This window comes from Capricornis sumatraensis, chromosome 12, assembly GCF_032405125.1.
Source record: "Capricornis sumatraensis isolate serow.1 chromosome 12, serow.2, whole genome shotgun sequence".
Classification (NCBI taxonomy): Eukaryota; Metazoa; Chordata; class Mammalia; order Artiodactyla; family Bovidae; genus Capricornis; species Capricornis sumatraensis.
The window spans coordinates 25806853-25951031 of NC_091080.1; the positions used below are offsets into that span (position 1 = coordinate 25806853).

Sequence of the window (144179 nt, forward strand, 5' to 3'; positions counted from 1 at the left end):
CAGTGTGACAGTCTCTAGGTCCAGCTTTTTCAAAGGTTGCACATGTTAATTGAGCTCCTGCTATATGCTGAGCCATGTGCAGATTTGAGGAAAGGATAGTCCTTGCCTTCCTGTTCTCAAATGGGGACAGAGACATTTGTGAATAGCTGGAATCAAAGAGGACCTGAGTTGGAGCTGTGATGTAGACACAGAGAGGACAGAAGTGAGGCCGACGTGGGGAAAGGTGGCCACACCCTGGCTGTCAACCCCTAGGCCATCTGTCTTGCTTCTTCACCACCAACATCGTGCTAATATTGTGCAAGTATGGGGTGATCATGGCCTTTAAGGGAATTGGAACTTAGGTAACTGGCAACCTGAGCAAGTTATAGGAAAGGGAGGATTTTAACTTGTTCAGAAACATCACTGTTGGCAATAATCATCTTCCTTTTTCAGCTCTTTAAAAAATCTATCTCCTCCCACTGCAGTGGAAGACTTGTGACAACAGAGATTCTGCCCACCTTGTTCTCCATGGTAGATATTCCCATGAAATCTGCAGACCTATACAGTCAGGCAGCTCATTTCAATTCTGTAAATAAGTATTGATTTTCTGCTATGTGCCAGACCCCGTGTTGGGCCCTGGGGATGCTCTGGTGAACAGACACAGACCGGGGAAGACAAACACAAAGCAAAGCACCACAAGTGTGGTGAGGGTTAGGGAGCGACAGATCGCAGGCCGTGCTAGCAGAGTTTGGTGTAGTGTGAGCCTTACATTTGATCAGAGGTGCCAGGAGAGGCATCCCTGAGGCTCTGAGAGGAGTGAGAATTACCCAGATAACTGGAGATGAGTGGGCAGGAGGCAGAGCTTTCCAGGCAGAGGCGACAGGGAGGAGACTAAGAAGAGAGGGGGCACCGTGCAGGTTCTAGAGCAGGGAAGATGCTCAGAGCTGTTGGAGGACGGGGTGGGGGCGGGGGGGGGAGAGGGGTGATTGAGGAGGGGCAGGGGGGACCAGGGGGACAGAGCCGACCGAGACAGAGGGGGAAGCAGGCAGCGGAAGGATGGGGACCAGGGCTGGGTGACCTCGGAGGCCTGCCTGGGGGTACCTGGCGCTGCGTGCAGGGCACTACAGGTGCTTGAGTCACAGTGTTGCTTAGACCCGACTGCAGGGTGTGTTTCTCCGGGGGGCCTGGAGCTCACCGTGGAGTGAGGAGTGTGGATTCCATGCTTGGCCACTTGGCTGGAAGAGCCCTGGTGGGAGAATCATCCCGACTCCACAGGACCACCACCAGGAGGGGCTTCTGGGGCAGGAACGGCGGTGATGGTGGGTCGCTGGGGAGCAGAGCCCTGCACGTTGAAGCGGCCTGCCAGTCTGACTGTAACCAGGAAGGGTTAATTTTGAATTTATGCTGAACCTGCTACTGGGACTTTAACCCTGCTTTCCTCTTTTGTTATTTGAGCATACATAATGGCCTGTGAAACTAACACACGCCCCTGCCTGAGGCTTGCCATTCTAGGGGGTATTTGCAAGGATCCAAAAGTCTTCTGACTTTGTTTCCTCACTTCACCACTCCCCGCCAGTTCTGATCCATAAAAGAATCGGGCAACCAGGCCCCGACAAGATGGTTCTTTTGAGGCGCTAGCCTGCCATCTTCTTGGTCAAAGTCCCTTCTTCGTCCTGACACTTTTGTCTCAGATTCATCGGCTTTTCTCACGAGGCAAGCAGAGAGAGCTTGGACTCGGTAACATGCCCTTTTAAGAAAGCGCTGCATTTATTTCTCTTTGTTTTACTGCTATTTGCCTTTAATTTCAGTTAGAATAGCAGGACAGAAATGTCTGAGGCTTTTCGCTAAGCCCCGTGGACACGTCCCTCCCTCCCTTGGGTCTCTCTCCACAGATGGTCTTTGTCCAGGAATGCTTTGCGTTCTGGCAAGATTTGGCTGTTTCAGCTGAACTCAAGAAGCATTTTGAGTTCTGGAGCACACACTGTGTCAAAGGGGGGATACCAAGGTATCCATAAATGAGGCGGTCCTGGCCCAGGGGACCGCACCTTTGGGGAGAGGTACGTGATTGCCTGAACCGTGTGCAGCGGGGAGGACCTGGGTGCTCTGACGGGTTTGAGCAAAGTGCTTAGAGGAGTGGGGGACCTGGGGGCAGGGAAGGACGCCTTGAGGGGTGACTCCCCTGCTGGTGCTTGGGGGAGGGACAGGCAGTTGGAGCGGAGGGAACAGCATAAGCGAAGGCCCAGAGGAGGCAGCCTGTTGCAGAGAAGAAGCCAGTTCTGACTCCGTGTTGGAACTGCTTGCTGGATTTGCTTTTCCTTGCTTTTGTTATTATAATCAGACAGAATGGCCTGCCTCAGCGAACCCTGCGCCTCTGCCTGACTGTAAACTAAAGTCCTTTGTTCAGAACCCTGTCCACCTGTAGACGGCAGGAAGGAAGAGATTAACACTCTCCCTGCCATTTTATTTGCTAGATTAATGACCTCTCTACTTTGCTTCCTAACCTCCCCCCGTCTCTGATCTATCAAAGAACCTGGCATCCAGACCCCATAAGATGGTTATTTTCAGCCACTAGCCTGCCATGTTCATGGTCAGCAGGCTCCTGATAAAAGTCTTTCCTTGCCTCAACACCTCATCTCTCAGATTCATTGGCCTGTTGTGCATTGAGCAGAGCGAGCTCGGATGTGGTGACAGACACACTCCAGTGTCTGAAGCTTAGAACATGTCGAGGGCCACAGCCTGAGAAGTGGCAGTGACCCCTCCTGTGATAGCTTTACATGCCACGGTCAGGGGTTAGAATCGCCTCTCATGACGGTGGGGAGGTGTTGAAGGAGGGTAAGTGCCTCAGTCTGACTGTATTAACCATCACCTTTCTGATCGAAAGGAGGATTGGAGAGGCAAGAAGTTGGAGATACGATGAGGTAGGGGACGGATGAAAATGTTAGTACCTAGGTAAGCAATTGGAAAGGATCAGTGGGACTGGAAGGGAAAGATTAAACACTTGCTCCGCAAGAGAGCTGCTGCTGCTGCTGCTGCTGCTGCTGCTGCTGCTGCTGCTGCTGCTGCTAAGTCGCTTCAGTCATGTCTGACTCTGTGCGACCCCATAGACGGCAGCCCACCAGGCTCCCCTGTCCCTGGGATTCTCCAGGCAAGAACACTGGAGTGGGCTGCCATTTCCTTCTCCAATGCATGAAAGTGAAATGTGAAAGTGAAGTTGCTCAGTCGTGCCTGACTCTTAGCGACCCCATGGACTGCAACCTACCAGGCTCCTCTGTCAATGGGATTTTCCAGGCAAGAGTACTGGAGTGGGGTGCCATTGCCTTCTCCATACAACAGAGCAGTATTTATCAACCCTACCTGAAATGAAGCTCATAAATAGTCTAACCACGCTACTTTCTTAATTTCAGAAACTGTAATGCACTAAGTGAAGTATGAGCATCCCTGATGGCTCATAAGTAAAGAATCTGCTTGCAGAGCAGGAGACGCAAGAGATGTGGGTTCGATCCCTAGGTCTGGAGGATCCCCTGGAGAAGGAAATGGCGACCCACTCCAGTGTTCTTGCCTGGAGAATCCCATTGACAGAGGAGCCTGGCGGGCTACAGCCCATGGGGTCGCAAAGAGTCTGAGACAACAGACTGACTAAACACACACACACACACACACACACACACGTGTAGTATACGGGAGAAACACCACGACAGTCATTTATATCAAATAACGTGTATTTCAGTGTGAAGTGGTCCAATATCCTCACCCACGCTAACATCACTGCAGAGGTGACTGATGTTGCCGACGGCAGATACAACGTAATGCAAAGTTGGACCTTTTTATGTGTGATTTGAATCCCTTGCGGGGATGCAGGAAATGCAGGACACTTCTTGGAGAGTCAAAGATGTAGGGGGAGAACCAAGTGGACACCAAGGCGGACTGAAAAAGTCAGGGAGGGTAAGGGAAGCTGTTAAGACACCGCTGGGTTTCTAGTCCAGGTGACCGAGAGAGAGAGTTTAGAAACTCGGGACTGGAAGGTTCAATGAGGATGCTCCTGTGCAGGTAGAAGAAGCAGGTCGGCATCGACTTCGGGTAAAAGCTCGGTGTGAGATGCTGAGTGGACCTCTCTGGGTAGGGCTCAGGAATTTCCCGGAAATCCACGAGCCACCCACCCATGACACCACCTGTGGCAGAGAGTTTGAGTAAAACAAGAGGCCGCGGCGTTTGGCAATAGAGGCAGTTTGTGATGAGAGAGAGCTGAGTTAGCACAGTGGTGAGGATGAGGCCAGAACGCACATAAAGGATGACGTGAGTGGGTAAGGAAGTAGCAGCTGCAGCTTTTAAGAACTGTTGCAAGGAGTGCAGAGTGGGGAACGTAGTTTGGATACAGAATGTGTGTGTCGTGTGTATGGAGGTTAGAAATGGGTGGGGGAAAGAGAGATAGAGATAGATAAGGTGACTTACTATTCATTTAGCATGTGTTGTATTTAGCATTCGGAGAGTTATACCCTAGCCAACATTTTATAAAATTTGTTGAATTAATAAAATACAATATCAAAGCTTTTTTTCCCTTAAGAAATTTCAAAGGCATCTGGCCCAGCCTTCCTGGTACGTATCATTGCCACTTTATCATTGGCAGTTAAATCTAGGCCTTGACTGGCTTTCCAGTGAAACAGAGGTACCTGGTTAAAGGACACAGTGGCAATCTAATTATTGTTTTCTAATGACTAGGCCAAGTGCTTCCCTGGTGGCTCAGCAGTAAAGAATCTGCCTGCCAAAGCAGGAAGCTTGGGTTCAATCCCTGGGTCAGGAAGATGCCCTGGAGAAGGAACTGGCAACCCACTCCGGTATTCTTGCCTGGAAAATTCCATGGACAGAGGATCCAGGTGGGCTACAGTCCATGGCATGGCAAGGAGTTGGACATGACTTAGTGACGAAACAACAGCAGCAAATGACAGGCCAAGGCATCTCCTGGAATTGGTAGTAGATCTGTTGGGCTAAGGCTCCTTGAGGAGGCAGATCACAGGTAATTTTCCATTTGGACATGGACCAAAAAGAAAAAAAAGTGATTTTTTCTTTTAAAGGTCATCTGCCTAGTACAAGGGAAAATGTCTGTGTAGGTTTTAGTCACTTGATTCGAATATGTAGAGGCTGATCTTTGAGTTCAGTGAGCCCTCAGTAGGAACATCCTTATAACTCCCTTTTGCATCTCTGACCTATCAGGCTGATTCCCTGGCTTTTCTCCCAATGGTTTCTATTCACCCAATTGTTTGCTACAACCGAATCGAGCTGTCATTTTGACAGTAAACTCCAGGATGGGGCGAGTTTTCAAATTTGGTGTCTTCTTCCCTAATGTGCTTTTCACTGATTCCAAGAGTGGCTGGAACAGCAGTGGCTGGTTTATAATTCCCAGGCAGGGACTGAGACGGTCTTGGGAGCTGCTGTGTGAGAACGCTGTCTTCCTTTATACAAAGATGGCTTAGATTTCTTCACAGCTTCTTTCCCGCGGCAGCTCAGAAAGTGTAAATGGGGTGGGGGATGGGGCGTGTGTCAAATGGAAAGGTTTTGTCATTTCAAGGCAACCTAACAAAACAGATCCTTCAGAATGTGGCAACCTAGTCCCGGGCACAAGAATCGCCTCCTCTTCCTGCATCTGTAGCCTTTTGCATTACCCTGTCACTAGCAGAAAATAGGATTTCTCACCTACAGATGGAGAAGAGAGACGAGGCTAGCCAGAACATTAGGTAGAAATTACTTGTCAAGTTTGATCAATTCAGAGAAAATCCAAATCCCCTTTGAAAACGCACAGTTGATATTCGAAGATGAGCAGGGGATGCCCTTATAGGTCCATTGTTTGGCTAAATTGTCTGCATATGCAGCATGTTTGCTAAATGAATGACGCATTTGCATCTAAATGGTCCATAAGTAATTTGATTCTGCTCCAGACAGGGTAATAAACAAGCCCCTTCCCCACTGTTGGCCTTGTGAGCCGGGTGTGTGCCTGCACTCCTGTCTTATTGCTTGGATTGTGCTATTATTTGACAAGGCACCGGGGAAGAAGTACATGAATCTATTAAGGGGAACCAATCTCCATTATGTGCTGAGATTTGAGGGAACGGGCAGAGAAATCTTTCATGATGTACAGCTTTTGGCCTCCGGCTCTCTGAGAAAAAATTAGAAAAAAAAATCAAAGTTGCTGCCACTGTAGCAAATCCTCTCTGTGCGCTGGGGACAGTGAGGCGTTAATTACCATCTGCATGCTGCTTTTTTATGAGCGCGTTAAGTACCTGTGCTTCCTGTCCAGCACCTGAGTATAGCTCACGTGCAAACGTGGGATCCACAATCTGCGTTTGAGTTGGGATACTCTGAGGACATTAGCTACTAAGTGGACACAGCCAGGTATTCAGATCACAAGCTTTCCCTCCGTGTCCAAGCTGATGAGTTCCAGCTCTTAATATGGAAGGCAGGGGGCTTAACGCCAGTTGCCAGTTTCCGTCTTGCGGTTATGTCATGCCTGTTATGTCAAAACCGTGACTCTTTATGGCCTCTTTTCATGAGATTTGTGACGCTCCATTCTTTTAAAGGCTCCAGGGGGATAGTACACCTTGATTTAAGAAAGCTCAATATATTAATCCAGCTTCACTGGAGAGAAATATAGGAGGATGGTTATTCACTTTGCAGAAGGATCTACAATGGAATTCTTTAAGTTGTAAATATTATATGGGGCGCTTAGCTTGTGATTTAGTTCATCATTTCAGGAAGAGGTTCCACTGGCACAATGCACTCTACTTCTGGGATTTTGGTGTTTCTTACTTAAGATGATTCACCCCTTGCTTCCCAGCCCACACCAGCTTGGGGACAAGCCAGAACTCAGGCGATCATCCCAGGGGTAGCTGTTTCGAATCCACAGATTTGATCCTAGAACTCTAAGCCTCTCATCCTTTATCGTGACAGGTTGTATAAGTTGGCTCATGTAGTACAGATTCTAATTGCTTTTAGTTTGCTTTGTGGAGCTGCTGCTGCTGCTGCTAAGCTGCTTCAGTCGTGTCCAACTCTGTGCGATCCCATAGATGGCAGCCCATCAGGCTCCCCCGTCCCTGGGATTCTCCAGGCAAGAACACTGGAGTGGGTTGCCATTTCCTTCTCCAATGGATGAAAGGGAAAAGTGAAAGTGAAGTCGCTCAGTCGTGTCCGACTCTTAGTGACCCCATGGACTGCAGCCTCCCAGGCTCCTCCGTCCATGGGATTTTCCAGGCAAGAGTGCTGGAGTGGGGTGCCATTTCCTTCTCCATTTGTGGAGCTAGAGAGTCTGAAAGCTAAGACCGATTCTGCCCAGTTTCCCTGGCATTAAGACCTTCTCCTATGATTTAGGGATTATATCTCCTGGAAAGTACAGTGATAGGGATGTCTGACCCTAGTAGGGGAGGAAAATACTGTCCCACTACCATCACTGACTCAATGGATATGAGTTTGAGCAAACCCCAGGAGATGGTGAAGGACAGGGAAGCCTGGTGTGCTGCAGTCCACAGGGTTGCAAAGAGTCAGAAATGACTTAGCAACTCAATAACTACTGAGTTCTTGGCTAAGACTCCTGTAATAAAACACAGATGTCCACGAGAAACAAACAGGAGTTTGTTAACGTGTCTGCCTCATGTATACATGAGAGACACCTGGAGGAAATGAGTACCTCAGAGAAGTGGCTTAGAATTCAGGCTTGGACTTCCCTGCTAGTCCAGCAGTTAAGAATCTGCCCGCCGATGCAGGGACATGGGTTCAATCCCTGGTCCGGGAAGATTCCACATGCTGTGGGGGCACCTGAGCCCACGCCCTGCAATTCCCGAAGCCCTCAAGCTCCAAAGCTCATGCTCCACAACAAGAGTGGCCCACACGCTGCAACTAGAGAGGAGCCCCTGTTCACCGCAACTAGAGAAAGCCCGTGTGGCAATGAAGACCTAACACAGCCAAAAACTAATTAATTAATTAAAAAAAAGAATTCAGGCTTAAATATCTTAACAGGGACAGGAGAGGAGGAGGAAGTCCTCCTCTTAATGGGAGGGAAAACTGACTTCTAGGAAAGTTGAACAGACCCTTGGAAGAACAGATAGGAGAGAAGATAGTTTGCGCTGCAGTTTGTCTGAGTGAGATGCCGACTTCTCTCCTGTGATACAGTCCATCTTCCCTGGTTGGTGAAATTCCTAGGGAGATGATTTATGACAGTGGACATCTTCTGGAAAATCTGTCTTTAGGTAGATAAGGGAGTTCAGAAAAAGCCTTCTCCGGGTATTTGCTATTCTCCAAGTGCCCAGGGCTCAATATAATCAATATGTCCAAGTGGCGTGTTTTGGGGTGCTACGTCCTGAACTCCTACAGCCACATTTTGGGGAGCCATATCCTGCTACCCCTGAGGCAGCCGTGGCCGAGTCTCTGACCCCAGCGTCCAGTGTCCTGGCATCAAGGTGCTGAGAAGCAGAAGTCGACACAGTGGTATTTCTGCCAGAAGAATTTCGTCCCATATATAGCTAGGGAGTTTTCGCTGGCTGCTCTGTTCCCAACTCTATGTCTCTCTGGCCCTCCTGTGAACTACCTCATATCTTCTCTGCTTAAACTAGCGACAGTAGATTTATTGGCCAGAACCAGAAAGCTTTACTGATACACTCCCCGATTCCTATGTGTCCTGGGTGGTTCGCACTCTGGGCTGTGGGGCCCTGCTCAGCTCCTGGGCTGTGGGGCCCTGCTCAGCTCCTGGGCTGTGGGGCCCTGCTCAGCTCCTGGGCTGTGGGGCCCTGCTCAGCTCCTGGGCTGTGGGGCCCTGCTCAGCTCCTGGGCTGTGGGGCCCTGCTCAGCTCCTGGGCTGTGGGGCACTGCTCAGCTCCAGAGGACATCATTCACACGGGCTGAACCCTTTTCCTCATGAACTGCTCTGGTCTCGCCAGCCTCTTACTGGTCTCTCAGCTCTGTTTCTCCCATTGCCTTAGTTTGGGCCTTACTGCCCAGCTAGTACTGTAGCCACCCAAGCGTGAAGGGAAAATTTTCTACAGAGACGACAACTCTATCAGCTCTCATGACCTTCTCCAAGGGATTAAAAGTCTTTAAGGCTATAGTTTCTTCTGTCCAGACACTTAGGACAAAATATTCCAGGGACTGGGTGTATTAATCCTGAGTTTTATTTTCAATATTTTATGATGTTTTGACATGTTGGGGACTTGAGGACCCCGGAAAGGGACAGCCCCTCTGAAGGTTAGATGAGTCATTCCTCAAGAGAGTAAACAAAGTCCCTGAGAGCATGCCTTTGATGTGTAAATCAACCAATCCTGAATCCACAATACTTTGGCTACTTGATGTGAGGAGCGATTCACTGGACTAGACACTGGGCAAGATTGAGGGCAGGAGGAGAGGGGGCAACAGAGGATGAGATGGTTGGCTGCCATCACTGACTCGATAGACATGAGTTTGAGCAAACTCTGGGAGATGGTGAAGGACAGGGAGGCCTGGCATGCTGCAGTCCATGGGGCCGCAGAGAGTCCAACATGGCTGAGTGGCTGAACAACCACGACCTTCCTCCTTTTATCAGGCACCTGCCCTAAATCACCCCAGGGGACAGTAACCTCGAGGAGGCAGCTGAGATTCAAATACGCAGTCCTCAACCCCTCAGCTGCGTGCTCCGCCTCACCCAGCCCTTCTCAGGAAAAGCACAACAGTGGCTTTTGCCCACGTTGCTTCACCCCCGCTCGTCTCCTGTCCGCCCTGATGTCTCCTTGTGTGGCTCTGGGTAGCGCGGGGACACCCCTCCTCTTGGAAATTTTTACATAGTAAACTTTTCACTCACAGGTATTTGTCCCTGTGTCTACCATCTTATCATATCTGATTAAAACAAATCCTGGGTGGTTGAAAACACTGGGAAAGAAAGTATTTGAGCAGCACTACATAGCGTCACGGGCTTCCCACGGGGCTCAGCGGTAAAGACTCCATCTGCAATCAGGAGATGCAAGAGTGCGTGACTGACTGAAAGTCGCTCGGTCGTGTCTGACTCTTTGCGACCCCGTGGACTATACAGTCCATGGAATTCTCCAGGCCAGAAGACTGGAGTGGGTAGCCTTTCCCTTCTTCAGGGGATCTTCCCAACCCAGGAGTTGAACTGGGGTTTCCTGCATTGCAGGCAGATTCTTTACCAACTGAGCTATCAGGGAAGCTGAGATGAAAGAGACACGGGTGTGATTCCTGGGTCTGGAAGGTCCCTTGGAGGAGGAAATGGCAACCCACTTCAGTGTTCTTGCCTGGAAAATTCCATAGAGAGAGGAGCCTGGTGGGCTACAGTCCATAGGGTTGCAAAGAGTATAACATGACTGAACACACACACACATAGTATCATATTCCAAAGTCTTTATTTCTTATGATGAACTGGACTTCTCAAGACAGAACCCTTGTATTTTGATTGTCTTCTGCTTCAGCGAAGTTACTTGAAGGATTCCCCCTCAGCACATTCCCTCTCATTGCTGGGTCACCGACCATCAGATGCAAAGTCTCTCTTATCATTTATTTCAGAGAACCTAAGAACTAACATGAGTAAGGCTCTCTGTGACCTTCTAGAATCTCTAGCTCTTCTAGAATTTTGGAGGTGAATGTGTAGATTAAGATTCTAATAGGACTGTACATCTGGAAGAAAGCTCAAAACCCCTGTAGAGTTTATAGTTACTCTACCAAGTCCCTAAACAATTATGGAATCTTAGAGTGATAAAGGACCCTAGGAATTACCTAGTCTAGATTCCTCCTCTGGGACTCTCTTCATCATTCAGTGTTTGCTTATTTATTTTTCGACTGCATTGGGTTTTCATTGTGGCACGCGGGCTCCTCGTGATATATAGACTCACTAGTTGCGGCTCACAGGCTTAGTTGTCCCACAGCATGTGGGATCTTAGTTCCCCGAACAGGGATCGAACACATGTCCCCTGTGTTGGAAGGTAGGTTCTTAATCGCTGGACCACCAAGGAAGTCCCTATTCAGTGCTTCTTCATCCCACCCTCTTCCTGTGGAATGGATCCCTTCCGCCATTTCTGATGGTCAGTGACCCTTCCCTTTGATCATCCCATTGCATCTGTGTTAAAGTGAATTGCTGTGTATTCTAGTGCCGAAGTTGATGACCTACAGCCCATCGGACAAATCCGGTCTGCTGCCTGTTTTTGTAAATCGAGTTTTATTGGAGGACAGCCATGCTCCTCCATTCAGCTGTGGTCCAAGGCTGCTTTCACACCACAAGAGCAGAACTAAATAGTTGCCCTAGAGAACATATGGTCTGGAAAATCTCTGGTGTTTACGATCTGGCTCTTGTCCTAGCAGATAGAATGGGCTGGAATCTTGGACATTATTTACGAGTTCTTCAGGGACAACGCCAAGTTGTTTCTCCGTGAAGCATGTTTTAATCATAATAGCTTCCATCAAGTTCCTCCTCAAACCATGTCAGTTAAAGTCCTCATCATTTCGCTAGCTCTTTTTGCTTCAAGGCTGCTGAGAGAGGATGGTCCATGAATTGCTCATGTGTCTATACGTCTAGGCATGAAGAACCAATTTGCTCTAGAACTGTCTTTTGAGGAATGTTAATGTAAATGTGGAGACAATGACTCCTTCTAGAACAAATTTATTTATGTTCCTGGGTAGTAAAAATAGAAGTATTCCCTCCTCAGAGAGATTTGCTTATATTCCAGGGTAATACGGATTCCCTGGTGGCTCAAATGGTGAAGAATCTTTCTGCAAAGCGGGAGACTCAGGTTCAATCCCTGGTCAGGAAGATCCCCTGGAGAAGGATATGGGAACCCCCTCCAGTATTCTTGCCTGGAGAATCCCATGGACAGAAGCGCCTGGCTGGAGGCTACAGTCCTTGGGCTTGCAAAGAGTCAGACATGACTGAAACACACAGGGTAATAAAAATAATCTCTCCAGAAAGGAAGATGGGCAGACTTCCTAAGATCAGAGTCTCCTAATCTCAGGGTTCCTCTCCCTAATGCTCCCCAACTCTGCTCAGGCAGCACCTGTTCATCATCCTATTGGAACTGGGGCTCAGGAAAGTGAAAGTGAAGGCACTGAGTCGTATCCGACTCTTTGCGACCCCATGGACTGTAGCCCACCAGACTCCTCCATCCATGGAATTTTCCAGGCAAGAGTACTGGAGTGGATTGCCATTTCCTTCTCCAGGGGATCTTCCTGACCCAGGAATCGAACCCAGGTCTCCTGCATTGCAGGCAGACGCTTTACCGCCTGAGCCACCAGGGAAGGGGCTCGGCAAACCCGGACTCAAATATTCTTCTTGCTGTAAATAATAAATTGTCTAGGGACTTCCCTGGTGGTCCAGTGGTTAGGAATCTGCCTTCCAATGATAGGGACACGGATTTGATCCCTCCTTGGAGAACTAAGCTCCCACCTGCCTCGGGGCAACTAAGTCAGCGCGCCACAGCTAGAAAGAAGCCCATGGACTGCAATGTAAGATCCCGCATGTGGCAACTAAGACCCGATGCAGCCAAAGAAAAAAGCCCCTCTGGGCTCATTGTCTTCTTCTGACCAGAACTACGGATGCATGTCATCCAAACCAACCGAATGCCACTGGGCTGCTGCTTAGGAACTTCTGGGCCATTAGACAGTTGCTTGATGCACGTGTAAATGTGTTTATTTTGTCTCCTTGAGTTCACTACGAGGTTCCTGAGGGCAGGGCCCAAACTGTTCTTCCCTTTGTATCCTCCAGTAAGCCCAGCACGTGTAGACAATCGCTACTATTTTGGTGCTCTTGCTGTAGGCTCTCGTACATCCTGTCCTGAAGTGCTCTTCCTGATGGCTACCTGAAGACTTGGGACTATTTCTAAATTGCCATGGCTTCCATGAGCCCAGTTGCCTCAAGACTCTGGACTCTCAAGACACCCCAGGCTTTGTTAAACAATGGAGGTGAGTTCCAGCCCCACCAGTGCCCACCCAGAGGGCAGCCCACCGTGTATGCAGGAGCAGAGCCTAGGGAATACAGCCCCACCAGCCCTGCAGCCAGAGAGTTGGCCATACACGTGGCTCCCCAGCTTAGGGGCAGAATGAGCGAAGGGCGGCACTGGCAATGAGGGCTTGCTGTGGCTAGTAACCTCACCCATGATAGAACAAACGCACGTTATGGACTCGTTCCTCTTAGGTTTGCCAGATTTAGCAAATACCCTAATATTTTTATTTTACTAAGTGGTCCTACTCCGGCACTCTCCTCTCTAGAGCCCGTTCCCCAACTGAGCCTTGCCCTCGGGGTGTGGTCATATCACTAAAGCAGACCCAGTGATAATGGTTTTCCTGATTCTCCTTTTTCACAGAGCCTGGCTCCTGGGCTGGTGAAGACGTAGATCTGAATGTTTAGAGGGTGGACCTAGACTCTCAGCAGACCTTCCCTGAGTTTTGCTGGCTGCCTCGATCTTCTGTCATTGTTTGCAGGAAGCAGGACCACCAGGTAGGTGGTGGGCTCGGCTTTTGAACGATCTGGAAGCGTTTCCATTGCAGGAAGGGGGACCCCTTCCAGGGCCTGAGGGTGGGATCAAACACTCGGAGATGAATGATCAGAGGAGACACACGTGCTGACAAAGCAAAAGACTTTATTGGGAAGGGGTGCCCCGGTGGAGAGCAGTAGGGCAAGGGAACGCAGCTGTCACATGGCTCACTGTCTTGGGGTTTGTGGTAATGCAGTTGGCTTCTGGGTCGTCTCTGGCCAATCATCTTGCTTGTTGCCCATATGTGGTCTGAATCAGAGTCCTTCTCAGCCAAGGTGGATTCCAGTGTGATAGCTTCTGGGAGGTTGGTAGGATGTACCGACTCCTCCTTCCTCCTTTTGACCCTTCTCCAATTCTCTGGTGAGTTTTGGCTGTAGCATCGCATTTTTTATTGGCACCTCCTGTTGTGAGACAACTCAGGCAAGCAGTTTATTTTCATGCCCAGCCAAGGCGGCCAGTTTCACTCAACAGTTCTCTAACATTTTGATGTATTGAGGTGCTCGATTTCCTGTTGAATGTGTTTTGTTTTTTAAATCTGTAATTGCCAGGATTGTGGGTCAAGTCAGATATAGAAATCAAGAAATGTCTATCTCTGTGTGTTAACAAAAGTTGATACGGAACCTAGGACGAGGCAGAGAGAGGGGAAGATGGAATTACCTCCTGGATGGGTGATAATCCATGTCCCCAGCTTTGATCCTTAATAGATGCTTTTTCCATGGGCCCTCTTGCAGAGGGGATACAGAGTACACCCTGTCTACCTCTAGGCTAATAAGAACCTAGTTCAGTGATTTCCTTTCCTCTTGCCCCATAGGCAAGACTTATGTGGGGCTTAGTTCTGAGCCGCTGCTGAGAGTGGCCTGATAATTCCCATCCCCCATGGACGGCTCTGGAACAGTGACACCTGCTCATGCGTCCTGGGGAGATTCGCAGGATAAATAAATGCCTCCCTGGGGATTTGAGAGGTAGCTCCCTGTCAGGGCTAGGGGCAGAGATTTAAATATGAATTACCGTCTCAACCTGGCAGGGGTTTATAGGATGAGCCCCTTATGTGCTCATGGGGAAGATTTACACAGTCCCTTCATCGGCACCAGGCTGCCGGAGTTGTCACCGCGTGACACTCGGCACTGGGGACCCTTCCGTGCTGGCTTCTGTCCGCCAGCCCTGGTCACGGCTCCGGCATCACGGCGGGTGGCCTCCAGCGGCCTGCCTGCCCAGCTCTCTTCTCTCCCTCTCCTGTGCCTGCCACCCACCGCCTCTGCCTCCAACGGGCAGGAGAGCAGAGCTCCCTCCACTGCTGCTCCAGGGAACCCCCGCCTGACTCCTCTCCTCTCTGGACTCCGTTTGCTCCCTGCTCCTCCCTCCGAATGTAACCCGTCCCTTCCCGTTACCTTCTTTCCTGCCTTCCTCCCTCTCCGAGAAGGACCGGCTCGCTTCTCCAGGAGGTTTTATCTGCTCCTTTGCTTTCTGTGGCCCCTGTTACCACCAGTGTACTCGGCTCTGGGTTTGAGAATCCAACCATCGGTCACATAACCCTTGTAGAATCCCGTGGGGGAAAGAGTGTTAAAATCAGAATCCGGGGTTCCACTCTGAGTCTCCTGAATGAGAATCTCTGGTTTCTGGATTTTAGAAATCGAGTTCTGTTGATCACTGTTTATGTACACACACACATACACACACACACACACACACAGAGATATACACTTAATTTACTTATTTTTGACTCTGTCAGGTCTTCGTTGCTGCTCAGGCTTTTCTCTAGTTGCAGCGATCGGGGGCTTCTCTCTAGCTGCGGTTCAGAGGCTTATCATAGCTGTGGCTTCTCTTCTGTGGAGCATGGGCTCCAGGCGTGAAAGTTTCAGTAACTGTGGCGCACTGGCTTAGTTGTTCGGCAGCATGTGGGAGCTTCACGGACCAGAGATCAAACCCGTGTTCTGTGCATGGCAGGCGGAATCTATGCCACTGGCCTGCCAAGGAAGCCCTGTTGATCATTCTTAAGCACATTCTTAAGCACACTGAAGTTTGGGAAATAAAGCTCTGCATCCCAGGGAGGGTTCAGGGCTGGACCTCCCTCCCTGGCTGAATTTCTCGATGGGTGAGTGTCCCCCTTCTTTCAGTGGAGTCTCTCTCTGGCACTCAGCAACCTTACTGTGCATCTTTAGTGTACTTTTAGGGCAAGGGAAAATATTTGGGACACCATAGGGTGTAGAACGGTTGCAAGAGAGGCCATGGCCTGACAACTAACCTGGTTCATGAATATTCATGCTGGTCCTGTGGTCAGTTTTGATCACTCAGCTCAATTTAAGGCACTCTCTATAAGCCTCTGTGAGAGCAGGAAGCAGGTTCTGGGAAGAAGGACATAAGGAAGAAGATGGAGGTTAAGATGAATTGACAGGCAATAGGATTAAAATTCTTGCTCAATCCTGATCTTGCGAGTAACTAACAGTGGCCTGAAATTAAAGAATTAAACCATGAAGGCTCCCTTGACAACTGATCTGACAGGCCCAGAAGTAAATTTCAGGGACCCTTTTTGTCAGACAGAGGCAGGGGAGAGCTCAGATAATGGGTGCTGGGAGGAAGGGGCTGGGCAGTGATGGCCATCAGGGAAGGCTGTGGTCCCTCTTCTCAAGGCAGCACCAGAGAAATAGTCCTGGGGGCACATTAGTTGCCAGGGCTTTTAATCACCTTCAGAAATACTTTCCTCCTTGCATCCAACTATGACTTTGAAATGGAGGCAAAAAAATGAAACGGGGAGAAAGATAATGAAACATAGGTCAAATGTGGCAGCTGGTGAATTTCTGATAATTGCACTTTCCCATATAGCATTTCATTTCTATTCCCTGAAGTTGCACAGAACCCTGTGGGGAGGAAAAAACTCCAGCAACAAACAATAACAACAAGCAACTCTGAAGGGTTCAAGGAAACAATATCAAATGCAATTTAATGACATTTTTTATGGGAGACAGGGTAGAGATAAAGTGATATTCTAAGCCTGCTTCTTCTAACATCATAAGAAAGCCTAGAAAATTACATAAACATCAATTTAGGTCAAGTAAAATGATCCTTGATTTCCTTTCTGTCTCTCTCATCTCAGTACCCCAAAAAAAGGTTAAAAAGGGGAGAGGAATATTTATAGTATAGTATTCTATATACTGTACTATATTAGAAAAGGCAAACTCTAAGCCATGTAGATAACCTATGTAGTAATCTGATTTGGGGGGAAAAATCAATGCTCATCTACAACAGATTGTTTGGATCTTGTTACAGTGAAGTATTTCTTGGCTGGCTGTTCTCCAGGTTAACACAATGGAGAGCTCAGCAATTCTTAAGGAAATCTTCAGATCAAATCATCTGAAGGTCTAACAATCTACTAGGAGACTCTGCTCTTGATGCTGTTTGTAGCTGAATTTTAATCAAAACATAATTCTTTGATGTCCCAACCATGATCCCTTCCCCTTCCACCAGAAATTGCATCCAAGTGGAAGCTTCAACAAGCCTCACTTCTTTCCCTTACACTGAAGCCTCTGGGATCAGAGTCACTGATTCACTATTGGCCTTGGAGATTCTGCCTCTTACCAGGTACTCTGGAGTTTCACTGTGACTTTTATCCTAGTGGGAACCAGGCCTTAATGTGAAAAGCGTGCTGGCCTGGGTAGACTGTGAATTGTGAACGGGGTCCTTGTTGGGTTGCAGTGAAGTAGCCAGATTAAGCTAGATTAGCACTGGGCTCCACTCTTCATGTAACATCCTCTGACCTGTTCCCTCTCAGTCCCTCAGCTTCATGCTGAGGGTCCTGTTTTCGCATTCACACGTGTTATGCCATGTTATAGTCGCTGCCCACTGTGTTATTCTCAGATGGTGGATATTTCCAATCTCTTGTTGCAAAGTGAAATATTTCTTTAGGTTTTGGTCTACATATGGAGTAAGAGAGATGACCAATAAGAACAAGTAACGAGAGACTGTACTTTTGTAGAGTTGGGTCTTCTCTTTAGGACTGGGATTGCCAACAGGCTGGTTTTGTGAGGCATAATTTTTCCATGAAAGTCATCATATAGAACTTTCCACAGTAACTACAATAGGGAAGGATCTGGAATAGGGAAGGGAACGCCCTGGAAGCTGCTTTAAAGCCTCAGACTCCCTTCTCCAAAACAATTTGTGCCTTCCCAATAATTTGCTATTTGGCTGGCTTGGCTGTCATTTCTGTCCTGTCACTGTGGCCACTGGGATCTGATTTCTCCTTCCAAAATCCCTTTTCCCTATCCTGGTGTATGCATCAGAACTGTCCATGCAGTGATAATGCTGGTAAATGTTTAATGATTAGTTCTTCAAGTGGGAAACACCGTGGCTTACAGCACTGCCAGTTTCCATGATGTAAACACTGCCACCACAGCCAGTTTTAAGCTGTTCCCATGAGATCACCAAACATGGGGATGGTAGCACATTATTATATACCATGTTCACCATACATATGTGATCAATAAATAATCTCGAAAGCATGGAAAATAAGAGTAGTGAAATAATTAGGAAGTGATGAGTTTTGAGCATTTATTACTTCTGTTTTAATAGAACTTAACTGTAAATTTGTATACTTTAATTTTTAATCATGGCTATGCTTAACAGCTTGTAAAATTCCTAAAAAATTTAACAACTGTTACACAAGCCAGCTCTAACATACCACTCTGTCTTGGTCTGGGAAAAGATGGAGTAAAGGGAGAAATGAAAGGGTGTATTTTAATACTAAAGTACTGAAAGGCCTCCATGCCATTCAGACTTTATGCCTGGCCCTTCTGAGCCGTGGGTCCATAAATTCCTAGAAATGTCATAGTTGGTATTGGTCCGAACCCAGGACTTTGGGGCAAGACACACTGAATTCCAGTCCCCGCTGTACCATTTGCTAGCTCTGTGACCTTAAACAGTCGGGAAGATCCCCTGGAGAAGGAAATGGCAACCCACTCCAGTATTCTTGCCTGGAGAATCCCATGGACAGAGGAGCCTGGTGGGCTACAGTCCACGGGGTCGCAAGAGTCAGACACGACTGAGCGACTTCACTTTCACTTCACTTTCAACCCCTCTTTGCTTAGGTTTCTCATGGGTGAAATAATAGTATCTGCTTTATACGGTTGTGCATGTGCGTGCTAAATTGCTTCAGTCATGTCTGACTCTTTGCAACCCTATGGACTGTAGCATGCTAGGTTCCTCTGTCCATGGGATTCTCCAGATAAGAATACTGGAGTGGGCTGCCATTTCCTTCTCCAGGGGATCTTCCTGACCCAGGGATTAAACTGGCATCTCTTACCTCTTCTGCATTGGCAGGCGGGTTCTTTACCATAGTGCCACCTGGGAAGTTGTAATGGAGATTAAATAAGATAATATGCTCAAAGTACTTAGCCCACTAAGCTACATAATAAACCCTCAATAAGTGGTAGCCATGAGTACCACTGTGATTAACCTGATCAATTTCTAAAAGGTCCACAGTCTCCACAGGTGGTGATGGGATCTACCCTAGATGCAAGTGCATGCAGAGAAGAATAATTAAGGCAATCTTCCTTGTATGGTCTGACTCCATTGTACACAGACCATTTATGCAAACTCAGCCTCTAGGCTGGGATGTCCTTCTCACCACACTTCCTGCTTGAAGATCACATGCTGGTAACTCATTTCTTGCTGTGAAGGGCTGCTGTCTTCCTAGGCCTACTTTAAAACGCAAATAAAACTGGTCCCCCACTTCTGTGGGTTCTGACTTGACTGTACTGAGCCATTTTATATGAGGTACTTGAGCATCCATTGATTTTGATATCTGCACGTTGGTGGGGGGTGGGGTGCTTATCCTGACACAGACTCCTGAAGATATAGAGGGCTGACTGTACTGTTTAGACAGTGGGTAATAAGTTTGCACCTAGGTGACCAAGTGGCAGTCAGACCCCAGGGCTCTACGTTGAGCTGACTCCTGGGAATCTAAAAACGAGGAGCCTGCAGTGGGTGATGGGATGTGGAGTGGGGCCTGAGGCCACTGAGGACCCCACTCTTTGGTTCCCCCTCGCTGCCATGTCCCTCCCCACACTTCCAGGTCGACCAGTTCTTTGAGCTGAGATGCCTCTAAAATCAAAGCCTCTTCACACTCTGTCTCCCTGCTCCCCCAGGTCCTGGAACTAAGAGCCAGTGGACCCTGGGGCCCACAGTCCACAGATGCGGTGGGAACATGCTGACTCTCTGGGGTTCATCTTCCTATCGTAAGAACACCAAGTCTCTAGTTAGTGGACCAGGTTCAAGTCATGGTTGTGACCTTGGGAAGGTCATTTCATGTCTTTGAACTTCTATATATATATATTTTTTAGCATATTAAAGATGCTGATGAGAATTTACCCAAGAATCAAATGAGGGAGCAACTTTGTGATGCTAAAGCTCAACACAGTACACGTGTTGGTACCATATTCTGTCCCTGCTCATTGATTTTAGTTTGCTCCTTTTTCTTGCATTCTTAATGCATGGCTATCGAGACAAAGGCCTTCTTGGGACCATCGTAGATGGATAACAATAACACATCTCTACCCTTTAGCCTAAACCGTTTCTGGGAACCAAAAATATCAGTTCCTGTCTGGGCTCACTTATTCATAATACAGTCTTGTATGCACTAATAATAACCTAACGCTATTCTCAGTTTGGCTCACGTAACTTGGCACTACAGAAAGGCAGAGATGATGTCTGCAGGAGCCCTAAGGCCCTGTGGACAGTAATTAGACACTTGCTGAGGTTTGGTTTGTTTATCTTGGGCACCTGTGATGCTACACAAATGTTTCAAAGTGGTGGAGGGCCAGGAACCAGAGAAGGAATGCAGCTTCCGGAGGCAACAGACTTACAGCCAAGCGGGGAGGGTCTTAGGTTCTGGGGACGGGCCTGGGGGTAAGGGAAGGAGCCAGTCTCTCCCCACAGGAGCCAACCAGTCTCGGCTTGTTCTGTTCTTGGCGGGAGATGCTGGCGCCTTGTAGGATGCTGTGACGGTGCTAAGAGAAAGGAACCCACAACTCTTTCCTTGGGGCTACAGAGCTGGCGTCTGCCTCCATCAGTAACACGATGTTTATTAGCCTCCTTAGGGCTCTTAGAGAATAAAACTCAGCTCCCGGGCCCCAGCGGTTACTCTGTAAGTAACAGGGGCTGTGTTATGCACTCCTCTATGGACTGGCACTGCCCTTTTGGGGCTGGAGCTGGAGGTTGACAGCGCAGGTGACCACAGGATTGTTGGGGGAAGGTTGCTGTTGTGTTTCAGGATCAGTTATTTTTGGCTGAGAAAAGATGGCTGATGCCCAGCCAGGGCAGGCTGCCGGAAACTAAGTCCTCAGTGGGAGGCCTGCCAGGACCCAGCTGAGATGGCCAAGGTGAGGGTATGGGGCTGAGAGCAATGTCTGGTTGGCAAAAGGTCCACTAGTGAGCATCATGTGGAGCTCGGGGGTTCCATGCTTCTGGTGCGGATGGGGAGTGGCCAAGGAGAGAACAAAAATGATAAGGAGGTAGAGAGGACCTCCTGGGAAGACTTACAGGTGTTCAGCTTCCATTAGAAGAGACGACATTGACTAAATGCGCTTACTTTCTTCAAAAACCCGAGAGACTTCCACAATGAGACGTTGGCATATTGTTCTGACAGCCGGATTAAGAGAAAGCCGCTGCACCTGCAGGCAATGTGGGTTTTTGTGGCCTCTTCTTTCACCCTGCAGCAGAGTAGTGGGTGCAGACTGGCTGGTGATAGCATCTGCGTGCTGAATGGGGCCCTCAGGATGTTTCATGTATTTATTTTTTCAGCTGCATCACGTGGTTTGTGGGAATCTTGGTTTCCTGAGCAGGAATCGAACCCACGCTTCCGGCATTGGAAGCGCAGAGTCTTAACCACTGGACCACCGGGGCATTTTAGAAGAAAGGAAAGGAAAGAGGACCCTCTCAGGTGTCTAAGTGATGGGGCCAGGCCTCCAGGCCAGAGGACCAGGTGCACCCTCCGAGTTCCTTGTGTCTGCTGGGCTGCTGAGTCATGATGCTGGTTATGAACTGTCGAGAGCACAGAGGAATCCTTGCTGGATACAAAAGCACTCCACCCCGAGGGAAAACACTGATGGATTTGATAACTTGATAATAAAGCTCCCTCCGGGGAGAATGCCCTCCCAGAGGTAGGAGATTAATTTTATCTTTTGCTCTTTTTGGCTGGTTCTCTTCCCCTGTGTCTTGCCCATTCTTTTCTATGACTTGCTCAACGAAGGGCAAAGAGGTTTTCTAGGAAGCACCAAACCCTTGAGGCCTTTGATTTCAGAGCAGGAAAAAAATGGCCTGGGCTGAGGGCAAGCTCACAGCAGCCTGCCAAAAGAGGGTTCAACCTCTTGCCTGCTCCCCTGAACCCCAGGATCAACCCAGAGGACACATGGCATGATGGTACCTCCAGCCCCGTACCCTGGAGGAGACGCCATCTTGTGTCTAAGCAGCGTGGCCCCCGAGGTTCGGGCAGAGTTGTGTCTAGCTGGTCTGCAATACACACCCCTGAGCTGGCCAGGTCCCCTTCCATAATCTGCTATCTCCACGCCTTTCAGAGTTAGCTCAGTCTGAAACAGACTAAAAGGTGGAGGGGGAGACGATGTGGACACTCAGACTCCTTTCAACCCCGAGAGTCTGCCTCGTGACCTCGGTGACTGTTGCTCGTTTGAGAAGCAGGAGGGAAGGGAACTGCGGGTGGCGAGCAATCACCATTCTGATGGAATCCGATTAAGAAGCGTTCTAAAAAACTACACCAACAAATCAGGACAAACGTCACACCAAGGTCTTGCATCACAGGACGTTTACATAATATAATGCCCATGGCACACAGATACCAGATACCACAAAGTACCTGAGACAAAAAACCAAAAAGGAAGAGGGCAGGAGGGAGAAGAATAGAAAGGAGCCCGAGGCCTGGCACGCGGAGATCTGAGGGCCCAGGCAGAGCTTCTCAGCGGAGGGGTGGCCGCACGCGAGTGTCCGGTGGCCTCTGTCTCACGTCTCAGCCTCTGAGGAGCAGATCTCCGTGGCCGCGGAGATGGCGATCCCGATGGCCAGGCTGCCGTTGTCGGAGAAGTGCTGGGCCAGCGAGGTGCCGATGATGAGGCAGTCCCCGTTGGTGATGACCGAGTCCACGCACTCCAGGATAGACCGGGGCGTGGCCTCCCACCTGAGACATCGGTGGTTTCTGTTGAGCTCCAGGCGATAGGTGAAGCTGTCGGCCTGGGTGGGGGTCCCGATCAGCATCATGGTGGCGAAGAACTGGGGGTGCCCTACGTGCCTCTCCTGTTTCCTGAGCACCAGCAGGAAGTGGTGGCCAAAGCAGGAGTGGATGATGAGCCAGTCGGCCGGCGCCGGGAGGTGCATGTCCGTGGCCAGGAAGACAATGTCGGCCCCGTGGAGGATGTCCACCCTGTGCATCTGCCGGAGGTGGGGCACCACCACCTCCAGGTGGCCCTCCCACTGGCAGGAGAACAAGGGGCACAGGCAGGGCATCACCCGCGCGGCGGGCGGCCCCGCCTCCTGGTGGTGCAGGTGGTGGGGCCGGGCGTGGTGGCAGAGGCGGTGTCGGGGCTGGCGGGGGCAGTGGTGGTGGCAGTGGTGGGGGGGGGCATGCGGAGGCGGGTAGCTGCTGGGCTCCGGGGCGCTCTGAGTGACGGCATGCCGGCTGGACACATACTGTAAGAGACGGAGGAGAGCCTTAGTGGGTTCGTGGCCGCGAGATCAGTCTCTCTGGCTGAGGACCACCCCCCCGCCGCTGCCCCCCCAACCCGCCACCAACCCGCAGGTTCAGAGTGTGGAAAGCAAATTCACCAACTCAGTCGTGCCTGACTCTTTCAGACCCCATGGACTTTAGCCCACCAGGCTCCTGTGTCCTTGGGATTTTCAGGCAACAATACTGGAGTGGGTTGCCCTTTCCCTCTCCAACCGATACAGGTAGACAAAAGCTTTATTTTGTGAAAAAAAAAAAAAAAAAGAGAGAGAGAGAGAGAACCGCCAGACTGTTTTCTGAAATGGCAGAACATTTTACATTCCCATCAGCCAAGTAAGAGGGTTCCGTTTCTCCATGTCCTTGTCAACACTTGTTATTATCTGTTTTGACAAATAGGTTAATGAGACCGAATTCATTGTTTTGCATATTTTGCCAAATTTAGATGCTGAAACATCTGTACATCTGCCTGTCATTTTAGGAGAGAATGTAAATTTACCCAATTGAAAACAGAACCTCCTTCAAAAGATTCCTCCTGCAAGAGACTTTCCAAATGTATTAGTATATTACCAAAAAAAAAAAAACTAAAAAAAAATGAGGGACATGGTGGATGTCTTGGGTGGCTGAGATTCCGAAAACTCAGTCCAAGAAAATGCAATATTTATTATGCCTTTCTGATTCTTTAATAAGATACTCAAACAGGCAATTTCCCCCTTCGAATAGGACGCATTATGATGGTCCTAAGTAACAAAGAAATCAATTTTTTTGTTCTTTTTTGATATTGTTGATATTTTTGTGCAGGGACTGGAGGTCAATGGATTCCCCCCCCCCCACTCCATTTTATCATCAGTGTTATTTTTAGAACAAAATTTCGGTAAATACCAATTTGTCCTTCCAGGGCTGCCTGGGATTGGTACTATCTGGGGTGCCCTTCTGGGTTGTAAAACAAGCATGGCATGCAGAGCTGACTGTGTGCAGCTGGACTGTGGTCCCCAGGACGGGAGTCTCAGCTGTGACTCCTGGGACTTGGCTCTACCAGGCACACTTCTGTCCTGCTTTAGACTCATTGTTAAAGAACAACTTACCAGGGGCTCACTACCAGGCTTCCTAGGTGGCACTAGTGGTAAAGAACCCACCTGCTGACGCAGGGACACGTTAAGAGACGCAGATTCGATCCCTGGGTTGGGAAGATCCCCTGGAGGAGGGCATGGCCACCCACTCCAGTCTTCTTGCCTGGAGAATCCCATGGACAGAGGGGCCTGGTGTGCTACCGTCCATAGGGTTACAAAGAGTTGGACACGGCTGGAGCGGCTTAGCAAGCACACACGCAGTATTGATATAAAATCAAAGTAAGGAGGGAGTTAGGAAGAAACACCACGGCCTCCCTTTCCTCCCTCCATCCAGCCTCTTTGGTGCCTCCTGTTGGCTGGATGCAATCAGAAGGAAGCCCAGGAGATGCAATCAGCCAGGGTCAGCTCCCCTTGGAAATGTGCTTGTGAAGAGGGACTGTCCACCTGCATGCAGATGCCTCAGTCCCCTTTGTGATGTTCCTTGATCCCACCACACTGGGCTTCCTTGGCTGGGCTTTGATAAGGCTGATGAGGGGGAGGTAGGGAGGGCTGATACCTGTCCACAATCATTAAGCTGTCTGATGAAAATGTATACACAACCAGCTGACATGTGCACCGCCTGGGCATGGGCTGAGAATACTGAACAGGGTACGATCCCTGCTCCCGTCTCAGCGGCTCACTGTGATTAGTGTAACAACACAGTGCAAGGATGCAGGATGCTGGGAGGGACTCTGAGTGTGCAAAGTGGGGGTAGTAGCTGTTCTGGTCAGTGCGAAGGCTGTCTACTCTCGGTGAAGCAGGAAGGGCGATGCTCTAACAAAACGGGCAAAAGGTTTGTGAGTAACAGGTTCCAAGGAGCTGGATCTGAAAGAACATGGGATGTCTAAGAAATGAGAAGTTCCAAGTGGCTGTTGCTAGGGGATCTGGCAGAGATGGCGAGGAGCAGGGCCGGAGAGCAGTTGGACCATGTTGCCAAAGAGTGGGCACGGAGGTGGCACCCAGCCCTAGGGGCAATCAGTAGGAGGGCCCAAGGGCTTTAGGGAGCCCCCTCGGGCAGTGTGATGCCCCAAGCCCAGCAGTAGAGCTCACACTCAAGATGGGGCCACAGTGGATTCCTGGCACTTGTCCAACCCCTGGACTCGAGCCATGATCGTCCTAGACTCTCCCCTTCCTTCTGGCCTCATCTTCCCCTGGCCTTCCCATTATTTAATTGCTGCAGGGTAACAAAGCCGCCAGCGGTGTATTCCAGAGTGAATGACTATGCAAATACTTCGTAAACTCACAGAGACCCCTGCACTTGCTTGCTGTGCCCTGGGAAGGTGCTGAGAATAAACACAGCCTTAATCCTTCATTTCTTCCTGCTCCTTCTCCTGATGCAAAATATGTTTCATTTATATACACGATCATCGGGGTGAGTGAGGTCACAGGGCCGCTGGCTGGGAGAAGGGATTCTTTTAATTGGCAAAATGCTAATCGTTTTGGAAAATGAATTCTAATCTTCCCATCTCATACAGTGGATGTGTGAGTAATTACTTTCCTTCACTAAACTGTTAATGCAACATTAGTGATTACACTAATTAAAACTAATGAACTCTTCCAGGCTGATAAACCCCAGTCAGTCCGAGGAGGCCTTCCTTCCATTGGCTGTCCTTAACTTGCCATTTGGAAGAGAGATCTTGAATTAACCTTTAGAATAACTCGCAAAATTGGGTTTAGAAATGTTAGGCTTTATGGACTGGGTATAATTCTCTCTGCAAGCATTAGTGAGACCATTTCCACTGAGGGTGTAATTGAATTTAAAGACATCTTCCTTAATTTCATCAGCTACACTCCCATGGTTGGTCATGGCTATCCCTCCAAATCCTGGTGTCCAAAGAGGAAACCTGGCCCTGGAAATACCCCGTGACCCTTTCTCCAGCCTCTGCTCCCTCTGATCTGTGAGCTCATTTGGAGGACTGCTCTGTCCTTCTGCCTGATGCCAGGAACAGTGCCATGCTAATGGAGGCATTGCAGCTGAAGGTGGGTTTTGCACCCAATTTCAAATGACAGTCATGGGTTTTGAGTTTGCTCCTGTCCTTATTTATGAGAGTTAATGAAGTAAAGCTTTCAGTACTTTCAGCGATGCTATCGATGTATTTCACACACAGGAGAGAAGACGGGGAGGACATATATTTCAGGGCAGGTATCAGAACGCTGGAAAAGACCCCGATGCTGGGAAAGAGTGTAGGCAAAAGGAGGAGGGGGTGGCAGAGGATGCGATGGCTAGGCAGTATCACCAAGTCAATGAACATGAATTTGAGCAAACTCCGGAAGATAGTGGAGGACAGAGAAGCCTGGTGGGCTGCAGTCTATCGGGTCACAGAGAGTCGGACATGACCTTGAAGGACTGAACAACAACAACAACCAGAACGTTGGAAAACAGTCAGTCATGGCCAGAACCTAGCCGGGCATCAGGTCTGCAAAGATGGAAGAGTCATTGTATCTGCTCCAGGTCCCACTCTGTAGTGTTTAAAAACTCCCTCTGTTTCTGGGAAGGATGGTCAAGGCTGAAGGTTTAGTATTTCCCATTCCATTTTCTCACCTCCCCTCCTCTCAAAACCTAACATGAGTGTACATGTGCACACAAAACCCAGGAGGACTCTGGAAAAGCTTCCACCAAACAGTCAAGAAATAAGTTACGCTGAGAACGAAAACAACGATGGGGCTTTTATTTCCACTAGACTGTCTTCCTTCAAAAATGTGTCTTATGCTGCTTTTTTCCCCAGACTGTTATACTTAGAACACTGAATGAATGAGATCTTCATGTGGGCAGCATGATAATGTCTGCAATTTTCTTTAAAATGCTTCAGTTGAGAGATTGTGATAGAAATGTGTACATTTTTAACCTACACTCCAGGGGCTGTCAATTCCCTAATCAGGAATTCACACTTCGAGGTGATCACCTAACATTTTATCTGAAAGGCCACACTTCAGAGATAATGACTACAATTGCCTCACTTAGTATCCATATTTCTGATCCACACCAGATGCTGCTAATTAACATTTCCACAGAGGTTTCCATTGGTGAAATTAGTAGTTTGTTAATCAGCATAATAGATGTACTAAGATTGGGTAAAACATTTCAGAATAATTCTGTACTTTAAGGATGAACCCAGGAGTTTGTTCCATAACTATTTCTGAATCTAGCCACTGAGTCAAGGACTTAGCATGGTCTGATGCCATCTCTAAGAATATCAGAATCTTTTTCTTGTTAGATCACTACATACATACAAACTTTTCTTGCTGGCAGTCAAAATTATCTAAATTGAGCAAGGAGACATTGGTTAGCAAATACACAGAAACTTGGAGTCCTCAGCTATATATGCCATGTGTGAGTGCGTGCTATATCGCTTCACTCATGTCTGACTCTTTGCAACTCCACAGACTGCAGCCTTCTGTCCATGGGATTCTCCAGGCAAGAATCCTGGAGTGGGTTGCCATGCTCTTCTCCAGGGGATCTTCCCAACCCAGGGACTGAACTTGCATCTCTTATATCAGCAGATGGGTTCTTTACTACTAGTACCACCAGGAAGCCCTGTATATGCCATAACTAATTAGAGAAGAGAGAAACGAGTTATTACTGTGAAAAGAGGAAGATAAAAATTTGGGTGGATCGATTTTAAAAACCAAGGTCTGTGGGTGCAAAGGGGTGAAAGGTATCCATACAGGTGCCTACACAGGTACTATACCTATGGTCTCAAAAATCTCCTGACCAAGCTGATCGTCTTATAAATCCAGACCCTGGCTGTGTGAGAGGCTGGGAAGAAATATGCGGACAGCACTGTGAGAGCAAAAATATAACTCAGTCCTCAAGCACCCTGGGCCTTTCTTGAGTTCCTGGATCCACCATGGTCCCAACTGGTCTTGTGTCTTTGAGACCATCTGCCCTAGTAAGACAGAGATGCTCCCTCCCTCCTTGACCTGCGAAGTCAAGCAGCAGTTAAGATCTGTCTATACAGTTCACTACTGCATTTATTTCAACTCATTTGGAAAAATCATAGGGTGGGTGGCTTTCTCTCTTTAGGTAGCTTGGAAGTCAAAGAGGGTAGGGATTGTGTTGACTTTGCTCCCTGTTTGGTCTGGTGATGGGCAAAGCCAACACTGTGCAGTGTCTGGCATCTGCAGACTCTCCGTGAGTATTTGCTGCTTGAGTGAATGGATGAATGAGTGGTTCGTATCTGGAGCCGTGTCCTGGAGCGTATCCATGCAAAGGCCACTGGCCTTCGGTCAGAGGCTCTGTCCTCTACCCTTCTTTCCTGTAGAAATACGTGGGTGTGTATGTGTGTGCACATGGGTGAGCATGAGTCGATAGCTGTGGGCTCATCAGTTTGGTCTCCTGGTGGTTCCTCCCCCAGAACTCGACAGTGACAGGACACTGGGACCTGATTCACGTCCAGGCAGTGGTTCGTGTCCAGCTGCCATCCAGGAAGTACAATAACGGTGCTGAAGAAGCAACTCCTGCCAGTTAGGCACTCTCTTTGCTTTTACTTTTTACAGCGATTACTCCCCGAGTCTCAGCGTCCTCTTTATTCACAGCAGATGATTTCTTACCATCCGGGAAGGCTGGTCTGCTGGACCGTCGCCCACCTGTTAGACTGATCTGGACCCACTTTCCCCACTAGGACCAGTGACCTAACAGAAGGCTGGATGCCCCCATACCGCCTCATTCATTTTCTGTCAACAATCACCAAGAAGCAACTTCACCCCAAGATTACAGCCCGCCCCCAGTTGCTCCCTCCCCTTTAAGATGAGGGCCTACTGGCCCTCTCACCCTGAACTGGCCCTTCTAGGCCACACTCCAGATAACAGGGGTCCTAGAATTCCCTACCCAAGGACTCTTGACTCAGCTTCCAGGAGCCTGAGCTATTTCTAGGATCCAGTACCAGAAGGCGGGCAATGGCAGACCTGAGGTGTGCCCAGTAAGGGGACTGGCTGGAGCTTGGATAGGTGGGCTGGGGGTGTCCACTTGCCTCTGTCTTGGGACTCATCGCAATGCAAGACGAAACCTCAGTAAGAAGAAAGTGAGACAGGCTGCTGGCCGGTGACTGCGGTCTCCGGATCATCTCAAAGGGCTAATTATTAAAGCAGGCGGGTACGACATATTCGAAGAGTCGCTTCCCTTGATCTCTGGCTTCGAGGTAGCCAGACAGGCAGCGTGTGGGCGTTGGCCGGCTCTTTGGCCTCCAGCCCCGCGAGCGTTATGGGCGGGTCTGCGATCAAACCGCGCAGCGGAGGAATCCCGCACCAGTGGCGGAGGGATCGCTATTTCTTCTCCGACTCCGCTTTTCCTCCGTGGGGTTTTGAGCATACTAATGAGTTTTGTGAGTCATATAGATGAAAGACCTTTCCTTAAAAGCAACTTTTGGAGTCATCAGATTTTTATATCTGCAGCCAGCAAGTGAATCCCAGGGCCTCTAGGGAGCCGTTGGTAGGTTAAGATTTAATTACCTAAAGACTGTAAGCATCTGTATGGGATGACTTCAGGACTCCGGGGTGACTCAAGGGCAGGGCTTAGCATGCTAGGAGCACAATCTCAGCCAATCTGAACAACCTCAGGTTGTGGGCAACGGTTTTGCTCGTGTGCCTGGTGTCGCTATAGGTAGGATCAGGGCTGTCACCTTAAGGGAGGGGGTAGGCTGCTAAAAACAGTTACACATGTCAAAGCAAACTTGAGCAGCACCCTGCTCAGCAAACTTGCGCAGCACTCAACTTTGGCAGGCTGTGCGTGGGTGGCAGTTAGTCCTGGTGGTCTGAGACATGCTGATGGCCAGGCTGCCCCAAGACCTCATGCCACCCTTGTTTGTGTGGTTCTTTAAAGACGTCTTGACCAGACATTCCATAAGTTCAGCTCTCTCCAGCTGGGCTCGCTACCCTCCCCATCGCCCACCTACAGTGCACGCTGTGGCCTGGCTAAGTTGTGTTCCTCTTTCCAGTGTTCTGTGCTGACCAGGACAGGTCTGTCTGCCCTGCGTTCCTCTGTCTGTCTGCCCTGTGTTCCTCTGTCTGTCTGCCCTGTGTTCCTCTGTGACACAGGATACACTGAGCATCCAGCAAATCTGCCCTGCGTTCCTCTGTCTGTCTGCCCTGTGTTCCTCTGTCTGTCTGCCCTGTGTTCCTCTGTGACACAGGATACACTGAGCATCCAGCTTTGCTGCGGGACTGTGATGTGAACTCAGGTCCCTGAACATTGCATCTTTGCTTCCCTGCTGTATCCTCAGTGCTGGCAGAGCTTGGAACATGGTTGGTACCCAAGAAATATTCCTGGAGATGCTGAGTGAGTGACTCTTCCCCACTGAGCTCTCACCCTAATACAGTCCAGCCACTCACCATCTGGCTGCCGCCAATCTAAGGCAAGTCAGCCTCACTGCCTTTCTGGGCTAACGTGGCAGCCTCCTAACTAGTTGTATTGAGTTGAAAGGTGACCCCCAAAAGATAGGTCTATATCCTAACCCCTGGAACTGTAAATGTGACTTTCTGTGAGAAAAGGGTCTTTGCAGATCTAAATAAATGAAGGATTTCAAGAGGAGATCACCCTGCATTATCCAGAGAGGCCCTAAATCCAGTGATAAGTGTTCTTGGAAGAGACAGAAGGGAAGAAGACATAGACACAGAGGAGAAAGCTGTGTGAGGATGGTGGTGGAGGCTGGAGTGGGGCTGCCGCAAGCCAGGGAACAGCTGGAGCATCAGAGCCAGAAGAGGCAAGGGAGGATTCTCTCCTACAGCCTGCAGAGGGGGCATGGGCCTGTTGACAACACGATTTTAGCATTTTGGCCTCTGGAACCATTGAAAATAAAGTTCTAGTATTTTGAGCCACCAAATTTATGGTAATTTGCATGGCAGCCCTAAGAAATGAATACACAAGTCTTCCTGCATCCATTCTTGGCCTCATGCGGACTGTAACTTTTATCACAAAATCTTTTAATGGTCTTCCATCCCTGTCAGGATGAAACACAAACTCCTGTGTGTGCCATCAAGAACCAACATACTCTAGAAGGCCTACAGGTGGCCAGTAAGCACATGCAAAAATGTTCAGCCTCACAAATTCTTAGAGAAATGCAAATCAAACCGTGAAATCACATTGGTCAGAATGGCCGTCATCAAAAAAGTCTACAAATAATAAATGCTGGAGAGGGTGTGGACAAAAGGGAGCCTCCTACATTCCTAGAATTTAAATTGGTGCAGCCACTACGGAAACAGTATGGAGATTCCTTTAAAAACTAAAAATAGAGCTACCATAGGATTCAGCAATCTTGCTCCAGGGCATATATCCAGAAAAGATGAAAACTCTAATTCACAAACACACCTGTAGCTCAGTGTTCATAGCATCACTGTTTACAATACCCATGACGTAGAAGCAACTTAAATGTCTATAGACAGATGAGTGGATTAAAAAAATGTGGTGTGTGTATATATATATATATATATATACACACACATTAAATATATAAGGCAATATTACTCAGTCATAAAAAATGAAATAATGCCATCTGCAACAATATAGATGGAGCCAGATATTACCATAGCAAGGGAAGTCAGACAATGATATCACATATATATGCAATCTGAAAAAGTGATAGAATGAACTTATTTATAAAACAGAAATAGACTCACAGACGTAGAAGACAAACTTATGGTTACCAAAGAGGAAAGAGAGGAGGAGATATAAACTGGGAATCTGGGATTAACAGATATACACGACTGTATATAAAATAAACAGCCAGGACCTGCTATATAGCGCAGGAACTATATTCAATCCTCTCAATAACCTACAATGGAAAAGAATGTGAAAAAGAATATATATATATTCTTATATGCATAACTGAATCACTTTGCTGTAAACCTGAAATTAACACATTGTAAGTCAACTATACTTCAAAGAACAAATCCCCACATTCTTTGCATCATTTTTTTTTTTCTCTGCATCCTATTTGCTACTCAGCCTAAGCACATTGACCTCTTACTGTTTTTTTGAACACGCTATCCACACACTTGCCCCAGGGTTTTTGCACTGTCTATTCCCCTTACTTGAAACAATCCCACATACCCCCGTGGCTCACTGTCACACTTCATTCACATCTCTGTCCCACAACTGCCTCTACTCTGAGACTGTCCTTCACTTAACTGTTAAAGAAACCCTCTCAATCCCCTTACTCTGCTTTAGCTCACTTCCTAGTATTTTTCAGTTCTATACAACTATATAGTATAGTGTATGTAGGTAATACATTTTTTCGTATACTGTCAGTCTTCCCTACTGCAATGTAAGTTTCTTGGGACTAGGAATTTGGCTGTGTTCACTATTGTATCTCTAGAACATTATCAGGTACCTTAAAGAGCTCAGTAACTGTTTTTGTTTGTTTTTTGTGTTTGAATGAATGGTTACATTCCTTTGGGTCTTAAACTTTTCCCTCTGAATCGGGAAGATCACCTGGAGAAAGAAATGGCAACCCACTCCAGTATTCTTGCCTGGGAAATCACATGGACAGAGGAGCCTAGGGGAGTGGTGTGTTCAGTCCGTGGGATCACAAAAGAGTCAGACACAACTGAGCGACTAAACGGCAAAAACGATGGCTTTCAGGCCCGTCTCGTCCTGGCTCCCAGTCCGTCTCCAAATCTCCCAGCACTGAGGAAGTCATGCCTACACGTCTGCATTCCTCCAAATCTTCCAGGTCCAAGATGATAGAAGCAAGGGTTTCCTCTCTGTCTGCTTAGGACCTCTGCTCAAAATTCTGGTTTCCTCCCTGAGGCTTGCTTTAGGATGACTGGGACAGGGAATGGCCTCACTGTCAGGAAATGTCTACAGCCAGACGTGGATGTAGCCTAGTCTTTCCCAGAATGATTGTCAGCTCAGTATCCCTGGGCTAACACCAGCGCTGCATAAATCTAGAGCAGAGAACCAGGTCATTTCACATACCAAAAAAAAAAAAGAAAAGAAAATCCATCTTCCAACAGCACACTTAATTCCCAATAATCATTTTTAGCAAATTGGGCCTTCCGATAAGCCTGCCCCTAAAATAGGAAGTGTGTCGTTTGACCAAGGGTGGATGGAAAGACAGAGCTGCAGGGAAAGAGAAAGCATTTTTGAAGGCAGACCCGCCGGGGTATGAATCCTGGCTTTGCTATTAAAAGCTCTGAAACCGTGGGCTCATTAATTAACCTCTCCATTCTTGTTTCTTCCTTTGTAAGATGGGAATTGTAATATCTCATAAGGTTGGAGTAAGGACTGAATGAAATACAAAATACTGGGTTGGCCAAAAAGTTCGTTCGGGATTATCCATAAGCTGTTACAGAAAAATCCAAGTGAATTTTCTGGCCAACCCAACACATTGTATAGTGCCTAAGCCAGAGTAAGAAGATATTATTATCATTATTGCCATCATCACTATTATTATCATGGTTATTGAATAGCTAGCTGCTGAAGATGTAAGCTAAGGAAATTCACTCTACATAATTTCTAGACTCATAACTGAATTGGATGGAATCCTAAAAACACCAAAACCTTTCCAGAGCCCCCTCAAACCTCCCTGACAGCTCTCACTCCAGTCCAGTGTTTGCGCTTGTAGAAAGCTTCTTACTCAATATTTTCATCTCGTCACTAGCCAATGGATGCTGGCTGCAATGTACAGAGTAACTTAATACATGTAAAGAGCCTAGTTGAGTGCCTGAAACATAGGAGGTACTCAATAACTGATTGTTATTATCTTCATTATCATCATCTACTTGGACAGTAAGGAGATCAAACCAGTCCATCCTAAAGGAAATCCACCCTGAATATTCATTAGAAGGCCTGATGCTGAAGCTGAAGCTCCAATACTTTGGCCACCTGATATGAAGAGCTGACTCATTGGAAAAGACCATGATGCTGGGAAAGATTGAGGAGGAGAAGGCGGGGTGACAGAGGATGAGATGGTTGGATGGCATCACCGACTCAATGGACATGAGTTTCAGTAGACTCTGGGAGATGGTGAAGGACAGGGAAGCCTGGCATGCTGCAGTCCATGGGTTTACAAAGAGTCGGACATGACTGAGCGACTGAACATCACCATCTGCTAGCATTTGGGGCAGTGCAAAGCTGCTGGAAAGCTCAGGCAATTCTATGAGCACATTGGTCCCCCCAGCTTCTTAGAAGCTCATCCCTTTCTCCTCCATTGATTGAGCATTTCTCCCAGGGCCTCTCACCCATGGTGGCCGGGCCTAAGTGGCATTACGTAAGGCAGTGCCCTCCCCTAAGACAGGCTCTCCCTGCTTGAGAGAGCCTCTTCCTCCCTTTCTGTGTCTTTTTTTTTTTTTGGCTGCACCACGAGGCATGTGGGATCTTAGTCCCTTGACCAGGGATCAAACCCACAACCCCTACATTGGAAGCGTGGAGTCTTAACTACTGGACTGCCAAGGAAGTCCCTTTCTACATCTTTAAAATATATTTCCTGAGAGAAGATTGCCTTGTGTGTCTGCTTCCTGGAGCCTCATGCCTGCACTACCCACAGCTTACCTGGTATACGGCTATTAATATATAGTTGACAAATGAAAATTTGGTAAAGGCAATAATATTCATGTTGATCTGAACCATCATTTTAAGTGACCTCTAAGCATCTGGTATGTGGAAGAGTTCCTGAATAAACAAAGGCATGGCCACACTGGGATGGCTTAAATGAAACAGATCAATAGTACCATGTGTGGGCAAGGAAGTGGAGTGGGTAAAACCTCAGACACTGCTAATGGGAGTATAAATTGGTACAGTCACGTTGGGCCACTTTTGGGGCAGTATCTGCTACAGCTAAATACAAGCCAGCTGCTTTGACTCAGCACCTCGACCCCTCAGCATTCATCTGTTGGGAAACAGTTCTCTGTTGAACTCTTGCGTTTCTGTATGCCTGGCAAGCCAGGCATTCAGTGTCCTTTGTTTCAGACTGTTTTCAAGGATGTTTGTATACTGAACAGCCTTGAGACAGAGAGATATTGTTTTCCTCTGGAGCAAAAGACAGATTTGCTTACAGCCCTGGGACTCAAATGGGGCTTTCCTGATAGCTCAGTTGGTAAAGAATCCACCTGCAATGTGGGAGACCTGGGTTCGATCCCTGGGTTGGGAAGATCCCCTGGAGAAGGGAAAGGCTACCCACTCCAGTATCCTGGCCTGGAGAATTCCATGGGCTGTATAGTATATGGAGTCACAAAGAGTCAGACACTACTGAGCGGCTTTCACGTTCTTTGGGACTCAGATATTGTATCGTCCTCTAGAACTAAGGGCAAGCATACTTACTGTCCATTATAAAAAATTACTTCCTGGTGGTCCAGTAAGACTCTGTGCTCCCAATGCAGAGGGCCTGGGTTTGATCCCTGGTCAGGGAACTAGATCCCACATGCTACAACTGAAAGTTCGTGAGCCGCAACTGAAGATCCTGCATGCGGCAAACAATCAGAGATCCCACGTACCACAACAAAGTCCTGGCACAGCCAAAAAAAATTATTACTTTTAAAAAAATTAGAATTCCCCGAGCATTTGTAATGCACCCTACTGTGGGTGGGTGTCATTTGGCCTTCTCTGTGTTAATTACTCTTTGGGGATTGAGTCTCAAGGAACTGGTGCAAAAATGCAAATATTCTGGCTGCTGCTGTAGCTGTGGGTGAGAAATTGCCTGTCATCTCTGACCCAGGAGTGTTGTGTCTTCTGCCAGCCTCAGTGAAACAGGTAGGCTACTTTGTGAGCCAACCAGTTGCGTAAAATCTCAGGCTCCTTTTGGTTACATTGAGCCCCTGACAGAAGTGAGCAAAGTAAGATCAGCAAACATACATACAGATATTTATAGAAGGATTAATTCATAGTAGCTAGAAATCTAAAAACCACTAAGGGTGCCTTCAATGGATACACTTCTGTATAAGCTGGGATGCTATCTAGCTGTCACAAGACAATGAAAGGCTGCTACACATATGGGTCCATTTCAGAAGCGTCTTGGTTAACAGAAGCTAGACACAGAAGAGTACATCCTGAATGATCCCATGTGTATGAAGTTCCAAAACACGTACAGTTGACCTATGGTGAGAAGATTGCGTGGGGGCGCATTGACTAGGAAGAGACGTGAGGGAATCTCTGGGAGGGGGTGGGGCTGGAAATGCTTTAGTGGTCAGCTGGACGCATATATCTGTCAAAATCTGTCTGGTTATGTACTAGAGATTTGTGTACTTCACTGCCTGCTATACATGAAAAAACACAAACCAAGCAACAAATAGAAAAGAAGAAAGAAGGACTTCCCTGGTAGTCCAGTGGTTAAGAGTCTGCCTGCCAACGCAGGGGACATGGGTTCCATCCCGGGTCCGGGAAGATCCCACACGCTGCAGAGCCACTAAGCCCGTGTGCCACAACTACTGAGCCTGCGCCCTGGAACCCAGGCTCTGCAGCAAGAGAAGCCCCCGCTCGCTGCCACTAGAGAAAGCCCATGTGCAGCAGTGAAGACCCAGTTCAGCCAGAAATAAATAAATTAATACATTTTTTAAAAAAAGAATCTTACCGTTAAGATTTTTAATATGGATTTTTAATCCGTATTAAAAAAGAATAAAGAAGGAGCCTGGGGGAATGGGTGTGAATGGCTCTTGTCTCCAGGTCACAATTAAATGGGCATATTGTACGGTCCTTAAGGCAGAAAACTTTTTTTTAATATTCCCGCGTGTTCATTTGCTCCTCTGTGGATCTGGGTGCCTGTGATGCTAGTAACTAGGGCGACTGGAGGACAAGGATGGGAGTTACAGCAGGGCCAGGCGCTGGGCATCCACGGGGAGTGAGAGTCCCTTGGGCTTGGAAGATGGGGTCATGACTGACACCTCCGGGGAGACTGGAAATTAGAGGAAAGGATTAAAGGAATGCACAGCCGTGCCTGGAATGGGCAGGGCCAGCCCTTTGGTCCTGGGAGCAGAAGGCACTTTCTTGAGTCTAGATGAGGGGCTAAGGACTGAGACTAACACCGGGGCAGGGCCGAGAACTAGAGGAGACCCGCCCCCGGCTGTGGGCCGAGAGCTCCGTGAGTGTCTCCTCTCTCTGGGGCGAGGCCCCCCTCACCCCTGCTGACGGCTCAGACTCAATCCCCTTGAGCAAGGTAGGGGCAGGTGTTTTATTGACTCTAAAGCTCTCCCAGTCGCTGGGTACATATTTAATAAAAATTTCAGGCTTAACGGGGCTGACATGGGAAGGCAGGAAGGAGAATTGCTGCCTGCTGGGCTTGGAGGGTGAGCAGTCCGGCCAGTCCCTAATAACTTCTTCATCCAATATTCATCTCTGAGTTATTACGGTCACCATGCATCTCTAAGGAACATGATTATTAGTGTCCACTAAGATAATTAGTCCGATATACTTCAAGGCAGTTGAAAGTGTCCCCATAATTGTATTTCTTTCTAGAATTCACCGTGGCTGCATTTCAACATTGGTCCCGTTTTGGTCCCATTTCCCTCACTTTCTCCCAGAGTCCCAAACACTCCATCTTCTAAGGGGAAGTTGATCACGGGGCCCCAGACTCCAGCTGGGCCCTCTGTAGGCTACACTGGTTGAACCCTGCACAGCACCTGCAGCGTGGGTCTCCTCCAGGGTCACCCCAGGAAGGGGGCTGGGCTGGCTTTCTATCGCCGCATCATTCCCCTCGCTCTCAGGGGATGTTCTAGAAGGGCAAGCACATGCCCTGCACTTGTGTGAACCTCCCATTGCATCCCTGGCAGTTCCATCAGCAGAAAAACTCCCCTTTCACTACTCCACTGAGAGGGGGCTGGACCTGTCTGGCTCAGACACCGCAGCATGCATGCGAATGACCTGGACATCTTGGGAGAAAGCAGACTCTGACTCAGCAGGCGTGTGTAGGACTGAGATTCCTGGATTTCAAAGCTGCCAGGTCATGGACCACAGTTTGAGGAGCAAGGGGCTAGACACACTCTTCCTGTCAGCTTAGATCCTACTGGGCATGTCTTGGACTCAAATAGGTGGTTCTCAATGGTCTCAGACATTTCTCTTAACTCTCTGGTTCTTTAACAAACTTCGAGGGCACCTTCATAATAGGCTCCCCTCTTCTGCAGGATAACGACTTGATCTGTCAGTCATGCAGGGTCCCCAGTATCCAGGCAGAGCCTGGTAACATGGACTTGCTTCCCAGGAGGGGCAGAGGGGGAAGAGGGAAGGCAGAGCACTGAGGGAATTTTTAAGCACAGAGTGGGAAGTTGGTTTATCTTCTTTATTTTCACAGTATTTAAATTCATTTTTTAGGAGAGAGTTTAGCTTTAATTAATAAATTCTTCACTTTTTTATAGCTGCCTGTAATTTCCCACTATTTAGTTTAATTGGGTTTTCATGGTCGGAATTTAGAAGCAGCTTCCCCCTCCGAGTTTTAAGTAGTAAAACATAAACGAACAAATATCACCCTCTCCAGCAGGCCCGTTGATTTCCATGCTGTTCTGCTGTCACACTTCTTGTTGTTCAGTTGCTAAGTCGTGTCTCACTCTTTGCAGCCTCATAGGCTGCAACACGCCAGGCTTCCCTGTCCATCACCAATTCCCAGAGCTTGCTGCCGTCACATAGTGAATTCATTTCTTCACCCATTCATTCAACAAATCTATATTAAGCAATTAGTATGTGCCGTGGGAGGTACTCAGGGCAATGTAGTCTCCATCTTCTCAGAGCTGACTTCTGAGCAATGGGACCACGTGCTCATAGGTGTCAGGCAGGGATTTGTAGAATGATCAGGGTGTTCTCTGTGTGGTGTCTTGTAGAGAGAAAGTGAAAGTGAAGTTACTCAGTCGTGTCTGACTCTTTGCGACCCCATGGACTGTAGTCTACCACACTCCTCCATCCATGGGATTTTCCAGGCAAGGGTACTGGAGTGGGTTGCCATTTCCTTCTCCAGAAGATCTTCCCGACCCAAGGATCAAACCCAGGTTTCCCGCATTGTAGGCAGACGCTTTACCATCTGAGCCACCAGGGAAGAGAGAAGCTGAGAGCAAACCGCCCTGTCCTTTCTGCGTCCTCCTCTGTTAATGTCAAACCCAGTGGTGGGGGTGGGGTGCTTCCCTGATGGCTCAAGCAGTAAAGAATCTCCCTGCAATGCAGGAGATGCAAGAGACTTGGGTTCGATCCCTGGGTGGGGAAGATTCCCTGGAGGAAGGCATGGCAACCCACTCCAGTATTCTTGCCTGGAGAATCCCATGGACAGACAAGCCTGGCAGGCTACATTCAATGGGGTCGCAAAGAGTCAGACACCACTGAGCTACTGAGCATGCACACGCTGAGAGAACTGGGGGGAAGAAAAGCAAAGAGGGTAAGGAAGGTGGCTTGGGTGGGATGAGGAAGGAGCTAGAATCCATGTAGACTCTAAGGGTCTGATCTCTATATAAATTCCTTGCAGGAAGCCAGGTTTGGAAGGACTTTATCCTCCTCCCCAGCCCTTCCCCTATACCACCACGGCCAAAAAATTCTTCCATGAATCTAACATCCAAGAATATTTCAGAAGGGAGATAAGTTGATGATGGCAGGAAGGCCTTCTTTCATAAAACATAGGAATGACAAGTCCTCGATCCTAGCACTGCCAACGTGCCAGCCTCGTGATGAAGAGTCAGAGTGAGCGAAAGTCTCTTCAGTTTCTCCCCATTACCGGAACTTGGCATATCCACGTCACTTGAACTTGGCCAAGCAGTTAACAGTAATTTCCTGGCTAATCATCACAAATCTTTGCAGACAGATCTCCAAGTGAAACTTAAATGTCTTTGTGAGGGCTTAGAAAGGAACCGAGGTGTAGAGTGGAAACCCCACCCCCACCCCCTCTGCCCACCATGTGTGATGCGGAGTGGATAGCCATCAAGACTCCTGCAGAAATGCGATGTACTCCCAATTGTTCCACTCCTTCCAAAACCAGAAGCAACTCTTTTTGGTTTTTTCCCAGGCCTTCATTTCCATGACTGTAAAATGAGAAAGTTGGCATCTGCCCCTCAACTGGAGGATGTGAAGGAGATGTTATGTTAGAATGTGTTTTAAACAGTGAAATCCATTCGGAAGAAAGTATTATATGGATGCAAATCAGGCAGGGGCGTGCCTCCACTTAATTGTCTGGCAGACATCTGCCGAGGACCTGTGCAAAGCGCCTTACACGCGTCACCTCACTGAATCCTCCTCTGAGTTCCAGGACGTGAGAACTGTTATCACTAGCAATTTGCATCCCAGGAAACTAGAGCAGCAGAAAAGATAAGGGTCTTTCAAGACTTTGGAGTTAGCAGTAGTGAAGCTGTGTTTCAATCCTTGGGAATCCAGCTTCCAAGCAGGGGAACTGAGCCCACCCAGGGGTTCCTGCCCCCTCTGTGTGCAACTGAAGCTCAGTTATCTGCCTGTGGATTATCTGCAGCTCATATTTCATTTTATTCCAAGCTGACTCTTTCTCACCATCCAGTTCAGCTCATTAGTTGGCAGGGGAGCTCAGGGACTTAGAAGTAATCCTAATATTAAGTAAAGAGCAAAGCCTAATTAGGAAGATAAATCTTCTGGGGAAAAAATGTATGTAACATATTCCAGAGTTAAACCTGGGTGATTTTTCCCATCTTCTAGATGACCTACACCGCTCACCACTGTCCTCTTTTTCTAGCCCAGATAACTATGGGTTGATCATGGATCTTTTTTTTTATGGATTTTTTTTTTCTGATTAAAAGGAAATGTATCCTGATCAAAGAAATTTCAGAAAATTCTGCACAGTATAAAGAAGAAAATAGAAAACTCAGAAGAGCACCGTCCTGTCAGTAGCACTATTCATGTTTTGGTGGGTGCTTTTTTTCAATGCCTTTTTAACATGAATATCTAAACATTGTATGTATGCCTGGTGGGCTAAAGTTCACTGGATCTCAAAGAGCTGGACATGACTTAGCAACAGAGCACACACAGATTGTGTATGGTCTTGAACACTTTTTTTTTTTTTTCCCATTTGAGAGCTTATGGAACAATACATGTCAAAATATGCTGATTGACACCATCATTTTTATTGGCTCCAGTGGTCTCAGAGAACTCATGGAGAACTCATACGGAGGTGGCATAATTGGTGTCGTTCAGATCTGGCTAAGAGAGACACCGTTGCGTGTATTCAATCATTGATTGAGTCATTCATTCAGCAGACCTGCCAGAGACTGGCATGAAAAGAAAACTAAGATTCAGTTCAGATCCTCAAAGAGTTCACTGTCTTGTCTCAGAGTCTCGGGATCTTTCTCTTTTGTGGCCCAACCTGCTTGTCCTCTTGTTGTCCCCTCTGTCCTTGTCCAGAGAGTCCAAGAAGTAGCTTTGTCCCTGGAAGCAGCCAGGCCTTATTCACTGACCCTCCCCCCACTCCATTCCCTTCCCCCCTTTTGCCTCTGGGTTTAACAGTAGCATAAAACTAATTTATGGCTCTTGCCAGGAAGAGGACAAATTTTCATCTCAGCCCGTCATGCGAAAAGCTCCAGCACAAAATGAATAATTGGTGACCCATGCTACCTATTAGAGATTGTGCTGGGGTCACCTCGTTTGTTGTTTTAACACAAGAAATTAAGGGCCTGGCAAGGGTTTCCACGGGGACTGAATTGGTAATGAGGTAGAACGTTGTCTTTGTGGGTGACCTCTCCCAGTGCCATGATCACAGCGGGGGTGGGGTGGCAACCATCCCACGAGAAGGGCTGACTCTGCCTGTACCCACTTCTGCCTGTAGGCTCAGGGCCATTTCCCCCCAGGGTCCTTATCAACCAGCACAGCTAGGATATGCTGGACATGGTGTGATGAGTTGAATGGGACGTAGACAGAGATGTTGCTGTTTCAACCATCAGGGAGTTCGCCAGCACAAGCCATATGTGAAGCTATATGTTTCTATGATATAAGAGAGTGTGGAGTGATGCAGGCTGCCTTCCCTGCAGGATCAAATGGCTTGAGTTGTAGGAAAAGCCTTGTGCAGGGGGTGACCCTTAAAATGGGCCAGAAATGAGAGATGAGAGCTGGGTGGCGGAGAGGTGGGGAGAGAGAACCCATGGAAGCCAGGGGACAGCTTGAGCTCGGTGAGGAGCTAGTCTTTTCATGGGCGGGTGAAGCCTTAGCAGAATAATGAGAAATAAAGGTGTGACAACATTACCAAGAGCTTTGGAAGTAAGTTGGGGCTTGGGAGGGGTGGCATGGGGGTTCACTTTGGATTGGTTCTGTACCCTGGGTACATGATCCGGATACACAGGGTAGACTGAGTGTGCCATGCTTTCTACTATGAGGGACTGGAAATCATGATGGAAATAAATAGTGTGTGTAGGGCTTTTCACCCAGCAGGGGCTCAACAGATATTGAATAACATGTTACATTACTCATTGCTTTGCCACCTCTTCAGTGAAGAACTATCGCCTCGAACCATCACTTTAGCATTTTAAAAGTGTTTTCATACTTAGGGTCTCATGTAATCCTGAACATAGGGAAGGTCAGGTGCACTTGTCAGGCCATTGATGACATTTGCTGGTATTCTGTATGTTCCAGGCATTGGTCTAGACAGCAAGTGTCAGAGAGGCTGAGCTTTGGTGGAGATTCTGCCAGTTTATGCTGACTCTGGAAGAGACGGGTAGCGGGAAGGGGAGAGGCTTTAAATGGAAATTGGGATAAAAGAATCAACCAGAAAATGGGTTTTAAAAAACAAAGAGTTTAAGGTTCAGTGAAGTGGCAGAATGACAGGAGTATAGTTTTTTTTTCCCATGGCCCCATGATGCAGGTGGTGAGTTCACAGAGCGAACGGGGGTGAGCCAGGGCAGGAACTGTTGAGGAACGTTTGCCTCTTGGATTATGGTCCTTGAGCTAGAAGGAGGGTGGGAAAATCTTCAGGATTATTAGGGTAATTCTCAGCCAAATATTCATACACTAGACTGAGGGGTCACTTTGGCTGCCACCATTCGTGTTTCAGGAGAGGGAGTGGGGTTGCTCTGGGAGGATGCGCTATTTTAAAACAGAGCAGTGACCTCGGTGAGCCTCATGCAAGTGCCACGCTAGCTCTAGCTGTGAATTCAGCACATGCTGTCCCAGGTGGCACAGTGGGTAAAGAATCCACCCGCAATGAAGCAGATGCAAGAGACACGGGTTCGATCCCTGGGTTGGGAAGATCCCCTGGAAGAGGGCATGGCAACCCACTCTAGTATTCTTGCCTGGAAAATCCCACGGACAGAGGATCCTGGTGGGTGACAATCCATAGGGTCCCAAAGAGTCGGACATGACTGAGCACGCCTGCTGTCCCCAATTGTTTGGATTGAAGCAAGCAAAAGAAGGCAGAACCAGGAGTTCTGGGTTAAAGCAGCCTTGCACCAGAAAGCTTGCTCACCAGAGTGTGAGCAACAGTAATGTACTCTTCTAAGTAGTTTGAAAGTGGGGACTGTGCTTTATACAACTCTGACTTGCTTGGGTCACTGATAGGTATGTTCGGTTAAGTTCAGTTGCTCAGTTGTGTCTGACTCTCTGTGACCCCATGGACTGCAGCCGGCCAGGCCTCCCTGTCCATCACCAACTCCCAGAGTTTACTCAAACTCATGTCCCTCAACTTGGTGATGCCATCCAACCATCTCATTCTCTGTCATCCCCTTCTCCTCCCACCTTCAATCTTTCCCAGCATCAGGGTATTTTAAAACGGAGTTTCAGCATCAGCATCAGTCCTTCCAATGAATATTTAGGATTGATTTCCTTTAGGATTGACAGGTTTGATCTCCTTGCAGTCCAAGGGACTCTCAAGAGTCTTCTCCAGCACCACAGTTCAAAAGCATCATTTCTTCGGCACTCAGTTTTCTTTATGGTCCAGTTCTCTTTCCATGCATACTGCTGCTGCTGCTGCTGCTAAGTCACTTCAGTCGTGTCCAACTCTGTGTGACCCCATAGATGGCAGCCCACCAGGCTCCCCTGTCCTTGGGATTCTCCAGGCAAGAACACTGGAGTGGGTTGCCATTTCCTTCTCCATCGCATGAAAGTGAAAAGTGATGTTGCTCAGTCGTGTCCAACCCTCAGCGACTCCATGGACTGCAGCCTACCAGGCTCCTCTGTCCATGGGATTTTCCAGGAAAGAGCACTGGAGTGGGATACCATTGCCTTCTCCATTCCATACATGATCACTGGAAAAACCATAGCTTTGACTAGATGGACCTTTGTTCACAAAGTAATGTCTCTGCTTTGTAATATGCTGTCTAGGTTGGTCATAGCTTTTCTTCCAAGGAGCAAGGGTCTTTTAATTTCATGGCTGCAGTCACCATCTGCAGTGATTTTGGAGCCCAAGAAAATAAATTGTCACTGTTTCCATTGTTTCCCCATCTATTTGCCATGAAGTGATGGGACAAGGTGCCATGATCTTAGTTTTCTGAATGTTGAGTTTTAAGCCAAATTTTTCACTCTCCTCTTTCACTTTCATCAAGAGGCTCTTTAATTTTTCTTTGCTTTCTGCCATAAGGGTTGTGTCATCGGCATATCTGAGGTTATTGATATTTCTCCTGGCAATCTTGATTCCAGCTTGTGCTTCTTCCAGCCCAGCATTTCTCATGATGTACTCTGCATATAAGTTAAATAAACAGGGTGACAATGTACAGTCTTGACGTATTCCTTTCCCAACTTGGAACCAGTCTGTTGTTCCATGTTGGGTTCTAATTGTTGCTTCTTGACTTGCATACAGATTTCTCAGAAGGCAGGTCAGGTGGTCTGGTATTCCCATCTCTTGAAGAATTTTCCACAGTTTCTTGTGATTTACACAATGAAAGGTTTTGGCATAATCAATAAAGCAGAAGTAGATGTTTTTCTGGAACTCTCTTGCTTTTTCAATGATCCCAGCGGATGTTGGCAATTTGATCTCTGGCTCCTCTGCCTTTTCTAAATTCAGCTTGAACATCTGGAAGTTCACGGTTCACATACTGTTGAAGTACATGGAGAATTTTGAGCATTACTTTGCTAGCATGTGAGACTAGTGTGATTGTGAAGTAGTTTCAACATTCTTTGGCATTGCCCTTCTTTGGGATTGGAATGAAAACTGACCTTTTCCAGTCCTGTGGCCCCTGTTGAGTCTTCCAAATTTGCTGGCATATTGAGTGCAGCACTTTCATAGCATCATCTTTCAGGATTTGAAATAGCTCCACTGGAATTCCATCATCTCCACTAGCTTTGTTTGTAGTGATGCTTCCTAAGGCCCACTTGACTTCGCATTCCAGGATGTCTGGCTCTAGGTGAGTGATCACACCATCATGATTATCTGGGTCATGAAGATTTTTTTGTATAGTTCTTCTGTGTATTCTTGTCACCTCTTCTTAATATCTTCTGCTTCTGTTAGATCCATGCCATTTCTGTCCTTTATTGAGCCTATCTTGGCATGAAATATTCCCTTGGTATCTCTGATTTTCTTGAAGTGATCTCTAGTCTTTCCCATTCTATTGCTTTCCTCTGTTTCTTTGCATTGATCACTGAGGAAGGCTTTCTTATCTCTCTTTGCTATTCTTTGGAACTCTGTGTTCAAATGGGTATCTCTTTTCTTTTCTCCTTGCCTTTAGCTCCTTTTCTTTTCACAGCTATTTGTAAGGCCTCCTCAGACTGCCATTTTGCCTTTTTGCATTTCTTTTTCTTGGGGATGGTCTTGATCATTGCCTACTTTACAATGTCATGAACCTTCCTCCATAGTTCTTTCAGCACTGTGTCTATCAGATTTAATCCCTTGAATCTATTTGTCATGTCCACTGTAAAAGTGTAAGGGCTTTGATTTGATTTAGGTCATTCCTGAATGGTCTAGTTGTTTTTCCCTACTTTCTTAAATATAAATCTGAATTTGACAATAAGGAGTTCATGATCTGAGCCACAGTCAGCTCCTTTTCTTGTTTTTGCTGACTGTATAGAGCTTTCTCCATCTTTGGCTGCAAAGAATATAATCAATCTGATTTCAGTGTTGACCATCTGGTGATGTCCATGTGTAGAGTCTTCTCTTGTGTTGTTGGAAGAGGGTGTTTGCCATGTAGAAGGTATGTAGAAGTGATCAAAGAGTGTCTGTCGATTTGCCTAAAGCTGGAGTGTATGGATTTTGTTTTATTCATTTATTCATCACGCTTTATCAGCCATCTTCCATGAGCTAGGAGCTGTGATATATCCTGATGATACATCTATCATCATTTAGGTCTGCCCCTAAAGAGAGCACAGTCTGATGGAGGGACAGGCTGGAAAACAGACACGGCAATACATCTGTGGGCAGTGCTGTGTTAGAAACAAGCCGAGGGAGGGGTGGGAGCAGAGGGGAGACCGGGAGAGAGGTCCAGCCAGGGAACGTCTCATGGAGGAGGTGACAGCTGAGCCCAGCCTTGACTGACAAATGGGGACTGTCCTGGCAAAGGGCAGGCTATGGGGAGACAGCAAGGACATTCAGGTAGACACGAAGCTAGGACATGTCAACAGAGTTCAAGGCTACAGACAGTTCAGCCAGTCTGGGAGGTGGAGGTGGTCAAGGTGATTGGGGATGGTGAGAAATGACACAGAAGAGTCCTTGGAATATGTGGATGCCCTGCTAAGGAGTTTGGATCTCATCATAAACACTTTAGTAGGGCCACTAAAGGATTTTAAAAGAGAGGGAAAAGAGGCTGACATAAACTAATTTATACTAAAAGTTTGCCAGGTGGGTGGGTTAGGATGTGAAGAGGGATATAAAGTTAGTAGCAGTTAAAAGTGTGTATTTTTATCAAATTACACACACCCCTTTTTAGAGATGCATATAGTTGGACACTGAAAACAGATGGATTCCTATAAAATAATCTGTGGTTGAAACTTTTGCAAATAGAATGGTTTTACATATTACATCTTTAAAAATAAAATCACTTTACATGTTATTTAGGTGAGTTCATTATTACCATTCCTATATTACTATATTAATATTGTTATAAGTATATATGAATTAAAACAAAGCTATCTCTAAAAAGCAAAGACTCCTTTTCCATTGCATATACTCTAAGGCTGTGATGTCATACATTTAAGTTTTATGTACAATATCAGGTATTTTTTAATAGTTTTTCTTTCGAACTCCTTTAATTTTTTAAAAAAATTTTTGTGGGCTTCCCAGGTAGTGCAATTTTTTCTTTTAAACTCATTTTAAAAAATTTTATTTTTCAGTGGTGGAAAATTGCTTTATTATTTTGTGTTGGTTTCTGCCATACAACAGTGTAATCAATCATAATTATATATCCCTTCCCTCCTGAACCTCCCTGCCCTCCTGCCATCCCACCGCACAGGTCATCGCGGAGCACTGAGCTGAGCTCCCTGTGCTGAATAGCAGCTTCCCACTGGTTATCTTTTTCACACATGGTAGTGTGTATATGTCAATGCCACTTTCTCAATTCACCGAACCTCACCTTCTTCTGCCATGTCCACAAGTCCATTCTCCGCTAGGTTCATCAGTACCATTTCTCTAGATATAGAGAACCAAGTTGCAAAAAAGAGTCAGAGATTTCCCATGTACCATGAATGCAGCTTCATCTATTGCTAACAACTCATACAACCATCTTGCAGTGATCAAAATCAGGCAAATAAAATTGGGGCAGTGCTCTTAACTATTTACAGATCTTATTCAAATTTAGGAATATGTTATTAATACTTTCTAAGTCTTGATTGCGGTGTGTTTGTTCAGGGAATCACTCACAGGGAATGAGGGGAAATGAGAAGAACATTCACAAGAATGAGAGGAAAATGGCTCCTGACTCATTGGAACATGGATCATGTCCTGTGTGCAGAGCCTGGGTTGAGCGAGCAGGGTCTAACTTCTTGTTTCACATTCGAATTGATCCACCAGGTCTAGAGTGCAAAGGTGGGACACACAGAGGGGTCTCCTTTCTCCCAGAAATACCTTGAGTCATTACTAAGGACAGTGTACAAATATGAAATGAGAATAAACTCAGACAGAAAGGAAATTTGTAAAAATTATAAAATTACTTCAGCCTAGATGGTGGCTGCAGCCATGAAATTAAAAGACGCTTACTCCTTGGAAGAAAACTTATGACCAACCTAGATAGCATATTCAAAAGCAGAGATATTACTTTGCCAACAAAGGTCCGTCTAGTCAAGGCTATGGTTTTTCCAGTGGTCATGTATGGATGTAAGAGTTGGACTGTGAAGAAGGCTGAGCGCCGAAGAATTGATGCTTTTGAACCGTGGTGTTGGAGAAGACTCTTGAGAGTCCCTTGGACTGCAAGGAGATCCAACCAGTCCGTTCTGAAGGAGATCAGCCCTGGGATTTCTTTGGAAGGAAGGATGCTAAAAGCTGAAACTCTAGTACTTTGGCCACCTTGTGCGAAGAGTTGACTCATTGGAAAAGACTCTGATACTGGGAGGGATTGTGGGCAGGAGGAGAAGGGGACGGCAGAGGATGAGATGGCTGGATGGCATCACGGACTCGATGGGCGTGAGTCTGAGTGAACTCCGGGAGTTGGTGATGGACATGGAGGCCTGGTGTGCTGCGATTCATGGGGTCACAAAGAGTCGGACACGACTGAGCGAATGAACTGAACTGAACTGAACTGAATGCAAATATAGGGGAGTTCGAGGTGGCTCATGGTTAAGAATCTGCCTGCCAAGCAGGAGACTCAGGTTTGATCCCTGGGTCAGGAAGATCCCCTGGAGGAGGAAATGGCAACCCACTCCAGTATTTTTGCCTAGGAAATCCCATGGACAGAAGAGCCTGGCAAGCTACAGTCCATGGGGGTCACAGAGAGTCGGACATGACTGAGCAATGCATGTGTACTTTCCCTGGAAGAGATAAGTTCACACAAGTAAACCTCAGAGATGGCAAATCTGAAAAGCAGTAGAGAAAGCTGCTGTTCCTCTCTCACACCCTCCCAAGATATAACCCCCAGGCCCAGATGGCTCCACACACGACTGCCACCAAATCTTTACCAAACAGATGATCCTCAGCATATTTAAGTGGTTAAGCAGTCCAAAAAGAAATCTGATTCTTTTTTAAAAGCCCACCAAAATACTAATTATAAAATTTAATGAGGACAACCTAAAAAGAGAGCTTAGACTAATCTCACTTATGAATACTGATGTAAAATTGTAATAAAATGATGCAACTCGAGTATGGCAGCAGCATATTGAAAGAATACTATCCCTTGGCTAAGATGGGTTCATACCAGAGATGCAAGACTGATTCATTATTAGAAAGCCGTTAATATGATTTACCATATAAGTAGATCAAAAGGAATCACGTAATTATATTCCTTGATGTTGCAAAGATATTTGATAAAGCAAAAAAAATGAGAGGCACTATCTACAAACCATACATCCCATAAGGGGGGCTTGTATCCAGAATATGTAAAGAACGCTTACAACTTAACAAGAAGACAAGTAACCCAACTAAGAAATGGTTTAAGGCTTTGAAGGGTTTCCCTTGCATCTGCAATGCAGAAGGCCTGGGTTCAATCCCTGGGAAGATCCCCTGGAAAAGGGAAAGGCTACCCACTCCAGTATCCTGGCCTGGAGAATTCCATGGACCGTAAAGAGTCGCAAAGAGAATTCCATGGACTGTATAGGGTGGCAAAGAGTCAGACATGACTGAGTGACTTTCACTTTCTTCTGAAGATGCATTTCTCAAAAGAAGATATATAGCCAACAAGCATGTAAAAAGATGTTCAATGTCATGAGCTTTTAGGGAAATTCAGTTCCAAACCACAATGAGATACCTCTTCACACCCCCTAAGATGGCTAAAATTTTTAAAAAATAAATAAATAAAAAAGGTAACAAGAATTGGTGAGGATGTGGAGAAATTGGAATCCTCGTACACTGTGGGTGGAAATGTAGAATGGTACAGCTCCTTTGGAAAACATTCTGGCTGCTCCTCAGAGTGTTAAACGTACAATAACCACATGACCCAAACACATATGGATTGCTTTAATGGATTTAGTAGAGCAGAAAGTTACCAGTACCTGTCCTTAGAGATAGGATCTCCCAACTCTTCTAATGAGTTACTTATCTATCTGGCAGCACGTGGGCTCTTCGTTGGTGGCGCACAGACTGTCTCGTTATGAAGGGCAGGCTTAGTTGCACTGGCATGTGGGATCTTAGTTCCCTCACCAGGAATTACACCCATGGCCCCTGCATTGGCAGGTGGATTCTTAACCACTGGACCACCAGGGAAATCCCCTTGAGGTTTAGATTCTGCATCTGCGTTCATCCACAGAGGCACAGGAGTGAGCTGAGAGCTATGGACCTGGAGAAGACAGCGTGTATAGACAAATCAGGACATGTGGTAGGAGTATTTAGGAAATTCTCAAGTACTGGAAATCAGGGTTTGATTCTCTGTTTTGGTTTTACAAATTTTTTGATTGTCTGGAGGAGATTGAAGAAAATAACGGAGAACATGTTTTTCTTTTTAAATTAGAGTGTAAGGCTTTACGGTGGTGTTATTTCCTGCCGTACAATAGCATAAACCAGCTCTGTGGATCCATATATCTCCACTCTCCTGGGCCTCCCTCCCACCCCCCTGGGTCATCACAGAGCCCAGAGCTGAGCTCCCGGGGCTGTACAGCAGCTTCCCACTAGCTGGCTATTTTATACATGATACTGTACATATGTTAATGCCACTCTCTCGGTTTGTCCCATCCTTTCCTTCCCAAGCAAATGTTAATAAGGCAAATTATATTTTAAAATGCATTGGGTATAGAGCTGTTTGTTTGTGTTAAATAGTGCAAAAAGTTGAGAAAACACTCCTTTAGGGTGTTCTAAAATTGTTATCCGGTTAAGCCAAGGGGTCATTCACACACCAAAGTGTGAGTGATACCCTGACATGTACCTTTCCTGGTTTACTTTTATCTTGTTGACATGAAAGAAACTCCCGACCAATGCTCACAGGGAAATCACACAGCCATCAGCTCAGTGGCGATTTATCATGATAACCTGGTCTTGTCAAGTGATGATCAAATTGTAACTACAGGTTGGCTGTGGGTACAAGAGTCCAGCAAAACCTATGAAGGCATTCTGTATGGCTATATGGAATTTAAGATTAAGAATATTGTGTATTTTACCATTTTTTAGACTGGTCACAGGTAGTTTATTATCAGTAAAGTTTATAGTAAACTTATGTATGTGTGTATATATACTTTTTACCCCAGAGAGCTGATTGCTAAACTTTGATCAGAACATCATGTTAGGGAATTCCATGGCAGTCTGGTGGTTAGAAGCCCCTGCAGGGGGCACGGTTCAGTCCCTGGTCAGGGATCTGAGATGCCATAAGCCATGCTATGTGGTCAAAAAAAAAAAAGAACAAAAGAACACCACTTCTTAGGGCCCTCAAAATGTGGACAAAACTCTGAGCAAAAGTGGGGAATCTTCAACTTGGCTAAGACTGTTTCCACTCTTGATAGAATGGGAAGCCAAGATATAAATTCAGTTACAGAGAAAAGAATGTTGTATTTCTTACACTTCTCAAATTATGAACATGTTTACAATTTGTACCTATTTCTCATCTCAAAGATCTTAGTTGATTAAGAAGCTTCTGAGACTGCAGTGCCCTGTGTTTCTGCCTTCAGGGGCATGTCCCCACACGGGGGATGAGCGGGCTTCCAACCCTGTTGGAACAATATTGATGGTCCACTCTCGGTCCTGACACATAAGAGAAGTCGATGAGGGTCAGTGAGTCCTGAAGCGGACATAAATCCCGAGGCTGCCTCACATAACCCTTGAACTTTCAGCAGCTGCTGCCTTAAAGTAATTGGCTGAGTTGTTGGGAGTGAGGGTGGAGGGAATTGGGGATGCTGGGGGCTCTATAGAACCGAGACCTTTACATGGACTCCATGATTTCCATTCCATACTTAAGGCTGCCCTGGAAATTTATAGACTATGGCTTGGAAATCATTACAAGTACTGGACATGTTTTTTATGCCTGCAGATCAGTGGAATGAGAATCTCTGAATGTTCTAAGAAATGCCCTAGATAAATCAGATGTGCCTAGTAGAGACGGAGGGCCATGTCTCTCAGGGGTTTTGCCAGGCATGACTCCTGACTGTGGGCAGTTCAGCTGCTTCAAGACTGCAAGGAAAGTTTCAGCCAAGAGCATCAGTCCTTTGGGGCCATGTTCCTCTAGCCCGGCTGAGACTCAAGTTGGGGGACACTGGACGTAAAAGTGCCCAAGGGGCTTCCCTGAAAAAGTCCTACCTTCATACTGACCTTGTAAAATGTTTAAAATATATTAATTTTTTAAAAAGCGAGGTAAGGCCATATATGCACAATGCTACTTAATGCTCTTCTTGTAAAAATACAGTCAAACATATGGCATTAACATTTTACTGGAAGCACAAATACTAGAACTGTGGTTATCACTGGGTGGGATTGATTATAGGCAATTTTTTTTCTCTTGGTGGTTTTCTATATTTTATAAGCATCCTTACAGAGCATGTGCTGGTTTTGTCATTAGAAAAATCAATGCTATTTTTCAAAAACTGTATGTAGCAGGGAGAGAAGGAGAAAGAGAAAGAGAGGGAGAGACATGAAACAAAACATAAACAAACAAAAAAAACCCCACTTCCATTTAGAACTCCTTTCAGCAGCTGGGTCCAGGGCGGTCGCTTAGCCATGAGCCCGCTGTTGGAGCCAGTCCTGACCCACAGCACACAAAGTTCCTAAACCACTGCAAAGTCCTGGGGTGACAAACTGAAGCCCCAGTTCAGCAAGGGTGGCTAAGAAGCCATCAGCTTGGATCACACTGGCCCACAGCCAGCGTTCTGGACCTCCCAGGAAACCAGGCTCTACAAGGATAGCTGGGAGAGATGCCAGCCCCTCCGGTTGCTCAACTCAACACCCTCCTTTCAACGAAGGAAAGAGACAACCAGCTTCAGCCATGTCCCGTGTCCATTAGGGACGCTCCGCAGTGGCTAGCTGGCTGAATGGATGGATGCACTTCTGTTTTGCACAGGATAGGAGACTGCTTCCACTCAGGGCGTAGGTGAGGAATGGTTTCCACCAGAATCGTACATATATCTCCGCTCTTGCACGTGTCGTCGGGCTGATGTACTGTTGCTGCAAACCACTCTGGATACTTAAAATCCAGGAGGCATTTTTTCAAACTCTGCTTCCAGTGGCTGGTATTTGGGGGCTTAGACACGGGGTATTTGATGTGTCCTAGGATCAGAGCAAATCGCTCTCAGAAAATAGAAAAGTACTGCAACCCATGAAGGACTGGAATTTTAGCCCAGCGTTTGCATGGAGCCCGTCAATTTCTCACTTCTAGGCTCAGAGTCGGAGGCGAACATTTAGAGAACTGTATGCTGCTCTACTCATGTGGATGACAGAAATCTAGAGTTGATGCTCTTCCAAAATGATTATTTTGAACAGATTCTTCTGCTAAAATTTGACTGTGAGTTGTCACTACTGATTCACTTACAGGCATCTCTGGAGATGTGAAGCAACAAACTTTACAAACTTCCCTGGGCTCCCTGGTTCATTGTCTTTAGAGTGAAGGTCTGCAAGTACAGCCTGAAAGAGCCTAGAACAGACTCTCCGGAAACCAGGCACAGAGTCGGAAAGAAAGAAAACCCACAGCTCACTTGTCCGTATCTTTCTGCTTGGCTTCCACAGGAATATGGTGAGGAACTATTCCATTATGCTCAGGGGCAGTAAAATAGGGAAGGAAGTTAAGAGCATGAATTTTGGAGACATGGATTTGAGTCCTGGTTTAGCTGTTCATTTGCTGTGCAACCTCTCTGAGCTTCCTATGTAAAACCAAGACAGTAAAAGAATTCTGTCATAGAGTGATTTTAAGAAAAGTCAGTATTGGTAGTGGTGATGATGATAGTGATGGTGGTTGTGGTGAAGGTTTTTGTAACTTAAAGGCAGGACTAATTGGAGGGGGTAAAGGGTGGTGGTAGCTGGTACTCTGGCCAGGAGGGAGGCAATGAACAGGAGAGAAATTAACATCTTCAGCCTAACTAGATTTTGAAAACTCTGTAATTGTGCTTTGTTTATAGGACAAATAGATGTTCTGGAAGTATTTTTAGAGCCTTCTAAATGACACCTCCTATGGGTGACTTTTCTTTTTTAATTTCAGGAAACCACTCTCAGGGTCTTAGGGATGTGAAACTGTGGTCCTGGTATACTTCCTGTCCTGAAGTTCCTTGCAGACAGGAAATAACTGCTTCTGTTGTCACCTGCTCCAATTTTTCCTTCCAAGGGTTCCCAGGGCCGTCTATCCTGGAGCTTGCTGCTCTTGGTTTAACTTCTGTTTCTCATGCCCACCAGCCTCTACTTATGTAGGACTCAGAGGTCGTTTAGGGGGAGGTCTTGCAAAGGAAAGGTGCTTCTGTCTGTGGGGAACCAGGGAATGTCTAATCTGGTCCTGCTGTGAGGATGGCTCTGCATTGGGGCCCTATGGGAAGGCTCTGTCTGGACTTTCAGAGATTCCTCAGCTGTCAATTTGGGAGAGTTAGATTATTTGGAGACGGGCAGCTCACCTGGGAAGGGCTAGATCTCCTGGGAGAGATGGACCATCTGGGCATGGATGCCAGGGACGCACTGAGAGAACAGGAGCCAGGTTCATGCTGTGCGCTCTTTTCAGCCCAGAGCCAGTCAACCAGAGCACAGCTCCCAGCACAGGTGGAGATGGAGAAGCAAGTGGGTCACATCGAGCAGACCAAGGACTTTGAGGAGGAGCTGCCAGTGGGCTCCCAAGCTGCTTGATGTAGAAGTGTGACCTGAGGTTGATCATGCAGGCCAGGCTTGGAGATGGGTCCCAAGCTCACTAGTTTTCCCAAGGCGTTCACTTTCAGGATCTCTTTTTGTCCTCACCTACACCCCAGGATCATTGATTCAATGGACATGAGTTTGAGCAAATTCTGGGAGACAGTGGAGGATTGGGAAGCCTGGCATGCTGCCGTCTGAGGGGTTGTGAAGAGTCGGACATGACTGAGCAACTGAACAACAATAACACCCCGGAAGAGAGGATGGACAACCCCCTGAGCCCATTTTACACAACTTGGACAGGGAAGAGTGATGGTCCCATTCCTAGTCTATCCTTGTTTTTTTTCACCTGGAAGAGGTTAAAAATAGTGCCTGTTGAAGAATTCCTCAAGGACTTTGTTAACCGCATCCCATTACTCGTCACAGTCATTCTGGAGCAGTGCGTGGCTGATATTACATGATTACTATGGTCATTATCGTGACAAAGAATCCCTGGGAACCTGCGGCACAGCCTTCTTACTGCCATACTTTCCTGTGGCGCATATTGGGGGCAAGAGTGTGTGTGTGTGCATGTATGCATGCATGCGTGCGTGCTAGGCTGCTCAGTCGCATCCTACGCTTTGTGGCCCTATGGACTGTAGCCCATACAGTCCAGGCTCCTCTGTCCATGGGATTCTCCAGGCAAGAGTACTGGAGTGGGTTGCCATGTCCTCCTCCAGGGGATCTTTCTGACCCGGGGATTGAGCCTGTGTCTCTTACATCTCCTGCACTGGCAGGCAGGTTCTTTACCACTAGCACCACCTGGGAAGCCCATGTATATGTATAGGTATATCGATACATAGATAGGTAGATCCTGTTGGTTCTGCAGGGAGATCCAACCAGTCAATCCTAAAGGAAATCAGTCCTGAATGTTCACTGGAAGGACTGATGCTGAAGCTGAAACTCCAGACTTTGGTCACCGGATGTGAAGAACTGACTCACTGAAAAACACCCCGATGCTGGGAAAGATTGAAGGCGGGAGGAGAAGGGGATGGCAGAGGATGAGATGGGTGGATGGCATCACTGACTCGATGGAGATGAGTTTGCTGATGGACAGGGAAGCCTTTGCTGCACTCCATGGGGTTGCAAAGAGTCGGACATGACTGAGCAACTGGACGGAGCTGACTGGTTCTGTTCTCTGGAGAACCCTGATTAACACATGTGGTGTATTTTTATAATGATAAAATATCATTATCTTTAGGTTCATTTGAAAGTGTTACATCTTATCTACCAAGAAACACCATGCTTTCTGGCTTTTTCTGTTGATCACAGGTGCTCACAGTATGGTCCCAGAGGGCTTGGTAGGAAAAAAAAAAAAGTACAGCCCTGAATTCCATGCCTGCCCCAGCCCGCTGAGTCTCTAGAGTCTAGACAAGGCAATTAACTTCCTGGGAATCAGTTTCTTCATCTGTCACACAGCTGACAGTGGCAGTTAAGGTGATATGGCAGCCTCATAACAAGAATGACAACAGGTACTACTTAGAGAACTCTCCCGGAGCCAGGCCTCCCATGAATCACACCATACACATCGTCTCATTTCATTCTCACAACAAAGCCACAGGCGAGGAATCATCATCAACCCCATTCTAGAGATGAGGAAACTGAGGCACAGAGAAACGGAGCTGCATTGCCCAGGTTCACGTGGGAGGTTGGAGGCAGGAGTGAAGCCCAGGCAGCTAGACCTGCTTTGAGACCGAGGACCGAGGCTGAAGCCCACTCTGTGCGAGCTAGGTCGCTTCAGTCACGGACTGTAGCCCGCCAGGCTCCTCTGTCCATGGGATTCCCCAAGCCAGAATACTGGAGTGTGTTGCCATGCCCTCTTCCAGGGGATCTTCCCAACCCAGGGATCGAACCCAGGTCTCCCGCATTGCAGGCGGATTCTTTGCCATCTGAGCCACCAGGGAAACCTGAGGATACTGCAGTGGGTAGCCTATCCTTTCTCCATCGGAACTTCTCGACCCAGGAATCAAACCCGAGTCTGTTGTCTCCTGCACTGGCAGGCAGGTTCTTTACCACTGCGCCACCTGGGAAGCCCCCTCTGGTTTGTGTCTATTCTGCACCACCCCGTCACTCTGCTCCACCCCGTCACTCTGCTCCAGGGGAAAGAAAGGCCACAGGAAGGGTGCCCTGCAGTCTGGCAACCTGCTGGCCCCTGGTTCTACCAGCCTCTTTATCTCAGGATCCGGGTGACCAGACCAGACTGGCATAAAGACAGTGAAGTGAGGCTTATCTGGTGTTCACATCCCAGCAGAAGGAAGGGAGCCCCGTGTTTCCACTGACATGTGGAGTGGGAAATTATGTGTATGTGTCTATTTTTTGAAGTGTTGTTATAAATTAGAACAGCTGAGTCATAAAAGCCCTGCAGGGACAGCATTCATCTGGATGTAAATGTCAACAAAAGCCCCAGGACAGCAGCCCTCTGGGGTAAACCCTCTAATTACCCTTGCTCTGCGGAGCGCCCTCTCACCTTCGCTTCCCTCGCCTCACTGAGATGCTGAAGGCTCACGGGGCTGCTCTCTTCAAAGCATAGAGGTGTGGGATGTGGGCTTCCACCTGCCCCAGCCCCACAGATATTAGGGGCAGGTCTGCTCAATGGCGATGGTGCCTAGTGATTCTTAAGTCCTTCCGGGTAGCCACTTCCCTGCTTCTCACCTCCTTCCCTGAGTAACCTGGGGAGAACAGACTCTCCACCAGGGCCGCTTCTGTGAGAGTCTCTGGGTTCCCTGAGGCTTCTCTTTCCTCTCCTCTCCCAGATCCTGGGGTCCTTGGAGCAGCCTCACCGGGGAATAGCCAGCTGCGGGGCTTCCTCCTAACATGCTGCAGCTGATCCTGTTTTGGGGGGGCCATCCCTGCCCCCGGGCCTTTGCACCACACATTCTGTCTTCCTGGAAAGTCCTCTCCTCCCCAAACTCCCAGCCAGGCTCTGTTGCTCCTCCTGTGTGTTCCCCTGTGTGCCTTGTACACAGATGTGTACAGTTGCTCAGTCGTATCCTGCCGCTTTGTGACCCCATGGACTATAGCCCTCCAGGCTCCTCTGTCCATGGGGATTCTCCAGGCATGAATACTGGAGTGGGTTGCCTTGCCCTCCTCCAGGGGATTTTCCTGGCCCAGGGATCGAACTCACTTCTCCTGCATTGGCAGGCGGATTCACCAGGGAAGCCCTCTAACTAATGACACAAATATGCAAATTACAAGCACGCGTTATGTTATTTTAGCGGCTCCCTAGCCCTCTTAATTTTATCATCACCTAGATAGGGCCCCCAGGAAATACCTGTTTGTGTGATTCGGTTGATAATCAATGAAGTAGGGCAGAAAGGCAATGAAGGGGAGGATTTGCATCTCAGCATGCTGGGTAGGAAGAGAGAGCAGGACAAATGTGCCCTGTGAGATGCCCGGAGGTTCTTCACGTGCCAGATTGATGCCTGGTTCTTATCTTTCAGCACCACCCTTTAGGATGTCAGGTTGAGGGCCTGGGGAGGGGGCAGAGTGATTTATGGGGGCCATCAGCAGCAGTTACAGGGAATGCATCATTCCTGTATGCTCTTTGCTGGGACTACATGCTTCTGCTCTTGGAGCATCTGTCCCCAACTTCAGGGGACGCGTGCGACCCAGGGCCTCTCGGAGCAGTCCGGGTCCTGGAGTTGCCAGTCCAGGCTCCCCGGGGTTAGTCCTAAGAGCCTTCCAGCTGCTCACTACTTTGTGAAGACACTGAGGTCTCGACTCAGATCTATTATCCTGCTCCTGTAATTGGGGAACCATGGGCAGAAAAATTGCAGTCTTTTTGGAATGTGATTTGGGGACTTGTTTTTCAACTCTGTTGTAAATTTCTTAGAGGAGAATATGTGCATTTGTGGTAAGTTGCTTCAGTCGTGTCTGACTCTTTGCAACCCTATGGACTGTAGCCCACCAGGTTCCTCTGTCATGGGATTCTCCAGGCAAGAATACTGAAGTGGGTTGCCATGCCCTCCTCCAGGGGATCTTCCCGACCCAGGGATGAACCCACGTCTCTTAAGTCTCCTGCATTGGCAGATGGGTTCTTTGCCAGTAACACCACCTGGGAAGCCCAGAGGTTTTTTAAATATATTACCCTGGTAATCACTCATTACTTTTTTAAAGTGTAGGCCTCAGAGAGATGGCAAGTTCAGTTCCAGCCAGGCGTGATAAGGAGAATATTGTAATAGAGCAAGTCACACACAGTTTTAAATTTCCCAGTGCATATAAGAGCTTACACTGTACTGTAGTCTATTAAGTGTACATTAGCACTATGTCTAAAAAAGCAATGTACATACCTTCACTTAAAAATAATTTATTGCCGAAAAAGTACTAACCATCCTCTGATAATTCAGGGTTGCCACAAAGCTTCAAACCTTCCGTTTGTAAACAACACAATATCTGTGCAGCATACTGAAACAAGGCATGCCTGTATAGGAGGCAGCATATTGGATCACATGGAAACACCCTGAGTTAAATGGGTTTGTTTTATAACTAAATCAACTGCATTTGAACTTGAATCTTTTCTGACCTAAGCTTTAAATCTGAATTATTACTCAAGAGTGATTAATGCCATGGAAAAGCGAGCTAAAGTTTTCCTTATCAAGTGTGCACACAGAAAGAGAATTGGGGGGGAGAAGCAAAATTTATTAATTAATATTTATAAGAATTGCCTCTGGGATGTAAGATTATGGGCCATTTAAATTTTTAATATTTTTATTGCCAAATTTTGAAAACGAACGTGTATTTTTCATACAATCAGGCAAATGTTATTTTTAGAAGAGTCAGTATCCTCAGTACAGTTGACAAATATTTGTTGTGTAAGAGCGGGGTGTGCACAGACATGGGGGATGGACAGTCATCCTTACTCTGAAATAAGATGAGCTGGTCTGAAAGGTACTGTGCTCTCCAGCTCCACCTCCTGCCCCCATGGCCTCTATCCCAGCCTTAAATATGACCTCCGTGCAGTTCTGTTTATTTCCTTTATTAAAGAGCAAATGCAGGCTGCAGGTCACCTGGTCCTCGGGGACGTCTATGCTCGGGTTGCCCTAGAGAGAGAGAAGCCCGAGGGATTCTTTTAATGCTCAGGGCAGACAGCTTCTCCTTTGGTTTCACTGGTCCCTTCTGCTGTTGATGCTCAGTCAATGACTTGTGTCCGACTCTGTGACCCCATGGACTGGAGCCCACCAGGCTCCTCTGTCCATGGGATTCCCCAGGCAAGAATCCTGGACTAGGCTGCCGTTTCTTCTTCCAGGGGGTCTTCCTGACCTAGGGCTTAAAGCCTCATCTCCTGCCTTAGCAGGTGGATTCTTTACCACTGTGCCACCAAAGAAGCCCTGCTGCTGTAGCTTCAAGCTATTAGCTCTTCTTTGAGGCTCAGTTGAAGGTGGGCACCATATTCCATAATAGTGTTGGGTCTACTTGTATAATAACAGAATCACAACTCATATTTGCATGAAGCTTCCGAGTGGCGGTTGCTCTCTGCTCAGATGATTTGCCTGGGGAGCTTTTACTGCCCCATCCACCCCTGCCTGTTGACTTAATCAGTCTGGGGTGGCCCCCCCCCACTACTTCTGGAGGCTTGTGAAGGCTCCCTAGGTGATTGTGATAGACACCCAGTGCTAAGAAGCGCTGCTTGCAAGTTTTTTAAGCACTGGTCTACTATTTTAGCTGATCCTCAGAACCGCTAGAGGCAAGGCAAGTCTGCCCCAGTTTCTGAGGTGAGTCTTTTTATAGCCACTACTTTAGAAACCTTAAGTCTCATGTTCTACCTCTGGAGTTTTTCCAGTTTTTTTTTTTTTCTTTCGTGAAACCTACGGTTGATATGCCTTCAGCTTTAAAATACTCCAATTACCTAAATGTTAACTCTCGGCTCTAGAGAGCTTGATCTGTTCTGTGATCCCCCCAAGCACTGGCAAGACTCTAGCCTCAGTCTTTTACTATCCATGAAATTAAAAGATGCTTACTCCTTGGAAGAAAAGCTATGACAAACCTAGATAACGTATTCACAAGCAGAGACATCACTTTGCCAACAGAGGTGGTTTTTCTAATAGTCATGTACAGATGTGAGAGTTGGACCGTAAAGAAGGCTGAGTGACGCTGTTTTCAAATTGTGGTGCTTGAGAAGACTCTTGAGAGTCCCTTGGACTGAAAGGAGATCCAACCAGTCCATCCTAAAGGGAATCAACCCTGAATATTCATTGGAAGAACTGATGCTGAAGTTGAAGCTCCAAAACTTTGGCCACCTGATGCGAAGAGCTGGCTCACGGGAAAAGACCCTGGTGCTGGGAAAGATTGAAAGAGGGAGGAGAAGGGAGAAAAGGATGCAATGGTTGGATGGCATCACCAACTCAGTGAACATGAATTTGAGCAAACTCAGAGATAGTGAAGGACAAGGAAGCCTGGTGTGCTGCAGTCCATGGGGTCACAGAGAGTCAGATATGACTTAGCAACTGAAAAACAACTTTTACTATCCAAAGACACCAGGAAGCTTTTCCTTCTCCCTCCACCCACATTATCCTTCCCTACCCTTAAGACAAGAGGGCCTCAGAGGCACATGCCTTCAGCACAAGCAGATACTGTGAAAATGTTTATTTGGTGGTTTAATCCCATTTGGTGGGGAGGGGGAGAGGGGTGGGTGACACTGCTTTGTATCAGGAGTGTATCCGCCCCACCTGTCACCTTGGGTGCCTTGCTTCCTGCTCTGAGCCTCAGTCTATCCATCTGTAATGTCATCAAGACGTTGTTTTGCCAGCCTACATGGTAGACCCTGCAAAGTTCAAAGACAGGTTTTCTTCCATTTCATCTCTACTCGCCGTAACTTAGGGCAATTTTTACATCCCAGTTTACGAACCAGGCAAATTTGACTTAAAGAGGTTTAAGTGACTTGTTCAAAATCACACAAATAGAAACCGGCAGAACTTGGTTTTGAAGTCAATTCCTATTAGTTCCAAGCCCTTAATTCATCTCACTGTGCCATATTAAGTTCCCTGAACATGTCAGTTATGTTCTCCACCCCCGAGGGTTGTCAGTGGGATTGAGTGTGATAAGGCCCAGGAGCAGGCAGGGCACCTGGCCCTTCTTGCAGTCACTAAAGCGTTGTTATTAATAAAAAGAGTAACCAGTGACCACAGCCCCCGCCATGCATTGTCTTTCCCACATCTTCCTTCTCTCCCATCTCTGTATGGTCAAAGGTTCTGGGCCTGATCTCATCTAATTAAAGTGGAATCTCTGGGGGGGTGGTGCCCAGGTTTGGGTATTTTCCCCCCTTCTTTTAAAGGTTGTTAGCTGAGTCTACCATGCAGGCAGGGTTGGAAACCACTTGATAAAATCTCTCTGGACCCCTAGACTACATCACACAGAGCCTGGAATGTAAAGAAAGTGGGGTCATGGATTTATAAAAATAGTACGCTGGAACTGGAAAATCCAGCTTTAGATCCTGCTCTACCACTTATTAGAGAAAAGGACTTATTCTCTCTGAGCCTCAGATTCCTCACTTTAAAAAAAACAAAAATAGAAAACAGGCTTTCCTCTCGTGTCTGTAGGGCTGGGCTGAGAAATTGGGAGACTTAGCCTGTGCAGGCGTGCTCACGTCCTTGAGTGCCAGTATGCGGTACCCGGTTGGGCGCTAGGATAGCATCACTAAATATTTAGTGATTTCACAAGATCTTGCCTACCCATCTATTCTTCACCCTTAAAGATGAAGCCAGGAGAAATAAATAAGAAATATAATTGCGTCTCACACTTCAGGACTCCCCAGGCAGCTCGCATTAATAGGTCTCTTCAGCTGTCGTCTAAGTGCTAATAATTCCTGGGCGTTTTGATGGTAGCACTTTCTCCCAGAGATGAATTGACCCCAGCTAAGAGCCCAGCTCCTTCCCAAATCTCATTACAATCAGCCTTGATGGCAGACAGGCTTCAGAATGTAACAAAATTAGAGCTTTTAAATCATTATCTCAACTCTAGGAGCATCACATTAATAAATGGGAAGGAAGATGATGGAGAAAGGCAGAGAAGGGATTGCAGCCTCCATAACAGCCTCACATCACACTGCCCATCATTAAACACAGGAAGGGGAACTGATTTCACCAAAGCCAGGAGCCTCGCTCCCAGCCAAGTCACAGTGATGTGCTCAGTGCTAAATCTGAACTGACCTTTTCACACCTTTGTAAATTAGTGCTGTAGCTGACTCGCTTCTCCCAGTTCGCTTTCCTACTCAAGGTAATGGTGTGTGCGTGCTAAATCACTTGTTATGTCCGACTCTGTGCAACCCCATGGACTGTAGCCCACCGGGCTCCTCTGTCCATGGGATTCTCCAGGCAAGACTACTGGAGTGGGTTACCACGCCCTCCTCCAGGGGATCTTCACAACCCAGGCATCGAACCCTAGTCTCTGTCTCCTGCATTGTCAGGCAGGTTCTTTATCGCTAGCGCCACCTGGGAAGGTAATGGTAGGGGGAAAAGAAAAAGTCAGTGTCTTTTATGAAACGTCTTGGTGAACAGTAAGTGACTTAGGAGGCAACCCTTTCTGTTGCTGCAATGACTTTCCCTGTCGCTGCTTTCTGGAGCTTCTGAGCCTCTCATCACCTGTCCATTCATTCCACTACCATCAGTGCACACCTGTCACAGGTGAAGTACCAGGTAAACCCTGCGGAGCATCTGAAGATGAAAACCGGGTCATGTTTCTACTTCCTACTTCCTCCCAGGTAGACTGAGTTTCCCACCACCCAGCCCCCTCCCAAGTATGTATCCTTGACATTTCTTTTCTGGATATTTTTGATGCTTCTAGAGGGCCTTCTGCCAGCATTCTCTTTCCTGAGTTGAAGACACCTCTTTCCATTCCTGGCCCCCTACCCAGAGACAGTTATCGGAGAACCTTCTTCTTCCCCCGGTCACACCTGCCCCAGCCACACACAGCCTCTGGGCTTTGTCATTATCCTGGTTTGTCCACAGGATGGCCCTCCCTGCTGCTCCCTCCTCACTCCTCGACTCATCCTCTAAGACCCAGCTTTCCTCCAGAGGCTCCCCACCCACAGAGACAAAACCCAGGACACTCAGGGGTCCCTGCCTTCCTCGCTCAGACTCCTAACACCCCAGCCCTGAGCTTTCTTTCTTGGTTTCATCTTAGCCATTCCCCCAAAGATGTTTCCCCTCAAGCCTTGCAGGGCTGGTTCTGGAAACTTTCTCTTCATTTAAATTTGAACTCAATGCTATTTGTTTCGGAGAAGGCAATGGCACCATCCCTAAGTCGTGTCTGACTCTGTGACCCTATGGACTGCTGCACACCAGGCTTCCCTGTTCCTCACTATCTCCTGGAGTTTGTTCAGACTCATGTTCATTGAGTTTATGATGCCATCCTATCATCTTATCCTCTGTCACCCCCTTCTGTTCTTGCCCTTAATCTTTCCCAGCATCAAGGTCTTTTCCAGTGAGTCAACTCTCCATATCGGTGGCTAAAGTATTGGAGCTTCAACTTCAGTATCAGTCCTTCCAATGAACATTCAGGGTTGATTTCCTCTAGGATGGACTGGTTTGATCTCCTTGCTGCTCAAGTTAATACATTTGTTTATTTACTTGAATTTTATTTTTCTTCCTCCCTGGACTAGATTGAGATCAGCCCCGTGAGATGAAGAACCTGTTTATCTTATTCATTAATATGTCCACAGAGCCTAGGACAATGCTTGGTACATTCTATGTGTTAAATAAATATTTTAATGAATGGATGGATGGCTCAATCAACTGCCTTCTCTGCAAGCCCTCCGTGGCTCTCCAAGTTATGTTATTATAGGAACTCTATGCTTTCTCTTATCACTCTCCTCCTGTCTGTGTTGCAGCCTTTATTAGCCATTAGTGGACTGTACCAAAATCAGAGTTCTTAGCTGCTGACATCCTTAAATACATTTGCTCAAATTGGAACAGTGGATTTGCCTTCCACAAGTTTACCATCCCACAGGAGGGGAGAGGCATCCTCAGAAAGACCTCAGTCCTCTGTGTGAGTTGTAAGTGCCCTAAAGGGAAGAGGTGAGGTGACACAGGGCCACAGGCCATGCCTGGGCTTCAAAGTCTGCCTAGCTGCCCACAGTCCTGGGGTAACAGACACCCCCAGATTGATACCCAGGCCAACCATAGCCTCAAGATTCCCTCAAACTGTTTCTGGGAGACACACATGTGGTTTGGGATGAACTCTGGGCACTAGCTTTGTCCATGGAGTAACCAGCAGCCTTAAGACCTAATACCAGTTTGTTTTCTTCATGGTTAATAGTAACTCATGGCAGCTTAATGGCCATTTACAGCTCTGAGCCAAGCATTGTCCTTTGTCTCCATGCCTGGCCATTCTGGGGGGCTGTGTGGCCAGCTCTGGTCAATGAAGTTCAAGGGCCACTGTTTGGAGGGGGCATTCTAAGAAAGCTTTTGCTTTCCCTTCTTGTTGCACTGTCAGCCCTTCTCCTTCTATTTGTCGTGAATGAAGTCAAGATGGCTGGAGCTACAGCAAGCATATTGCAACTATGAGGCGACACCCTGACACAAAGGGCAAGAGAATCACAGAGAGACCAAAACTAATCCTGCAAACTACCTACTCGTAGGCTTTGTTTTGTGAGAAAAACAGACCTATGTTTCTTCAAGCTACTTCCGTTCAGTTCAGTCGCTCAGTTGTGTCTGACTCTTTGCGACCCCATGGGCTGCAGCACACCAGGCTTCCCTGCCCATCACCAACTCCTGGAGCCTGCTCAAACTCATGTCCATCAAGTCAGTGATGCTATCCAACCATCTCATCCTCTGTCACCCGCCTTCTCCTGCCTTCAGTCTTTCCTAGCATCAGGGTTTTTTTTTTTTTCAATGAGTCAGTTCTTCGCATCAGGTGGCCAAAGTACTAGAGCTTCAGCTTCAGCATCAGTCCTTCCAATGAATATTCAGGACTGATTGCCTTTACAATTGACTGGCTTGAGAGTCCCCTGGACTGCAAGGTGATCAAACCAGTCAGGCTACTTACTGATGCTTAATTATTCTGTTATTTGTTAATGGGTAGGGAACTATACAGACATGTCTAGTCCAGGCCTGGAGCTGATCCAGAAGGTCTCCGAATTCTCAGAGGGATTGGAGAAAGTACTAGACAGCAGAGGATGAAACCAAGAACTGGCAGCTTGCTCCTGGGACAGATACATAAGTCCCGACGGCTTCAGGAGATACCTGAGCTCCTGGCTACATCTTGATCTGGTTAAAAAGCACCAGTAGGGTGCTCTCGGGTCTGACTACATGAAACCAAAGTGATATTCCCCTTCCAACTCATTGCCACCTCTCTAAATACAACTTTTTGTTTTATCAGTCTTTCCAACCATGATAAAGCCCGCTTTCCTTCCACAGTTCTTTGCCACTCCTTCCCTCAAGGCTGGCTCCATGGGCATCAGAAATGTGCACGTACACAGGGCTCTGTGCTTAAAATGGTCTCAGCCTTGATTTAATGCACTACTGTCACTGACTGCTGCGGAATTCTTAAGTTAAAAAAATTTTTTTCTGTTAATATTTATTTTACAAGTATGGTTTATTTACAATATAATATTGGTTTCATGTGTAGCGCATAGTGCTCCAGTGGTTTTTTTTTCTTTTTTTACAGATTATACTTGATTAAAATCTATTACAAGATAATGGCTATAATTCCCCCTCTTATAAATCTTTGTTGCTCGTGTGGGAGGGAGGCACAGGAGAGAGGGACTGTACGTACACCCAGAGCTGATTCACTTTGTTGCACATCAGAAACTAACAGAACATGGTAAAGCAGCTACCCTCCAATAATAAAATGTAAGAAATAGAAATTCTTAATTTTTTAACACAGGGTTCTAGATTTTGACTTTGATCTGTGCCTCAAAAGTGATGTAACCAGTCCTGCCTCCACTTACAGACTTGGACTTTGGGCCATGTCTTAGCTTCTCTGAACCTCAGTTTCCTCATCTGTAAAATGAGAATAATCCTAACCCCTTCGCCTGGTTGTTGGTGGACTTCATGAACCTCAGTTTCCTCATCTGTAAAATGAGAATAATCCTAACCCCTTCGCCTGGTTGTTGGTGGACTTCATGAGACGTGAGCGGAGCAGCTCCACCTTGCCTGGCCTGCTCGAGTGCCCCGTTCTACGTCCTTGTCTTCCTGACTCCTACTGTGGTTGACTGCACCCGTGTCCATCTCCAATGATGAAGTTCACTTTCCTGATTCGTCATTTAGGAGTGTGATGCCAGGTAAGCTCTTTGAGGGTTGAGACCCTCTTTATTTTCTCCGTGGCACCTGGGATGGTCCCTTGTCCTTGGCATCACTGGGTAAAGTTTTGATGATGTATAGGTGCTGTTCTGGAAGCTTCTAGGACTCTAGGAGAAGCCTACTTCTCCTTTAGAAGTTGAATTTAGAGAAGAGCAGAATTTAACAGCAGTGTTACAAAGAAGTGGCTTCCCTGGTGGCTCAGTGGTAAAGAATCGACACGCCAATGGAGGAGATGTGGGTTCAGTCCCTGGGTCGGGAAGATCCCCTGAAGAAGGAAATGGCAACCCACTCCAGTACTCTTGCCTGAGGAATTCCAGGGACAGAGGAGCCTGGTGGGCTACAGTCCATGGGGTCACAGAGTCGGACACGACTTAGTGACTGAGCACACACATAGCAAAGAGGGCATAGCTGATATTTTGTGAGACTCCAGTTGCTATCCTCGCTTGGCTGACCTAATATAAAACAGTCAGAATCTCCTCTCTGCCTCCTCTGAGCTTCTGAATGGAATTAGATCAGAGCTGAGACATTACCATAAGGAATGAAATGCAGCCAGGACCAGGCCTCTTTCGGGCCGGGGTGAATTCCACCATGAGAGCAATAAAGGTCTTTGTCAATAAGCCCATTTCCATAGCCGGCTCTAGTTTCCCTGAGGATTGAACTCCAGTCGTGTCCCAGATGCCCGATGGCCAAGGGGCAACCTGCTTGCCAGGCAGAAGAGTTGGCACCTAGCCCCAAGTGTGGTTTCCAAGAACTCAGTCAGTGAAAATGAGTGGTATTGACAGACTAGTTAGACGAAGGAGAGTTTTGGACAGAAATAACTCATTTTGTTGCATTTAGAAAAAAATATACCTTCAACAAATCTGTTTAAAGTTTTAAGTATTTTAATAAGCACCAGCTGACATAGCTGATGCACAGGCAGTTAATGTAGCTGATATAATTTGATAACCACCAGTGATGAAGCACTCTTGAGGTGCACCTCCGCCCTCCCCCGCAGTGTCGTGAGGTAAGGAGTTGACCTTACCCACTACACAGTGAGTAAATTAAGGTTTTTGTTTTTGTATGTGTTACTTTTCCCATTTAATTTTTTTAAAGTTGATATGCCTTATTTTGATTTTTAGTCAATAAATTTTCTTTTCCTCTTTTTGGCTGCATAACAAGCAGGATCTTAGTTCCCCAACCAGGGATCGAACCCATGCCCCCTGCAGTGGGGGCATACAGTCTTAACCTCTGGACTACCAGGGAAAGAAAGAAAGTCGCTCAGTCGTGTCCGACTCTTTGCAACCCCATGGACTGTAGCCTACCAGGTTCTTCCATCCACGGGATTTTCCAGGCAAGAATACTGGAGTGGGTTACCATTTCCTTCTCCGGGGGATCTTCGTGACCCAAGGATTGAACCCCGGTCTTCCCCATTGTAGGCAGACGCTTTACCATCTAAGCCAGGAGGGAAGCCCCAGTAAACTCAGATTTAAGAGGATAAGTAAATTGCCCGAGGGCATGGAGCCAGCCAGCCCCAGGCTGCCTGACTCCCCAACTGCTCCTGTGTGGAGTACATTCATCTCAGGTGCAAAGCTTGGAGAATGTTAATATGCGCATGACCCAGTAACTACCACTCTAATCAAGATGTGGAACACTTCCTGCATTCTGGAAGCTTCTGTCAATACCCCCCACCCCCAACCCTCCCAGTAATTCCTCCTCTGACATAAATTAGTTGGAGGCAAAACAGTCTTGCTGGTTTCTTTGCCTGCGTTTGTTCCTCAGACAAGACAAGAGGTGCTTCTGTCTCTCGGCCCTGCTAATAAAATCCATACGTATCATGTGTGTTCGTGCTAAGCCACTTCAGTCGTGTCTGACTCTCTGCAACCCTATGGACTGTAGCCCTCTAGGCTCCTCTGTCCATGGGTTCCTCTCTCCAAGCAAGATTACTGGAGTGTGTTACCATGCCCTCCTCCAGAGGATCTTCCCAACTCAGGGTCACATGTGTTCAATTATATGTAAAATCCCCAGAGTAAAAAGTACCTTGTATTTCTAGAGGCTTCTGTGTCTAAGTCATGAGCCCCGCACTTCATGATACCCATATCCCGGTGGTAAGGACTTCCTTCCTGTCTCGCTGAGGCACAGGCCTACCCTTGACATCAGGAAGACCCCGGGCAAGGGCCAAGGAGAGGCCCATAGACCTTTCGTTTTTGGCTGTGTTGGGGCTTAGTTGCCCCTTGGGCTCAGTAGTTTCAGCATGCAGGCTTAGTTGCCCTGCAGCATGTGGCATCTAGTTCTCCAACCAGGGATCAAACCCGAATCCCCTGCATTTCAAGGTGGATTCTTAACCACTGGACCACCACAGAAGTCCCAGTCATTTGACTAGATGTTTCAGAGTTGCAGCTAAGCCTGTTAGAGTACTCCCTGCACCGCCCCCCACCCCCGTCTTCATAAGTAAAACTTTCCATAACACCAGGCTTGAATTTAGAGTACCCAGACTCCCTGGAATTCTGAAACATGGCAGTAGAGTGTCAGCTGTGACTAGGCTGGGCAGCCTGCCTGCTCTTTTCCTATTTCTGGCTCCATCCCATATCTGATGTATGGATGTGGCCACCCCAGCCGGTCCATCTAAGTTCTGTCCACAAAAAGGCAGCCTTGACCTGCTGCCCGGACTACCCTCAAGCACGCTGGTGGCATGGGCCATCTTTGGAAAGACAGATCTGTGAGAAACCAGCTCTGGATGTCCAGAGAGAGGCCTGGAAGGGAAGATAGGAGCTTCAGGGAGGAGCGTTCATTTGGGGCTGTGACTCCCTCACCCCCACAGGTCTGGACACAGCCTGGGGAGGGCCAGGTGGGACCTGCGGAACTCAGAGCTTAACATGCCCTTTGGTCTAGCCCCAGGGTGGTTCTACAAAATTAAGGCTATTTGTCTCAATCAAGAGATAGTTCTTGTCATTCTCAAATTCACTCTGCATAGTTGGGTTTGTAGCCTCTGGACCACCAGGGAAGTCCCTGAAATGGATATCGATAGCAGGCACTGCGGACAAGGGCTTCCCTGGTAGCTCAGCTGGTAAAGAATCTGCCTGCAATGCAGGAGACCCCGGTTTGATTCCTGGGGGACAGGCTACCCATTCCAGTATTCTTGGGCTTCCCTGGAGGCTCAGACAGCAAAGAATCTACTTGCAATGCGGGAGACCTGGGCTCGATCCCTGGGTTGGGACGATCCCTTGGAGGAGGGCATGACAGCCCACTCTAGTATTCTTGCCTGGAGAATCCTCATGGACAGAGAAGCCTGGCAGGCTACAGTCCATGGGGTCACGAAGAGTTGGACACGACTGAGGGACTAAGCACAGCACAGCAGCAGTGGACAGGGCAGAAAAAGTCCCTTCTCTCAAGGGGTTTACATTCTAACGATAAGGTAGGGATACCATAGATACATAAAGAAATAAATACTTCAAATCGTTTCAGACAGACCTAAGTGCTGTGGATGATGAGTCATGAGCTAGAGATGAAGGAGGGAGTGGGGAGTGCGTTCGAGGCTCTGAAGACCTGCCAAGGGTTCCACTCCCACCAGGGCCCTCAGGCTCTTGTCCAGTGGGTCCAGCAAACCATCCTGGGTCTTTTCTGGAACTGAACATTGCCTGTCATGACCATGATTCTACAGGGTGCTTATAGCTCTGCAAGAAATTAGGACAAAATAGGTAGGTGGCCTTGAGCCCTTTTTAAAACAAAGAGGGCTAAGCAGACAAATAAAAGGATGAGGACGGGGCTGATTCATCCCAATAATACTGTCCACCCACATTGTGATTTAAAGATAAAAAAACACTTTGCCAGGTATTTTCTTGTTTGATCCTCACCTAAGCCATTGACTTTGGAGGGGTAAGTACCGCAGTCCATCCCAAGATTTGCAGGAAGGGACAGATTGAGAAAAAAGAGACCCGCTGAAGGTCAAGTTGAAGCACCAGGGATGGGCCTGTCTGCGGGCCAGGCGCTCGCTCCCTCTCCCCCCACACGGTGGTGACTCTCCCCTGCCTTGCTGCCCTGAACCTGCTCAGGGCTTCAGGAAGGAGCTCAGCCAGGCTTTTAATAATCAGTCAAGAGTTTTCCTGAGGCATCCACACAGACTTTTGGCTAGTCTTCCCAGAAGCTGTTCTCGCAAAATGCTTTCTGATATTTCGCCCAATCAGTAGTGAGGTTTAAAAAAAAAAAAAAAAAAGTCCTTCCATTCTCTTTTTCTGCACCAGCCAGCCTGGCAAGGCCTATTTCATTTCTGAGATTCAAATTGGAAACTGCCTTCTGTTCTCATTAGTTTGGGTTGTAGTGGTCATTACATCCTAAACAATTAATCCCTGAATGCCAATTTCTTACTAGAATTATCCTGGACTCAACAACTGGTTTTCTTAGCAGCAAGGCAGAAGCAATTATTCCTGGCTTTTGTAACTAAACATGCTGCGCTCGGCACTTTACAATGTTTGCATCATCAGTGAGCTATCAACATTTATCTCTATCAGGGGAAAGGGAAGGCTGTCCAGGTCTGGCAATCACGTAGACCTGTTTACCGGTATCCGTGGGGCTCCCTTCGCTTGCTCAGATGAGGGAGGAAGCCCCGCAGGCCCTAGGCCCTGTGTCTGAGTCTGGGCCCATCTGAGAGGTAATAGAAAACCAAGGGGGAGAGGTGGTCTACCTCTAAGACCTCAGGTTACAGGGCTGTCCTCTCAGGTTACGTGGGAACTCAGGGCCCATGGCTGGTAGACAGTGTCCTTGAGCTCGTGGGGACTGTCTGCTTGGGTTCTCAGGTTCTTTTCTGGGGAAGCTTCCCTTCTAAAGCTGGGCGACTTGGAGTCAAACCTGGGGAGTCTGATGGGGTCTGTGGGATTCCCCTCTCCAGCAGGACGGACAGGGCTATACCAGGACCGTCAGGCAGCTCAGCCCACCCTGGACTGGGAGAGGCCTGCTTACCTTCCTGTGCACTGACCCAAACTTAGGTCTTCTGGAGGTGGCGTGATGGGGGCTGCTGGGGCAGCTCTGGGGCCGGGTCCTGAGCGCATGCCCCTGGGTCCCCCCCTCACTGCTGGGTGACTGTGGGCACACTGCTCACCCTCTCCCCGCCTCACTCCTCATCTGTTAAGCAGCGGTGGTTGTCACCGCATTTCACAGGGTAATTCTGCAGATTAAGTGAGTTAATATTTGTCATTAGAATAACATGCCTGGCTCATAGGAAATAGCTGTTATTAAGTGTGCATTTAAAACCAAACAGGAATCTTCCTTTAACATCTAAAGGAGATGTTTAATGTTCTTTTGTCCCCTTTAGGTAGAATATAAAGACAGACAGCCTAAACCACAAAGCCCACTGGTTTCATTTGAATACACCAACAAACCGACCCTCAATTTATGGTCTTTTTTTTTTTTTCAATTGGAGTGTAATTGCTTTACAAAGTTGTATTAGTTTCTGCTGCACAAAGAAGTGCGTCGGTTATATGTGTACCGACATCCCCTCCGTCAGGGGCCTCCCCCGCCCCCATCTGGGTCCTCACAGAGCACTGCGCTGGGCGCCCTGTGCTGCGTCGCGGGCTCCCAGCTGTCTCACACGGTGTGTATGTATGTCAGTGATACCCTCCCACTCCGTCCCACCCTCCCCTTCCCTGCCACGTCCACGTGTCTCTTTTCTGCATCTGCATCTCTATTCCTGCCCTGCGAATAGGTTCCTCTGTACCATTTTTTTTCTAGATTCCACATATATGCGTTAATACACGGTATTTCTTTTTCTTTTCCTGACTTACTTCACTCTGTATGACAGACTCGAGGTCCATCCACATCTCTACAACTAACCCACTTTCATTCCTTCGTATGGCTGAGTAATAATCCATTGTATACCAGCGAGGTGGGTGAGGCAGGTTCGACTCTCCCTGGGGAGAGGTGGCATGGGCTGCTCCCTGCTGCTGTGTGTTCCTGATACCAGCCAGTTGCCTGGAGTTTTGCTGGTTGTCTCTTTGCCTGCCTGCATATACCCACATGACCTCAGAGAGCAAGAAAAGATTGCATTCGTCATCTTTCTTTTTTAATTGGTTAGTGGAAAATGTGCAGACATCTGCCGTTCCAAGGGTCTTCCCAGTTGGCACAGTGGTAAAGAATCTGCCTGCCGATGCAGGAGACGCAAGAGATGCAGGTTTGATCCCTGGGTCGGGAAGATCCCCTGGGGAAGGGCATGGCAACCCACTCCAGTATTCTTGCCTGGAGAATCCCATGGACAGAGAAGCCTGGCAGACTACAGTCTGTGGGGTCACAAAGAGTCAGACGTGACTAAGCACACACACATGGGCACGCACACGCACACACACACACACACACACACACACTGCTGCAGTCTGTGGGGTCACAAAGAGTCAGACGTGACTAAGCACACACACATGGACACACACACGTGCACACACACACACACACACACACTGCTGCAGTCTGTGGGGTCACAAAGCGTCAGACATGACTAAGCACACACACACACACATGCACACACACACACACACACACTGCTGTCCCAATGCCTGCTTCAGGAACAGAGGAACAGCAGATTCTAGTGCCCCCCTGGACCGCCCAGGCGTCCTGATGTTGCGAAGCTTCATGTCTGTGTGGAGCTGTGCCCCTTGCCCTCCTAATAGTGGCTCTGCCCTGGGTCTTCCTGCTTCAGCGTGGGAAAAAACATCCTCCCAGCGTTCCCTGTTCTGCGCCCACAAACCCTTGGGAGCTCTCAGGTGTCAGAGAACGCATCGTAATAATTCCATACCCAGATAACAAAATGGAGACGCAGAGAATGTGAAGGACTCATCGGTTGACTTTGGATAAGTTAGCTGAGTCATTCCCATCTTGAAAACTCCTGCTTTCCCTGCAGGACAAGTCTTTCCCTTTCATAATCTCAAGCTCTTTCTCAATCCTAGAGAGTTCCCTCTAACCTATTATTCAAATATGGACTATTTCCATGTTAAATACATAGAAAAACATGAGAAGAAGAAGGAAAGAAGGCAAAGAAATCAACCTCCAAGAGGACACGCCTATGTGTTGAGCACTGATTTAGGTGCTTTTGCGTGTTTTCGACACACAGATTCTAGTGCCCCCCTGGACCGCCCAGGCGTCCTGATGTTGCGAAGCTTCATGTCTGTGTGGAGCTGTGCCCCTTGCCCCCCTAATAGTGGGGCAATCCTCCACCAGCTTCACATTGTTCGTCTTCTTGCAATCGCTTGCCTAGGGTCACGTAGGTATGAATAATGGAACTAAATTTGAAGCCATATCTGAGTCCAAAGGCCATGATCTCTCTAGTACACTGAGAGGTGCTTCAGACACATCAGTAGAATCTCACTTTTCTACTAAATTTCTGTCACTCACGATAAATGGGTTAAGCTTGTACGGTTAACTATTCACATCCTCCATTTTTTTTCTGTATTACTCACCTGTTCACGCCGTCATTTGGCTTAAACTGTGTCAAGCCCCTTGGAAAGAGGCCACGTGTGGATGAGGTCAGCGGTACAGAGCTGTCTCTGCACACCAGGGTCACCCAGCAGGGAGGCACCGGGCAAGTGTCACCTCTCACCTGCCAGATGGCGACGCCAAGGTTAAGTGACTCGCTCAAGACCCCACGGGCGCGGAGCCCGACTGCTAGCGCAGCCTCTTGGCTCTGAGGAAACCTCCTCGGCCGAGCATCTTCAGGAGCCCTGGTGAGTGCCTGGGAGCGCCCCTTTATGCTCTCATTTCTCGTGGGTTCTTGGAGAGCCTCAGGTGTCTGGCACTGGCTTCGTCAGGCGCACTGAGAAGGGTCCAATTGGCATTTCTTTAATTACCATAAACAGATGTAGCTCTTGGGCCTCATGAGGCAGCTTCTGGCTTTTTTTTTTTTTTGTCTTTTATTATTTATTTGTTTGTTTGAACTGTAATTGATTTACAGTATTGTGTTAGCTTCAGGTATACAGCAAAGGGATTCAGTCACATATATATATATATTCTTTTTCAAATTCTTTTTCAATTGTAGCTTATTACAAGGTAATGCATATAGTTCCCTGTGCTATACAGTAAATCCTTGTTCTTTATCTATTTTATATACAGTAGTGTGTTTGTGTTAATCCCATGCATGCTTATGTGCTAAGTCGATTCAGTCATGATTGACTCTTTGCGACCCCATGGACTGTAGCCTGCCAGGCTTCTCTGGAAGGAATCCAGGAATCCAGTCCATGAGGATTCTCCAGGCAAGAACACTGGGGTGAGCTGCCATGCCCTCCTCCAGGGGATATTCCTGACCCAGGGATCCAGTCTGTGTCTCTTATGTCTCCTGCGTTGGCAGGCAAGTTCTTTCCCATTGGTGCTGCCTGGGAAGCCCTGTTAATTCCATACTCCTAATTTATCCCTACCTATCTCCTTTCCCCTTTGGTTACCATAAGTTTGCTTGTTATCTTTGTCTATTGCCATTTTATAAATACATTTGTTTCTATTACTTTTTAGATTCTACATATCAGTTCAGTTCAGTCACTCAGTCGTGTCTCTTTGCTACCGCATGGACTACAGCACACCAGGCCTCCCTGTCCATTGCCACCTCCCAGAGTTTACCCAAACTCATGTCCATTCAGTTGGTGATGCCATCCAACCATCTCATCCTCTGTCGTCCCCTTCTCCTCCTGCCTTCAATCTTTCTCAGCATCAGGGTCATATCAAATGACTCAGTTCTTCGAATCAGGTCAAATCAAGTATTGGAGTTTCAGCTTCAGCATCAGTCATTCTAATGACTATTCAGGACTGATTTCCTTTAGGATGGACTGGTTGGGTCTCCTTGCAGTCCAAGGGACTCTCAAGGGTCTTCTCCAACATCGCAGTTCAAAAGCATCGATTCTTCAAAACTCAGCTTTCTTTATAGTCCAACTCTCACATCCATACATGACTACTGGAAAAAACTTAGCTTTGATTACATGGACTTTTGTTGGCAAAGCAATGTCTCTGCTTTTTAATATGCTGTCTAGGTTGGTGATAACTTTTCTTCCAAGGAACAAGTGTCTTTTAATTTCATAGCTGCAGTCACCATCCGAAGTGATTTTGGACCCCCCAAAAATAAAGGCAGCCACTGTTTCCACTGTTTCCCCATCTATTTGTCATGAAGTGATGGGATAAGATGCCATGATCTTAGTTTTCTGAATGTTGAGTTTTAAGCCAAGTTTTCACTCTCCTTTCTCACTTTCATCAAGAGGCTCTTTAGTTCTTCTTCACTTTCTGCCATAGGGTGGTGTCATCTGCATATCTGAGCCCAGCGTTTCTCATGATGTACTCTGCATAGAAGTTAAATAAGCAGAGTGGCAATATACAGCCTTGACGTACTCCTTTTCCTATTTGGAACCAGTTTGTTTTTCCATGTCCAGTTCTAACTGTTGCTTCTTGACCTGCATACAGATTTCTCAAGAGGCAGGTAAGGTGGTCTGATATTCCCATCTCTTTCAGAATTTTCCACAGTTTATTGTGATCCACGCAGTCAAAGGCTTTGGCATAGTCAATAAAGCACAAATAGATGTTTTTCTGGAACTCTCTTGCTTTTCCCATGATCCAACAGATGTTGGCAATTTGATCTCTGGTTCCTCTGCCTTTTCTAAAACCAGCTTGAACACTTGGAAGTTCACAGTTCATGTATTGTTGAAGCCTGACTTGGAGAATTTTGAGCATTACTTTACTAGCATGTGAGATGAGTGCAATTGTGCGGTAGTTTGAGCATTGTTTGGCATTGCCTTTCTTTGGGATTGGAATGAAAACTGACCTTTTCCAGTCCTGTGGCCACTGCTGAGTTTTCCAAATTTGCTGGCACATTGAGTGCAGCACTTCCACAGCATCATCTTTTAGGATTTGAAATAGCTCCACTGGAATTCCATCACCCCCACTAGCTTTGTTTGTAGTGATGCTTCCTAAGGCCCACTTGACTTCACATTCCAGAATGTCTGGCTCTAGGTTGGTGATCACACCATCATGATTATCTGGATCGTGAAGATCTTTTTTGTACAATTCTTCTGTGTATTCTTGCCACCTCTTCTTAGTATCTTCTGCTTCTGTTAGATCCATACCATTTCTGTCCTTTATCGAGCCCATCTTTGCATGAAATGTTCCCTTGGTATCTCTAATTTTCTTGAAGAGATCTCTAGTCTTTCCCATTCTGTTGTTTTCCTCTATTTCTTTGCACTAATCACTGAGGAAGGCTTTCTTATCTCTCCTTGCTATTCTTTGGAACTCTGCATTCAAATGGGTATACCTTTCCTTTTCTCCTTTGCTTTTCCCTTCTCTTCTTTTCACAGCTATTTGTAAGGCCTCCTCAGACAGCTATTTTGCCGTTTTGCATTTCTTTTCTATGGGGATGGTCTTGATCCCTGCCTCCTGTACAATGTCACGAACCTCCGTCCGTAGTTCTTCTGGCACTCTATCTATCAGATCTAATCCCTTGAATCTATTTGTCACTTCCACTGTATAATAGTGAGGGATTTGATTTAGGTCATACCTGAATGGTCTAGTGGTTTTCCCTGCTTTCTTCAATTTAAATCTGAATTTGGCAATAAGGAGCTCATGATCTGAGCCACTGTCAACTCAGAGTTTTTGCTGACTGTACAGAGCTTCTCCATCTTTGGCTGCAAAAAATATAATCCATCTGATTTCAGTATTGACCATCTGGTGATGTCCATGTGTAGAATCTTCTCTTGTTTTGTTGGAAGAGGGTGTTTGCTAGATTCCACATGAATGATACCATCTAATGGCATAAATGATATAAATTTAAGGATAAATGATAGCATATAGTAGTAATATTTGTCTTTGTCTGACTTGGCATTCAGTATGATCACCTCTAGGTCCCTCCGTGTTGCTGTGAATGGTAATATTTCATTGTTCTTTTATGGCTGAGCAACATTGCACTGCCTATATATACCACATCTGCTTTGTCCATTCATCTGTTGATGGACACAGGTTGCTTACATGTCTTGGATCCTGTAAACAGTGCCTCTCTGAACATTGGGGTGCATATATCTTTTCAAATTAGAGTTTTTGTCTTTTCCAGGTACTATATATTCAGGAGTGGGATTGCTGGATTCTATGGTAGTTCTGGTTTTAGTTTTTAAGGAGCGTCCATACTATTCTCTATAGTAGTTGTACCAATTTATATTCCTATCAACAGTGTAAGAGAGTGCCCTTTTTCCCACACCCTGTCTGGCATTTATTGATCTAGGCTTTTCCATGGTGGCCGTTCTGACTGGTGTGACATCGTGCCTCATGGTAGTTTTGATTTCCGTTTCTCTAATGAATAGCATTATGGATCTTTTCATGTGCCTCTTGGCTGTCTGTATGTCTGTTTTGGAGAAATGTCTATTTAGGTCATCTGCCTATTTTTTGATTGGGTTATTTGTTTTTTTGATACAGTTGTATGAACTGTTTATATATTGTAGAAATTAAGCCCTTGTCAGTTACATTGTTTGCAAATATTTTCTCCCCATCCATGAGATGCCTTTTTGTTTTGTGGATGGTTTCCTTTGCTATGCAAAAGCTTTTAAGTTTAATTAGGTCCCATTTGTGTATTTTTGCTTTTACTTTTGCCTTGAGAGACTTATGTAAGAAAATATTGGTACAATTTATGTCAGAAAGCTGTGTGTTCTAGGATTTTTAAGATGCCATGGCTTAAATGTAGGCCACTTTGAGTTTATTTGTGTGTATAGTATGTGGGTTATTCTAACCTCATTGAGCTACATGAGGTTGTCTAGGTTTCCCAGCATCACTTGGTGAAGAGACTGTCTTTTTTTGGCTCCACTATGCAGCTTGTGGGATCTTAGTTCTCTGACCAGGGATCAAACCTGTGCCCTGCAGTGGAAGCGCAGAGTCTTAACCACTGAACCACCGGGGGACATCCTGAAGAGGGCTGACTTTTCAGTGGGACAGCTTCTTCATGTGCTCATCCGCCCTCCTGCTTACGGGGGGTGAGGGTGGGGGTGTGCAGGGCTGGGGCCAGCAGAGGTGCTTCAGGGCCAGGTCCCTGGCCCCTGTGGTTCTCCAGGTGGTCAGCCCGAGGGCCACAGAGACGAGTAGGCATCCCGGGGGCTGGGAATGGCGGGGAGGGCACATGGCTCCAGTCGGAGGCACTCTCCTCCCAGAATTCCTTTAGCCCCACATGTCAGCATCCCCCGTGAGCCCTCTGCAGCCTCTGTGAATTTCCCCAGATGCCAGGGCTGCTGCTTGAGGTGACTCTGGGGATTGACTACCTTGGTGACCTCCCTCCACGGTGCCTGGCTGAGCATGTTCCTCAGAAGTCAGTATAGACGCTGCCTTGCACGGCTCCAGCTTGTACACCGGGAACAAAGGCCACGAGCATCATTCTGCCCTTCCGCCATAAGCTCACCTCTAACCCGGATGCCTCCCTCAGCTCAGTTCTCACGGCAGCTTTGGAAAGAAGAAACATTTGAAGAGCATTAGGAGAAGGGCTGACCAGAAGTCAAGGTAGAGGCTGAGTTAAATTAGGTAGAAAATGGTCATTAAAAGTTTGCTCCTCTTTGATGTGAGTTTAAAAAAATAAATTTGATAATAAAGTATGGCTGCTAATGGGAAGGAAAATTTCAAAGTTCTGTGGATCTCTGAGAGAGCAGGTGTGACAGGGTAAGAACCTCATTCTCTTGAAGTATGTTTTTGATTTTGAATAAAAAGATTTCTTTCTTTTCTTCTCAGAGAAAAAGTGCCCTGTTTAATGACATCCGAGTCCCTAGAGAGTGTTTGCATTCTGACATGGTCGACTAGTTCCCATTGTCATTGAGAAGCAAGTGAGGTATTGACAAGACAGTCACGTGGCCCAGATTTAGGGGTCAGTGCTAGGGCTCAGTGGTAAAGGAAGCTGCCTGCCAGTGCAGGAGATGTAAGGGACATGGGTTCAATCCCTGTGTCGGAGAAGATCCCCTGGAGAAGGAAATGGCAATCAATTCCAGTACTCTTGCCACATTTTTCTCTGGAAAATCCCACGGACAGAGGAGCCTGGCGGGCTACAGTCTATGGGATTGCAGAGTCAGACACGACTTAGTGACTGAGCACACAAACGCACACACCACAAAGAAAGCATAGTCGTTATTTTGTGAGACTCAAATTGCTATCCTGATTTGTCTGACCTAATATAAAACAGTCCGTAGGGTCAGAAAGTGTCCGACAAGACTGGGCCACTGAGCATGCCCACTAGTTTCAGACACTGTCCTCTTCCAGTCGTGTGATCCATTTGACAAAAATGATCATGGGACACGAACTTCCTTTTCTGCAGATAATTTTGAATTGAGCACTTAGGTAAAGTTGTTGGCAAGGTTTCCTTCAAGTATTTTATGCAAATCGTAATCTTAAAAAATATGTGTAGATGTATTATTTATTTGGCTGCGTGGAGTCTTAGCTGCAGTGAGCTCCATCTTCACTGCGTCATGCGGAATCTTCTGAGGCAGCGCATGGACTCTCTAGCTGTGGTGCTCGGGCTTCAGTAGTTGAAGGTGTTGGGGCTTAGTTGTTCCTCAGCATGTGGGATCTTAGTTTCCTGACCAGGGATTGAACCTGCATCTCCTGCATTGGAAGGCAGATTCTTAACCACTGGACCACCAGGGAAGTCCCCCAAAGTCATAGTTGTTATCAAGCCTGATTTGGAAGGCTAGCCTCTTTGAAGAAGTTTCCAAGCAGGTGGTCTATGATGGAGCGGGAGAGACAGCTTAACACAGAGGATAAAAGCACCAATTAAACTCTACCACTCATTGGATGCACCCCTGGACAAGTTACTTAATGTCTCTGTACATCAGCTTCCCCCCATGTGATTTGGAGATAGACTGCCAGCATTGTTCTGAGAATTTTTTAAAAGGCAGTTTAGGTAAATCACTTAGCATGGCACTTGGCACTTAGGAAATGCTCAATAAATATGTTAATTAGGAAACATATACACATACATGGACTTCCCTGTGGCTCAGACAGAGAATCTGCCTGTAATGCCAGAGACCCAGGTTTGATCTTCCCAGGGTGGGGAAGATCCTCTCGAGAAGGGAATGGCAACCCACTGCAGTATTCTTGGCTGGAGAATCCCATGGACAGAGCACCCTGGCAGGCTACAGTCCATGGGGTCACAAAGAGCTGGACACGACTGAGCGACTAACACTACTACACATATGTAGTTTTAACTTGGGTTCCCAAAGAAGAGCCTGAGAGAAGGACTTCATAAGGTGGTTTTTTTGGGAAGAGATTCCAGGAGGCAGGAGGAAGAGATAAAGTCGCTGCCATTGGCCACAGGGTCCATCCCATGGGGCAGCCCAGGGAATCCTAGAGCAAGCCTCCCGGGATCGTCCCCCAAGAGCTGGGGCATCTGTGTGTGTTTCATGTATGTACCTACAGAGTGAATGAGCCAGGATCTCAGCTCAATATTTTTAAATGAAATATAATACACTCAACATTAGTCTTATGGCCGGTTGTTTGTTGTGAAATAGGAATGCTGAGGGATGACATACGAAGAAATTTTTTAAAGCACAGGATTTTTTAAAAAGGATTTCTTCTTTTAATAATTGCATTTATTTTTGACTGAGCTGGGTCTTCGTTGTGCAGGCTTTTCTCCAGTTGCAGTGAGTGGGGGCTACTCTCTAGTTGACGTGCGAGGGCTTCTCATTGCGGTGGCTTCTCTTGCTGCAGAGCACGGGCCCTGGGCCTCTTCAGCTTCAGTAGCTGCAGCACATGGGTGCACGAGTTGTGGCGCCCAGCCTCTAGAGCACAGGCTCAATAGTTGTGGTGCACAGGCTTAGTTGTTCCATGGCATGTCGGATCTTCCCTGATCAGGGATCAAACCCGAGCCTCCTGTCTTGGCAGGCGGATTCTTTACCACTGAACCACCAGGGAAGCCCCCAAGCACAGGATTTTAATTTTAAATGGTTTCACTGCACAGAGTTGTGTATCATTGAGCAAGCTTTTTTTCTTTCCTCTGCTTTGATGGAATGATAATAATACACTACTTCCTAGGGAGAATTAAATGCATAGCATTTAACACAGTTCCTGGACATAGCATGCCTTCCATAAATGGTAGCTATTTTGTGGTTGTTCTGATCATTATTGTTATTATTGTGTGCATAACTGGGACAGCAGAAAAGCACAGCCTGTGGGTTTCAGGATATGTAGCCAGCTTAGCCTAAGTCACAATATACCTGTAATTTATAGAAAGGGAACGCGAGGTTCTGAGTGGCTTTCTGCCTTGGACTTCCTGGCACATCCTTGGCGAAGTCGTAGGAATTAGATCTGAGGGACCATGGCGTCTGGCTATAAAGCTGGGCAGATGGCTAGACTAGCTGGCCCATCTTTTGTAAAATCTTATATCGATCCGGATTTGGTTCAGTCTCTGTGGAGCCTTCCTAATGCCATGCTCACCCTCCCCAAAATGGTCTGCAGTGGCCTTTCCCCTCCATAGAGGACACTCCAGTTTTGTCCTGGGGGCCCTGCCCCTTCCACAGTCCAGTCTCTTCCAGCTGGAGTTCCTGGTACTGCCTGGAGACAGCCCTGCAGCACACAGCTCCCTCCTAATCATAGGTTCGTGATTAAAAATACATTAAAGGACCGAGAAATGATTAAGAGATACAGAGGCTTGCAAGTAAAACTGACATTTCCAGTTAGACCACAATTTTAAATGATCCACAGGGACTCTATTCATCTGCTAAAAACATTGGGCTGATCACAGATTGGTTTCTGATGGTGCTTTCATCCTGAGTCCCAGGTCAAGATGAAAACGTTGCCTTTTGTAGCAGAACTTGACCCACCCTGCTATCTGAAAGTCTGGGGTTATGGCTTTGTGGCTTGTGTGATTTCACTTCCAGCGTCATCCCAGTCCTTTGCTATGTATTTGTGCCAGCAGTAGAGATGAGAGGAACATTGCCCTTTCAATGCCCCACGTTTACCTGGCTAGTTGTTACCTTGCCAAGGTCCTAAGGACAAGGACCCCCTGGGAAGATGCCCCGCATGTGTGGCTCACATTAGAGAGGCAGCATCTTTATCCAATGCCCCAGACCCCAGCAGTGTGGTAGCATAGACAGAGCAGTGGGCCCTGCCCTGCCTTGGTTGTGACCCTGGACATCACCCCTTTGGGTCTCATCTGTTTGAACCAGGACCTGGACTCTGGTTCCCTGAGCTTGAACCCATTGTTGTTTAGTTGCTAAGTCATGTCTGACTCTCTTCGACTCCATGGATTGTAGCCTGCCAGGCTCCTCTGTCCATGGACTTCTCCAGGCAAAAATACTGGAGTGGGTTGCCATGCCCTCCTCCCGGGGATCTTCCCGACCCAGGGGTCAAAGCATGTCTCCTGCATTGGCAGGCGGATTCTTCACCCCTGAGCCACCTGGGAAGCCCGACCTTGAACCTACTATGCTTCAAAATCTTGGTCAGTCAACAGACAGGTCCTTTTACTGCTGACCCTCCCCTCTCTTTCCCCCAACATCCAGTCTGAGAAGTTTGATCACTTGTCCAAGCTGGGCAGAAGAATCTTGGTACATTTTGTGCACCAGGAACATCTCTAAGGAGCTCCACTTACTAGTGATGACAGCTACCATTTATGGAGTATGTCCAAGGCACTGGGTGCTGTACTAAGCAGTTTATCTACATTATATGTCACCTTCATGATAAGCATGTTAATAGTTGAGGAAATGCGGGTTCTGGGAGGTCAAAGCGGTTACTCAGGGGAACTGACATCACTGGATCCAAGCCCAGCTAGGTCTGAGTCCAAAGCCTGTACTCCATGGCCTCAGCTAGAATGTTCCTCTTTTCTCTCCCATCTCTCCTTTTACCTCTTTCCTGAGGCTGGAGGTCAGTGACAGTTTGGATGGGGAAGAAAGATCCATTCTCTCCTCTGCGGTGGTGCTGGGGACCCCGTCCACTGGGCTTTACACTCTCTGATCTTGCACTGCTATTCAGAAACCACTCAGGGTCCAAAAAGGTTGGCATCTCAGAATCGCCATGGACTCTGTGTGTGTGTGTGTAGAGTAGAACTCAGGGGGAGTAAGGAAGAGCCCAGCCCTGTGGCCTTTCTTGGTGCTTTTTATAGACTTGCCTGATGATAGGATCCAGGAAATTCTTTCCTGGCTTAGAAAGGCCAGAGCCTCTCTCTCCCTAGATTTCAGGGGCTACAGGTGGCTCAGTGGTAACTCAGCTTGCCAGTGGTGGCTCCATGGTGGCTGGTGGCTCAGCCTGCCAATGCAGGAGACTCAGTTTCCATCCCTGGGTCAGGAAGATCCCCTGGAAGAGGAAATGACAACCCACTCCAGTATCCTTGCCTGGAGAATCCCATGGACAGAGGAGCCTGGCGGGCTACAAGTCCACAGGACCTCAAAGTGCCCGACATGACTTAGCAACTCAGTAAGAACACCAAGCTTCCGTTAAGCATCAACCATCCCACCTAGCTCAGAGGGAAGGGGCTTCCTCAAGGCAGAATGAACTGCAGGCAGAGAGAAAATGAGTGTCCAGTTTCCCAGGGAGCCTGCAGGTTTTGCCCGCTTACCTCTCCCGCCCTGTTGCATCTCTCAATGGTGTCACTCAGCCTCACACCCTCACCCCATCAGATGTCCTTCACAGACCCGCTGGCCCTTGTGTTTACTCGGCTGCCGCTAATGAAAAGAAAGCACGCATAAGTCATGAGGATCTTCTCCAGCGCGAGGAGAGGGAACCTGTGGCAGGGCTCCTGGCTCTGCGGATGCTGGGCACCAGGGCACACATGCCAGCCCCTGTCCCACCTGGCACGCCCTTCCTCCCCCAGTCCAGCCTCTCGCCCACTGCACTTCCAGGCTCGGAACTCAAGCAAGGCTCAGGGTTTTCTTTGAAGTTAGGCAATAAGGACAAACCTGACTTTTACGTAAGGCAAGAAATTGTTCTATCCAAAACTCTCTTGAAGGCCAAGGGCAATTCACAAGTACTAAGGAACAGCAGGCCCTGAGGCCCGAAGGAAGGGAGGGGAGGTGGAGGAAAACAGAAGGTGGAGTGGTGGGGAGACTGACTCCAGCTTCCGAGGAGCGGCTTTTAGCTTTTATCGTAATGACCCGTGTTGACAATAACGGCTGCTATTTACCAACTCTCTCCTCCATGGCAGACGTTTTCCTTCTGTGAGCTCATTTACTCCTTGCAGCCCCATCGAAGGTGGGCGTTCTTTCCTGCTTTTTATAGAGAAGGAAATGAAGCCTCTGAGAGGCGAAGTCATTTGTTCAAAGTCACCCGTCAGCCAATGGAACAGTCTGGATTTGAGCTCAGCTCTTTCTGCCCCAAAGCCTGTGTGTTTTCCCTCCACCCACTGCTTCCCGCCCTCCCCCCCCCCCCCCCCCATTGATCTGGTGGATTTACAAACTGTGTGCCAAGGGCAAGATCTAATGCTCTATGCTTCTGACAGTGTGTCTCTTTATCATTTGATTTTTAAAATATGATGTGCAGACATCCACATAGATTATATTCTTTTTAAAAGAATTTGAAACAGGAAAGAAAATTTATGGAAATGATAGGGGAATAAAGAAGGATGGTGATAAAGAGGGCTTCCCAGTTGGTGCTATTGGTAAAGAACCTGCCTGCTGATGCAGGAAACCTAATGAGATGTGGGTTTGATCCCTGGGTCGGGAAGATCTCCTGGGGAAGGGAATGGCAATCCACTCCAGTATTCTTGCCCGGGGAATCTTAGGGACAGAGGAGCCTGGTGGGCTGCAGTCCTTGGGGTTGCAGAGAGTTGAACACAAATGAATTGACTTAGCACTCCATGCGGTGATGAAGAGGGCCTGATTTGCTAAGGAAATGTGGGTCTGATAAAGGGGAGACGACAGGGTGTACGGTGTGGCCCATGGGGTCACACTGGCTGCGCTAGGGCTGATGGGGTGCAGGAAGGGGGTCCCTGCAATTTCCTGCTCCCACAGCATGCACTCAAGCAAGGGGTGTTTAGTTTGAACTAACTGGAAGGCAGCCTGGGGCAGCTGGGGATCTAGGTCTGACTTTTGGCAACCTAACTTCCGGTTCCAATTCTGTCACAAAATAGATTAAGTCTGCAAGAGGGAAGTAGTGGGTTGAATAAAGATATTCACATCTTAGTGCCTGGAACTTCTGAATTTCCTTAAAGAGCAACAGAGTGAATATTATATGACCAAAGGTGTGATTAGCCTTGCCTTGTGGCTCAGATGGCAAAGAATCTGCCTGCAATATAGGAGACCCAGGTTTGACCCAGAATGGCAACCCATTTCACTATTCTTGCCTGGGGAATTCCATGGACAGAGGAGCCAGGCAGGCTACAGTCCATGGGGCTGCAAAGAGTTGGATATGACTGAAGGACTAAAGCTTTCAAAGTGTGATTAAGGATCTTGCAATGAAAACTTATCCTGGATTTTCCAGGTAGGGACAATCCAGATAGGCCCTCAATACAGTCGCCTGAGTCCTTATGATATGGACACACAGAGGTGAGAAGGAGGCCATGTGACCCCAGAGGCAGAGGTGGAGAGATGAGGCCGCAAGCCAAGGAACACAGGGAACCCTCAGAAGCCGGATGAGCAAGGGACAGATTCTTCCCTGGAACCCTGGAGGGAGCCTGGCCTTGCTGGCACCTCGATTTTGGACCTGCAGCCTCCTGATTTCTCTGATCTTGTGCCTCCCCATTTGTGGTAATTTGTTGCAGCAGCTGTAGGAAATACCAGTCATTTCCCCCTCTCACCTCAGTTTCCTTGACTGTAGACTAAGAAGATTCAGCCTCCCAGTTCTGACATTCTCCCCATCATTCTCTGAGCTGGTGATCCCCATGGGAGGATGGGGCTCCATTCTCTGGGGTGGGACTCTTTCCACGTGACACCTTGTATCTAAAAAGGCCAGCTTTCCCCTCTGGGGAGCACAGCTGGTTGAGTCCAGGATGACCTTTTTGTTGTTGCTCAGCCACCAAGTCGTGTCCAACTCTTTGCGACCCCAAGGACTGCAGCACGCCAGGCCTCCCAGTCCCTCACCATCTCTGGGAGTTTTGCCCAAGATCATGTCCATTGAATCGGTGATGCCATCCAACCATCGCATCCTCTGTGACTTTGCCAAGAGTCAAATACCACACCAAGACTGTTTTTTTTCTTATTGTTAATTGCTAGAAAAATATTCTGCCTTACCCCAGGGAAGCCATCCAAATAATTCTGACCTCTCTGGATTTCAAAGAAAACGTTCAGTCCCTGTTTTCTCCTTGCTTCCAAACAGTCCCTGCCACTTGAGGGACGGTGGTGAAGGGAGGGCCACAAAATTTGCTCCAGGGGGCTACCAGAGAAAGGCAGTGCCGAGGTTGTGGGCTCACCTCACCTCCACACCGGCTTCAGCCTCCCCTGCCCTCCCCATCACAGCACACCGCTACCCGAATGGCCGCCCGGAGCCTCCAGTTATGTGACTCGGGAGCCTCATTTACAATCACCATTAACCAGAAAAGCCGCATGACTGCTCTGTGCCTGCAGAGCCAAGCGTCATACAGTATTCACAGAAACCAGGGGGCTGGAGGAAGCCTTTAGACCGAAGCTCAGAGACTGACTCAGGGACCAGCTTCAGTCCCCCCCATCCTCCTCCTCTGGTCTCCCCCATCCCCTCATCCGCTCCCTACCACCCCCATCTAAGGCGCTAATAGAGCCTCCACTGTGGACAGCAAAGGAAGATGCTGACATGTCCAGGGGATGGGGGATGGGACCCTCAGAGGTGGCTGTGTCAGGAAGGGCTGAGAAACCCACACCATCTTAACTGCCGGAAACTAGGCATTCAGGCTGAACGCTCCAAGGCCGCCTTTACATCTCTAAAAACAACATTCAGGTCTTTAGCTTTGCTTCAGCTGCCTGCCGTGCTGGGTCAGTTGGTGAAAGCCCTGGGGCCGGAACGGATTTCCAAAGGTTAGCCCCTGAACAGTCGAGGTACTCGAGGTGAGGTTTGCCTTGGTTCTCCCTTGAGGATCCCCTCCCCCAACTCCATGCAGCCCCTACCCCATCCCCACCGTCACTCAGCACACATCCATCCATATGGCTTGGTCTCAGAGTGAGAGGCAGGTGGATGCTGCCAGTCCTGGTACTAAAATGCCCTAATTTTAGGTTTAGTGTCTGCTAGGCTTCCCAGGCGGCGCCAGCGGTAAAGGGTCCACATGCTAGTGCAGGAGATATAAGAGATCTGGGTTTGATCCCTGGGTCGGAAAGATCCCCAGGAGGAGGGCATGACAACCCAATCCAGTATTCTTGTCTGGAGAATCCCATGGGCAGAGGAGCCTGGTGGGGTCACAAAAGAGTCGGACACAACTTAGCACACATGGGCACTTAAAGCCCACACTGTCCTGTATGTCCCTCCCACTGTGTGTGCGCATGGCTCTGAGTGTGTGTGTGTGTGTGTGTCTGTCTATAGACTCAAGGTTAACAGGTTACAACAAAAAGGGCTCTGGGAATTGGACCCACTGGATGGAGGCATGAATAGCCTCCCAGGAGCGGTAGGGAGGTTAGGGCCTTTTGGAAGTTTGCCAGAAAGCCTTTTGCAAGACTTGTTTCAGAACCTGGTTTATCAAGCGCTGTGGTTACAGGGAGGAAGTCTCCTAGCCAGCCCCGGCTCAGCGCCAGTCTGCTTGGGAAGTGCTGAGCTCTGACCCCAGAGGGGCTCCGGCGGCCACTTCAGACCCTTCCCTGGAGAGGCCGGGGTGCACAGACTGGCCAGTCCACTCTTCAAAGGGCACTGCTGGAGACGGGCAGGAGCAGAGAGGGCTGCCTGGGGCAGGGCATTGTCCAAGCAGCGAGTGTGGATGGGAGAGGAGCCAGGAGAGAAAGGCTTTCTTGGTTTGGAAACAAGCGAAGGGCAAGAGGGAGAAAGTGGTGCTAAATCAGGACATGGGCCTGCGCCCTGCTTGGTGCCAGCCTGCAGCCCCTGGGCCACATTTCAGTGACCTCCATGAGCGAGGAAGCAGACAGCCGCCAGGCAAGATCACCAGCTCCTTGGCGGTCACTTTCTGCGGTCTGGGACGGAGAACTGGGGGGCCTGATCCCTTCAAGGAGCCACCTCTACAGGCAGAGACAGACAGACACAGGGCAACACAGAGTGCCATCTGCAGTCCATGGAGCTGGCTCTGCAGTGGATTCTTCTTGAAGCAGGAGAACCTCTTATTTCAGGCCAGCAACTCTGAACACCCCTTTTAAGTAGAATGGGCTTAAGAAGTGTAATGGGTTTAACTGGGTTGGCCTTTGCCTTCCACTTAGAAGCAAGCTTCTAGAACAAGCTTGCTTGAAGGAATCCCAGGTTGCTGAGTAAATCGCCATAATAAGATTGAGAATGAAGGTGACCTATAGAAGCATGGTAAATACACAGTTTTCTCTGCTCAGTAAGTGATTTTTTATTATAACTCAGCACTTGCCTCAGGTCCCGAAGTACTGCTAGCATTCTCAGGAAAGCACAGGAAAGGACAAAGTGCAAAAATGCTTCCAGAAAGAAAAACGCAGGCTTCCCAGTTCCTCTTGGAAGCAACACACAACCTAGAAACTTGAAAGCAAGGTTGCGGTCTCTGTGTCCTTGGTCACTGCGTCACGTACCGGCCTGTTATACAAAGTTGCGGGGAAGCGCCGTAGATCAATAGCCATCTGGTTTAACATTGCCGCAACTTTTTTTTTCCTTTTAAAAAAAGACTTTTTCTTCCTACATGGATTGCAGCTTTTTACATCCCAGGCATATTTCCGTGGCCTGTCTGTGGAAAGGAATGGTTGGAAGGAGCACTTTCTTTTGAGGTTTTATGCAGTTCTTAATATCCAGGATGGAGCAGCAGTGTTCCTAGAGAATTGTGCCTTTAAAAGCTCCAAAAAAAGCTCCAAGCTGTTAGCTCTTAGGTTGGAGAAGCAGGTAGAACTTACCTGCTGGGCCACCTGGAGCATGGATGAGACTGTCACAGAGGCGTCCTGGGCTGATCCTGGCACAGCCTCTGTAAATGCTGCGTGTCCCGTCGCACCCCCTGGTGACATGAGCATCCCTCAGTTTGATTTGTTTATCTGTGAGGACACTCATCTGAGCAAAATCTCTAAGTGGCTTTTTATGGGAAATGAAAAGTCAAATGAGTATGTACGTGACAAAGTGAGCCATGGAAAATAGCCTCTCAAAGCACATGCCATCTATTTTTATATTACTGCTTATATAGTTTCTAACTTGGCTGAAGGCTTTAAATGACAACTTTTGAAATTCTGAATGCAACCCTACAAATGATGTGCAATAATGTAATTTGGGGGGTGGAGGGGAGTATTAATAAAGCCCTTCACAGCCTCACAGAGCCATGGAGGAGGCAGGCTCGAGATTCATTGGCTCATTTTGAAGATGAAGAAGCGAAGGCTCAGAGACACTGAGTCATTCAAGGTCACAGAGCTGGTCAGCACTGACCTCAGGTCTCCAACCCTGACTCTGGACTCCTGGGTTTGGGGAGCAGGACTGCCTGTCAAAATCCAGGCTGACATCACTGAAACAAGCACAGATGATTTTCAGTCCATCCCCTACCAAGATCTTAGCACCCTGTTCCCCCTCCATCATCAGCTGCAGCCAACGAACCATATAAATCGAAACTTTGGAAACGCTCAGTCTCATAAACAGTTTGTAAAGGTTTTAAAATGCAAAGCAGGGATAAACAGAATTTCTTGCCACAGGGAAGTAGAAAATGTAAAGTGACAAAATAATGGGAGTTTGAAGGCGGTCCCCAAAGTAGTCATAAAATGGAATTCAGAGTCACATTTTAATACGTACATCATGCACTCACTTTGCAGAGGATGACTGGGGGTGAATTCCCATTTATAGAAGTAAGTAAGCCATGAAGGGAAAAAGAAATAGGGGAATGAGGGGAAGAGGGGAGGGTGGAGGGAGAGAGGGGGAGAGAGAGAGCAGGAGAGAGGCAGAGCAGTTGAGATGGTGTTCAGCACAGCTTGGATCCTGCAGAAAATCACTTCTAGGTCCGGAGCACGATAGTGCTCTCAAGGTAGTCCATCCCCCTTCCATCCAGGACGGGCCTTGGCATACGGCCCCAGGGGCGCCAGGCAGCTGTCCCTCCTGGGGACTTCCGGGAATTGTTGGGGGCGGGGGTGCGAGGAGGTACCCATTAGCACTGGCCTGCAGGGCTCCAGCGGAAGAGAGTCTGACTGCAGGAGTTTATAAAGTGATGAGCAACAAGCACCAAGGCCTGCCCCAGGCAGCGGTCAGAATGACAGATCGGTGCTCGCAGAGACTGCTCCTTTGCTTAGCGGCAGAGATGCCCTCCCCCCGACCTCCCCCACTTCGCTCAGCCTCGGGTATAATGAGAGCAACTCCCAAACGAGTCCATCGTTTATTCTGGGACGGAGCCCAGGCGGCTGCGACTTTCGCACTGGGGTGCGGGGGAGTTCAGCTGCGTCCTCGCACCGCCCCCTACCGCCCCGCCTGCCCATCTTCCCTCCTCCCCTAGCCTAGCGGCTCTCGGTTCATTTCCCCCTCGTCTTGGCGGGGGGGATGTGGAGCGGTCCCTCGAGCCCGTGTTGAGGCTGTCCTCTTAAAGGGCGCTGACCTGAAGAGATGTGAGGGCCGCAGCGCCTGCGGTGATCCCGGCAGTGGCGGCTCCGAGCCGGGTTCATTACAATGCTACTTGAACAATCTGCCTGCTCCCGTCCTCGATACACCAGGCGCATCCAGCTCCCAGGAAGCAAAGAAGACTAACTCCTGCCTACACCCCCGCCCCGCGCCCCCCAGGCTGAGTCTGAGCACAGGGAAAGCACACTTTGCAGAAAGCGCCCCCTCCTCAGCTCCCAGACCCCTGTCTGGTGCGGGGAGGGGGAGGTTGGGTCCTGTCTCGCGACCCCCCAGCCCAGCTACTTCAGGAGCAACCAGAGGGGCTTCAGAAATCCGTGTGCTTGCCTGTCTGCCTTTCCAGCACACGGGACAGCCTGCAATGTGGGTAACTTTTCAAACCCTCTCTCCTAAACACTTGCCCACAAATATTTGGGAGAGGGAGGGGGACGCCCCCTGCTCCCTCCAACACCCTCACTTCTGACACACACACACACCCCCACCTCCGACTCCTAGGCTGACAGCGTGGGGTAAAAGAAATAGACGCTGACTCCGGTCGCCCCTGCCAGGCAGGGAAACACACACCGTCTCGAGAGCATCCGCACACCCAGAGAGGGAGAAGGAGCCGAGCGCAGGCTCGGGTGCCCAACACCGTCCTGTGTAGCAGAGGGATGACCTTTGCCTGGAGCGCCCCGGGCTCCGTGGGAGGGTCCCTGACGCCACTCCCTGCCCCCCCCCCCCCCCGTCGCCGCCGAGGAAGGACTTGAACCCGAGCCACGGGAACATCAAACGGTAGCCAGCCACTCACCTTTAGGTTGTGCGTGGGGTTTACAACGCAGACAAGTTGCCCGGCAGCGGAGAACACTCGTTTAGCCTTGCTGTGCTGAAAGCGGAGGTGAATGAGATCTAACACAGCCCCAAAGCACTGGGTGAAGAAAAGCATCACAACTTTTTTTGGGGGATGATTGGCGCAGGAAGGTGGCGAAGGAAGCCGTTAAGTCCTTGGGCTCTGGAAGGCGCGCAGCCTCTGAGATACTCGCTCCAGCGCGGCTTAGCATGCCTTCATATTCATCATCAAAATAAGACGGTTAGAATCTTGCAGCAGTGAGGCGGCCAATCAAAAGGACAGAAATGTTATCCTTGAGGTGCAGAGACAGCCAATAACAAATGCCTCCTCTACCGAAACTCCCTGATGAATTGAGCCTGGCGGAGAATGTATTATTGAACATTGCCATAGATCAGCACATTGCATTTATCTTGTGATTACAGCCAACCATACATAGTGCCGGGGAGATAGGCTGACAAAATTGATTGCTTAATGTGTCTCATTTATTAATTGACTTAATTTAACATGAGAGCCTTTCTTAATGCGCTGGCAAAAACGTGAAGCATTTAAACCGCCAAATAGTAAAACACCCCGCTCCAAAGTAGGCAGATGGATAAGGCAGATCGTGGCTCCGATTCACCAGAGCTGCTTGGGAGAAAATCAAATATTACAAGACTCCTCTGATTCCAGATAAGGATTTGGCAGCGGCAGAATCGTGCATCTTTCAATCTTGAGCTCTTGCTCTCTCTGCGATTTGGATTTCAGCCGCTTGATAAATCTTACTCTCCAGTCTTTATCAAAGAGAAAAGCATTCCTGACAAATGCGTTTGGAGTTGGAGGGGGGAAAATGTGTGTGTATATCCGTAATACTGTAATTACTGAAGCCTGAAAGTATTAAAGCATAAAAGTGTACAGTGTATGCTTCTAAAAATAATGAAATCCCTGGTGCATGAATGCACACACAGAGGAAAAAGCTACACGGAGAGGACAGCGGCTTGTAAATCAGCAAAATAATTACAGATGCGGAGGGCTTTTGCTTGTCATTCATTTGCATACTGGTGGGCAGCAAATTGCGAATTAACCACTAGATTGTTGGAGACATTAAAATAGAGATTAAGAGCACACATACCACAATACCACATCGTTTGCTTGTCTCTGTGAGTGCCAGCAGCGCATTTCTGTGCTGGAGCAGGCAGAGGGCATTCCAGTCCTCAGACTGCACTCCGTCTCTCTTCAGAACCGGGCTGGTGGGGGTGCTTAAGCCCAACGACTTGTTCTGGAAGAAGGCTGTGAGCAGTGCATGAGGAGTCTTAGAGTTTGGGGCAGACAAGCTCTGATGATTTAGCCGTTCTTTGGGGCTCACGCAGGAGAGTGGCGTGTGTTGTGTTTCCCATCCTCTTTGGCTGTTTCTCTGGTGGGAAGTCAGCCTACACCCAGCGAGCCTGGGTGAGTATCAGGCTTGGGTGTGAATTACACCCAGAGTGTGAGAGCACATTGCTTCTTCCTGAATGGCTCTCGCTCCACTCGAGCTGCCGTGCTTGAGTTGTGATGTAGGCAAAGCTTACACACAGCTGGGACAGTGACGTCTGTAATCTGGTAAGGCAATTAAACCAGCTACTGATTAAAGTATATAGAGAAAAAAAAATGTACGGGTTTCCTGAAACCAGGACAAAGCCCAGGTGTTCATTTTCAATTGAGTTTAAAACCAAACCAATGTTTTCAGAAACGGATAAGCCAAGCGCCCGTTAAAATGGAAACTGTATTTTCTAAAGTAACTGCACTGGCGCAAAGTTAGAAGATGACAACATTTGAACTGATTAGAACCGCATCAGTGTGATACTTTTATAGGATATGAGTCCCTGGACCAATGTGTTCATTATATGCTCAGTTGCTTCAGTCATGTCTGACTCTGGGACTCCATGGACTGTAGCCTGCCAGACTTCTCTGTCCCTGGGATTTTCCCGGCAAGAGTACTGGAGTGGTTTGCCATGCCCTCTTCCAGGAAATCTTCCTGACCCAGGGATTGAACCTGCATCTCCTGAATTGCAGGCAAATTATTTCCTGCTGAGCCACAGGGGAAGCCCCATTCATTGTACGATTCATAAATAAGAGTTGCTGGTCTATACTGCTGGAGTTCTTTTTCTTTGGTTTTCATTTTCCAGAATAAGCTTTTAGCAGGAAAACCTTCAGTATTCTTTTATTGTCTTCCTTAAAAATATAAAAATAAAAGTTAGCATATACTCCCATAGATTCCTTAAAGACACAGTTCATAATTCAGAAGGTCCAAACGTTTCCTCTTTCTACATCCTTTGTTAGAATGGAACTATTATGCAGTTTGTTTCTCCCTTTTTGTAACCTCAGACAGGTTTCTTGAAACCTCACTGAAGCTCAGTTTCCACTCCTGTAGCATAGGGATAATAGCAACTTATTTCTCTCTCAAGGTTACCGGGAAGACTAAGATATGATGTATCTGGAAGAACCCAGCCCAGTGCCTGATTCAAAGCAGCCTCTCAATTCTTGAGCCTGCTGCTGCTTGAGTGTCTTTAGTGGAAGAGTGATTATTTCCAGAATGCTTTTCCTTCCTGCTCTGTGAGTTATTTTCCCCGAGGGATGTTCACCCTACCATCCAGTGCCGTGGATAAGAACAGACTTGACTCTTGCTGCTTTTTTTTCCTCTAGCTGGGTCTTGGTTGCTGCACACAGACTTTCTCTAGTTGCGGCGAGCAGGGTCTCCTCTCCAGTTGTGCTGAGTGGGCTTCCCATTGCTGTGACTTCTCTTGTTGTGCAGCACAGTCCCTAGAGGGCGGGCTTAGCTGTTGCGGAGCATGGACTTTGTTGCTTGGAGGCAGGTGGGATCTTCCTAGATCAGGGATTGAACTGGTGTCCCCTGCATTGCAAGACAGATTCTTAACCACTTAACCACCAGGGAAGCCCTTGCTACGTTCTTAAGTGTATTACTTGATATCAGCTGGACATTGGGCTTGGGAATGAGGCCTGAAGGGCTAAGGAGTGCATATTGACATCAGTGACTGACTAAGCAGTGTCACAGATCTGCTAGTAAGGATGATTTTTCTTAACCCCAGACCTGACCTCTTGTTCTAACTCTCGACCCCCAAACTGGTTTGCATCACTCTATTTTCGAATATTAAGCTTATCCATCTGTTCTCAGAATCAGTCCTCAAAATAATCATCCATGGGGAAATGTCTGAAGCTAACCCTGGTAACAGATTCTCATGGTTGATGTGCCCAAAATACGTTGGCACAAACAAGCTTTCAAGTAGAGATTTAAAATGGTTTTGTCTCTTGCCACTAAGTTGGCCCCTTGGCAGTAGCCACAACAACCCTCTCCTGCTGTACCGCAATGCCTAAGGTTTCCCCTTCACCTCCTTAGCAACCAGATTTACATTTTATCTGGACCAGAAAGTCTCAGAGATTGGTAATTAGACAAATTTGACTTGGAAGCCTGCATTGCTACTTACTGCTACTTTGGGCAGATTATGTGATCTCACTGATGCTTAGTTTTGTTTGTCTGTAAAAGTGAAGCTAATGACTCCCTTGAAAAGTAGTTTAAAGATGAAGCAAGATAATATAAGTAAAATAATCAGCCCAATGACTGGTTTTAATAATAACTTTAGTGAGAAGGTATTATCATTATTATCATCTTCCCATCAAAATTATTTTTGTCCAAGTCAACCCAAAGTTCTGATGAGCAGGTGGAACGACCAAAATTCTCATGCCCTGCTGGAAACCACTTTGGAAAACTGCTTGGAAGCATCTAGTAAAGCCAAATATGTGGCTACCCTACAATCCTGAAAGGTGAAAGGGTTAGTCGCTCAGTTAGTAAAAGAGTTGGTCTGACTCTTTGCGACCCCGTGGACTGTAGCCTGCTAGGCTCCTCTGTCCATGGGATTCTCCAGGAAAGAATACTGGAGTGGGCTGCCATGCCCTCCTCCAGGGGAACTTCCTGACCCAGGGATCGAACCCAGGTCTCCTGCACAGTGGGCAGACTCTACCGCCTGAGCCACGAGGGAATCTGAGGACGACCAGCAAACCCCCAGAAGCCAAGGAGGAGGCGTGGAACAGATTCTCCCTCACAGACTCCAGGAGGAACCGACCCTGAGGGCACGTCAACCTCAGACTTCTCAGACATTCCAGAACTGTCCTATAGACCCCTGCCGTGAACGCCAGTCAGATTGTGATACTTTGTTATGCAGCCCAAGAGAACAATACAATGGGTTGTATTGTATTGTATCCATTTGGTGGAAATTCTTTAGGCTGTGAACTTAAAAAAATATATATATTTATTTATTTTGGGCGGTGCTGGGTCTTTGTTGTGGCCTTTCTTCAGCTGTGGCCAGGGGGGACTGCTCTTCGTTGGGGCGCGAGGGCTTCTCACTGTGGCGGCTTCTCTTGTTTCAGAGCTCAGGCTCCAGGGCGTGGGCTTCAGTAGTTGCAACGTGTGGGCTCAGTAGTTGTCATGCATGGGCTTCATTGCTCCACAGCGTGTGGGATCCAGGACCAGGGATCGAACTATTGTCCCCGGCATTCGCAGGCAGATTCTTATCCACTGTACCACCAGGGAAGTGTGGCTATGAACTAATGATCAGTGCATTTTTCTGTATGTGAGATATTTGCCCCAAATATATTGAAATAACGTGTGGATGAGCAAATAATCGAATTTTGAAGTACTGGAATATTCATAAAGATTTGAAAAGACTATTGAAGTAATCACAAAGGAAAATACTTGATTACATAAAATACTAAACTCTACATCAAAAATAATGTCTAACAACTAACATTGAAAAAAACTCAAAATATTGAGGGATATATTTGTAGCAGTTATAACAACAACAGATTCATAAATGAATGATAAATGTTCAATAGAACTAGAAATCAGAGACGTGCATGAAGCAAGATAGCATCTTTTATGTGTCAAATTGGCACTTCTTACGTTTAAACAATCATACTCAGGGCTGGTAAATCTTTACTGAAATTGACATTCTCCTCTGCGGCTGATGAGACTGATAATAACAAACATTTGAATTCATGATAGGGGGCTTCCCCGGTGGCTCAGTGGGAAAGAGCCCACCTGCCAATGTGGGAGACATGGGTTCAAGCCCTAGTTGCGGAAGATCCCACATATCCACATACCAGGGGACAAATAAGCGTGTGCACCACTATTGAGCCTGTGTCCTAGACCCTGGCACTGCGGCTACTGAAGCCCGCCTGCCCTGGAGCCTGTGCTCTGCAACAAGAGGGGCTGCTGGAGGGAGAAGCCCCCTCACTGCGACAAAGAGGAGCCCCCAACGTGCTCTAACTAGAGAAAATCCCACACATCAACGAAGCCCCAGCACAACCGAAATTAAACAAGTAAAATGGTTAAAAAACTAGTAAATGCTTGGTAGACATCAGGCACTATGCTAAATAGTTGGCCTGTGAGTTCAAGTACATCTACAGTGAAATATCTTATTTTCCTCTTCTCAACAACCCCATCAGACATTTTAAAAGAAGTAAATTGGCAGAAGTACCACACAGAAGTACCAAAAAAGATGTCCTTTTCATCACAGGGGACTGGAATGCAAAAGTAGGAAGTCAAGGGATACCTGGAGTAACAGGCAAATTTGGCCTTGAGTACAAAATGAAGCAGGGCAAAGGCTAACAGAGTTTTGCCAAGAGAACACACTGGTCATAGCAAACACCCTCTTCCAACAAAACAAGAGAAGACTCTACACATGGACATCACCAAATGGTCAGTACTGAAATTGGATTGATTATATTCCTTGGAGCTAAAAGATGGAGAAGCTCTATACAGTCAGCAAAAATAATACCAGGAGCTGACTGGCTCAGATAATGAACTTCTTATTGCCAAATTCAGACTTATATTGAAGAAAGTAGGGAAAACTACTAGACCATTCAGGTATGACCTAAATCAAATCCCTCACTATTATAAAGTGGAAGTGACAAATAGATTAAAGGGATTAGACCTGATACAGTGCCAGAAGAACTACGGACAGAGGTTTGTGACATTGTACAGGAGGCAGGGATCAAGACCATCCCCAAAGGAAAAAAAAATGCAAAAAGGCAAAATGGTTGTCTGAGGAGGCCTTACAAATAGCTGTGAAAAGAAGAGAAGGGAAAAGCAAAGGAGAAAAGGAAAGATATACCCATTTGAATGCAGAGTTCCAAAGAATAGCAAGGAGAGATAAGACAGCCTTCCTCAGTGATCAGTGCAAAGAAATAGAGAAGAGAACAGAATGGGAAAGACTAGAGATCTCTTCAAGAAAAATTAGAGATACCAAGGGAACATTTCATGCAAAGATGAGCTCAATAAAGGACAGAAATGGTATGGACCTAACAGAAGCAGAAGATATTAAGAAGAGGTGGCAAGAATACACAGAAGAACTGTATAAAAAAGATCTTCATGACCCAGATAATCATGATGGTGTGATCACTCGCCTAGAGCCAGACATCCTGGAATGCGAAGTCAAGTGGGCCTTAGGAAGCATCACTACAAACAAAGCTAGTGGAGGTGATGGAATTCCAGTGGAGCTATTTCAAATCCTGAAAGATGATGCTGTGAAAGTGCTGCACTCAATATGCCAGCAAATTTGGAAAACTCAGCAGTGGCCACAGGACCGGGAAAGGTCAGTTTTCATTCCAATTCCAAAGAAAGGCAATGCCAAAGAATGCTCAAACTACTGCACAATTGCTAATAAAGTCTCACCATAATAAATAATACATAAATAATAAATAAATAATCTCACAAGCTAATAAAGTAATACTCAAAATTCTCCAAGTCAGGTTTCAGCAGTATGTGAACTGAGAACTTCCAGGTGTTCAAGCTGGTTTTAGAAAAGGCAGAGGAACCAGAGATCAAATTGCTAACATCCGTTGGGATCATTGAAAAATCAAGAGAGTTCCAGAAAAATATCTATTTCTGCTTTATTGACAATGCCAAAGCCTTTGACTGTGTGGATCACAATAAACTGTGGAAAATTCTTCAAGAGATAGGAATATCAGACCACCTGATCTGCCTCCTGAGAAATCTGTATGCAGGTCAAGAAGCAACAGTTCAAACTGAACATGGAAAAACAGACTGGTTCTAAACAGGGAAAGGAGTACATCAAGGCTGTATATTGTCACCCTGCTTATTTAACTTATATGCAGAGTACATCATGCGAAATGCCAGGCTGGGTAAAGCACAAGCTAGAATCAAGGTTGCCGGGAGAAATATCAATAATCTCAGATATGCAGATGACACCAACGTTATGGCAGAAAGCAAAGAAGAACTAAAGAGCCTCTTGAGGAAAGTGAAAGAGGAGAGTGAAAAAGTTGGCTTAAAACTCAATATTCAGAAAATTAAGATCATGGCACCAGTTTCATCACTTCATGGCAAATAGATGGGGAAACAATGGAAACAGCAACAGACTTTATTTTCTTGGGCTCCAAAATCACTGTAGATGGTGACTGCAACTGTGAGATTAAAAGATGCTTCCTCCTTGGAAGGAAAGTTATGACCAACCTAGACAGCATATTACAAAGCAGAGACATTACTTTGCCAACAAAGATCCGTCTAGTCAAGGCTATGGTTTATCCAGTAGTCATGTATGGATGTGAGAGTTGGACTATAAAGATAGCTGAGCGCTGAAGAATTGATGCTTTTGAACTGTGGTGTTGGAGAAGATTCTTGAGAGTCCCTTGGACTGCAAGGAGATCCAAACAGGCCATCCTAAAGGAAATCAGTCCTGAATATTCATTGAAGGACTGATGCTGAAGCTGAAACTCCAATACTTTGGCCACCTGATGTGAAGAACTGATTCATTTGAAAAGACCTTGATGCTGGGAAAGATTGAAGGTTGGAGGATGAGATGGTTGGATGGCATCACCGACTCAATGGGCATGAGTTTGAGCAAACTTTGAGAGTTGGTGATGGACATGAAGCTTGGTGTGCCGCAGTCCATGGGGTCACAAAGAGTTGGACACAACTGAGCAGCCGGACTGAACTGAACCACATGGATTAGATGGAAAGGGGCCAAATTAGTATAAAATTGATAAGAAGCCTTTGGACCCTGAGCTCCTATTGGTAGGAAGCAAACTGAGAAACTTTTGAGCAGAAAACATGGGCTACCTTTTATGAAAAAGAAAAGATGACCTCCAGGGTGGAAACAAGAGCTCAGAGGCTGGAGTTGAAAGTTGTGGAGACTCATTTTCAGACCTGGAGTCCTAGACGAGGAACTTTCAACATAGAAAGCGAGAGCCATGACTCTGTATGATTTTTGAGGCTTCATTACCCAAGGCATTGCCATTCATACCTTGCATTTTTAACAGGTCACTTTGAGAGAAGCCAGAAATCATGCTTTCTGGACCCTCCAGGCCCTGAGAAACTTAGACCCAGACCCTGCAGCTAAGCTACTTATGATTTGCTAATTCACAGATACTGTGATACATATTTGTGTTTGTGGTGGCTTTGAACCATTAGTTTTGGGGTAATTCAATGTGTGTATTGTTGATGAAGCAAATGACTAATTCTGGTGGTGTCATTGATGTAAGAGAAAGGAACCACAGGTATAAGATTGATGAGGTTAAAAAAATACTGTAATCTTGAATTCAAATGGCAGTCATTGCAATGGTGTGTTTTATGTTAAAGAACAGGCACAGCAGAAGGGGGAGAAAAGGACGAGGAGGGGGAGGGGAAAGCCAAAGCAAAGTTCCTTAATTCTGTCCACAGAAAAGGCCTTGAAAATGAATACCTTAAAACCCAGCTTCTATATAAAATTTCCCACTTAAAAGCAAACAAACTGCATCTGTTTAAAGAAATGGCCAGCTCTAGATCTGGAAGAGCAAATGTTTAAGATGAGCCTGGATCATCTGATAACAACAGGAAGCAAGGATGCAGCTTGTAAAAAGCATTAGGAAAAAAAGCTAGGATCTGTTTAAGGATTTAGAAAGCAAAGTGAAGAGGCTCCCACTGGCTGAAGATGGGACTGTTGGCACATGATTAAGAATAATAACTGCAGTGGACTGAAACACATCAAATATGTTTAAATCCACGCATTCATAATGATGCTAGAAAAACTAATTAGTTCCATTTGCATGGTGCTTGGCACTTAATTCATTATTTTGATAACTGGCAAATAAAGGGAATAAATTACACATTTATCCTGCCTTCTATGAGCTATGCCTCAATATAATTAGAGTCAATGAAGAGAAGTTTCTCTTTATAACTTCAGTTAACAAATGTAGGAAAAGTGGTAAAGTGAGAATATTCACCTGTTTGAAATTCCTGATGAAATAATGAATCTGGGCAGTGATGTCTTTGGCTTCTGATATCACAGAAGGACAACCAGGTATTGGGTACCTCCTGGGAAGTGTCAACAAAGCAGTCCTACCAAGGTAACAACATGAATCTGATCAAACTTTGTGATGTAGCTAACATTTTTTAGAGAATATAGGGGACAGAGGAATATGATCAATGACAAAACAGAATATGATAAATGACAAAATGGGGAGATCCTATTAGCAAAATCCAGGTCATTGGAAACTCTACAGGAAAAATGACCAGTTTATTTAATAAATAAAACAGTGCTTAGAGAGAGAAGGATGGTGGAAAGGAGAGAGAGAGAGAGACATCATGTTTCAAATAGTTTTTTAAATGTGCAAAAATGCCCAGTGTATATTAAATTGGGAAATCAGGATATAAAATTGTAAAACAAAGCCATCTGATTTTTAAAGAAAAATACAGCATGAGAGAAAAAATGTTCAGAAAACAAAGTGTTTTATAGCCGGATTATTGGTAATTTTGGAATATTATTCTGTATTTTTCCAATCTGTTTTAAGACACAAGTATAATTTTCTAATCACTGACCTTCTTGGAATACGGACAAATAGATAAATTAGTGAAAGCATGTCTATAGAGAGGGAAGGGGAAAGCATATTAACACTTGTTTTTTTCACGTGGTGGCCCTGTGCTGTCCATTGAGATCCTCTTCTTCTGTAAGAAAAAACACTGGATTAGAATCCCATTGGATTCTAATGTGTTGGTGGGCCCCCTCTCACCAGTAACAGGTATGTATTTTATTAAGGGTCCTTTGGGAAAGACTTGAACTCAAATGAACCACCAGCCCTTCTAACTCTGAGATGGGTGTGAGAAGTAAGCTCTCATGTGACCGTTGAGGAAGGTCAGTATCTGAATTATGAAGCCTGACTTTCAGCAGATGATGAACAGGAAAAGGAAACAAACTGCCTTGACACAACCCGGGTTGGGTACAGCTGGTTCAAAAGCAACAAGTTTATTCTATAATGTTGCCAAGGCAACAGCATCTGCTTCTGACATTGCCGAGGGTGGGAGGAGGGAGCAAAGAGGAGCAATAAAGAGGCAGAATGATTCTGTACATCTTTCCTAGGAAAACAGGAAAGAAGGATGTAAGATATTGACTATTTTCTGGGTGAATGTGCTTCCATAATGCTTAAAGTGTCATCAGGGAAAGGCAAATGGTGTTTTTCATGTTACAATCTGCCTTGAACCAAATAGGAGCCCCGTGCCTCTTGTCATATTGTCATTTTCCCTTCTGTGACTCCTAACAGCAGTGGACAGGGCTTTCTTACAGCTCTGTCCCCTTGAGTGTGAAAGCACATTGATGCTTTCTTGTGACAGTTACTGCAGCATCTGTTCACACGGCTGAAAGATGATTATTATGTTTCGACTGTGTCTGGATTTGCAAGGGAAGAAGAGAGGAAAGGAATGGTCTTGGTTCGCCTCCTCCTCTCCTCCTCCCCTTGGCTCCTGCCTCCAGATCTTTCTACCTGTAAAGGAGGAGCATGTAGCAAGGAGAACGTGGCAATGAGGAGGGAAAGGGAGCAGCAGGTGTGGGAAGTGTGCTAGAGATATTTTTAGCTGAGGGCAAAACAGACAACAGGCTACCTGGCCACGAGGCAGCTCGCATGGGGACACCGGGAGCCTGGGAAGAGCTAAGTCAGGGGCAAGGTAAGAGGGGCTGGAGCCCAGCTCCGCATGTAACGGCCTTAGAGGGAGATCGGAGCTGGAGGTGAAGACAGAGCTCTGGAGACGATCAGTGGCATATGTTGAGCATCAAAATCGTTCTCAAACTGGAGAAACACTCAGCTCGGTTGCCCGGGCTCAGGGAAAGTTGCTCTTTCCTGCCTGAACCTCATTTCATGTGTTTAGAACCTGAAGCAAACAGTCTCTGGGTAGTTCTCACTGGCTCAGAAACAAAGAGAATTTAGACCCCTGCCTGTGCCTAGTTGGTGCTGATTTTTTTTTTTTCAAATGCCAACTGCTTTAATGACATGGCAGGATGTTCCAGAGGTCAAAAGCCTGAACTTGAGAGTCAGGCAAATCAGGGGAACCTGAATCTGACCCTCCAGGCTTCGGCTGCTTATACATTACTCATTATGCATTATTTCATTGGAGTCACATTTACAAGGTAAATGCAGGTAACCCAGCCTCCCCAGGCCTTAGCTTCCCCTCTTTTGGTGGGCTGCCTACCACTGGTAGGCTGTGAATTTGGGGGCACAGCACTTGGGACTTTCCTGTGACTATCATTCTCATTTGTCTTTGAACATATCTTTGAAAAGTGGGAAGGAATGGAGTTCACCTGTGTTTGCTTCTTGGATTTGAAAGTGACACTAGATTAGGTAGAAACCCTGATCAGAAATTTCTGTCCCTGGACTTCCCTGATGGTCAAGCGGTTAGGAATCTGCCTTCCAATGCAGGGGATGCAGGTTCGATCCCTAGTGGGGAACTAAGATCCCATGTGCTGTGGGGCAACTATGCCTGCACAGTGCAACTAGAGAGAAGCCTGTGCCACGACTAAGACCTGATGAAAAGCGAAAGTGAAAGTTGCTCAGTCGTGTCCGACTCTTTGCAACCCCATGGACTATACAGTCTATGGAATTCTCCAGGCCAGAATACTGGAGTGGGTAGCCATTCCCTTCTCCAGGGGATCTTCCCGACCCAGGAGTTGAACCAGGGACTCCTGCATTGCGGGTGGATTCTTTACCAGCTGAGCTACCAGGGAAGCCCTGATGCAACCAAATAAATAAATATTTCAAAAAAGGAAAAAAGAAAGTTCTGTTACAAGTTGGCAATGGACTTGTATTAAAGTTCTCTAGAGAAACAGAATCAGCAGATTATATATATATAAAATAATGTAATAGTATGGATGTGAGAGTTGGACTCTGAAGAAGGCTGAGCGCCGAAGAATTGATGCTTTTGAACTGTGGTGTTGGAGAAGACTCTTGAGGGTCCCTTGGACTGCAAGGAGATCCAACCAGTCCATTCTGAAGGAGATCCACCCTGGGATTTCTTTGGAAGGAATGATGCTAAAGCTGAAGCTCCAGTACTTTGGTCACCTCATGCGAAGAGTTGACTCATTGGAAAAGACTCTGATGCTGGGAGGGATTGGGGGCAGGAGGAGAAGGGGACGACAGAGGATGAGATGGCTGGATGGCATCACTGACTCGATGGACGTGAGTCTGAGCGAACTCCGGGAGATGGTGATGGACAGGCAGGTCTGGTGTGCTGCGATTCATGGGGTCACAAAGAGTCAGACACGACTGAGCAACTGAACTGAACTGAACTGAATGTAATATTATATATATATATATATTACTTATTCTGTCTCATATATAGCTATAATTATATAATATGTATCTATAATCTCTATGTATTATATATAGAGAGAGACAGCATGGGGCTGGGGGTGGGATTTAAAGAACTGGCTCATACATCATGGATGCAGGCAAGTTCAAAATCTTCAGGCAGGCCAGCAGACTAGAACCCAGGAAAGAGCCGATCCTGCGGTTTTAAGTCCACAGGCAGAATTTCCCTCTTCGTCAAGGAGATCAGTTTTTTCTATTAAGGACTTCAGCTAATTGGATGAAGCCTGCCCACATTATAGAGGGTAATTTGCTTTACTCAAAGTCTGCTGATTTAAATGTGAAACTCATCAAAAAATACTTTCACAGAATTATCTAGAGCTATGTTTGACCAAATATCTGAGTACCATGACCTAGCCAAGTTGACAGATAAAATTGACCATGCCAGGGCCCCCTTTTGCCCTGTCCAAACATGGCTACCTCCTCACAAGCCAGTAACCATGACCCCAAAGAGTCACTCACACGATAAGTAAGTTCCACTAAGGTAGCTAATTTCATGGCATCTGCAGAAGAGCTGGGACCAGCTATTTTATTTTTTCTTTATTTGTGCTGCACCCTTCTTTAGGAGAGAGAAAAAAAATCAAAACACAGCAAAATTGATAGCAGGAATTATATCAAAAAGGTAATTTTCACCGCAGGTCCTGGGGTTAATATGTACTTATTCCAAATATCTTAAACATTAAAGGAAAGAGGTAAATATTTAAAGGGAGATCTAGACTGAGGACCAGAGATTCAACACTCTACCCTACCATTTAGGCAAATATCCTAATTCACAGTGAGGTGGATAATTACACCTGAGCCAAATCAGGGAGCAGAGAGGCCTTACCATGATCATCTACACCGAAGTGCACAGATATCAATTATACTTGAGTCTAGAAAGGGTTGAAAGCTGAAACCTTGCTGTATGAACAGAAAGTGTTGCTGCTTTTAACACTGCAAGTAAGGGAAGAGGGAACCAAGCCACCTATCTCTGAGGCTGACACCTCACTCTTTTCTCTCGAGTGAAACCCCACTGTGTCCTGACAGCACTCTCAGCCGTTTGTTCCTCTTGTGGCTGCCAGCCCATCTCTCTTCGTTTGGTGCCCACGAGTGGCACAGAGCTCTTTCTGTAAGCTGCTGTCAGGAAGGGCACATGTCCTAGTTGGGAGTTCAAGGGCTAAGGTTTTAAACAGGATTTTCAAGGTGCCTCTCATGCACTGAGGGGAAAGGACTCTTAGACACTTGCTAAAAGTGTAAATTGGTACAAATCCTGGAGTACAGTTTGGAAATGTCTAGCAAGTGCCTCAAAAATGTGTATGTACCTAGTAATCCATTCTAAGGACTTTATCCTTAAGAATCTAACAGACAGGTATGTATGCAAATATAAGTACAGGGATACTCATTAGTATCATACTCATTGTATCACAGCTCAGTCGTGTGTGACTCTTTGCAACTTTGTGGACTGTAGCCTACCAGGCTTAGGCGACTTAGCAGCAGCAGCGACTTAGCAGCTGCAGCGGCAGCGTTACTTTTAAAAGTGAAATACTGCAAGCAACCTAAATGTCCAGTGATATCCAGGGGTCCTCAGAAGGCACTAGTGGTAAAGAATCCACTTGCCAGCGCAGGACACGCAAGAGATGTGGGTTCGATCCCTGAGTTGGGAAGGTCCCCTGGAGTGGGAAATGGCACCACCCACTCCGGTATTCTTGTTTAGAAAATTCCATGGACAGGGGAGCCTGGTGGGCTATGGTTCAGGGGATCACAAAGAATTGGATGCAGCTGAGTGACTGAACACCACCATCCAGGACTGCATAGATGAATTACCATCCATTTTGAGAGTAGAATACTGTTTAACCATTAAAAATAATAAAATGATGATGGGCATGTATATATAAAAATATTCATGATACATTAAGGGGAAGAGTAGGTTATAAACTATTAACTATAGATTTAATTCCATTAAAATAAATAGGTGTATGAAAAAAGTTTTGATGATGCCTTAGCTCATTTGGGCTACTATAACAAAATACCATAGGCAAGGTGGCTTATAGCAACAGAGCTTTTCTTTTCTCATAGTTCTGGAGGCTGGGAAATCCAAGGTAAAGGCACGGGCATGGTCAGTGTCTGCTAAGGACCCACTTCCTGATTTGTAGATGGGAATCTTTTACATACTGTTCCCTTACACGATGGAAGGGAGGAGGGAGCTCTGTGAGGCCTCTTTTATAACGACACTGAACCCATTCATTGGTCTTTCCTGGTGGCTCAGAGGTTAAAGCGGCTGCCTGCAATGCGGGAGACCCAGGTTCGATTCCTGGGTCGGGAAGATCCCCTGGAGAAGGAAATGGCAACCCACTCCAGTATTCTTGCCTGGAGAATCCCGTAGATGGAGGAGCCTGGTAGGCTACAGTCCACGAGGCTGCAAAGAGTCACACACGACTGAGCGACTTCACTTCAGTGGAAATCCATTCATGAGGGCTCCACCCTCATGACCTAATCACTTCCCAAAGGTCCTGCCTCCTAATCCTATGACATTGGAGGTTAGCATTTCACTGTATTTGGGGGGAGACATACACATTCAATCTGTAGCAATGGATATATACGAAAATATTTACTGTCATTTTCTGTAAATAGAATGTTGAATTAATAGAATTCAACCAATAGAATGGTTGATTAACTCTTTTTAATATCTGTATTTTCTGTATTGAGTGTATCAGTTCAGTTCAGTAGCTCAGTTGTGTCTGACTCTTTGTGACCCCATGGACTGCAGCACACGAGGCTTCCTTGTCTTTCAACAACTCCTGGAGCTTGCTCAAACTCATGTCCATCGAGTCAGTGATGCCATGCAATCATCTCATCCTCTGTCGTTCCCTTCTTCTCCTGCCTTCAATCTTTCCCAGCATCAGAGTCAGTTCTTTGCATCAGGTGGCCAAAGTATTGGAGGTTCAGCTTCAGAATCAACCCTTCCCAAGAATATTCAGAGTTGATTTCCTCTAGGATTGACTAGTTTGATCTCCTTGCAGTCCAAGGGACTCTCAAGAGTCTTCTCCAGTTCAAAAGCATCATTCTTCAGCGCTCAGCTTTCTTTATGGTCCAACTCTTACATCCATACATGACTACTGGAGAAATCATAGCCTTGACTAGATGGACCTTTGTTGGCAAAGTAATGTCTCTGCTTTGTAATATGCTGTCTAGGTTGGTCATAACTTTTCTTCCAAGGAGCAAGCGTCTTTTAATTTCATGGTTGCAGTCACCATCTGCAGTGATTTTGGAGCCCAAGAAAATAAAGTCTGTTGCTGTTTCCATCGTTTCCCCATCTATTTGCCATGAAGTGATGGGACCGGATGCCATGATCTTTGTTTTTTTAGGTTAGCCTTTTCACTTTCTTCTTTCACTTTCATCAAGAGGCTCTTTAGTTCCTCTTCGCTTTCTGCCGTAAGGGTGGTGTTATCTGCATATCTGAGATTACTGATATTTCTCTTGGCAATCTTAATTCCAGCTTGTGCTTCATCCAGCCCAGCGTTTCTCATGATGTACTCTGCATATAAGTTAAATAAGCTGGGTGACAATATACAGCCTTGACGTACTGCTTTCCCAATTGGAACCACTTTGTTGTTCCATGTCCAGTTCTAGTTGTTGCTTCTTGACCCACATACAGATTTCTCAGGAGACAGGTCAGGTGGTCTGGTATTCCTATCTATTTAAGAATTTTCCACAGTCTGTTGTGATCCATACAGTCAAAGTCTTTAGCCTAGTCAATGAAGCAGAAGTAGATGTTTTTCTGGAATTCTCTTGCTTTTTCTATGATCTAACAGATGTCGGCAGACTGAGCTCTGGTTCCTCTGCCTTTTCTAAATATTGAGTATATGGTTACTTATGTAACTAAGAAAATAAAGGGGGAAAATGCCTTTCCTATGTGCCCTCTGGTCTGCTCATCCTTGATTAGAAGGGTGAGTGCTGTGTATTCCTAGGCCCATTAGGACATCTGGGGAGGAAAATTGTTCTTGGCATTATTTGTTATTTTTCACCATCCACTGGCATTTTAACATCAATGTTGATAATAACCTTTTAGACTGATATTCTCTGTGCTGTCAGAAAGAAAATTCTAGCAGACACCAACACTACATAGCTCTTTCTAACAAGTCTAGATCACGAACCATTTCAAGGCAAAGCAGTCGTTTAATTCCATAAGAGCACCATCTTGTCATAAAGCCTGCAGTTCCTTGAGGTTGTTAACAAAAGTTCATCAAGAAGTTTCTGGGGTAAATGGGAAAAACCAGAAGTCAGGAACATAAACAAGGGTGACACTGAGGAGCCTTGATTAGGGGTGTGTGTGTGTGTGTGTGTGTGTGTGTGTGTGTGTGTGTGTGTGTGTTTCTGTGAGCAGGGTTGATAATCTTTCTTCTGCTTGCCCAACCATGGGAGCTGATATTTTAAGTGTATGTAATGGCAGCACTTGAAAGGATGCTATTTCTTGATAACACTGGAGCATTTCACCCTGAGTGCTCTTTTACCTTGAGATGTGCAGATAACCCAGAAAACAGCCAGCACTCTTCAGACTGGACACTGCAGAAATGCCAGCGTATAATCATATTACCCTGTTCTCCTTTTACACTGTTGACCTGTAATCAGAGATTTAGTCTCCTGTCTGCACGTATGTTAGGACACTTGAAATAGTTTCAGGCTTTGAGATCCTGAAACACCAAGAAGAAGGCTCAAATCATTCTGTTTCTTACAGAGGCAGCAAGTAATGAGTCAAGATGGAGGGAGAAGAGGGTTGCAGGTAAGAAGACGAGTGTACACCCCTGGATCTCCATGAGATCAGCTCAGGAGGCAGGTGCTCAGTGTTCTGAATGGCCTCTTGCCTGTCCCCATCCTCATGCACCCACAGAGATGACAGATTCTTCTCTTGCCACAGCTCTACCACCTCAGAACTCCTGCTAGTCCTCATTTGCATTTCTCTCAGGGTATGTACCTTATCCTGCCTTGTGTTCTAGTAAAATATGAAGACTTCGTAGACTCTTACTAAATCGCAGGCTCCCTGAGAGCACTGACAGTTTCTACATTGGCTTACTGTTGATGATGTCCAGTACCTAGCAGATAACTCAGTGAAAAAGAAAAAAAAATGAATGAATGAATAGATAGTAGTCCTCAAAATTTATTCACTTCCATTGACAGAAAGAACATGAAGTTGATGCTCTTCAGGAAAAATGAAAGCTGACTTTTCAATCTCCTAATGGTTCGGTGGTTGTGTATGATTCTTCCTTCTCAGAGAAGACTTGGCTCTGATATCCCTGACGTCACCACTTTGATGCTTTCTTACACTTCCCCTTCCAGCAGAGAAGGTGAATTTATTAATAGCAATGCAATCCAAGGAGTTCATTATTCAAGAGCCTGTTCTCTATCTGGGACTCAGCCTGATCACTTTCTTTTTGAATGTCACTGGTGACAAGCTGTCCAATGGTGGATCAGGCTTAGTCTTTCCACCTACAGTCTAGGAAGTAGGTTCGTAAAACTACTCTGTAGGTATTTATTATTTAACTATTACATGCACTTCATGGCAAATAGTTGGGTAAAAGGTGGAAACACTGACAGGTTTTATTTTCTTGGACTCCAAAATCACTCTGGACAGTGACTGCAGCCATGAAATTATAAAACATAGCTCCTTGGAAGAAAAGCTATGACCAACCTAGACAGCACACTAAAAAGCAGAGACATTACTTTGCCGACAAAGGTCTGTCTAGTCAAAGCTATGGTTTTTCCAGTAGTCATGTACGAATGTGAGAGTGGGACCATAAGGATGCTGAGTGTGGAAGAATTGATGCTTTCAAATTGTGGTGTTGGAGAAGACTCTTGAGAGTCCCTTGGACTGCAAGAAGATCAAAACAGTCAATCTTATAGGAAATCAATTCTGAATATTCATTGGAAGGACTGCTGCTGAAGTTGGAGCTCCAACCCCTTGGCCACATCATGAGAAGAGCTGATTCACTGGAAAAAAAAGCCTGATGCTGGGAAAGATTGAGGGAAAGAGAAGAAGCGGGCAACAGAGGATAAGATGGTTGGATGGCATCTCCAACTCAGTGAACATGAGTTTGAGCAAATTCCGGGAGATAGTGAAAGACAAGGAAGCCTGGCGTGCTGCAGTCCATGGGGTCACAGAGAGTCAGACATGACTTAGCAACTGAACTACAACTTTTACTATCCAAAGACACCAGGAAGATTTTCCTTCTCCCCTCCACCCACGTTATTCTTCCCTACCCTTAAGACGAGAGGGCCTCAGATGCACATGCCTTCAGCACAAGCAGATACCGTGAAAATGTTCCTCTGGTGGTTTAATCCCATCGACCCACAGTGGCAAGGGGAGAGGGGTGGGTGACAACAGAGGATAAGATGGTTGGACAGCATGTCTGAATCAATGGACATAAATTTGAGCAAACTTCAGGAGTTAGTCAAAGACAAGGGAGACTGGTGTGCTGCAGTTCATGGGGTCGCAAAGAGTTGGACACGACTTAGTGACTGAACAACAGTTACATGCACAACCTTGAAATGTACAATACTCATATTTATAGAATTTTTGGACTGCGTGGGAAAGTAAGGTGGCTTTTCATAGAGTACATGAAGTAGTCTAAACCACTTAATCCAACCCTGTCACAGAAAAGACTGTACCAAACCATTCCAAGGCATCCTCATCACCAACATCCCCTCTTCTTCCTTCTCCTTTCTCCCCCTTCCCCTCCCCCCTCCTTCCCTTCCCCTCCCCCCTCCTTCCCTTCCTCCTCCTCCCCTCCCCCCGTCCTCCTCCCCTCCCCCTCCTCCTCCCTTCCTCCCCCTCCTCCTCCTCTTCCAATCATCAACCACAACCTTCACCAAAGGCCCTGTGTGCTAAGTATTATGCTCGGTGCATAAAATGAAGCCCGGGAACCACTGGATCAATATATATGCATTCGTAGAACTGTCTTGCATGGTGTCATTTTACATGGTGGACTGAAAGAGACTTCATCTTCCCTTTCTAATGGTATCCTAGGATCCTGTCACTTCTTTGAAGGAGGTGCTAATAATGGTAATAAGCATGTACAGTGATTTGCTGGCCCCAAGCCCCTCTCCCTGTCTCCAGGTTCACAGGAGCATGGCCAGTAGCCAACTCTGGGTGTTTCTGTTAAAGGTGCCCACAGCCTCCCCACTGAGAGCTCCCGGGAGAGGGAGGCTGCCTCTGTATCAGGCAGCTGCTCCGACTTGAGCTCCTCCAGGAAACATGAGCTGCAAATTTTAGTATATGCATTAGCCCGTCCTTCCTTACGCCTATGGTACCTGTATGTCTTTCTTCAGTGAGGGAGCTCCACTCTCCCTCACCTCAGAGTTAAATGGAGCCTTGTGCTTGCTGCATGCTAAGTCACTTTAGTCATGCCCAACTCTTTGGGACCCCATGGGCTGTAGCCCTTCAGGCTCCTCTGTGCATGGGATTCTCCAGGCAAGAAAACTCGAGTGGGTTGCCATGCCCTTCCTCCAGGGCATCTTCCCAATCCAGAGATTGAACCTGTGTCTCTTATGTCTCCTGAATTGGCAGGTGGGTTCTTTACCACTAGCGCCACCTGGGAAGCCCATAATGGAGCCTCAAGTGCCCCCAAATCATTGGGTCAAATCCTCCAGAAATAATTAAAAAAAAAAAAAGTTTCCAGGAGTGAGTGCTATCTGGGAAGGAATTCATACACTTTCTGGAGCTCCTCATTTCCTTCCATTATGTTAATTCTCCCAACTCAATAGCCTCATCCCCTGCCCAGCCCCTGCATGCATTTCTCTCTCCTCCCCACCCCAGGGAAGAAACTGATTGATGCTGAAGTCAGAATCCATCCAATTTTGTGATGGTCTCAGTACTCCAGACAATTGCCCTGTAGCAGCCACTGGCCATCCTCAGCCTACGCCAGAACAATCGCAGTTTCAGCAGGCTCATTTAGAGCTGCAAGGAGGTCGGAGGTGTGTGCTAGCTGTGCGTTTAGGAGTTTGCGCCATGTGTCTTGGATAAATGCCAAGGTCGGGAAGTCTATAGAGGGTTTTCCTCATACTTCTTCCTCTTTGATCTGTTTCAATCTGCCTTTGTACCACTTACAGAGGGGCTGCTCCAGCCTGTTGGCATCACTCCCTTGCACAGTCTGTCTTCACTCAATGCTTATTTATTATTCAATTATTAGAGTTATTGGATGTGCTCATGGCTTATTACCCTCTGGGTGCATTTACAAGTAGGATAGGAAAAAGCCACTGCAGTTTAATTTCGGTTGTTACCAAGAAGGCTGTACTTACTGCGAAACCTCATCTTCATGTCATAAAGCTTTTATGGCAGATTTATCTCCTCAAACCTCGATTTTCCTTTTAGGGGCTACCTAAAATGTATATATATGTTCTCCATACAAAGTAGGTTAGAAGCAAGCTCTGCTGATCAACAAGCTGGGCAAAGAGCCAAGAGCCCCAGGTATTGGGGAGAGGAGCCCGTGAGCTAAAACCTGCTCCCTGAAGGTGATACCTGGTTCTTGATCATGTCAACATTTGCTTCACAGACTGTGTTTCCATCCCTTTCTGGTCTTTCTCCAAAGCTTGTTCTCTCTCTTCTCTGTGATGTGTGGACAAACACCTGTGCATACAAGCACGTGTACACGCGCGCACACACACACACAGAGCAGTCTCCTATCTACAACACAAATAAAGATGTGTCAACAGTTTTCTGGGGACAGTGGGGACACATTTCATGTCATCATAGCAGACCTCCCTTGTGGATTCTTTCAGAGGAGAGAAGGTTCCTAATTTTCTGCCTTCCTGTAAACCCTTTTGCAGAAGGAAGGCCAAGAATATATGGACTATACCCGGGGCTGGTCTGCTTCTCTGCACATGATAAAGGATTCATAAAGCTCCAAGAATGCAGACCATTTCTTCCCGGGTGGCTCAGTGGTAAAGACTCCACCTGCCAATGCAGGAGAGGCCGTTTCGATCTCTGAGTCGGGAAGATTCCCTTAGAGGAAAGGGCAACCCACACAAGTATTCTTGCCTGGAGACTCCCATGGACAGAGGAGCCTGGCAGGCTACGGTCCATGGCATCACAAAAGAGTCGGCCACAACTGAGCAGCTGAGCACACGTGCCAGAGTGCGGACCGCTTCTGCTTCCTGCCGCGGAAGAGGAATGCTAGAGTTAAAGGGGCCTGGGAATCAAGTTTTATTATTCTGGCTATTATTCTGTTCAGTGATTGTCAAGAGCACACGGGAACATGAGAGTCCTGTCGTCATTCCTTCTTTCTCATTTTCTCTCATTCATGTCTTTGTCTTAGGGTAGCCCATCCCAATGGTTAGGCAGGACACCCCTATGACTAGGTGCCCTGGCATCACTGCAGGACCATCTGGAGCCCATGTGATGTCTTTGGCTCCCGACAGCTCATGTCACAGGTCCAGAGCCTGTCTCCCCACCGGCTATTTACCAGAATCTGTGCTCCACCTTCTCAGGTTCCCTGCGGGACCAGGGCAGTACGTAGCTCTGACCTCGCCTGGCAGTAACATGTGGACACTTAATCCAGCCAGCTTTTCAAGGCTTGAAAGGTATGTGTCCCAAAGTACTTACAAGCAACCAGAGCCTGACATGCTCTGGTCAGTCTCTGGAGAACAACCTGGGACCAGCCAAGGCAGTTTCTGTTGTTGAGTCACGAAGTTGTGTCTGACTCTGCAGTCCCATGGACTGCAGCACACCGGGCTTCCCTGTCCTTTACTCTCTCTCAGAGTTTGCTCAAACTCATGTCCATTGAATCAGTGATGCTATCAAACCATCTCATCCTCTGTCACTCCCTTCTCCTCCTGCCCTCAACCTTTCCCTGCATCAGAATTTTTTCCAGTGTGTTGGCTTTTCATATCAGGTGGCCAAAGGATTGGAGCTTCAGATTCAACATCAGTCCTTCCAATGAATATTTAGGGTTGATTTCCTTTAGGATGGACTGGTCTGATCTCCCTGCTGTCCAAGGGACTCTCAAGAGTCTTCTCCAGCACCACAGTTCAAAAGCATCAATTCTTTGGTGCTCAGCCTTTTTTACGGTCCAACTCGCACATCTGTACATGACTACTGGAAAAACCATAGCTTTGAGTATACAGACCTTAGTCGGCAAGTGATGTCTCTGCTTTAACTAGAGGCCATCTGAAATAGTCCATATGTTGGACTTGGCTGCATGGGCTGGAGTCCCCAGAGATAGCATTACATAGGCTTCCATTCTGGCCTGTGAAGGAGTCGCCGTGTCTGAACCTGGGAGCTATAGGAAAATCAGAGGGCAGCAGGGCCTTCTCTCCAGTGATCCCCAAAGCCATAAGCTCAGAGGCATCTGGTCTCCTTAAAGCAAATGTGCAGTTCACATGGATCTGAGTTAGGGGGTTTGGCTTGTTCTGCCTGGGGTCCTGCTCAGCCAGCAAAAGCAACACTAGCTCTGAAGCCCTGAAGAGGAACATTCAGAGTAATTTAGACACTAAAAGAGTGTTTGCTGGTTGTCCATTGATTTCCTACCGCTGCTCTGTTATCTGGGGAGCCAGAAGCGCTTTCTCCCCCAAAGCCCTCCCTCCATATAATTTGCCAACCTCAACAGGGACAGCACCTGAACAAAATGCTATTCTGCGGGAGGCTGTGTTAGCGCGTCATTTTCATCTCAGCATCCCTCTTCCTTTAGAGGTGCCCACAGCAATTCTCACTCCCTCCTGCCTCTCTAAATAGTTTCCATCGCCCATTTCCTGATGCTACACTTAGGTTTGTCTCTTGAAAAACACTGTTATTCCACCCCAGAAATACAGCCCCCAAACTGTTGCATCTGGTCCTTTTTTTATTCTTTTTTTGCATCCAGTCTTTTTTTTTTCCTTCACTGTTTGAATCAGAGGTCAAGGGTGTCTGATGCTGCAGTACAATAACCAGCAATCGCTTATTGGACTAGCTCCCTGGGAGAAAAGCTTTGCCCGTTGAATTGCAAATGGCTGATCAAAAGCAGTAAATCTTTTCCAAGAACAAGGTCTGGCTTTGCCATGTTGGGCTTTGCCAAATATTTCAAACAGCCTTTCTGGTCTAAGCCAGGTAGGGTATTGGTATTTATCATTAGTCAAAGGCAGTGTTTGTAAACTATAGGTCATGATCCACTCCCTGCATGCTCAGTGACTTCAGTCGTGTCTGACTCTTTACCTACAGTCCCTGCCAGGATCCTCTGTCCATGGGATTTCCCAAGCAAGAGTACTGGAGTCCTTCAGGAGATCTTCCCGACCCAAGGACTGAACCCTCATCTCCTGCATTGGCAGGTGAATTCTTTACGACTAAACCACCAGGGAAGCCCTATGATCCTCTAGGGGGGATCTCAAATCAGTTGAGTAGCTTACAGTGGCAACCCACTCCAGTATTCTTGCCTGGAAAATCCCATGGACAGCAGAGCCTGGCAGGCTAAAGTTCATGGAGTCACAAAAGAGTTGGACACAATTGAGGGACTAAACAACAACATTTTACAACTAGCATCACAAAATAGAACTGGGGGGATTCGCTGGTGGTCCGTGGTTTTTATTCCACACTTTCATTGCAGAGGGCATGGGTCAGTCCCTGGTCAGAGAGCTAAGATCTCTCAAGCCATGTGGTACAACCAAAAAAAAAAAAAAGAGAGAGAGAGAGAAAGAATTGAACCAAGTAGAATAAAATAAACATATGAATACACCTCATGTAATATGTAATAAAAGTAGAGTTCTCTGGAAAATTTTTGTTCTAGTATATATTTATACACACCTAGGTCTATAAATGTGTGTACTGAAAAGTCAAAGTGAAAGTCACTCAGTTGTGTCCAGCTCTTTGCAACGCCATGGATTGTATAGGCCAGAATACTGGAATGGGTAGCCTTTCCCCTCTCCAGGGGATCTTCCCAACCCATGATCAAACCCAGATCTTCTGCACTGCAGGCAGATTCTTTACCAGCTGAGCCACAAGGGAAGCCCAAGAATACTGGAGTGGGTAGCCTACCCCTTCTCCAGCAGATCTTCCTGACCCAGGAATTGAACTGGTGTCTCCTGTGTAGCAGGCAGGTTCTTTACCAACTGAACTATCAGGGGAGCTTGAGGTAGGACCTAAAATGTATTCCCTTTTTTTTAAAAAATTAATTTATTGTGTTTCTTATTTGACTGTGTGAGGTCTTCGTTGTAGCACTTGGAATCTTCGTTGGCAGCACGCGGACTCTCTAGTTGTGGTTCGAAAGCTTAGTTTCTCCCAATCATGTGGGATCTTCGTTTCCCCACCAGGGATCAAATCAGCGTCCCCTGCATTGCAAGGCCGATTCTCAACCACTGAACCACCAGGGAAGTCCCCTATCTCTGTTTTTATTGTGAAATATATAAAACTCCCCACTACCTATATACAATTTGTATTTTTTAATTTATTTTTTATTGAAGGGAAATTGCTTTACAGAATTTTATTGTTTTCTGTCAAACCTCAGCCTGAATCAGCCACAGGTATACATATATCCCCTCCCTTTTGAAGCTCCCTCCCATCTCCCTCCCCATCCCACCCTTCTAGGTGGATATAGAGCCCCGTTTGAGTTTCCTGAGCCATACAGTAAATTCCCATTGGCTATCTATTCTACATATGGTAATGTAAGTTTCCATGTTACTCTTTCCATACATCTCACCCTCTCCTCCCCTCTCCCCATGCCCATAAGTCTATTCTCTATGTTTCTCCATTGCTGCCCTGTAAATAAATTCTTCAGAACCATTTTTCTAGATTCTGTATATGTGTATTAGAATATGATATTTATCTTTCTTTTTCTGACTCACTTCACTCTGTATAATAGATTCTAAGTTCATCCACCTCATCAGAACTGACTCAAATGTGTTACTTTGCCTGCAATGCGGGAGACCAGAGTTCGATCCCTGGATCGGGAAGATCCCCTGGAAAAGGAAATGGCAACCCACTCCAGTACTCTTGCCTGGAAAATCCCATGGATGGAGGAGCCTGGTAGGCTGCAGTCCACGGGGTTGCAAAGAGTCGGACACAACTGAGCGACGACACGAATATTCCATTGTGTATCTGTACCACAACTTCTTTATCCGTTCATCTGTCAATGGACATCTAGGTTGCTTCCATGTTCTAGCTATTGTAAATAGTGCTGCAATGAACAATGGGGTACTTGTGACTTTTTCAACCCTGGTGTCCTCAGGAGTGGGGAATCCCTAGGAGTGGGATTGCTGGGTCATACGGTGGTTTTATTCCTAGTTTTTTAAGGAATCTCCATACAGTCTTCTCTAGTGGCTATATCAATTTACATTCCCACCAAGAGTGCAAGAGTGTTCCCTTTTCTCCACACACTATCCAGCATTTATTGTTTGTAGACTGTCTGATGATGGCCATTCTGACCGGTATGAGATGATATCTCATTGTGGTTTTCATTTGCATTTCTTTAATAAGGAGCGATGCTGAGCATCTTTTCATGTGCTTGTTAGCCATCTGTATGTCTTCTTTGGAGAAATGTCTGTTTAGGTCTTTTCCCCACTTTTTGATTGGGTTGTTTGTTTTCCTGGTATTGAGTTGTACGAACTGCTTATATATTTTGGAAATTAATCCTTGGTCAGTTGTTTCATTTGCTATTATTTTCTCCCATTCTGAGGGTTATCTTTTCATCTTGTTTATAGTTTCCTTTGCTGTGCAAAAGCTTTTAAGTTTAATCAGGTCCCACTAGTTTACTTTTGTTTTTATTTCCATTACTCTAGGAGTAATTATAGACGATCTTGCTTTGATTTATGTCATCGAGTGTTCTGTCTATGTTTTCCTCTAAGAGTTTTATAGTTTCTGTCTTACATTTAGGTCTTTAATCCATTCTAGCTTATCTTTGTGTATGGTGTTAGGAAGTGTTCTAATTTCTTTCTTTTTCATGTAGCTGTCCACTTTTCCCAGCACCATTTATTGAAGAGACTGTCTTTGCCCCATTGTATATTCTTGCCTCCTTGGTCAAAAATAAGGTACCCATAGGTGCATGGGTTTATCTTGGGGCTTTCTATCTTGTTCCATTGGTCTATATTTCTTTTTTTGTGCCAGTGCCATACTGTCTTGATGACTGTAGCTTTGTAGTATAATATGAAGTCAGGAAGGTTGATTCCTCCAGCTCCATTCTTCTTTCTCAAGACTGCTTTGGCTATTCGGGGTCTTTTGTGTTTCCATATGAATTGTAGAATTTTTTGCTCTAGTTCTGTGAAAAATGTTATTGGTAATTTGATAGGGATCGCAGTGAATCTGTAGATTACATTTGGTAGTATGGTCATTTTCACAATATTGATTCTTCCTACCCAGGAACATGGAATATCTCTCCATCTGTTTATGTCATCTTTGATTTCTTTCATTAATGTCTTATAATTTTCTGTGTACAGTTCTTTTGTCCCCTTAGATAAGTTTATTCCTAGGTATTTAATTCTTTTTGTTACAATAGTGAATGGGATTGATTCCTTAATTTCTCTGTCTGATTTTTCATTGTTAGTATATAGAAATGCAAGTGATTTCTGTGTATTGATTTTGTATCCTGCAAGTTTGCTAAATTCACTGATTAGCTCTAGTAATTTTCTGATACTATCTTTAGGGTTTTCTAGGTACAGTATCATATCATCTGCAAACAGTGAGAGCTTTACTTCTTTTCCGATCTAGGTTCCTTTTATTTCTTTTTCTTATCTGATTGCTGAAGCTAGGACTTCCAGAACTGTGTTGAATAATAGTGGGGAAGTGGGCACCCTTGTCTTAAACCTGATCTTAGGGGGCTTATTTGCAGTTTTTTTACCATTGAGAATAATATTTGCTGTAGGCTTATCGTATATGGCCTTTACTATGTTGACTGCCCATTTTCGGGTCCTTATGTGCCCATTTTTGAAGAGTTTTAATCATCAGTTCAGTTCAGTTCATTTCAGTCGCTCAGTCATGTCTGACTCTTTGCGACCCCATGAATTGCAGCACGCCAGGCCTTCCTGTCCATCACCAACTCCGGAGTTCACTCAAACTCACGTCCATCGAGTCAGTGAGGCCATCCAGCCGTCTCATCCTCGGTCGTTCCCTTTTCCTCCTGCCCCCAATCACTCCCAGTATCAGAGTTTTTTCCAGTGAGTCAACTCTTCGCATGAGGTAGCCAAAGTACTGGAGTTTCAGTTTAGCATCATTCCTTCCAAAGAACACCCAAGGCTGATCTCCTGTAGAATGGACTGGTTGGATCTCCTTGCAGTCCAAGGGACTCTCAAGAGTCTTCTCCAAAACCACAGTTCAAAAGCATCAATTCTTCGGTGCTCAGCTTTCTTCACAGTCCAACTCTCACATCCATACGTGACCACAGGAAAAACCACAGCCTTGACTAGACGGACCTTTGTTGGCAAAGTAATGTCTCTGCTTTTCAATATGCTATCTGGGTTGGTCATAACTTTCCTTCCAAGGAGTAAGCGTCTTTTAATTTCATGGCTGCAGTCACCATCTGCAGTGATTTTGGAGCTCAAAAAATAAAGTCTGACACTGTTTCCATTGTTTCCCCATCTATTTCCCATGAAGTGATGGGACTAGATGCCATGATCTTCGTTTTCTGAATGTTGAGCTTTAAGCCGACTTTTTCACTCTCCTCTTTCACTTTCATCAAGAGGCTTTTTAGTTCCTCTTCACTTTCTGCCATAAGAGTGGTATCATCTGCATATCTGAAGTTATTGATATTTCTCCCAGCAATCTTGATTCCAGCTTGTGCTTCTTCCAGCCCAGCGTTTCTCATGATATACTCTGCGTATAAGTTAAATAAGCACGGTGACAATATACAGCCTTGACATACTCCTTTTCCTATTTGGAACTAGTCTGTTGTTCCATGTCCGGTTCTAACTGTTGCTTTCTGGCCTGCATATAGGTTTCCCAAGAGGCAGGTCAGGTGGTCTGGTATGCCCATCTCTTTCAGAATTTTCCACAGTTTATTGTGATCCACACAGTCAAAGGCTTTGGCATAGTCAACAAAGTAGAAATAGATGTTTTTCTGGAACTCTCTTGATTTTTCCATGATCCAGCAGATGTTGGCAATTTGATCTCTGGTTCCTCTGCCTTTTCTAAAACCAGCTTGAACATCTGGAAGTTCACAGTTCACGTATTGCTTGAAGCCTGACTTGGAGAATTTTGAGCATTACTTTACTAGCGTGTGAGATGAGTGCAATTGTGCGGTAGTTTGAGCATTCTTTGGCATTGCCTTTCTTTGGGATTGGAATGAAAACTGACCTTTTCCAGTCCTGTGGCCACTGCTGAGTTTTCCAAATTTGCTGGCATATTGAGTGCAGCACTTTCACAGCATCATCTTTCAGGCTTTGAAACAGCTCCACTGAAATTCCATCACCTCCACTAGCTTTGTTCATAATGATGCTTTCTAAGGCCCACTTGACTTCACATTCCAGGATGTCTGGCTCTAGGTGAGTGATCACACCATTGTGACTATCTTGGTTATGAAGATCTTTTTTGTTCAGTTCTTCTGTGTATTCTTGCCACCTCTTCTTAATATCTTCTGCTTTTGTTAGGTCCATACCATTTCTGTCCTTTATCGAGCCCATCTTTGCATGAAATGTTCCCTTGGTATCTCTAATTTTCTTGAAGAGATCTCTAGTCTTTCCCATTCTGTTGTTTTCCTCTATTTCTTTGCATTGATCACTGAGGAAGGGTTTCTTATCTCTTCTTGCTATTCTTTGGAACTCTGCATTCAGATGCTTATTTCTTTCCTTTTCTCCTTTGCTTTTTGCTTCTCTTCCTCACAGCTATTTGTAAGGCCTCCTCAGACGGCCATTTTGCTTTTTTGCATTTCTTTTCCATGGAGATGGTCTTGATCCCTGTCCCCTGTACAATGTCACGAACCTCAGTCCATAGTTCATCAGGCACTCTATCTATCAGATCTAGGCCCTTAAATCTATTTCTCACTTCCACTGTATAATCATAAGGGATTTGATTTAGGTCGTACTTGAATGGTCTAGCGGTTTTCCCTCCTTTCTTCAATTTCAGTCTGAATTTGGTAATAAGGAGTTCATGATCTGAGCCACAGTCAGCTCCCAGTCTTGTTTTTGTTGACTGTATAGAGCTTCTCCATCTTTGGCTGCAAAGAATATAATCAATCTGATTTTGGTGTTGACTATCTGGTGATGTCCATGTGTAGAGTCTTATCTTGTGTTGTTGGAAGAGGGTGTTTGCTATGACCAGTGTGTTCTCTTCGCAAAACTCTATTAGCCTTTGTCCTGCTTCATTCTGCATTCCAAGGCCAAATTTGCCTGTTACTCCAGGTGTTTCTTGACTTCTTACTTTTGCATTCCAGTCCCCTATAATGAAAAGGACATCTTTTTTGGGTGTTAGTTCTAAAAGGTCTTGTAGGTCTTCATAGAACTGTTCACCTTCAGCTTTTTCAGCATTACTGGTTGGGGCATAGACTTGGATTTCTGTGATACTGAATGGTTTGCCTTGGAAACGAAGAGAGATCATTCTGTCGTTTTTGAGACTGCATCCAAGTACTGCATTTCGGACTCTTTTGTTGCCCATGATGGCTACTCCATTTCTTCTAAGGGATTCCTGCCCACAGTAGTAGATATAATGGTCATCTGAGTTAAATTCACCCATTCCAGTCCATTTTAGTTTGCTGATTCCTAGAATGTTGACATTCACACTTGCCATCTCCTGTTTGACCACTTCCAATTTGCCTTGATTCATGGACCTGACATTCCAGGTTCCTTTGCAATATTGCTCTTTACAGCATCGGACCTTGCTTCTATCACCAGCCACACCCACAGCTGGGTATTGTTTTTGTTTTGGCTCCATCCCTTCATTCTTTCTGGAGTTATTTCTCCACTGATCTCCCCAGTAGCCTGTTGGGCACCTACTGACCTGGGGAGTTCCTCTTTCAGTATCCTATCATTTTTCCTTTTCCTACTGTTCATGGGGTTCTCAAGGCAAGAATACTGAAGTGGTTTGCCATTCCCTTCTCCAGTGGACCACATTCTGTCAGACCTCTCCACCATGACCCATCCGTCTTGGGTGGCCCCACAGGGCATGGCTTAATTTCATTGAGTTAGACAAGGCTGTGGTCCTAGTGTGATTAGATTTGACTAGTTTTCTGTGATTATGGTTTCAGTGTGTCTGCCCTCTGATGCCCTCTTGCAACACCTACCGTCTTACTTTGGTTTCTCTTACCTTGGACGTGGGGTATCTCTTCACGGCCGCTCCAGCAAAGTGCAGCCGCTGCTCCTTACCTTGGATGAGGGGTATCTCCTCACCGCCGCCCCTCCTGACCTTGAATGTGGAGTAGCTTCTGTAGGCCTTCCTGCGCCCACGCAGCCACCGCTCCTTGGACATGGGGTAGCTCCTCTTGGCCGTTCCTACGCCATTGCAGCCTGGCACTCTCAGCTGCCGCCCCTGACCTCTGACGTGGGGTAGCTCCTCTCGGCTGCGCTTGTGCGCCGTCGCACAAGCATCGTTTTAATCATAAATGGGTGCTGAATTTTGTCAAAGGCTTTTTCTGCATCTATTGAGATTATCATATGGTTTTTATTTTTCAATTTGTTAATATGGTATATCACATTGATTGATTTGGGTATATTGAAGAATCATTGCATTCCTGGAATAAACCCAATTTGATCATGGTGTATGAGCTTTTTGATGTGTTGCTGAATTCTGTTTGTTAAAATTTTGTTGAGGATTTTTGCATTGATGTTCATCAGTGATATTGGTCAGTAGTTTTCTTTTTTTTGTGTAGTCTTTGTCTGGTTTTGGTATCAGGGTGATGGTAGCCTTATAGAATGAGTTTTGCAGTGTTCCTTCCTCTGCAATTTTTTGAAAGAGTTTTAGAAGGATAGGCATTAGCTCTTCTCTAAATGTTTGATAGAATTATCCTGTGCAGCCATCTGGCCCTGGGCTTTTGTTTTTTGTGAGATTTTTGATCACAGCTTCAATTTCAGTGCTTGTAATTGGGTTGCTCATAATTTCTATTTCTTCCTGGTCCAGTCTTGGAAGATTGAACTTTTCTAAGCACTGGTCCATTTCTTCCAGGTTATCCATTTTATTGCCATGTAGTTGTTCATAACAGCCTCTTATAATCCTTTGTATTTCTGCATTGCCTGTTGTAACCTCTCCTTTCTGATTTCTAATTTTGTTGATTTGATTCTTCTCTGTTTTTTTCTGGATGAGTCTGCCCAAAGGCTTGTCAATTTTGTTTCTCTTCTCAAAGAACCAGCTTTTAGTTTTATTAATCTTTACTGTTGTTTCTTTCATTTTTTTTTCATTTATTTCTCCTCTGATCTTTATGATTTCTTTCCTTCTACCAATTTTTTTTTGTTGTTGTTCTTTTTCCAGTTGTTTTGGGTGTAAAGTTAGGCTGTCTATTCGATGTTTTTCTTGTTTCTTGAGGTAGGATTGTATTGCTATAAGCTTCCCTCTTAGAACTGCCTTTTCTGCATCCATAGGTTTTGAGTTGTTGTGTTTACATTGTCATTTGTTTCTAGATATTTTTTTATTTTCCTTTTGATTTCTTCTGTAACCTGTTGGTTACTTAGAAACGTATTGTTTAATCTCCATGTTTTTTTGTTTCTTACAGTTTTTTTCTTGTAATTGATATCTAGTCTCATAGCATTGTGGTTGGAGACGATGCTTGCTATGATTTCAACTTTCTTAAATTTATTGAGGTTTGATTTGTGACCCAAGATGTGGTCTATTCTGGAGAATGTTCCATGTGCACTTGAGAAGAAAGTGTATTCTTCTGCATTTGTGTGGAATGTCCTGAAGATATCAGTGAGATCCATCTCATCTAATGTATCACTTAAGACTTGTGTTTCCTTATTAATTTTCTGTTTTGATGATCTGTCCATTGGTGTGAGTGGGGTGTTAAGTCTCCTACTATTATTGTGTTACTGTCAATTTCTCCTTTTCTGTCTGTTAGTGTTTGTCTTATATATTGAGGTGCTCCTATCTTGGGTGCATTGATATTTATAATTGCTACGTCTTCCTCTTGGACTGATCCCATGATAACTTGTAATATCCTTCCTTATCTCTTGTAATCTTCTTCATTTTAAGGTCTATTCTGTCTGATATGAAGATTCCTACTCCAGCTTTCTTTTGCTTCCCATTTGCATGGAATATATTTTTCCATCATCTCACTTTCAGTCTACATGTGTCTTTAGGTCTGAAGTGGGTTTCTTGTAGATAGCATATATATGGGTCTTGTTTTTGTACCCATTCAGCCAGTCTGTGTCTTTTGGTTGGAGCATATAATCCATTTACATTTAAGCTAATTATTGTTATATATGCTCCTATTGCCATTTTCTTAACTGTTTGGGGTTGGGTTTGTGGATCTTTCTCCTCTTGTATTTCTTGACTATATAAGTCCCTTTAACAATTGTTGTGAAGCTGGTGTGGTGGTACTGAGTTCTCCTAACTTTTGTTTGTCAGAAATGCTTTATATTTCTCCATCAATTCTGAATGAGATCCTTGTCAGGTACAGTAATCTCAGTTGTAGATGTTTCCCTTTCAGTACTTTAAATGCATCCTGCCATTCCCTTCTGGCCTGCAGTTTCTGCTGAAAGATAACGTATGGGGTTTTCCTTGTATGTTACCTGTTGCTTTTCCCTTGCTGCTTTTAATATTCTTTCTTTGTGTTTAGTGTTTGTTAGTTTGATTAGTATGTGTCTTGGCATGTTTCTCCTTGGGTTTATCCTGTATGGGACTCTGCACCTCTTGGACTTGATTGACTATTTCCTTTTCCATGTTGGGGAAATTTTCAACTATAATCTCTTCAAAAATTTTCTGATACCCTTTCTTTTTGTCTTCTTCTTCTGGGACCCCTATAATTCAAATGTTGGTGCATTTAATATTGTCCCAGAGGTCTCTGAAACTATCCTCAGTTGTTCTTTTCATTCTTTTTACTTTATTCTGCTCTTGGGAAGTTATTTCCACCACTTAATCTTCCAGGTCACTGATTCATTCTTCTGCTTCAGATATTCTGCTATTGATTCCTTCTAGAGTATTTTAATTTCAGTAATTGCATTGTTTGTCTCTGCATGTTTACTCTTTAATTCTTCTAGGTCTTTGTTAATTGATTCTTGCATTTTCTCCATTTTGTTTTCGAGGGTTTTGATCATCTTTTCTATCATTATTCTGAATTCTTTTTTGGGTTGTTTGTCCATTTCCTCTTCATTTATTTGAACTTCTGTGTTTCTCATGTGTTCCTTCATCTGTGTAGTATTTCTCTGCTTTTTCATTATTTTTTTTTTTTAACTTACTGTGTTTGAGGTCTCCTTTTCCCAGGCTTCAAGGTGGATTTCTTTCTTCCTTTTGGCTTCTGCCCTCCTAAGGTTGGTTCAGTGGTTTGTGTGAGCTTCATATAGGATGAGATTTGTGCTGCGTTTTTGTTTGTTTGCTTGCTTGTTTGTTTTTTCTCTGATGGGCAAGGCTGAGTGAGGTGGTAATCCTGTCTACTACTGATTGGGTTTGTATTTTTGTTTTGTTTGTTGTTTAGATGAGGTGTCCAGCACAGGGGGCTACTGGTGGTTGTGTGATGTCAGGTCTTGTGTTCAGGAGGTTTTCTTAGTGTGAGTGCTCACTGTCTGATACTCCCCAGGGTTAGTTCTCTGGTGGCCTAGGGTCTTGGAGTCTGTGCTCCCACTCCAGAGGCTCAGGGGTTGATCTAGTTGCACTCTTCTTTCCACGTACTGAGCGCCACACCCCCTCAGCACCTAGAGAGTGTGAGAATTCTGCTGCCACAAATCCCCCTCCAGGGGCCTTCCAGCCAGGCAGGAGGACCGTTCGCACCAGCACCTTTTTTTCCCTCTTTTCCTTTGTGTTTAGTTCCTAAGGGGGTGCATGCAGAGGTCACACATCTGGCACTTCAGACCTGAGTTCCTGGTATGAACCAGCTAGGCAGCACGTCACCTCAGGACATGTGCAGAAGTGCCTAAAACACAATTCATATTTTTTAAAGACTAAGCAAAATCCTGAATTCCCATCACTGTGGTTAAGAACTAGGACAGAACCAATACCTTCTAGAAAACATCTGAATGAGACTCCTCACTTCATTCCCCTCCCTGTCCCAAGAGGTAGCCCCTGTCCTGACTTTTATGATAATTACCCCTTTGCTTTCTTTATAGTTTCACCACCTATGTATATATCAGGAAAAACAGAGTTTAGTTTGGTCTGTCTTTGATCTCTTCATAACTGTTTTCCCAGATCTGCTGCTTTCACTCCATGTTATATTTGGGAGATTTATTCCCGTCAGTGGAGTTCATTTGTTTTCAGTGCTGCGTGCTTTTCTTCCTATGATTGTATCATGATCCATGTTCTGCCCCAGGACTAGGGGACATGGAGATGGTTCCAGATTGTAAACAAATAGTGCTACTATGAACCTTCTCTTTCATTTCCTTGGCATACTCGCAAAGGAGTTTCTCTGGCTACACAAGAGACAAGCGTTGCGTTTGTGATTCTTGCATGTTCTACCTGGTGAGGTGCAGTGCGTGCTTGCACCTGTTTCCCGCTACCAGCTCATACATGATTTTATGCAAATGTTTTTCTGACTGGGTGTTGTGATTTTTGAGAGTTGGAAAGCATGAGCCTAAAGACTCATAAGGTCAGGGGCAGGGGCAGGAGACACTGGGACGAACTGAGATAATAGCCTTGACTTATACACACCGCCATGTGTGAAATAGCTAGTAGGAGGCTGCTGTATAGCACAAGGAGCTGAACTCAGTGCTCTGCGATGACCTAGAGGGGTGCAATGGGAGGTGGGAGGGAGGGGGGCACAAGAGAGAGCGGATTTACGTAGACTTATATCTGATCCACACTGCTGAACAGCAGAAACTAACACAACTTTGTAAAGCCGTTATACTCCAACTAAAAAGTAAATTAAAAAAAGATGAAGATTCCTAAGGTAACAATTAAAAAAAAATAATAAAACTTAGGATTTTCCCATTGCCCGGTGGTGGTGTTGATGCTGTGTGTGTGTAGATGGGCTCGGAGGAAATTGGAGCAGCAGAAAGGATGCTTACGTTGACTGAGTGCTTGTCTCCTGCCATGCATGGAACTCAATGCTTTTCCGCTTTCCAAGTATCATCTCCTAAATTTTCACATCAGCCTTAAGACATGCGATTGATCCCACTGGATAGGAAAACTGAGGTTCAGAGGAAATGCAGAACATGCCCAAGGTCACGTGCAGGGACGTGCTGGAGCTGGAACTTGAACCCGAACCTGTCTGTCTCTCAAGGTCCTCTTCCCAGTGCTTCAGGCTGTGTTCCTCTGCCTCACTGGCACATGACCTTGACCCACAGCTGCCCTGATGTGACTGAAGGAGGCATAATTCACGCCAGTGCATTCCTCCCAATACCAGGGTGACCCAGAACATGGCCCCTAGGATAAATAGCACGAACAAGAGAGAAACTTGTTTTTAGCTGCTGAGTTGGTCAGCTGTTTTACTGCAGTAAACCTGGCCAGTCCTTGTGGATAAAAATATACAAGCACATTCACATGGTCTCCATTTTTCAGTGCTTGTTTTGAGTTCTTGTTTGAATGCCTACCACAGGTGGAGGCTTTACCCTTGGTGTGAGATACTCTCCTGACTACCCAGAGGTGAATCATGGAGGAGAGACGTTTCATTATCAAGGTATTCTTAGAATGTTCTTAAGACATTCTCAAAGTTCTTAATAGTTCATGCAGTATTTAATATATTCTGATGGATTAGTAACTTACCAGCAAAACCCTCAATTTCTATAGCACCACTGGAGGCAGAAAACTCACAGTGTTTAACTGACTTAATTAGTAGCTCAGGGTCACAACTAAGAGCATTTATAAGGAAAATGGATAAGATGAGGCGACAAGAAGGACCGATCACTAAAGACTGAGAGAATATGTTATTTGTGGCAATGAAATGAAAGGGTTTCCAGTTCACTGAGTGGGGCTCACATTCAAAGGGCCCTACAGGATAAGGACATTTATTCAGCGAGATACTCGGGAGAACCTCCGTTGCCCTTACCTTCTCTTCAGTCCTACTTCATGGCAGGAGTGTGCCCGGAGGCCTCAGCTGCCAGATGATATGGCCCGAGGAGTCCTGACGGAGAGGCTAGAAGGCAGGCATGCATGGCGCTGACCCTTCGTATACCACATATGATATATGTATCCTTTTCTAGATCACATCTTCTTCAGCTAAAGTATAGGTGATTTACAGTGCTGCGTTAGTTTCCGGTATAAGCAAAGAGAGTCAGTTACACATACGCGTAGATATTCTTTTTCTTATTCTTTTACATTGTAGGTTATTATAAGATATTGAATATGATTCCCTGTGCTAATACAGTAGGACCTTGTTGTTCATCTGTTTTATATACGGTAGCTTATATCTGCGAATCCCAAACTCCTAATTTATCCCTCTCTACCTTTCCCCTTTGGTAACCATAAATTTGTTTTCTATGTCTGAGTCTGCTTCTGTTCTGTAAATAAGTCCATTTGTATCATATTTTAGATTCCATACACAAGTGATAGCATATATTTATCTTTCTCTGATTTACTTCATTTAAAATGATGATTTCTAGGTTCATCCACATTGCTACAAATGGCATTATTTCATTCTTTTTTATGACTGAGTAACATTCCATTGTGTATGTGTGCATAAGTACATATATATCATGTCTTCTTTATCCATTCTAGATCATGAATTATATACTACATATATATGATATGTATAGATGTTTGATATAAGGAATTGGTTTACATGATTGACAAGTCTGAAACCCATAGGGCAGGACAGAGGCTGGGAACTGAGGCAGGATTTCTATGTTACAGTCTGGAGGCAAAATTTCTACTTCTCCAGGAAATCTAGGTCTTTTCTTTTAAGGCCTTCAGTTCGTTGAAGGAGACCATCATGGACTGAATTATGTCCTCCCAGAATGTGTATGTGAAAATCCTAACCTCCAATGCGATATTTGGAGATACGTCTGTGTGTGTGTGTGTGTGTGTGTGTGTGTGTGTGTGTGTGCGCACATGCTTATTCACTCAATCATGAAATGAGGTCACAGAGCAGGGCCCTAAACCCCAGGACTGGTCCTTATAAGAAGAGGAAGTGACACCAGTGAGGAGCACACAGAGGGAAAAGCCAGGTGAGGACACAGAGAGACGGTCTCCAGGTTAAGGAGAGAGACCTAGGAAAAAACCAGACCTAGTAGCACCTTGGTCTTGGACTTGCAGCCCCCAGAACTGTGAGAAGTCAATGTCTGTTGTTTAAGCCATCCTCTCCCCATTCCAGCCTATGATGCAATATTTTCTTATGGCAGCATGAGCAAATACAGAGCCCCACCAACATTTGAGAGGAATGTTTTATTTAAAAGCAGTCAATCCTAAAGGAAACTGACTCTGAATATTCATTCGAAGAACCGGTGCTGAAGCTCCAATACTTTGGCCACTTGATGCAAAAGAGCCGACTCACTGGAAAAGACCGTGATGCTGGGAAAGATTGAGGGCAGGTGGAGAAGAGGGCAACAGAGAATGAGATGTTTGGATGGCATCATTGATTTCAATGCACATGAGTTTGAGTGAAGTCCAGGAGATACTGAAGGACAAGGAAGCCTGGGATGTTGCAGGCCATGGGGTTGCAAAGAGTCAGACACGACTGAGCGACTGGACAACAACAGTGGGGCTTTCCTGGTGGCTCAGCGGTGAAGAATCCATCTGCTGATGCAGGAGATGTGGGTTCAATCCCTGGTCCAGGAAAATCCTACATGCTGGGGAAGCCTATTCATTCTGTTGCAAATGGCGTCATTTCATTCTTTTTAACGACTGAGTATTAGTCCATTGTATCTATGTATCACATCTTCTTTATCCATTCATCTGTTGATGGACATCTAGGTTGCTTCCATGTCTTGGCTATTGTAAACAGTACTGCAATGAACACTGAGGTGCATGTATCATTTGGGGCCATGTTTTTCTCCACATTTTTGCCCAGGAGTGGGATTGCAGCATCATATGGTAGCTCTGTTGTTAATTTTTTAAGGAAACCCCATACTCTTCTCCCCAGTGGCTATACCAATGTACATTCCCGCCCTTTCTGTAGCCATTGAGCAGCCTCGCACCTCTTTTAGCCCCCTTTGCTCCCAGAACAGCAGAAGCCATACCCTGATGGCAGACACCTGTCCCTGGGCCTCACATCAGAGCTTCCTGAAAAGCTCTTCTTCTTTTCAACTCCATGATTGACATGGTGATTGAGCTGGAAATGAAATTCCACAGGCTTGAAAAACTGTCAAGCAGAGTCTCATTGAAATTGCTTTTTTTTTTTTTTTCATTTTTAATTTGAAGAAAACAAAAGCCCAAAACCCTGCAGTGGAAGAGTCATTAAATAATCGACTGCACTTGCCATTCTACGAGGTAATTCAATACACCCCATCAAGCCACCTTTACAACAGAACTTTTCGGAGTCCCTCACTGGAGCCCACCCAGCAGGGGAGAAGCAACTTTCTTGGGAGGAGGAGGCTGTGTTCCCTGGACTGGGAGCCTGGGGAGCAGAAGCAGGCAGACACCCTCAAAAGGACTGCAGCCCTGACAGAAACCAACTACATCACAGATGGGGTTGTTTAAAACTTGGCAATTTCATATCAATTTCTGTTCAGGGTAGAACATGAAGACACTTAGGAAAGTAGATGCATTTAAAGGCGGCCTAAAGACTTAAAGAAATGGCAACCCACTCCAATACTCTTGCCTGGAAAATTCCATGGAGGGAAGAGCCTGGTAGGCTACGGTCATGGGATCTCAAAGAGTCGGACACGACTGGGCACCTTCACTTTCACTTAAAGACTTACCAGGGTTGTGTGTGCCTCAGATCCTAAATCAAGGGGATCTGAAAGGTGGTTTGGAATCTTTGGGATTTAACAACTCTTCATTCTCTCATTGGCCTTTCAAATTTTACAGACTTTTTTCTCTTTGCTGAGTTCAGCTTAGTTAAGGATGCCTTGGTTGTTATTAACAAATAAATACCAGATGGACTTCTTTCTTAGTTTAATGCATTAATTGCATTATTTTTTTCCAGTCTGGAATAAAATCCTCAGGAAATCACTAGTGATGCTTTAAAAAAAAAATTGTGATAAAATACACAAAACATGAAATTGATCATCATGACTATTTCTCGGGTCCAATTTAGTGGCATTAAGTACATTCATGGTGTTCTTCTGGGGACACTTTTTCCTACCCGAATCCCCAGCAGTCTGGACTCACTAGAAGTGGCAGAGCAAGATTTTGATGATTAATTGCCATTTCCGCTTGTCCCATTGCATCTCTCTTGGAATATTGTGCCTTTATCCTGTGAGGGTCTCTCCTCCACTTGAACAGTTGTTGTTCAGTTGCTAAGTCATGTCTGACTCTTTTGCGACCCCATGGACTGCAGCCCGCCAAGCTCTAACTACTTTCAAACAAATGCTTTCACCTTAGCCAAACACCCACAGAATTGAGGAATGGTATCTCCCTCTGATTCTAACTCATGGTCACTCTTCTTCACACAAAGACTGCAAAGAAAAGGAAAAGTTATGAGTGGAAGGAACCAGTGTTTTTTGGGTAGCTCTGTGCTGCTTTTGTGCTAACCCAGGTCCAGATGTCACCCCAATCGCTGTTTACAAGCATCTTCCACCTCCTAGTTCCATTTAACAGATGAGGATGCTGTGGCTCAGAGAGGTTAAGGAACAAGATCACACAGCTGGGACTGAACTCCAGGTTCAAATGAATTACAAATCAAGTATGGGCTGTGGCCTAAGAGAAATGGAACCCAGAAAGGCAGGAAGATTCTAGGAGGATGATGCGGACGGTGAATAAGTGCGTAGGAGAGTAAAAGAAGAACACGCCCATCACCCTTTCCAGGAGGAATCACCACCATTGACTTCTGCTCTCAGCAGCGCTCACAGGGCCTCTCAGTAGCTGGGCCTCCTATGGAGAGACCTCCCAGTAAGGGCTTCCGGGCCATGCTCTTCCGTGCTGGGAGTCTGATTACAGGCATTTCAGATTACTTTGATCACTTGCATTCTCCTGCGCATAGGGTCACTCAGAGCTGCGGGCAGAATTTCTGACTCTGCCTTCAAATTAAAACGCTAACTATTTGTCAAGATGGATTTTCTTAACCAACCATTCTCTCGTGTTGGAATGTCTCTGGTTGAAAATGCCCCTGGAGAGTTACCATGGCACACCTGTCTGCAGAATGGCGGGAAGGAATCCTTAAAAGAGATTCCAAATTGCTGTGGCCACTTCCAGCCACAGACACACACTGGGTTTTGCTCTGGAGGTATCTATCTGATGACTCTGGACCGGGGATGAGAGACCAGGAGGAAAACTCCAAGGTTCCAAAGATGTGTATGAAGCGTCTCCCCAGCCTCAGGAGGAGGCTCACAGCGTCTTTATCAGGCTGTGCTGATTTTCTCCCGTCCTTCCTCCGTCTTCAGGGCTCAAGGTCAAACACTTAAAAGCAGATTTATTTCTAACAGGAAAGGACTGAATGCAAGTTAAGGAAGAGGTAGCTGGTTCAATAAAGATGGATAAAAGAAGATAGAAACAGTTGAAGTTTGAAGCCTGGAATTGGGTTTTGATAAAGGATTAAAATAATTTCCAAAACAGATCAATGATTTCTTTTTTCTTTCTTTTTCTTTCTTTTTCTCTTTCTTTCTTCCTCCTTCCCTGCCTCCCTCACTCTCTCCCTCCCCCCTTTCCTTCTTTCATTCTTCCCTTGGAAATGGAATAGAAATGTAAACAATCCAGAGATTTGAACTGTAGGGTCTGACATAAGCAAGTTTTACAGTTATATGAACTCCCCTGCCAATATTTAATTAGTGCTATGATCTTTCTAAAGATGGCAAACAGCATACTTTAGTATTTAAAAGCTATACAAACTCAGCTACATATGAGTGTAGGGTTTTGTGGGTGTGTGTAGAAAAGATCTGCAAATGTTATAGACAGTGAAAGTCGCTCAGTCGTGTCCAACTCTGCAACCCCATGGACTGTATAGTCCATGGAATTCTCCAGGCCAGAATACTAGAGTGAGTAGCCTTTCCCATCTCCAGGGGATCTTCCCAACCCAGGGATCAAACCCAGGTCTCCTGCATTGCAGGTGGATTCTTTACCAACTGAGCTATCAGGGAAGCCCCACAGGTCAGGGAGGGAAGGCTAAAGCTTCCTCCTGTCTTTGGGGGAGGCATGGTTCAACCTGCAACAGTTGGGTTCCTCCTGAAACAGACCCTGAGACAAAGTTGTGAATGTAAATATTTAGTTTCTTTGGGAGATAATCGCAGGAAGCAGGTGGAGAAGTGAGGAAGGGAAGGGAGGCAGACGGAGGACGTGACTGAGCGGGACGCTCTCGGGGCAAGATGGGGCCTAATCCTGCTGGGGGCTCCAGAGGACCATGCAGAATATCCGGCCGGAGGAGCTTCGGGTGTGGATGCTGTAGCCTCTGTAGGGCCTCGGGCTGCTGGGGTATCACCTCCCAGCATGTCTATTTCCTGGGAAAGCCCTCAGGCAGACCCGTGGCCATGGCAGGGGGAGGTGGCTGCCTGCAGGAACCCCAAGGACCATGGAGACACCGCCAACAGCATCTGCTCCGACCTCATGTAGTGGGTCTTCCTCTCACATTGAGAATAAGGAATTTGTATTGTCAATCACTTCAGTTTCTTTTTGAACATTGGCAGGTAGCCACTGTCTGATAAATTAGGAGCGAAAAAGATATTTTACTCCAAAATCACTTCCTTTAGCTACTGTCCGATGATAGATCATTCCAAAGATTTTCAAATTGATAACTGCATTATCTGAGCTTGAAAAAACCTTGTCCCTGGGACTTATTTTTTCATCTTCCTCAAAGTTTGATTTGCAGGCCTATGCCTTCCCCTCCCCAGTCTGTGCCCATCTGATAAATTCCTGCTGCTGCTGCTGCTAAGTCGCTTCAGTCGTGTCCGACTCTATGCGACCCCATAGACGCCAGCCCACCAGGCTCCCCTGTCCCTGGGATTCTCCAGGCAAGAACACTGGAGTGGGTTGCCATTTCCTTCTATGGGCATGCTAAGTCACTTAAGGTGTGTCCAGCTCTGTGCGACGCTATGGGCCATAGCCTGCCAGGCTCCTGTCTCCATGGGATTCTCCAGGCAAGAATACTGGAGTGTGTTGCCATACCCTCCTCCAGGGGATCTTCCCAACTCAGGGATCGAACTTGCGTCTCCTGCATCTCCTGCACTGCACACAGATTCTTTACTGCTGAGCCACCGGGGAAGCCTGGTAAATCCCTCTCCAATCTTTAAGACTGAATCACATCTCTGCATCGACGATGAGCTCCTGTCAGTCATCCTGTAGTGCCAAGCACAGTGCCCTGTAGGAGGACGTTATGCCATAAATGTTTGCTGAATGCATGAAGGAGTGAATGAAAGAATGTATGAATGAATGAATGTGGCTGCTGCTGCTGCTGCTAAGTCACTTCAGTCGTGTCCAACTCTGTGTGACCCCATAGCCCACCAGGCTCCCCCATCCCTGGGATTCTCCAGGCAAGAACACTAGAGTGGGTTGCCATTTCCTTCTCCAATGCATGCAAGTGAAAAGTGAAAGTGAAGTCGCTCAGTCGTGCCCGACTCTTGGCGACCCCATGGACTGCAGCCTACCAGGCTCCTCCACCCATGAGATTTTCCAGCCAAGAGTACTGGAGTGGGGCGCCATTGCCTTCTCCAGATGAATGTGGGATCATTGGTTATTTCAAGCTCTCCCTACCACACAATTGGGAAGTGGCACCCTAACAACAAAACTGTAAATTCATTATTCTTCCCAGTGTGCCATAACCCAGGACACTATTTCACATAAACACCTTGAAAATAGTTACTGACAATTTGTTCAGGTGTCACTGACAAGGCCCGCATATGCCCGGTTTTTCTCCCCACGATTTGATTGCTCTTTGATGTGCAGCCACGTGACTCTTCTCCCAGGCCTGGCAGTATCCTCCTCACGGCCTTTTCTCTCGGGCTTACGGTCAGCTTGCTGTCCTCCCTGAAAGAAGGCAGCTCCAGGCCACCATCCCACCCCAGGCCTGTCCCTGCGTCACCCTAGTGTCCTGGTGCGTCACCGTTCCACTCTCGAGACAGCGCTACCGCTGCTCCTTGGTGCAGACATGGGCCAGTGCAAAGGTTTTGTCTAATCTCAGAGCGTTTGATTTCCTTCTCTGGATTTCGGTAGCAGCTGAGGGACATCTGAAACACTGGCCAATTGTCTTTAAATCAGTTATTCACTTTGCCGTCGTGAATTCATCTACAAGTCCACGAAACCCAGAGCTGCTACCAGGACAGTTCCAGAACAGCCATCATCCTCAGCTTGCTCTTCAGTTACTGCCTGTCTTGTCGTCACGGTCAGCATGCATTTGTCAAGCGCTGAGCAGTGTGAGCTGTTTTCCTTGGAGCTGGAGGCGAGGTGACAGAGCCCTCAGAGCTTCTACCTTAACTTCTGTTATTACATTGGCATATTTTTTTTCACAACCATGTTTGAACATCCATCCAATTATTTAATAAATATTTATGGCAGCGCCATTGCACTGAGAATAGAATGGTTTAAAAGACCCAGTTCCCCACAAATATTCATAGCAGTGTTAGTCATCATAGCCAAAACAATTAAACAGACTAAACATCGAAAGAACGTTTAGTTGAAACATTGAAAATAATGTTGAAAACAACTAAAATATCTTCAACAAATGGATGGATAAACAAAATGTGGTATATATAATAGAACATTTCTCAGCTATAAAAAGAAATAAAGGGCTGATGCCTGCTACAACATGGATGAACCTTGAAACCCTTATGCTAAATGAAAGAAGCCAGACACAAAAGGCTGCATTGTAATGAAATATCCAGAATAGGGAAGTCTACTATAGAGATGGAATGCACACTGGTTGTTGCTGGGGGCTGGGGGAGGGGGTACAGGGTGTGACTGCTTGACGAGTTCAGGATTTCCTTTCAGATGATGAAAATATTTTAGAACTAGATAGAGGTGGTGGTTACACAACAATGTGAACGTACAGAATGCCACTGAATTGTATGCTTTAAGTGGCTAATTTTATGTTATGTGAATTTTGTCTCAATTAAAAATAATTGTTTTAAAGACCTGGTTGCTATTCCTCAGAATCCATGAGTTCCAAAGTTTCACATACAGGCCCCAGAGAATCTGCAAAGGGGAAAAGAGACCATAGTCTGGTGTGGAGGCAATCATTGACGTCACTGAGAACTTTAAAGTAGAAAAGGACATGAAAGCCATCAAAAGACAGAGGCTAAGATGGGATTAGCAGAGAAGTTGGGCTCTGCGGCTGTGCTGTTCTTGGTTCAGTCCTGAATTAGCAGAGTAGTCTTGTTTTAACACTGCTTGGCAGCCACTGGGCAAGCTGGTAGAGGAAGAGGAGATACAAGGATGAATGAGATGGAGACTCAGCCCACTGTCCAGCCTGCCCCGGGGGTTGCATCCTAACAGGAGAAGAGACCCGCCCACAGACAGTGAGAAATGGGGTAAGATAAATAATAAATGCTGTGGGAGGGTCACATGGAACTCCCTGGGATAAGCCCAGGAGGAGGAGGGAGATAGACTTCATCCAAGAGAAGGAGTCGCTTTCTACCCCACAGGGCTGAGGGCAAGTGCCGAGGGCTTAAGAGAACTCCACGCCCAGGACTCTGCCCTGCAAGCTTATGTTTCCATCAGTAAAGGAAACAATTGGGTGAGTGGCAGATTGTTTCCCAGTTAGATCAGCAACCCAAGGGAATTAAGGAAGTACCCCCAATGCTGGCTGATTTTGAGTCTCTCCCCAAGAGATGCCCACTTGACTCTCCATTTCCCCTGCGTTCTCCACTGGCAGCAAGAGGCATTAAGGGGCAAGGAACCTCCTCTCTGGGATTTTGCTCGGCTAGAGAGAGTGCTCTGGGCTTGACCTGTAGTATCTTTCACAGTCATCCTTTGAAACAGGGATTATGAGCACTTCTTTATTTAATTCTTTTTAAAATGCTTATTTATATTTATTTGGCTGCATGAGGTCTTAGTTAGGCTTCCCAGGTGGTGTTAGTGGTAAAGAACCTGCCTGCTAAGGCAGGAGACATAAGAGAAGCAGGTTCGACTCCTGGGTCAGGAAAATCCCCTGGAGGAGGAAAGGGCAACCCAGTCTAGTATTCTTGCCTGGAGAATCCCATGGACAGAGGATCCTGGTGGGCTGCAGTCCATAGGATCGCAGAGTCGGACACGACTGAAGTGACTTAGCAGGCATGCGTTGGGTCTTAGCTGTGGCATCCGGGATCTTTAGCTGCATACAGACTCCTTAGGTGCAGCATGTGGGACCAAGTTCCCTGTCCAGGGATGGAACCCAGGCCGCCTGCGTTGAGAGTGTGGACTCTCAGCCACTGGACCACTGGGGAGGCCCTAAATGTTCCTTTTTTGCAGATGAGGTTCAGAAACATGAAATGATTTGCCAAAATCAGATAGCCAAAAAGTGACGGAATCGGGATGTGAACTGGTGTGATGTCATGGGCTCTGCTCCGTGTACCTCCAGTCCTGTTTGGCTAAAAGCTGGTGCCGTAGGGCATCAACCTTCATTAGGACAAGTCCTCCAATTGGAAACATTAAAGGAAAACTAAGACAAGGCTGAAAAACGCTGACAAGCTATTGCTGGACCTATACCACTGAACCTTCCTAGGGTAGCTGTGCTTCAGCTGGGCAGGCTCCATCTCTCAGGGGCCTCCCTGGCTCCCCTGAGCATCAGAGGCCTTGAGCACTGTCAAGAGTCATGTCCTCAGCCCAGAGCTGAGACCTGCGAGGTTTCTGATGAAGAAAAAGCAAAGTGCCTGGAAACTTGAGTTGCACTCTGTTACAGTGAAAAGGCCAGAACTGGCATTTTAAAAATTCATTGTCTTCTAATAATAAAACTGTGTTTACAGAGAGCTGGGCGTCTGAGAGCATCAAGCTTGTGCAAACATCACTTCTGGAATGTTCACAACACAGGCTCAGGGAAGTGAGAAGGTGACTCTGACTCGGGTCTCTGTAGTTAAAAGAAACGGGCTCAGAGGAAAAGCGTCCTGCTTCAGGCGGGCAGAAAGCGGCCAGAGGGAGGTGATGTGAGTTCCAAGAACAAACACTTGCGGAGCGCCCACGCGTGCCAAGTGCTGTCACAGACCCACAAGCAAGCCTGTCTTTGCCCTGTGGAGCATCTGCCTCCTGCGTCCTGTGCTCAATTCCTTATTCCTTGAATGCAAAATCCATGGAGGCAGAGGAAGCTGGTTCTTAGAGAGCCAGGGGGAGGAAGTCCTCCTCGGTCGCTCATCCTCGTCTTGCACTCTTTACATCAGGCTCTGAGCCTTTGCACAGTCAAGTCCTCTGCAACCAGCCCAGCTGGCAGGGGCCCTGCTTATCCTTCTGACCTTACCCCGCAGACCCCCTGCTCTGTAAAACAATGAGCAATCCTCTGAACAGAGGAGCCTGGCAGGCTACAGTCCATAGGGTCACGAAGAGTTGGTCAGGACTGAAGCGACTTGGCATGCATGCACACAGCCAGCCAGGAGCCTTGGGAGTCACTGTTGTGTGGAACCCGTGAGCTTGGAGAAGGGCCTGGTCCCAGTACCTTCCTTTCTCCTTCAGATCTGGTCCCCGTGGGGGAGCTGGTTTGCCTGTCTACCCACAGCCTGGGGCGAGCTCCCTGGGCACACACGCTCCACCTTTGCTGGAGGCGGGAGGTGGCAGGAGGCCAACTCTCCAGGGATGGGTTGGATAGTGGTGGGAAGTAGTAAAAGACTGCACACCTAAACCAAAAATCCTCTAGTCCAGCTTTTCCCAGTAATAAAGCTGATATTTTCATCTTCTGTCAGATTCTTAAACGTATCTCTCCATTGGTTCTGAGCTCAGAGGATGGAAACAAGTGTAATTTCTTTCTTTCCTAGAATCCTCCTGGGGTCTCTTTTCTCCCTTAGCACACTCACTGTCTGGCACATAGGGGTGGTGATTTAGTTGCTAAGCCATGTCCAGTTTTTGCGACCACATGGACTGCAGCCTGCCAGGCTCCTCTGTCCATGCAGTTTCCCAATCAAGAATACTGAAGTGGGTTGCCATTTCCTTCTCCAGGGGATCTTCCTGTCCCAGGGATCGAACCAGGGTCTCCTGCACTGCAAGCAGATTCTTTACCATCTGAGCCACCAGTGCCCAGCATATAGCTGCTGCTCTCTATTTTGTTGAATAGTGAAGTCAAAGATGCTAAGATGGGAGGCCGATGGTTTTCCTTCCTTATTGTAGAAATAATCCAAAGCGATTGTCATGGGTCACTTAGTAATTGTGCTTTGGTTGGGAAGGCTCAGGTGAATCAACCCTAATTTGATTGGCTGAAGGTCTCCTATTTTTGAGGAAATTATGTCTGAAATGGAACTAGCTTCAGCCTGAAATGCCCAGGGCAAAACCCCTAGTAGTGTGTTAGTCGCTCAATTGTGTCTGACTCTTTGCAACCTCATGGACTGTAGCCCAGCAGGCTCCTCTGTCCATGGGATTCTCCAGGCAAGAATACTGGAGTGGGTTGCCAGGCCCTCCTCCAGGGGATCTTCCCAACCCAGAGACTGAACCCAGGTCTCCTGCACTGCAGGCAGGTTCTTTATCGCCTGAGATCTCTACTGAGAATAAACGCAATGGGAATTTGATAAAGTTTAATTCTTTTGCAAAGGTCTGTCTAGTCAAATCTGTGGTTTTTCCAGTAGTCATGTATGGATGTGAGAGTTGAACTATAAAGAAAGCTGAGTACCGAAGCTTTGATGCTTTTGAACTGTGGTGTTGGAGAAGACTCTTGAGAGTCCCTTGGACTGCAAGGAGATCCAACCAATCCATCCTAAAAGGAAATCAGTCCTGAATATTCATTGCAAGGACTGATGCTGAAGCTGAAACTCCAATACTTTGGCCACCTGATATGAAGAACTGACTCATTAGAAAAGACCCTGATGCTGGGAAAGATTGAAGGCAGGAGAAGGGGACGACAGAGGATGAGATGGTTGGATCGCATCACCAACTCAATGGACATGGGTCTGGGTGGACTCTGGGAGTTGGTGATGGACAGGGAAGCCTGGTGTGCTGCAGTCCATGGGGCTGCAAAGAGTTGGACACGACTAAGCAACTGAACAGAATGAATTCTTTTGCAGGGATGGAAGAACCTGTCCAGGTTTTTGTTTCAAGAGCGTTCAGCTGTCTAAACACTCAGCTCAGCCAAGCCTCGCTCTGCATACAGACTACAGAGGGACTTCAGAGGCTTAAGCATCCTGCTCTCACCTTCCCATCAACAGAGCTCCTCGTTTCCAATCCTGACTGGAAGGAGATGAACCCCACGACAGAGGGCAGGTGAGGGTTGGAAGAATTCAGGTGTATATTAAAAAAAAAACAAAACACGATTTATTTGCCTTGGGCTGTGCTGGCTCTTTGTTGCTGTGTGTGGGTTCTCTCTAGTTGCATCGAGTGGGGGCTGCTCTCTAGCTGCGGTGTGCAGGCCTCTCATTGTAGCACCTTCTCTTGTTGAGCAGAGACCCTAGGGTGCCTGGGCTTCAGTGTTGTAGCATATGGGCTTGTAGTTGCGGCTCCTGGGCTCTAAAGCACAGGCTCAATAGTTGAGGTGCATGGACTTAGTTGCTCCATGGCATGTGGGATCTTCCCAGACCAGGGACTGACCCCTCCTCTCCTTCAGTGCAAGGCAGATTCTTCACCACTGAACCACTAGGGAAGCCCTGAAGGGTACATTTTAAGGCGGCTGACATGGTCACTGAGGCTGTAGTCTTAATGCCAACCCCAGGGAGTGACAAGGTGAAAAAAAAAAATTTTTTTTAAGTGTAAAACTGAAAATAAAGAGGGGGACACAAGAGAGATATCAAGACATCTGTCTATGCGGTGGGAGGGGAGAATGTAGAACTTCCCCCAAGAAAGCAAGTAGAAAGGAACATGAAGTTAAAGGTCAGTGGACAGAATAAGCACCCCCTAATCTTTCCGTATTTCTGCTGTCTTGGTGCTGAAGCAGGATGGTGTGGTGTGGGGGTGATGGTGGGGGATGGGAAATGGAGTCCTAGCCACACGGGAGAGGAAACCCAGGAGGCACTGCAGATGTGCCTGGGTTGGGAACAGGAGGCAGCAATTGTGCTTGATTGAAAAAGAAAAACCCACAGGGGGCCTTCTGATTAAATGCAGGTCCCAAGGACCCACTGTATTGCACAGGGAAGGCTGCTCAATATTATCTACCAACCTAAACGGGAAAAGGCTTTGAAAAAGAATAGATGTGTGTATATATATATAACTGAATCACTTTGCTGTCCAACCAGAAATTATCACATCATTGACCAGCTATACTCCAATATAAATTTTTTTAAAAATGCAGGTCCCATCAGGACCCCCTCTTCTTTTCATTGCGACTCTGCGTGGTGAGATGGGGTAACTTGCCAAATGAAGAGAAAATCACCTCTTATCTCAGAAGTTGCTGTGCCAAGTAAATACACTAATATTATGTGCCACGGCCTATTTTATCACCTTGTGGTAGATCCAGAAATCCCATGCCTGGGAAGCTTCCCTCTAGTGCACCTCTTTGGGAATGAACTGTTCAGGTTGCTTCCGAGGACTCTGGGAGGCAAGGCCCTTCTGGGAGGGGCCAGAAATGAGGTCAAGCATGACTTGATAGGATGCTTAGGCATGCTTAGTCAATCAGTTGTGTCCTACTCTTTGCGACCCCATGGACTATAGCCCTCCAGGCTCCTCTGTCCATGGACTTTTTCCAGGCAAGAAATACTGGAGTGGGTAGCCAATTCCTACTCCAGGGGATCTTTCCAACCCTGCAGGATTGAACGTGCGTCTCTTGCGTCTCCTGCATTGGCAGAGGGATTCTTTACCACTGAGAAGCCTGAGAACGCTGAAAACAGCTACCTATAACAGAACTGTCTGTCTGTTCTGGCATGAGTGAATCCTTATTCTCCTTTTGTCTGTGAGGAAACTGAGGCATGGAGAGGTTGGGTCATGCGCTTTACATCACAGCCTAGTATGTTTTATCAAGTCAGATTTGGGTGGCTTGTGCCCTGCCTTTCTCTCTCCTATGCCCTGCTTCCTTCTCCCCTTGACTCTATCCCCAGCCCATACTGGAAGGAGAGCATTGAAAATATCTCTGTAAATCAGAGATGTGATGGTACCTGCCCATGGGGCTGTCACAAAGATTCAGTGAAGTGATGATGGGACATGCTTACGAGCATGCCTGGTGTGTAGTAAGCATTCAGTAGATGCTGGCTCTTAGGATCAGTGCTGAGTCACCCAAAGGATTCCCGAAGGAAGAAAGAGAAAGAAGCCCCAGTGGCAGGGAGGGCAACAGGGCAGCCGTGACCAGTATTGTGCCCTCAAATCAGAACTTAGATTCCTCTCAGAGAGACCTCAGAGTGATTGCCTGAATCTGCTGAAAGAAATAACTAGTGCTTGTGGTCGGTCACCAGATTGAACAACTAATCAGGGCTCTCCATCTGTGATTATAAAGTACCGGAGACTTGAGAAGGGAGAGCTTGTTAGGTGACAATTGAACAAGCATCAGCCTCTTCGAGAGGCAAAGCGCTCAGTGAACATCAGAAACGGCTGTGTCTTAGGCATTCATCGGGCAATGGGTTATGATTTCTTTTTCTTTTTAAATATCCCATGGCAGACCTCAAATGCCTTAAAAATGAGGACTCAGAATAGAATATGAGTCTAAAATACAGGAGGCCCAAACGAGCTCTATTTGAGGTTCTAAATAAGGCATGGAGTTTATCGCTCAGTGCAGAGAGACCAGCTCCAGGCTTCCACTGCTATTTACAGTGCTGACTTCATTTTCTTCTCCTTCTCCCTGGCGTGTGTTTAGTCTTTGTTTCCTAACAAGTCTGGGATCACTTGTGGTGGTTTCCTTCTCCCCATACCACTCCCCCACCTCTCCCTTCAGAGCCTGGACAGCTGGGTGGATTCGCTGTCACATCCTCTGATCAT

At 46.5% G+C, this 144179-nt stretch overlaps 1 protein-coding gene across 1 annotated transcript; it reads right to left on the minus strand.

Moving 5' to 3' along the window:
- Positions 1-22466: 22466 nt before the first annotated feature.
- SIAH3 (siah E3 ubiquitin protein ligase family member 3) lies at positions 22467-92659 on the minus strand. The gene is made up of 2 exons (XM_068984756.1): positions 92525-92659; positions 22467-23150 (listed from the first exon to the last, which is right to left on the minus strand). Exons 1-2 carry the CDS (start codon positions 92657-92659, stop codon positions 22467-22469), a joined length of 819 nt encoding a protein of 272 aa, XP_068840857.1.
- Between the last annotated feature and the right edge of the window lie 51520 nt (positions 92660-144179).

Coding starts and splice junctions, on each gene's coding strand:
- SIAH3 (XM_068984756.1), bottom strand. CDS start 92,659: ATGCTTTTCTTCACCCAGTGCTTTGGGGCTGTGTTAGATCTCATTCAC. Junction 23,151..92,524: donor ACCCCACGCACAACCTAAAG/GTGAGTGGCTGG, acceptor CGTCTCTTACAG/TATGTGTCCAGCCGGCATGC.